The sequence below is a fragment of the Carassius carassius genome, chromosome 33 (genome assembly GCF_963082965.1).
Source record: "Carassius carassius chromosome 33, fCarCar2.1, whole genome shotgun sequence".
NCBI lineage: Eukaryota > Metazoa > Chordata > Actinopteri > Cypriniformes > Cyprinidae > Carassius > Carassius carassius.
The window spans coordinates 16,866,407-17,010,585 of NC_081787.1; the positions used below are offsets into that span (position 1 = coordinate 16,866,407).

General features: G+C 37.4%; 10 protein-coding genes, 1 long non-coding RNA gene and 2 pseudogenes across 15 annotated transcripts in view; 7 read left to right on the forward strand and 6 right to left on the reverse strand.

Moving 5' to 3' along the window:
• Positions 1-8,049: 8,049 nt before the first annotated feature.
• Positions 8,050-30,355, forward strand: LOC132113858 (transcription elongation regulator 1-like). 2 transcript variants are annotated; one of them, XM_059521886.1, is made up of 21 exons: positions 8,050-8,162; positions 8,599-8,800; positions 8,903-9,046; positions 9,579-9,852; positions 10,484-10,720; positions 11,221-11,283; positions 11,848-12,045; positions 12,156-12,265; positions 12,341-12,429; positions 12,617-12,777; positions 13,123-13,201; positions 13,631-13,766; positions 23,421-23,510; positions 23,639-23,757; positions 26,275-26,425; positions 27,810-27,974; positions 28,172-28,354; positions 28,477-28,656; positions 28,737-28,820; positions 28,945-29,045; positions 29,634-30,355. In XM_059521886.1, the coding sequence occupies exons 1-21, from the start codon at positions 8,083-8,085 to the stop codon at positions 29,833-29,835; spliced, it is 3,048 nt and encodes a 1,015-aa protein (XP_059377869.1). In that variant the 5' UTR covers positions 8,050-8,082; the 3' UTR covers positions 29,836-30,355. The 2 variants fall into 2 exon arrangements, with proteins under 2 accessions (XP_059377869.1, XP_059377870.1); XM_059521887.1 differs by lacking the exon at positions 11,221-11,283.
• A 472-nt stretch (positions 30,356-30,827) lies between these two features.
• LOC132113860 (G-protein coupled receptor 151-like) lies at positions 30,828-32,788 on the reverse strand. The gene has a single exon (XM_059521891.1). The coding sequence runs from the start codon at positions 32,455-32,457 to the stop codon at positions 31,174-31,176; it is 1,284 nt and encodes a 427-aa protein (XP_059377874.1). The 5' UTR covers positions 32,458-32,788; the 3' UTR covers positions 30,828-31,173.
• An 877-nt stretch (positions 32,789-33,665) lies between these two features.
• LOC132113861 (uncharacterized) lies at positions 33,666-34,809 on the forward strand. Its single transcript, XR_009425221.1, has 2 exons — positions 33,666-33,795; positions 34,711-34,809. It is a non-coding gene; the product is annotated as an uncharacterized LOC132113861 (long non-coding RNA).
• On the reverse strand, positions 34,204-89,231 carry LOC132113859 (serine/threonine-protein phosphatase 2A 55 kDa regulatory subunit B beta isoform-like). Of its 3 annotated transcripts, none has more exons than XM_059521888.1 (9): positions 89,072-89,231; positions 43,507-43,604; positions 41,532-41,697; positions 40,901-41,013; positions 37,928-38,105; positions 37,585-37,749; positions 35,590-35,759; positions 35,165-35,256; positions 34,204-35,016 (listed from the first exon to the last, which is right to left on the reverse strand). In XM_059521888.1, exons 1-9 carry the CDS (start codon positions 89,148-89,150, stop codon positions 34,737-34,739), a joined length of 1,341 nt encoding a protein of 446 aa, XP_059377871.1. In that variant the 5' UTR covers positions 89,151-89,231; the 3' UTR covers positions 34,204-34,736. The 3 variants fall into 3 exon arrangements, with proteins under 3 accessions (XP_059377871.1, XP_059377872.1, XP_059377873.1); XM_059521889.1 differs by lacking the exon at positions 89,072-89,231 and adding an exon at positions 57,325-57,810; XM_059521890.1 differs by lacking the exon at positions 89,072-89,231 and adding an exon at positions 45,074-45,212.
• LOC132114091 (uncharacterized) lies at positions 79,088-80,070 on the forward strand. The gene is made up of 4 exons (XM_059522234.1): positions 79,088-79,134; positions 79,240-79,420; positions 79,556-79,804; positions 79,895-80,070. The coding sequence occupies exons 1-4, from the start codon at positions 79,090-79,092 to the stop codon at positions 80,068-80,070; spliced, it is 651 nt and encodes a 216-aa protein (XP_059378217.1). The 5' UTR covers positions 79,088-79,089.
• LOC132114263 (P2X purinoceptor 7-like) lies at positions 80,804-81,749 on the reverse strand. The gene is made up of 3 exons (XM_059522372.1): positions 81,637-81,749; positions 81,351-81,505; positions 80,804-81,119 (listed from the first exon to the last, which is right to left on the reverse strand). Exons 1-3 carry the CDS (start codon positions 81,679-81,681, stop codon positions 80,957-80,959), a joined length of 363 nt encoding a protein of 120 aa, XP_059378355.1. The 5' UTR covers positions 81,682-81,749; the 3' UTR covers positions 80,804-80,956.
• Positions 89,232-92,517: 3,286 nt separating the features above from the next.
• On the reverse strand, positions 92,518-93,862 carry LOC132114264 (interleukin-17B-like). The gene is made up of 2 exons (XM_059522373.1): positions 93,503-93,862; positions 92,518-93,041 (listed from the first exon to the last, which is right to left on the reverse strand). Exons 1-2 carry the CDS (start codon positions 93,814-93,816, stop codon positions 92,789-92,791), a joined length of 567 nt encoding a protein of 188 aa, XP_059378356.1. The 5' UTR covers positions 93,817-93,862; the 3' UTR covers positions 92,518-92,788.
• Positions 93,863-96,591: 2,729 nt separating this feature from the next.
• LOC132113863 (large ribosomal subunit protein uL24) lies at positions 96,592-101,562 on the forward strand. Of its 2 annotated transcripts, none has more exons than XM_059521892.1 (4): positions 96,592-96,723; positions 97,439-97,614; positions 97,735-97,875; positions 101,390-101,562. In XM_059521892.1, the coding sequence occupies exons 2-4, from the start codon at positions 97,447-97,449 to the stop codon at positions 101,516-101,518; spliced, it is 438 nt and encodes a 145-aa protein (XP_059377875.1). In that variant the 5' UTR covers positions 96,592-96,723; positions 97,439-97,446; the 3' UTR covers positions 101,519-101,562. The 2 variants fall into 2 exon arrangements, with proteins under 2 accessions (XP_059377875.1, XP_059377876.1); XM_059521893.1 differs by having other exon boundaries at positions 97,442-97,614.
• Positions 101,563-102,857: 1,295 nt separating this feature from the next.
• LOC132114265 (V-type proton ATPase subunit e 1-like) lies at positions 102,858-104,594 on the forward strand. The gene is made up of 4 exons (XM_059522376.1): positions 102,858-103,080; positions 103,598-103,645; positions 104,084-104,203; positions 104,299-104,594. The coding sequence occupies exons 1-3, from the start codon at positions 102,977-102,979 to the stop codon at positions 104,175-104,177; spliced, it is 246 nt and encodes an 81-aa protein (XP_059378359.1). The 5' UTR covers positions 102,858-102,976; the 3' UTR covers positions 104,178-104,203; positions 104,299-104,594.
• Positions 104,595-104,743: 149 nt separating this feature from the next.
• Positions 104,744-107,405, reverse strand: LOC132114137 (thiosulfate sulfurtransferase/rhodanese-like domain-containing protein 2; annotated as a pseudogene).
• A 108-nt stretch (positions 107,406-107,513) lies between these two features.
• On the forward strand, positions 107,514-118,122 carry LOC132113864 (nuclear cap-binding protein subunit 1). Its single transcript, XM_059521894.1, has 23 exons — positions 107,514-107,746; positions 108,449-108,540; positions 108,622-108,722; positions 108,798-108,954; positions 109,092-109,199; positions 109,268-109,389; positions 109,685-109,754; positions 111,775-111,990; positions 112,370-112,467; positions 112,991-113,054; positions 113,176-113,286; positions 113,425-113,489; positions 113,750-113,812; positions 113,920-113,994; positions 114,104-114,207; positions 114,452-114,573; positions 115,210-115,313; positions 115,503-115,596; positions 115,695-115,798; positions 115,885-116,002; positions 116,899-117,042; positions 117,336-117,449; positions 117,545-118,122. The coding sequence occupies exons 1-23, from the start codon at positions 107,713-107,715 to the stop codon at positions 117,656-117,658; spliced, it is 2,394 nt and encodes a 797-aa protein (XP_059377877.1). The 5' UTR covers positions 107,514-107,712; the 3' UTR covers positions 117,659-118,122.
• A 124-nt stretch (positions 118,123-118,246) lies between these two features.
• Positions 118,247-124,296, reverse strand: LOC132114138 (solute carrier family 49 member A3-like; annotated as a pseudogene).
• Positions 124,297-125,160: 864 nt separating this feature from the next.
• Positions 125,161-144,179, forward strand: part of LOC132113871 (polycomb group RING finger protein 3-like) — a 33,903-nt gene continuing 14,884 nt past the window's right edge. Inside the window, exons 1-2 of the mRNA XM_059521907.1 lie at positions 125,161-125,297; positions 141,228-141,331. Of these exons, the coding sequence (XP_059377890.1) occupies positions 141,317-141,331 (15 nt within the window). The 5' untranslated portion in view covers positions 125,161-125,297; positions 141,228-141,316. The remainder of the gene's footprint in view (positions 125,298-141,227; positions 141,332-144,179) is intronic.

The following is a 144,179-nucleotide window of genomic DNA, read 5'->3' on the forward strand; positions in this document are numbered from 1 at the left end:
ATTAGTTTTGAGATCATTATCCTGTTAAGGTTTAACAGTTTACTTAGGATTCATCTTTACACACATTCTGACAAACACCTCTTTCCCTCTGCACCACTCAGACTGGTCTTGTGTATTTTATGAGCAGCTGTGTTGGTGTGAAGAGAAAATATGCTTTATGGTGTTTGTTGCTTGTTACCGTAAACGCCTGATGTTATTGCTGTGAAGATTTGCCAGATAAAAATCCAATCATCTTATTTTGCATCCGTGTTTAGCTGTGATTAGATGGATACTAAATTTGATTTAGTATGTTGTTTTTGTTTTTTAGTTGTTGTTTTTTTTTCAGAATAATCCCTGGGAAATTCAGCTTCAATATCAAATAGATGTCACACTCAGATTGCTGCAATTCTTTATTTTCTTTAAAAAAAAATTTTTGTTATACACAGACACCTCCATACAGTATACACTGAAATATATCAGCTCTCATGTTATCTCCCAATAAATAAGGAAAGACGTCGGTACAACAGCTCATCAACTACGTCTTTTTTTATTTATTGTTATTTAAATGCCCGTCTTATTACAGCCAATGAACATGACAGTAGTCATTTCCAACATACAGTATAGAAATATACTGAAAATAGATTAAGTAGATGGACAAAACTTTCATTTTTAGGTGCACTATCGCTTTAAAAATGATACTTGGATCATTGAATATCACAGATCATTCCAGGGAAGGAGTTAGATGTACAGGACACGTTAGTCTAGGTGAGAGGCTGTAAACGTTTCTCTCTTTCTCCGTCTGCCACTGTCTTTTGCGTCAGCATATTCCATGAATGTGCATTTAATGCTCCTCCTGGGGGCCTGAGCCCATGAGCAGCACTGAATCATGGGCCGTGCATTCAGTTCCAACAAAAATAATCCCTGCCGAGGAAGGAGCATTAGCCAAATGCTCTCTCGCAAGAAGAAAAAACTCTACTTAATCTTACAAAGCAAACACAAGCTTGACACAGATGACTCTGTTGTCTGCATGGACACGATGACTTCCATGGCTCTCTGTGCAGAGTCAAATTCTGAATACTGACCTACAGTACATCACAGTTCATCATCATTAGCTTGATATCATGATTTCATTTAGTGGATGGTGCTAAAATGGTCAATATATGCAATTATATAGTGTAAGAGCCAGAGGACATCCTCCATCTGCTCTGAAAAGCTGCCATCATGCTTTAGCTGGACATTGGCCTGCACATGCTGCAGCTGCCCAACCTCAAGCTTTCCAAAATCCTTTTCCTCATCTTTCTCAAAAGCATTTTTTTGTTCGTCGTTGTCTTCTTCACCGTCCTCCTCCTCCTCACCTCCCTGCTAGCCAGAGTCTTCTATATTCATCTGTAAAGTTACCAGAAAGTACAAACAGATGTCCCTCAACAAATTGGATACCTCTCTGCTTCTCATTAGCTCGCCTCTTACAAGGTTGGCTGGATCAAAGTCGGTTTGGCCTCTGCATTTACTCCTCTTCTGCCAAACAGAGGAGGAGTAAATCTGAACATGAAGAACTGATGCGACTGTGTGGTTGATACCAGCGATCACAAACCCTAGAATTTTCATCATTATCTTTACATACTGCAACCTGTGGTTGTTATGCTGTGAGAGTATGATTTAGCTGTCTCTACAAATACTACCTGGTCTCTAAAGACGTTTGAAAGATTTTAAATATTTAAAGGAATAATATTTAATAGAGATCATTAACAGGTTTGTTAAAAATATAATACACTATAATATTATATGATATATAATATATAAGATTTTGGAGATTCTATAAACTTAGAAACCTTGAAGTTAAGCAAGCCTGAATAACGTTACGGAAGTAAACGTAGTGTCAGGTGACGTTGTTGACTATTGTTAATTTTTGTTTGATTATTGGGAAATACCATATATATAAACAGAAATGGGCTGAAGGAAAACCCAACTTTTTGCTATTTCAGAGATATGATTTATATATATATATATATATATATATGCTTGCATTCTGCAAGTGAACGTCGCTTGATTGTGCCATCCCAAAGAAGCACAAAGTCACTTTTATGGACTTTTAATGTTCCCTCCTGGTGGAATGACCTCCCCAACTCAATCTAAACAGCCCTAGCCATCTTCAAGAATCGGCTTAAAACACACCTTTCTAATCTTTTTGTATTCTATTTTCTTTTCATTTACTATGCAATTATGTGTGTGTGTATATATATGTATATAGACCTCTAACACTAGCTTGCGCTATTCTTTTTCTATTCTATCTGTTTTCTTTTTATTTATTATATTATTTAAAATCCCAGGCCAGAATCAAACTCCATCTGACTGAGGCACTTCATGTTCTCCCCAACTAATCAAGCTATAAATGCTTAGTCTAAATAAATAATATGATTAGATGTCTTTTGGCATACTTCATTCTGATTGGTCAATGGCTTTCAGTAGTACAATATTTTTTTTTTGTATAATGGGCATTAAACTAGACAACTGATGAATAATTTCAACTGATATCAATATTTCATGGGAAATGAGAAAAGAGGAAATGCAAGCACCAAATCAGCATATGAGAATGATTTCTAAGGAATTATGTGACACTGAAGATGAGTAATGGCTGCTGAAAATTCAGCCGTCATCAAAGAAACAAATTACATTTTATTAAAATAAAGTTGTTTTTTTAACTAATCATATTTCAGCCTTTGTGACCACAAGAGATTTATTTCAAAACAAAAATATATGTTGCTGCCAACTAAGTGTAAAATATAATAGTTTTATTAAATGTCATTTAATGGCTTAATTTATACAAAAATTTCAGTGAATAGGTGGGGTACAAGGCTTTGTGGACTGGTCTCTTTTACATATTTGTGTTGTTAATCTTGACACAAACAACTTATCTAAACTATCTGAATTATTATTGACACAGTGGGCTTGAGCAATGATTAATGTTCAGCATGCCTGTAAATACAAGAGATAAAGTATTTCTCAATAACTGGATACAGAATGACGCTGATTACAGTCATTTGATTTCTCTTATCCAAAACATTTTAGGGAATTGCCAGCAACTACCGGCATAACAGGAACTCTTGAAACAACAAGCTGCCTAAAGAAACTGGAGAAAAAGTGCCCCCTTCTGGACAAAAACACCACAGCAAACAGGAAGTAGTTATTAAGAAAATCACAGTGTGCATATATATATATATATATATATATATATATATATATATATATATATATATATATATATTTATTTATTAGAAATAAAGCCAAAGGTATTGATTTCTTTAAAGAGAAATGGTGACTTTTCTTTTTTTCCTTATTCAGTCTCCAAACCAGGGAATACAGAGGAAGTGATGTCCAAGCTCTGTTATTTTTTTTAAGCATATTAAAATTGATGATGCGCACTTTTGGCATGTCCATCACCAGTTGAATTGTGGGAAAAGTGTTTTTTTCAGATGTCCTCTAGAGAGCCTTCTGCCAATCTCTTAAACAGTGTCTGTCTCTGTTTTGAGGTCATGTTCTCACATGACTCCAGAAGATTGGTCACGATCAGCGTCTGCTGAACAGTCTTTGCTTTCAACCACACTCTGCCATTCATCCCAGCAACCAGCTCAAAGAGAAATATCTTCTCCAGGTCCTTCACTATTTCACTCTGAGGAGCCAGAAGTCTGATGGAAAGAACATCAGTACATTCTTTACTTTAACTTTTAAGTTCTACAGTCAAAAATACAATTGTTGGGCTGTTTAGCTTTTCATAAAGTGCTGGGGGAAGAACATGCAAAATTGTTGCATTTTATCCATTTACATCTGTAGATTTAAATAATATATATATATTTAAACGCTGTTTTTTTTATCACAAATCTAAGCCAAGCTGTATAACAAATCACAAACACGCGCACAAGTCCCAGTGATAGTTTAAAGAGCAGCCCGTCTGCTCCAAACGCCCCTATCCCGTTGGCCCTAACACAGCTGTCACACCAGGGGGGTATTCCAGAAAGCAGGTTATGTGACATACCCGGGTAAGTTTAAGGGTAAGTTAGTGGATAACCTCAACTTTCGGTTCCAAAAATGGAGGTAACTTTCTGGGTATGTATGTAACCATAGGGACTTACTCTCTGAAGATAACCTGCTCGGTAGCAGGTTATGTTCCAGGGTTAGTTTGTTTCAGAAGGTTACTGAGTATGGCGTGCCCTTTTGATGACGATCCTGTGGACGTGGAGGCACAAATTATACGAGGTTTTTTTCGCCGGGAGAGAGTTATAAGACCGCGAATTGATGTATTTTCATTTCCTAATGATTATTTGAAAGAGCGTTATCGATTTTCAAAAGATTCGTTAATTTATTTAACACATCTCTTGAGACCACATATTGCAAATGTCACAAACCGCGGGTCTGCGCTTAGAACAGAGAACATTCTGTGCATATCACTTCGGTTTTTCGCGTCAGGGCATTTTTTGTACAATGTGGGCGATGCAGAGCATGTGGGAAAGGCAACTGTGTGTAGAGCCATTCGCACAGTATGTCAGGCACTTAAACGATTCTTACACACATTTGTACAGTTCCCTGGCCATAAACCTCTGCGTGTTATTAAAGAGGAATTCCACAGAGTGGCAGGTTTGTCCTTTGTAGTAAAATCTATGACGCATATTAAATATGTAGTCATACTATTTATATCTATACATGTATTCATCCTGCACACACACACACACACACTTTAAACTTCCATATATGACTTTCTATTTCAGGATTTCCAAATGTAATTGGGTGCATTGATGGCACACACATTCCTATTAAAGCTCCTTCAGTAAATGAGGGAGACTATGTTAATAGGAAATCCATTCATAGTATCAATGTGCAGGTAACAATTTCATTTTGTGTTCCTAATTTTTTGTCTTGTTAAAATCATTAAACTCATTACTTTTTCCCACTAACTATAGGTAATATGTGAGGCAACCCACATCATTACTAATGTGGAGGCAAAATGGCCAGGATCTGTGCATGATGCCAGAATTTTACGCGAGTCATCATTATGTCAGGCATTTCAGGAGGGTATGTTTTGCTGTATAATTTTTTTTTTTTTACTATATTTGTATTGTACACTTGAATCATTACAGGACAGTACAATGGTTACTTGCTGGGGGACAGAGGATACCCTTGTCTGCCCTATTTAATGACACCCTACCCTGAACCTGATCCCGGACCACAGACCCGCTTTAACCTGGCTCACAGCCGAACACGGGCCAAGGTGGAGATGACCATAGGGATCCTGAAGTCTAGGTTTCAGTGTCTGCGTGGGCTCCGGGTCAGTCCAGAGAGGGCATGCGACATCATAGTGGCTTGTGTTGTGCTTCACAACATTGCCACTATAAGAGGAGAGAGCCACCCTCCTTGGATTGAGGAAGATGGCCCAGAGGAACCCCAACAGGGTTTTGCACACAACAGAGATGGAAGACTATTGAGAGACAGGATTTGTCAAAATTACTTTTATTAAAATGTTTGCACTGGTCTGCTCTGCAGTTCATTTCTTGATTTCCTGCAAAACAATGAAAGTAAAAATGAAATAAAATGAAGCAAAACAAGCTTGAAATAAAATTTGTTGTTTTTTTATTACAATGCTTTATATACACAACACTTTTAACATGCAACAGATTAATCAGAAGTTCTCACCTTAAGGCGATGCTCCAGTAATTCAATTTCAAGTTTTGCTTTTTTAATTTGAAGCTGTATAAGGTCCATCTCCATGTCACTTTTTCTTATTTGTTTTTGAAGATGGACCTTATACAGCTCCTTTGCTGGCAACTAGGAAGGCAAAAAAAGTTTAATGAATGAGATTCTGTCAGACAATAAAAGTAAAATATGGACAACTGCACTCAAATTCTTACTCTGGTTAGATTGTGCATTGAGGTTGAAGGACCTTCATCTGTGGGCAAATCCCCAGGTATGTACTGTGAAAGGACAATGACAGTTTGTTACTCTAATGTAAAAAGGGGGCATACATTATAATGGTGTGCATCATACCTCAGTGGATCTACCAGCATTGTCCACTTCTGTCACAGCAGATGTGGTCTCTTCATCGTCATCTTCATCCTTAAGTGGAAATATGCAAGTATACATTATCTGGCAAAAATAAACATAAAAAATATCTAAAAGCAACTAAAGGTACCTGACAACAAAACACTTACAGCTGTGACAGACTGTGTTCTTTCTGTAGGGTCCAATAATACAATCCCTCTGTCAGTATCTATAAGAAAATACAACCCATACAATTCTCAATATTATCAAAGAGAAACCAATAATGCAGGAAAAAATATCAAAGCAATATAACTAAGACCACAGTAGCCTATACATCATATGTAGTTAAATAATGTAAGCCTGCATAAAAACGTTAAGCATGTTCAAAAAGCCTTTATAAGTGACAGAGAGTAATTTATTAAGTCATAATGAGAACAAATCACAGTGGCAAACTTACATGTCACCATGTTACTTGTGGTGCATGGTGTGTGTGATGAAGTGCCCCCTGGAATGCCAGCAACCACTGGTCGCCCTTTATTAAGGGACAGAGCCAGCTCCTCAGATGGGGTTAGGGGAGGTGGTGGTGGGCCCCCGCCAGTTAGACGGGCTTCAGCCTTCTTTCTATTAGCTACATGACAGAAAGAATATACTAAATCGTGTTTAATAAATAGTTCAGTAATTGTGTAATCAAATATTACCTTTTTGCAGAATGTTTTTGTGTTTCATTTTGACTTGGCTCAAAGTTCTTCTGGCTCCAGAAGGATTACACCTTATTAAATAAGAAACCATATATTCCTAGTCAATATACACTATTTTAATCTGAAGAAATGAATGGCAGGAAAAGCAAATGCTTTCGTAGTGATTTAACAGTCAAAAGGATGCGGAAGGGGTGTTTAATTATTGTGCACTATAATAAAAGGGGAGGCAATATAAAATTTGCAATTTAATACACTCACGCATTTACTCTGTCCGTTATTTTTTGCCAAGCCAACTCTCTTTCTTTAGCCCATGCAGCCGTATTGCTTTTTTTCATTATTATTGGCTTGAATTCTTCGTATGCGTGCATTAAAACCTCCAACTCCGCCTCAGTAAAGTATGCCGCTCTTTTTTTTCGTTGTCATTTTCCATTTTGACTCGTGAAATCGGCGATCCATTGAAAATGCCTTTATGCACGCGCATTAACTCTGGGTAACCAGTAGGAGGTTGATTAAACTAACTCTTCTCAGGTGTTTTGGAACCGACATACTCATGGTATGCGGGTTTGGGGTAAATCAACCCAGAGGTTATGATTTACCAAATGGTAAGTTAACCTTGCTTTCTGGAATACCCCCCAGCTCAGGCTCCATGTCTTTGTTTGCAACTGTGAACTGGCCGTACACCAGATCTCCAACCTGCAGAACAAAACCACACAATAACACTGTGTACATTCATAATACAACATAAACCGTGCTCTTAAAGAAGAGTGTTGATATGAGCAAAGTACCTGCACATTAGGTCTGTTCCTCTTGGTTCCTCCCTCAAATGCCAGGTATGAAAGTGATTCCTGTTCACTTCCTCCCACGTTATTTAAAATAAAATATTTACTTAAACTACAAAATGTCCCAATTTCCAACAGAACAAGTTAAAATAATAAGTGCACATAAATTTTGGGTTTCCTGGGGTGAGTCTAGTTCCTCACCCGTCTCTGTTGGGAGTCTGTCCAGTACATATTTGGCTGATTATGGCGCAAAATCCCACTTTTACACACTTGAACTTTCTCTCCGTTTCTTCGGAGCCCTGGACCGCATATCTCCGGGTAAAAGCACTTTACCGATTTTCTCTTTAAAACAAGCATGTATTCTGTCCATTGCAAAAACGCAACGTGAGAGTCCTCCAGTGTTTGTGTGCCTCCGGAACCGAGAAGGGACTCTTATTATTTTTAAAATAAAAGTTTAGAAATAAAATTTAAAAGAATGTTATTTTTAAATCACTTACTGATTAGTTAATCCACCCATCCATTGAAAAAACAAAACTATCAAAAACAACAGAAACTAATCGCATAGGATACGTTAGCCGTGATTGAGACTCTAAACGGAAATGCGTCAATGGGACTTTTATTGTTTTCCCGTTATGGCGGAGCACACAGAAGCAGAAGGAATTGGCCTGGCTGCTAACAGGTGCGGATTCTGCATTATATTTCATACACCGGCTAAAACGAACGACCAGTTATAGTTAGCTTCAGTTTTTTCCTTAAAAATACACTGTGTAGTATTTCGCAGTTGGCTAACGCGAATCTCTTTTAAGCCTCCTTTGGCCTGTTGGTCCGGGGACAATGAAATCTGCATAACAGCAGGCGACTGAGTCTTTTTTTTTTTTTTTTTACATCGTTATGTCTTGACTTTTTAATTTATCGCACTTCAAATTATAGATCGTGCATTTAGACCTAATTGCGTCATATAAAGTCTATTATGGCATATCAGGGATATTTAATGTGCGTTATGGTTCGTAAGAATGAGTTGTACTGTGTTGTTTTGCAGTTTAGTGTCAGTCTGCAGCAGTCGTTGTGTACTGCACAGATACTGTTTGTTAATAAGTTTGTTTTCGCTCCATCAGCATGGCCCAGCAGCCAGCAATCCGTTTCCCTGCCACTGCCCCTCCTTCTGCAAACCCCTCCACCCGTAGGCAGCCTTTACTGAGCACCCCCGTGCCTCCCTTTCCTATGATGAGGGGTCCTCCACCTCCTGCCCGGCCGCCCTTCGGACGGATTCCCTTTGACCCCAGTGTGCCCCCTCCCATGGGTGCCCCTCCTTTACAGGTATGAATATAATATCAGATGCCATTTATTATGTAATTCCCCAACTTTGTTTGGGAATTGGGAAGGTTTCATTTACCCCAATGACTTATTTTTCCATTTAAGAGACCCCCGTTTATGCCTCCACCTGGAGGATCCATGCCGCCTCCACCTGGCATGATTTTCCCTCCAGGAATATCACCTACAGCCACTCCTGCTCCTCCTTCTACAGAAGAAATCTGGGTGGAGAATAAGAGTCCCGAGGGAAAGGTATGATTCTCATACTTCATGGAGTGAAAGACATCATTGCTTCCCTATGGCAAGTTGTTATGGCTTGTATTCCAGTCACTTCTCATGGGGAGTTCTGGTTTTGCAGAATTCTTTGATGAATAGAAAGTTAAAAGGAACTGGTTTTCTTTGAAATGGAAAACTTTTGTAACAATATAAATGTTTTCACTGTCCTTTACTATCAATTTAATGAGTCCCTGCTGAATAAAAGTACTGTTCTTTAGAAAAACTAACTTTTGAACTGTAGTACATATTCAGTATTAACATTTAGCTTAAGTTAAATTAACATTCAGTTAAAAACATAAAAAATTCCATTTTAAGAAATAAATGCATAACTCGTTGGATCTTGCTTAATATATTTTATAAAGTTCACTATGCATTGTACTTTCATATCCAAATCAGTCAGTGCAGCTGACAATTAGACAATACCATAGATAAATACTTTGTTGATTTCTTTACAGTGCAAACAGTTTGATCTGAAATCCTCATCTTTTTGCGTTTCCTTTCTATTTAGGTGTATTATTACAATGCACGTACAAGGGAGTCATCCTGGACGAAGCCTGAAGGAGTGAAGGTGATCCATCAGGCTGAGCTGGGTCCAATGATGCTGAGCCAGGTGGCTGTAGCCAGCGCAGGCTCCACTGGGCCTGGTCCGTCTGTCAGCATCTCAGCTGCAGCCAACAGCACTACAACCACACACACCTCCCAGAGCCCCTCTACTGTCATGAGCTCCACTTCCTCTCCCAGCATCACTACAGCCTCACCTCTCCTCCCAACACCTGTGTCAGGTAAATGTCATTCCACTGAAGCATCTAAATAACAGCTTTTATGAGATTTCATTTGTTGACCAACAATATATAAGCTTTTGGGTCAGAAACAGCATCCTGGAGAAGTTTGTTTCATTCCCTGTATGTTTGTTTATTTTGTTTGTTTATAGGTGTCAGATGTTGTTTTGGGTCAGAAACTCATTTGGAAAAATTTGTTTTGTTCTCCATTTGATTTGTTAATTATTTTGTCTGGATCTCAAAAGTTGTATATATATATATATATATATATATATATATATATATATATATACTAAAAAATGCATTCTGGAGAAGTTTTTGTTGTTTCAGATTTATTTGCTTGTTTCTTTCATTTTTCTGAGTTTTAGAAATTGTTTTGGATCAGGATTTGGGAAACAATTTTTGTTTATTTTGTCTGGGGGTCAGATGTTTTTTTTTTTTTTTTGTCAGAAACCCATTCTGGGAAAAATTTTGTACCCCATTTGTTTGTTTATTTTGTCTGGATATCAGAAGTTGTTTTGAGTCAGAAATGCCTTCTGGAGAAAGTTGTTTTGTTCCCCATGTGTTTGTTTATTTTATGTGGATGTCAGAAGTTAATCTGTGATCATTCTGTACCCAACTGTTTACTCTATAGTCCATGATGTCGTGGAGATGCCTTCAGTTGTAACCACAACCCCCAGTGCCATGTCAACCACAATAGCAGCTGTCAATCCTCCAATGGTTACGGTCGCCATGTCTACAGGACCGCCACCTCTGCCAGTGGCATTGTCCCATGCTGTGCCACAGCCTGCTGGTCCAATGCCAGGATTCCCTCCGGTCATGGTGCCACCCTTCAGAGTGCCCCTTCCTGGCATGCCCATTCCACTGCCCGGTGGGTTTTACTTTTGAACTTGTTGAATTATTTATTCCCTGTTCAGAATTCTTCTGCTCTAGTATGTGACGGCTGTCTCTTTCACACTATCCAGTGCATGTCTGTAATTTGACTGGAACCTGTAGCGTCTAAAAGATGCCCACTATTAATTGGATGACAGTTAACAAACATCTCTAATGAAATTGTACAATAGAAGATGATTCTAGAAAGCAAAGCAAGCTTTATTGTACTATATTAAGCGATGAATGCAGTTTTAAATACTGCATTAAGGTTGTGGCATTGCAGAAGTGACATTCAGTGTTCTATAGATGCCAAGCAACATAGGCTGACCTTAATGCCTAATTTCAGTAGAATATAGATCAGCTAGCACTGTAGGAGAATACTGTGGTATTTTCATCATAAAAGATCCAGTATTTACTCTCATGACACCTGGAAGCAGTAGTTGACGTATGTTTGTGTTTTTTTTCCAACACTATGTGCTTGCTTATACACTCTTTCAGGTGTAGCAATGATGCAGATAGTAAGCTGTCCCTATGTAAAGACTATCTCTCCTACCAAAAACGGTAATTCCCTTCCCCGTTATGGCATGTTAGTTATTGTTGTGCAACTTTATGCTTTTTTAAAAATGTAATTATTTCCAGTTAGAGGCCCCTCTGTTTCTTACAAACGAGAACTTTTGAAGACTCACTTTTCACTTTTTCAATTGTTTTTACCTAACATTTTGCATAGTTGGAGTAGGTCTGTTTTTTTTTTCCCACTTCTGAAAACTTGTAATAGTTACAGCTGTTATAGGCAGCAACATATATAATAAACTGCTTTAGAAATGTTGATAAGTGGTGTGATTTGTTGTAACTGTGTTCCTATCTTGTCTGTTTTTTATTTAATGTTTTTAATGTGATACACTGGTGGAATTGTCTTTGCATGCATAAGTCCCATATTTCATAGAATGTTTAGATATTTAGTGGAGTAGATAAATCATCCAACAAAGATTGTATAACGGCAAAAATCTTTTTTCTGTTTTTTTTTTTTTTTTTACTATACAGAATCGTTATGATTGTCATTCTGAGTTTGGAGGAGAAGAGCTACATGTTTTGAACTTATTCTGATTTTGTGTATGTTATAACAAGGTATGCTCCCTGGCATGGCACCACCGTTGGTACCCATGATGCCCCATCAAATGGCGATGGCTGGGCCCTCAGGACTGCACGGAGCTCTGAGTACATCTGACTGGACCGAGTTTAAAACCCCAGAGGGAAAATCCTACTACTACAATAAACACACACAGGAAACCACCTGGGTCAAACCAGAAGAACTCAAAGAGACAGGTAAGAGACTGGGACCCTTGGTGTGACTTAAAAATAGAAATAATCAAAATGTGAATTACCAATGACATTATCTATTTCAAAACTTGTTCATCTCCATGTTTCCATTATAGAAAAAGAGAGTGAGAAAATCAAAGATGCAGTTCTTGAAATGATTGAGGCTGAAATGATGGACATGCAAGATGGAAGCCCAAGAATTGACCCACCTAAAGAGAAGAAAGAGGTTAGTAGCTTATCTGGTTTTCTAAATTGTTGTGTGTAAACAAGCATTTCTGACAGCTCTGTGTGTTACTCTTAGGAGCTAAAAGAGGAAGATATGACAGAGGAACAGAAGGCAGCGAAAAAGGCAAAGCCTGTTGCAACCACACCTATTCCCGGCACGCCATGGTAGGCGCCTGCCATTTACACAGATTTATTTGATCCAATTTACACAGATTTAATAGACCAATGTTTTATTTTATAAATCACCATCAACATGAGTTCATAAAGTGAAAAGGTTATTTAGTTTGAGCTCTTGGATGTTGGCATTTTGTATTGGATTTACCGGTGCCTAATGCTTATGCATATGTGTCAGGTGTGTGGTGTGGACGGGCGATGAGCGGGTGTTCTTTTATAACCCAACCACACGTCTGTCCATGTGGGAGAGGCCGGAGGAGCTGGTGGGACGGGTTGATGTAGATAAAGCGATTCAGGAACCTCCCCACAAAAGAGGCCTGGACAACAGCCACAAACTAGGTAAAGGCCATCTCCATAGAATTGCATTTGCATATTTAGAAAGAATCCTGATAATACTTTATCTAAACCATGTGCAATGTACTAATTTTAGCAAAAATATCACCAGCAAGTAATATTTTTGGTCACAAATGCAACCATTTTAGGAGCGTTCTGGAACCCTGCAATAAGAGCAAATTTGACATGGTATATTTTTTTTTATTTTTTCTAAATTTGTCTCTACACCACTGAAGTCAAAAGTGGGGAAAACTCATGTATGTCAGCTGTAAGCATGAAGAGTTGTCTATCCTTGTCAGACTTCAACAGCTTGTTAATAACTGTTTAAACCTTCTGTTTTGTGGGACACAGTGCTGGCTAAAGAGGAGCAGGAGTTTGCTGTAGCAGAAGACATACCTGATGATGAACCCAGCAAGGCCAAGAAACGAAAGTGAGAATTTTTCTGGGAACTTGTATCAAGAAAGTAAACGGTCAGTTTTGACTTTGTATTGACTTTAAGGTTCCATGTCAGAGGAAGTTGCATAAAAATATATCTCTCAGCACTTCAAATGAAATCAGCAAATCAAATGAAACTAAAGTATAAAATATTCACAACCTTTTTATCAAAACTGTTAAGTTAGAAGATTTCTTCATTCTCTAAAATATTTTGGATACCGGAATAAATTGTTCAACATCTGAGCAATTAAAAATGAATGTGGTCCCTAAATAAGATGGAAAATTATTATGATATTATGGACTGTGAAGAAAGTCATGAAAGATATTTTGTTTTGACATCTTGTGCATTTTCATGCCAAAAATTCTGACTTAATGTGAATAGGCTGGTTTAGTCTTCTGGCTGAATAGTTGTTTTGTGCATTAGGATAGAGGAGAAGAAGGAGGCCGACTCGGAGAAGGAGGCAGCTATGGAGGCAGAGCTTAAGGCAGCTCGTGAGAGAGCCGTGGTACCTCAGGAAGCTCGGATGAATCAGTTTAAAGACATGCTGCTTGAGCGAGGGGTAAAACATACGCATTTTGTTAATTTTATTATATACAGTCATGGTCAGAATGGTTGGTACTCTTGAAAAATATGAACAAAGATGAACAAATCCGCAACGTTTATCTTTTTGATATTTTATTTAAAAAATGCACAAAAATCCAACCTTTCATTGAAGTATAAGAAATTTGGGGAAATCGTATTATGAAATAAATGTTTTTCTCTAATACACATTGGACACAATTAATAGTACCTTTTAATTCAATACTTTTTGCATTTTTACATTTTATTGTACACGGGTACTTTTTTACTCCTGTGTGCATCAAACCTACATTGAGTGTTTGCTGCTAAAAAATTGGTTTCACTCATTGTGATGGATTATTAAAGGAGTTTGGCCTTACATCATATTTATATTTTTGTGAAACAGGAAGCCATGGCTTGATAATTTCATGTGCTAAAAAATGCCAATATGAATGGGAATAATCTTCAGCGGTATCTTGTTTCAGAGATATCAGGTTTTCTTAATTTCTAGGCATACCAATATAATACATGCACATTTTGTAATAATAATAATAATAATTAAAGCTGCAAGCAGCGATGAAAGGGCCCTCGCACCCGGTCTCACCACCACCCAGTGCCCATAGGAGGAACAGTGAACGTTGGGCCATATGCTTATAAAATAGTAAATATTTGTGCCACATTTCCTGCTGCCAACAGGTGGCGCTATGATTATAACTGAATATCGACATGTAAATGTTTAGACATCTCATGTTTAAGTTAGTATAAAATAAGTAATTTCCTGTTGCCAGCAGGCGGCGCTATACTTATAATTGAATACTGGCCTTTAGTTGTGTTCAGGCTAGTACTCTTATCTCAGATTGGGAATTGTATGCATGAGTTACAACTTCCTGTTTCATGGTATTAATAGCATTATTTAGCACATAGTAAGTGTTGCTAGAATGTTTGAAAATATTTCTAGCATAATTAGCTCACAATGGCATATTTTATGGTGTTGTAAATAGTGCATAAAAGTATTAAACATGACACTTCCTGTTGCCAGCAGGTGGCGCTATGACTATAACCGAATATGGGCCTATTAATTTATTTAGGACAGGACCCTTGTCAAACGTGTGAAGTTTGGGGCAGATCGGACATTGCTTGCCTGAGTTACAGCAACTTCCCTTTTCACTGCATTAGTAGCATGCTTTAGCACTTAGCTAAGTGTTGCTAGCATGTTTTAGTAGGCTTCTAGAATGTTGCCAGCCTATTTAAAACTTTGTTGATGATTTTTATTATTTTGCAAGGAGTCCATAACAGTTTTAAAAATGCCACTTCCTGTTGCCAGCAGGTGGCACTATCATCGAATACGGGTATGTTGATGTGTTCAGGACAGGACTCTTATCAAACTTGTTCAATTTGGGCCAGATTGGACACTGTAGGAATATGATTCTTTAGCATTTAGCTAAGTGTTGCTAACATGTTTTAGTATGTTTCTAGCATTATGCCAGTGTATTTATCACTTGCTGGCACTTTTGAATATGTTGCTAGGAGTCCATAACAGTGTTACACATGACACTTCCTGTAACCAACAGGTGGCGCTATGACTATAACTGAATATGGGCATGTTGATGTGTTCAGAACAGAACTTTTGTCAAACGTGTGAAGTTTGGGGCAGATTAGATGTTGCTAGCCGGAGTTTGAGCAACTTCCTTATTCAATGCAATAGTTGCATGCTTTAGCACTTAGCTAAGAGTTGCTAGCATGTTTTATTATGTTTCTAGCATGTTGCCAGCTTATTTAACACTTTTTGACACTTTTTAATTTGTTCCTAGGAGTCCATAACAGTGTTAACATTGTCACTTCCTGTTACCAGCAGGTGGCGCTATGACTATAACTGAATTTGGTCATGGCTGTCTGTTCAGGACAGAATACCTATCACACGTGTGAAGTTTGGGGAAGATGGGACATTGCTTGCCTTAGTTACAGCAACTTCCTTTTTCACTACATTGGTAGCATGCTTTAGCACTTAGCTAAGTGTTGCTAGCATGTTTTATTATGTTTCTAGCATGTTGCCAGCCTATTTAACACTTTTTGACACTTTTTAATTTGTTCCTAGGAGTCCATAACAGTGTTAACCTTGTCACTTCCTGTTACCAACAGGTGGCTGTTAGATTTTGCTGTATTTGACTGAGCAGTAGTTTGGAGCAGTAACATATCTTGCCATGGCTCTTAGATTTGAGCAATTACTTTCATTTTAGCAGCTACTTTCTACAGCTAAAACTGTCCCTATTTAATCTGGCAGAACGCAACAGTGTTTATCAGTGATAGTGTGATCTTCATCCTCAGGTAACAAGCTAAAGCCTAAAAACTTTAGTCCTGCCATGTTTGGACACTGATAAACACCACTGCCACCTATCCCTCTCCTCTAGGTGGATTAGCTAATTTGCAATGGTTTACATGAATCCACTTATTCTTTCCAGATAATTGAACTGCTGCATTAGTTACTAAAATAACCTGAAATGGACCTTCCCACCTTGTTTCCAATGGTAATCTCTGAGGTTTGTGAATCATTACCCATTGACCGGGAATTAGACTATGCCCCCCTTCTGGAGGAGGCTCCCATGCTTCCCAAACTTGCTTCTCGGCACCCTGTACTGCCAGGCTGAGTCTTTCACAGTATTGTACCAGGCTGTCAGATGTCAAGTGTACATCGGCCTTTTGTAAATCTATTGTTCCAGGTAAAGACATGGGACGGCCTGTGATAATTTCAAAGGGGCTTAATCCAGTTTCCTTGTTGTGTGTTGCCCGAATGCTGCAGGGCACAGTGGGTAGGGCATCCGGCCAGGCAATTCCTTCCTGATGAAATTTTGATAATCGTTCCTTTATGATTCTATTCATCCTCTCTGTTTGTCCTGAGGCTTGTGGTCTGTAAGGGCAATGTAATGACCATTGAATGTTCAACATTCTACACACTTCCCAACACACTGCAGCTGTAAAGTGTGTTCCTTGGTCAGAATCTATACATTCTGGTAGACCCCGCCATGGAATAATGTCCTTGACTAGTATTTTGGCTGTGTGTGTTGATGTGCCATGTTTTGTTGGGAACGCTTCAACCCATCTTGTAAATTTATCTATTATGACCAGCACATCCTGAAATCTAGGAAGTGTTATGTAGTCCATCTGGAGGTGTCTGAATGGACCAGGTGGAGCTGGTGTTGCCACAGCTGGATTCTGGCTCCTGGATTGTTTTTTTCACATGGGATGCAGTTTCTGGTGACATGTCGTGCTTGTATGCGGAACTTGGGATTCCACCACACTTGATTGAATCTGTGGATCATTTTATCATCACCTACATGGCCCAATGAATGAATTTGTGTGGCTAAATAGGGCAAAAGACATTCAGGAGCAACAGTTCTTTTATCATATCGCCAAATATTATCATCATTTAGTTTTGCTCCATTTTCCATCCATGACCATATTTCTTCTCTTGGGGATTTACTCTGCATTTCTTTGATGTCTGATACGGTTTATTTATCTTTTCCAATTTGTCTTAATAATACTGTCTCCACACTCCTCTCCTTTGAAGCATGCTTAGCAACACAGTCTTGATAGGGCATTGCCTTTGGCTTCAATTGTTGTCTTTTGTGTGTGCTTTTACCTTTTAGAATAGTGATTTCATTTGGTAACTGAAGAGCTCCTAGAAGCTCCTTAACAAGTTGTCCATGTTTTACAGGTGTCCCAGCTGCAGTCATGAATCCTCTTTGTCTCCACAGCTGTCCAAAATCATGAACAACGCCGAATCCATATCTAGAATCTGTGTATATATTTGCTGTTTTATCTTGGGCTAGTTTGCATGCTTCAATCAGGGCCTTAAGTTCTGCTTGTTGAGCTGATGTGTACAGCCCATCCAGCTTTTCTCACCCCTATCTCACAAGTTGATGATCCATCAGTGAAGAGAACCAAGTCAGGGTTTTGCAGTGGAGTTTCTTTGATATGTTGATCAGTTTCCAAAGTGGTGACAATCTCTTTACACTTGTGGTGATCTTCATTAGTCTCTGCTGCAATCATCATGGTGGAGGGATTAGACACACTGGCTTTCTCAATTACAATGTTACTTGCTTCAAGTACTGCCAGCCAGTTTCCCCATCTGCTTGCTGTTACTTGTGAAGCTCTGTGCATTGTTAGTAGAGCATGTACTGTATGTGGACACTTGACAATCAATTTCTGATCAAGTGTCAGACTGGAAACCAGTCCAACCGCCAGGTAAACTGCTTGAACTGTTCTCAGACAGGGTCCAAAGCCTAAAGCTACATTATCCAATTTTGCTGAGTAGTAGTAACCCACTGGTCTCTGCTCACCCCCATGTTCTTGTGTTAGCATGGCTGTCATATATTCATCTTTCTCATTCACAAACATGGTGAAAGGTCTACCTGTGCCAGGTATTCCGATGGCAGGTGCTTCACTTAAAGCATTTTTTAGCTTCTGAAAGGCTGTACATGCTTCTTCAGGGTGATGTTTTCTTTGGAATGTGGATTTCCCTTTAGCAAGTCATAAAGGGGCTGGGCAATTTCTGTATATGAGTCTACCCAAGATCTGTTGTAGTTACAGAGTCCTAAAAGCTTTCTTAGTTCTTGAATTGTTGTAGGTTCAGGAGTTTCTTTAATTGCCTTAGTTCTATTTTGGGTTATTGTTCTTTCACCCTTTGATATCTTCTGTCCTAAATAAATCACTTGTTTCTGCATAATCTGAGCCTTTTCTAAACTTGCTTTAGACCTTTAGAGCTTAGATGATCCAAAAGCGCTCGGACATCCTTCTCATGTTCTTGTGCAGTCTCTGAGGCAATGAATACATCATCCATATACTGTATGTCCTCTGATGTCACATTTGGCATTTCTGGAGATGTTAAATGTGTTCTGAGAGCTTGATGGTAGACAGTAGGGCTGTTGTGGAACCCTTGTGGAAGACGTGTCCATTGATATTGTTTCCATCAACAGTAAAAGCAAGCCAGGGCTGACACTCTGCTGCCAAGGGCACTGACCAAAAGCCATTAGCCATGTCAATGACAGTGAACCATTCATGTTCTGGTTTCAAGGTGTTAAAAATGGTAGCCGGGTTAGCTACTAGAGGTGTCAGTTTATCTACACATTTGTTAGCTTCTATGTAGTCCACTGTCAGTCTCCATGTGCCATTAGCTTTTCTTACAGGCCAAGTTGGGCTGTTGGATGCACTTTGAGTTTTCTTCAAAATGCCACGTTTCTCTAGTTGTTGAACAATTGGAAGAATTCCCTGGATAGATTCTTTGCTGACAGGGTATTGTTTTGTGCTTGGTGGTGTCCTCCCGGTGAATGATACTGGTGTCATTTGTAGCAATCCACAGTCATCTTTATCTTCTGACCAGATACTATGCCATTGCAAATCAGTCTTTTCAAGCCTCCTCAAGTTCCATCTTGCTTTGCCATCTTCAAAAGTTAGAGATGAGTTGAATTTCAACAATACATCAAGCCCTAATAAAGGCTGTGTAGTTTGTCCTACCCAAATTTTGGTTTCCACTTCATGAGGCCCAATGCATAGAGTTGTGGGTTCCGTTTTTCTTAAAGTGAACCCCCACCCCCCCCCCCTGCTCCATTTGCGATAATGTGCTCCTGACTCATTGAAAGTTCAATCTTGTTGGCCAAAGATGTAGGTATGACCGTTAACTCTGCTCCAGTATCCAGTAAAAAAAAAATAGATATCAGAATCATTTATTTTTGCACACACATAAAGTCCATCAGATTTTTGATGAACTGCCGCTAGGAGGTATTGCAGAGAGGGGTATTTTAGTTTCCCTGTGGTTCAACCGCATTTAGGAGGGATTGTTTTTGTTCTTGAGTAAGCTGCTGAATCTCTTGTCCAAGTCATTCACATCTTTATTTTCATCTCTGTCTTATTTTGCATTCAAGAAACCAGTGTCCTTCTTTGTTGCAATAATTACATATTCCTTGTCGTTGTGTTTTTTTCTGTGTGTATCTTTGTCCTCCTTTTTCTTGAAGATCCATCTCTGTGCTCTTGTAACTGTATATTGAGGGTCTAGATTGCAGAGCTCTGAGTTTAACCTCATATGTCCTTTCAATTTTTACTGACCACTCAACAATCTGATTGAAAGCTGTTCCAATGCCGTCCCAGTCATCATATCGGATTTTTAAGGCTTTTGAAATTTCAGGTTTCAGACCATTTACAAAAGCAGTTTTTAGGGGTATGTTAGTATCCTTGTCCAGATCCTCACTGGCATTTAAACCAGCATGTTCCAACCAAATCTGTCTGAATCGTTCTTCATATTCTACAACACTCTCTCCTGTTCTCTGCACACAGGAAGTAATTTTAGCCCAATTAACTTCTGCAGGTTTCAGTTCAAACAAAAAGGTTTTTACAGCTTCCCATCCAGCCTCAGTGTTTTCCTGAGACTCGCCTACCTTGGTTTCAACACCTTTTGTCAACCTATTTTGATCATTGTCCCTTAGATTGATTTTAATTATCATTGCCCTGTCTAATGGATGCAAGGTGTAGATTTTCTGCAGGCGTTGTATAACTTGCCAGACTCTTCATGGTTGTTTGTAGACATCTGGCAATTCCCTTGACCACTTGTCAACTTTCTCTTGTGTAGCTGGCTGGTATGTCTTGCATGGAACATATTTCTTAACTGTTTTTTTTTACAATTCGGGTTCGTCTCTCACCATTCTCCTCATACTCCTCTTCATTTTCAACATCAACTTCAGTCCTTTTGTTCTTGACAATTACAGGAACAAGTCTTACTTTTACCTTATCTTTAGTGACATGAGCGTGTGTGTCAAGTTCAATATCACTGTCATCTGGACTCCCAGTTGAACTGCTGTCACTTTCTCCTACCAGATTATAATGATATTGATGTTCCTCAATCTCTTTGAGCTCTTTAAATGGGTAAAGAGACTGTTTATGTGCCTCTTTGACAGATTTTATTTGTTGAGTCTTTAGCCCAGAACAGTCATTTGATTCCACTCTTTTGGAAAGCAAATTCAGCAACTTGTCATTATCATTTAGCAGTTTTCTTTGTCCTTTTTTCATCCTGTAATTGTTCAGCTAGTGCTCGATCTTTTGCCTTTTCTGCATTGATCTCTCGTTGTAATTTGTCAGTTTCACACTTCTGCAAGTGTTGCCAGATTTGTTTGCCTAAAATCACAGATAATCCATCTCTCTTAGTATTTACTCGTAGACTATTTGTCTTTCCATAAGCCTTTTTGATGTCCTGCAAGTCCCATAATCCACTACTTGATTGTTTTATTCCATATTTCTGGCACATATCATCATGGCACTTTCTCAGTCCCAGACTTTTGTCCAAATATTCAGACAGGTTATCCATCATCTCATCAATGGTTACATTTGGAGGTTCTGTTCCATGTTTTTCTGCAGTTGGCCTCTTTGCAGGGTCCTTATTTTTGACTTGTGTAGACTCAGCCATGGCAGTACAGCAGATGTGCTCTCAAATGTAGAGAAGCAGAACAAAAAGGTGTTACAGTCATTAAAGGTGCTTATTCAGATTTAAATTAAAAGCAGTCTTTGAGACTGACAATTTCAGTTAAACAGACAAAACATTAATTTGATAACTCAGCTTGGTTATAAAAACTATATTTAAAATAGGACATTAACATTCAGGTTTGTTTTCCTTGTTTAATATCTGAAAATTTCTGAGTAATAAAACTTGTTCAAATAAATTTGAGTCTTTATTCAATAGGATGAATTAGTTTTTCAAATTTGTCCCTCAGACAATTTACTTTAGAGCTTTCTGTGTCACTTAACGGAAGGCAAATAACTTTGTTCATCACTATATGCCATATTCTTCTAACCTAGTTAGAACACATATTTCAAATCTAAAATAGTGGCTACTGAATTAGCACCCTGTCACGAATTCACAATTCTTGCAGCAACATCAGTCCCAATTCTTTCTAAGGCTTCTACAATCTCTTGATTACTGGACTAAATGTTTCTTAAACAATTCCTACAGACAAAAAGAGAAAGGACCAAGCCTTTGCCTCTACAATCTCTTTATTACTGGACTAAATCGTTTCATAAACAATTCCTACAGACAAAAAGAGAAAGGACTAAGCCTCTGCTTCTACAATCTCTTGATGAACGGACTAAATTGTTTCTTAAACAATTCCTACAGACTCCAGAGAACAGGACTAAGCCTATAATTACACATCTATGTTCTCATACAGTCTCATGAAAACGGACTAAACCTCTTTTTAAATTATTCTTACAGACTCAAGAGGCCTGGACCAAGCTATAAACACTTTTTCTATAGCTCCTACAGTTTCAGGAGAATTAACTAAATCATTTAAAAGGTTCCTACAGAGTTGATGCTTATTAATATGTTCCTAGGAGTCCATAACAGTGTTAACCTTGTCACTTCCTGTTACCAGCAGGTGGCGCTATGACTATAACTGAATTTGGTCATGGGTGTTTGTTCAGGACAGAACACCTATCACACGTGTGAACTTTGGGGGAGATCGGACATTGCTTGCCTGAGTTACAGCAACTTCCTGTTTCATGGAGAAACATCAAACTTTGTCAGGCTGAAAAATCTGACTAGGTTTTTTTTTTTTTCTTTTCTTTTTTTTTAATAATATTTCACATAATTTTCTCCATATTATTGATCAAATAAATACTGCCCTGCTGAGCCTAAGAGACTTTGTTCAAAGACATTAACAAAAAAAAACTTTTAAGAGTGAGTGTGTCTTTTTTATATATATATATATATATATATTTTTCCCCCAATTAATCTATGAACCATGTGACTGATCGAGTATCCTAGTTAGGCCCAGTTTTAAATCCAGTACTATTATTATACTAATATACTTGCACTTACTCATACTATTTAAGTCAACACAAATCAAACAGTTTAGGGTCCAAAGTATTTCACAACAAAATGGCGGAGAGATTTGGCAGGGCACAATTCACGCAGTGCGGTTTATATATTTATTTTCTGGCCTGAAAGGTTAAACCCATCATTTGTTTTAAGCTTTGGTGCTCATTAAAATAATCACCTGACATTTTCAGGTCATCAGAGAAGCACTGATCAGTGTAGTCTCACATCCCTCCACTCCCTCTCTTGGCATCAGATTTGATGTTTCTACCATAAAATATGGATAAACACATATGTCGCTTATGTGATGGAGATCCCTTCAAGTCTGTAGTGGAGAGCTATCTGACCTTTGCCACGCCATCCTTGGTAAAAGATGAAAGGCACATTTGCAGTCAAAGGGTCTCATCACCAAGGCAAGACCCCTTCCACCCGCTGTGTCTGAGAGGAGCTGTACAGCAGCATATACACTCATCACTTGAGTAGACGTGCTGCCCGTTCACTCCCGTCTAATTACACCTCTCTCACTGTGCCAATTAGTATGGTGGGAAAAGAAAGGGTTGGAGGCTGAGAGATGGAAGCTGAGGACCACCTATCGGTGTGTCATTTATTAGGGATGTTGGAATGGAGGATGAAAAGCAATGGGCTCACACACCCTGACTCCAGCGCCACAGGAGGGGGACCCCTACTGAATGCTCTCTACTCGTTATAATGGCCCTAATTAAGAGGAAGGGGGGTTGAAATGGCTCGATGGCTCTTTTTCCCCATCTCTCAATGTCTTTTCTCCATCTCATCTTTTATCAGGTCTCTGCCTTCTCTACCTGGGAGAAGGAGCTTCATAAGATTGTATTTGATCCACGTTATCTGCTGCTCAATCCCAAAGAGAGAAAACAGGTACACAGAAACTTAATTGAACTGCTACCATGTCCACAATATAAACACAGATTGATCTGTGTTTATTCTTGGCCTCCAAGTATAGTGTACATTTGCCCACTCATCTCACACCACTGTCCACTCTACAGGTATTTGATCAGTATGTGAAGACGCGTGCTGAGGAGGAGAGGAAAGAGAAAAAGAATAAAATCCTGCAGGTCAAAGACGACTTCAGGAAAATGATGGAGGAAGCTAAACTGGGTGTCAGGTAATCGCTTAAACCTCAGTAAAAGTCAGTAAGGACCATCTGGATGAACCTAATTCATCAGTGCTGTTTGTGTTAATGTTGGTGTTCCCTGGTTTCATTTTAAAGGTGTTTATCAGAAATAAGCCAATTAGGTTATGAAACAATAATTTTTTCACTTGTGTGAACAATCTCTAAGTTTCTTTTTCTTTATTTAAAGTTTTGAATTAACTTCATTTGGGGTCTGTTCACAACAGATATTGACATGTCTGATTAATTAATCAAATTAATCACATGTCATGTACAGTACAGTTTAAAAGTTTTGGGTCAGTAAGACTTTGTTGATTTAATATGTATATATATATATATATATATATATATATATATATATATATATATATATAATCTCACCAATATGTTCACTAAGGCTGTATTTATTTGATAAAAAAATACAGAGATAGAAAAAAAGAATTCATAATTCATAAAAACAATAATATTGTGAAATATTATTACAATTATTACTATTTGAATGTGTTTTAAAATGTCATTTATTCTTGTGATAAATAGAAAGTTCAAAAGAACAGATTTAGTTGATATATAAATCTTTTATAAAAATTGAAAAACCTTTAAAGTCACTATTGATCAATTTAATGCAACATTACTGAATAAAAGTATTAATTTCTTTAAAATAAATCTTGCTGACTGCACAATTTTGAACAGTAGTATGAATATTTAACTGATTGGCATCCATAATTCAATGATAACCTGATAAGGTCTCAGTTACGACCACATCAAAGTCAAGTCATTTTTATTTCTGTAGTTCATTTTACAAGCTATGAACTTTCTAAGCAACTTTTGAACTTCTGAAAAATAAAATCAGTTCTTAAAGGGTTAGTTCACCCAGATAGCAAAATTATGTAATTAATAACTTACCCTCATGTTGTTCCAAACCAGTAAGACCTCCGTTCATCTTCGGAACACAGTTTAAGATATTTTAGATTTAGTCCGAGAGCTCTCAGTCCCTCCATTGAAGCTGTGTGTACGGTCTACTGTCCATGTCCAGAAAGGTAAGAAAAACATCATCAAAGTAGTCCATGTGACATCAGATGGTCGGTTAGAATTTTTTGAAGCATCGAAAATACATTTAGGTCCAAAAATAGCAAAAACGACGACTTTATTCAGCATTGTCTTCTCTTCCGTGTCTGTTGTGTGAGAGAGTTCAAAACCAAGCAGTCTGGATATCCGGTTCGCGAACGAATCATTCAGTTCACCAAATCGAACTGAATCGTTTTAAACTGTTCGCATCTCTAATACGCATTAATCCACAAATGACTTAAGCTGTTAACTTTTTTAATGTGGCTGACACTCCCTCTGAGTTCAAACAAACCAATATCCCGGAGTAATGCATGCACTCAAACAGTACACTGACTGAACTGCTGTGAAGAGAGAACTGAAGATGAACACCGAGCCGAGCCAGATAACGAACAAAAGACTGACTCGTTCACGAGTCAAGAACCGGTTGCATCGGTTTTCGGATCACCAGTAGTTCTTTCGGACAGTTCGATTCAATAAACCGGTTGAAGAAAACGGTTCACTGGTTCTTTTGCGCTCGACGTAATGGCGTCATTTGCGATGATTGCCCTTGAATCAAGCCTTCGGTTTACCCGCGCTCCTAACACTAGCACAGAATCAGTTCAGAATCAATCACCAAAAGAATCAGTTCGGTTCATGCGCTCTGTGTGTCAGTCTGCTTCACGCTGAATCACACGCGCAGTATCATCAGCTCCTCGGTTCTTCTTATCTGGCTCGGCTCGGTGTTCATCTTCAGTTCTCTCTTCACAGCAGTTCAGTCAGTGTACTGTTTGAGTAAATGAATTACTCGGGGATATTGGTTTGTTTGAACTCCGAGGAAGTGTCAGCCACATTAAAAAAGTTAACAGCTTAAGTCATTTGTGGATTAATGCGTATTAGAGATGCGAACCGTTTAAAATGATTCAGTTCGATTTGGTGAACTGAATGATTTGTTCGCGAACCGGATATCCAGACTGCTTTGTTTTTAACTCTCTCTCACAACAGACACGGAAGAGAAGAAAATGCTGAATAAAGTCGTCGTTTTTGCCAATTTTGGACCAAAATGTATTTTCGATGCTTCAAAAAATTCTAACTGACCTTCTGATGTCACATGGACTACTTTGATAATGTTTTTCTTACCTTTCTGGACATGGACAGTATACCGTACACACAGTTTCAATGGAGGCACTCAGAGCTCTCGGACTAAATCTAAAATATCTTAAACTGTGTTTCAAAGATAAACGGAGGTCTTACGGGTTTGAAACAACATGAGGGTAAGTTATTAATTACATAATTTTGCGTTCTGGGTGAACTAACCCTTTAAATCCCTCCAAGTGAGTAAAGAAAAAACTGTTTAAAATGTTTAGGTACAGGAGAGAAAAGACTTTGAGAGGAACCCATCTTTGCATTGCAATGAATGTAATATGCTAAAGGCATAATCTAACAACAAGGACTTTCTTGTCTTCACAGAACAACATTCAGTGAGTTCGCTTCCAAGCACGCCAAGGATTCACGCTTTAAGGCCATTGAAAAGATGAAAGACAGAGAAGCCATTTTTACTGAATATATGATGGCCTTCAGAAAGAAGGAGAAAGAGAACTCAAAGAATCGCGGGGAGAAGGTGAGGAAGTGAAGTTGTGTACAGAGCTGTTGAGATGTCAGTCCTATTAAACTTTCAGAAGTGCTGCTTGTTATTTAACTGACATTAAATACAATAGAAGCAAGTGCTCAATAGGTGCACATGGAAGAACCAGAACCCCCTACCTAGACATTGTTATACACTGGAGCCACAGGAAGTGCTCCTAATGTTCCTGTGGCTCAGTGGTAGAGCATTGTGTTACCACCGCAAAAGGTCATGGGTTCAATTCGCAGGGAACACACATACTGGTAAAATGCACAACAAGTCGCTTTGAATAAAAGCGTCTGCTAAAATGCATAAATGTAAATATTATCTAGTGGTAACTTTTTTTAAATACTTCACATTGATTATGTAATACACTGCATGTTCACTGCCAAATACATGCGTGCGCAGACCGAGACCAAGAGACTGCAACTGTCTGTTAGTTGTTCATGAGCTGTAATCTGCCCTGGCGTTTGGTCCACACACTCACTGTCTCTGTGGCTAAGGTTAAGTGCAGAGCATCTCGGATGATTGCCTTTGGCAGCTAAAGGTCAGCAATCAAACATTAATGCCAGTGAAATATCACCTGTGTGGGGGGCCATAGGTTAGAAGGAAGTGTTCACCAGAGGATGCCCATTTTAATTCCATGATAATCAAACCATATTAACAATGATCAGGTGTTTTAGCCACTATTTTGATTTGCTGCAATGGCCGGTAGCAGCATTACTGGCTTTGGACATATGTTACTGTAAATGTGTAGTTAAGAATTGATTTGTTCATCTAATTACATCCTGCAAAAAAGATTCTAGGCCTTCACTTTTTCAGTCCTATTACTATCTTTTATCCCTTCCTGCCCTATCTTTTACTATTTTCATTGAAGGATGAAACCTTGTATTATGGGCACTTCTTGAGTTTATTGCGATCTTATGATAAATCGCTTGTTGTATTTCTCAACTGTAAGTCACTTTGGATAAAAGAAACTTTGTCACAGAATACAATGATATAAGTAAATAATCATTTGACTTGACTTGCCTTGCTCACAGGTGCAATAGTGTTCCATCCCATAGGTATTTGAACCTCCTTTCTTTTGCCTACGAGCCTAGATCTATACAGACTATATTCAAACCTGCTTTCCTGCACTTATATGTGCTGTGAACATGTCATGTCTCCAACCCCTGTATCACTTTACCACAATACACTTACATTTGGAGTCATTTTGAAGAAATTAGCTCTTTACTTGAGCAACTACACATTATTCGGTGACAATAGCACACTGGTGATACTTCATGGATTGTCTTGTTTGGAGGTTGAAACTGCAACCCTTCCAACTTAACCATTAAGCATCAATCCCCTAGAGATTTATGTTGCTGTTGTTTTCTTTAAGGTCAAGCAAGACTTTTTTGAGCTCCTGTCAGATTACCATGTGGATGGTCAGCAGCGCTGGAGCAAAGTGAAGGAAAAGATGGAGACTGACCCTCGCTACAAGGCTGTGGAAACCTCTGCAGCTCGAGAAGAATTCTTTAAAAACTATGTGGAGCGTCTAGCCAAGGTTAGTGAAGCTGCTTCACTTCACACCATGCTTTGATGCCAGCGTAACAAGTGAGTAATACATTGAGAAATGCATGAAAATGTTAGGATGATAAATACTTTTACAGAATGCATAAAAGACAAATGTAAACACAAACATGTATAGTTTGTATGCATGTACTCCGCTTTACCTGGTCCTTGATCTTGATACTCCTCCAGAATCCGGACTCTGAGAAAGAGAAGGAGCTAGAGAAACAGGCCCGGGTAGAGGCCAGTCTAAGGGAAAGAGAGCGCATGGTGCAGAGATTCCGCTCGGAGCAGACCAAAGAGATTGATCGTGAGCGAGAACAGCACAAGAGGGAGGAGGCCGTCCAGAATTTTAAAGCACTCTTGTCTGATATGGTAATAGACATTGTTAAAACTTGGCTTCATATCATGATGCCAGATCAAGCATCTCAGTCTTGAACCTTGATCTTAAATCTAATGTAAAATTGACATTGAAAATTGTTTTCTGCATGTGACAGGTGAAGTTGCCTGATGCCAACTGGTCCGAGACACGTCGAACCCTGAGGAAGGATCACCGCTGGGAGACATCCTCACTGCTGGAGAGGGATGAGAAAGAGAGGCTTTTTAATGAGCACATCGAGGTCCTCGCAAAGAAGAAAAAGGAGCAATTTCGCCAACTTCTGGACGAGACGATCTCGGTACATGGTGCCCTGATGCCATTAACTCTGTTGTCAGTTAACTTGTTGTTAATCTGAGTAAATTTCTTCCTCTACATCAGATCAATTTGATGACTTCTTGGAAGGAAGTGAAGAAACTCATTAAAGAAGATCCAAGGTGCATCAAGTTTTCCAGCAGTGACAGAGTAAGGCCTGTCTTTGCCTCTTGATCAATTTTTCAAAAACGTATGTGTTGTACTCCTCTAGTCAAAAAGTTATGTCTTTGTTAAAGCTAAAGAGTAAGTCTTTGTACCTGCTGTTTCACCATAGAAAAGACAGAGGGAGTTCAGTGATTACATCAAAGACAAGTACATCACGGCCAAAGCAGACTTCCGAACTCTTCTGAAAGAGACCAAGTTCATCACCTACAAGTGAGAAGCTTCAGATCTGTGATTATACAATTCCAGATTCTAATGTTACCCTATATGAATGCAATTATGTAGTAAGAGAAACGGTAAATATAAAAACTGTAACAATTGCCCTATTCAATATTGTAATTACATTATCATAGTGATTTCATGCAATAATGCTGTTTTGTGAATAAATAGAGCTGCATTTGTACATTTTCTGAAGAAAGTGTTGGTCAAAATGTAAATGAAATTGCCTGCCCAAAAGTAATTAATCTAGCTGTTAAGGTGTTGTGGAAGTGTTTTTGCAGGAAGCTATGCAGTTGCTATGGTTTACTGGGTGGCTGCTGGGCCAAAACAGCATGTCTTTGATATTCTGTTTGTGGCTCAGGTTTATCCTTTATTTTTAGACTATGGGATGTTTTTACCACCCATCAGCTAAAACTGTATAAAGTCAACAAGATAATTGATTATTTATGTCTTAATTTAACTGAGGGTAAGAGATTTATTCAAAGCAATATAAATCATGACTAGAAATAACTCACATAAAAAGTTAGTAAAAAGTGTTATAGTTCTTCTAACTCAATTGCATGTCCTTTTTTGTGTCTCAAGATCACGGAAGTTGATGCAGGAGTCAGAGCAGCACTTGTCAGACATAGAGAAGATCTTGCAAAAGGATAAAAGGTACCTGGTTCTGGACTGTATGTCAGAAGAGAGGCACAAACTCCTCATGGCGTATGTGGAAGAGCTGGACCGCAGGGGACCACCTCCTCCTCCCACTGCCTTTGAACCTGCTCGACGCTCCACTAAATGATAGCACACACCTCCCAGATATTTTTTCCCACTCCTTGGGCCCACCATTGACATTATAGACTCGGTAGAAACGGTAAATCACTCCAGTTCAAAGGTTCTGCTTTGTCAAACCTTTTAAAGTGAATGGTACATACCCTCTTGCCCCTAGCTCATGCCACAGAGAACATCATGAGATAATGACCAATCAATTCAGCTAAGCATAAGACAGAGGCTAAGTATTTGGACCAACTGGAAGGGTTTTTATATGATGCATTTCTCGGTCATCTCCACAAGGAGCCACAATGTTTTAATGTACTTATACACTCTCTTTATCCGTCCATTCGAGGGTTAAAGCCACATTAAATGCTCAATGGTAATTGGAGAGAGTCTGTCTTGTGTTCGGGTAACCTTCCTGAACGTCATCTGGTGCATATCACCACTTTTTTTCCCTCCAGCCCCCTGCTACAGTCTCAAATTGCGAACATCAGTTCAGTTTCACACGTCCAGTCTTTTGCTCCAAACTGTTAAGAAACTGTGATTTGTTGAACATTTTTTGGTGACTTTAGTCACCCACAGGGATATTCAAGAATTATGACAGCCTCTCTGTGTATATTTTATCTGACTGTTGGGTTAACATGTAAGATGTTTCTAGATGATGAATATATATGGATAATATGTATTCATTAGTTTGTTTACAGTGTGTAACAACTGACCGTGGCAGTTGGCCATGTCAGCTGGTCTTACAGTTTAATTTAATTGTTCAGATGTTTCTTAAAAAAAGATATTGTTTTTTGGACTTGCTGTACAGCTGATGTTGAATAAAAGCAACCATTTTTTTTTTTACTTCTGTGACTGGATTTTACATTTAGCAGGTGTGTGAATTAAGTGTAGAACAGCTCAAAGCAGACCACAGAAAACACAACTTCTCCGTAGGTTATATATATATATATATATATATATATATATATATATATATATATATATATATATATATATATATATATATATATATTGATAGATAGATTGCAGATATCAGCAAAAGTAAGATTTACGCAGGAGAGATCTATCCACAGCTTTTCAGCATTTTTATTGTCTTGGTGGACCTGTGCGCACAAGACATCACCACACTAGTGATATTGCTACCCATAATATATGATACATTACAAATAATACAGTCATCTCCATATACTCATAAATTATATCAAGCCAGTTTTATCACTTTTTATCTTAAACACAAACAAACATAAAATCTATGATTAGTCACAATAAGGGGGGGCGAGTTCAGATGAGGTCTGATCTGTTGTTTTTTTTTTGTTCTTTCGTGGTGAAAAAATGTAAAAGAAGAGAGATTCTCACTTTCTTACAATTTTCCTTCTTTGGGATCCTGATTTTCCCAGGGCACAGGATCATTTTCGTGTGTCTTGGAGCCAGTCTCCCTCTCCTGCCAGAACTGCTCTACGTCTAGCAGTACTATTCCATCTTTGTTAATCGGGCTCTCCTGCTGTCCTTCACTCTGGCCCGGTTGCTTCTCAGGCTTTTGCTCCTCTGTTCGCCCAGGCTGGTGTGGAGGGAGGTGGGCTGATGTTTCAGGTCTCGGAGTGGGTGACTTTGGGGCAGTCGGGGTGTGTGGTCCTTGCTTGTGTTGTTTTGGCAGTTGTTTGCGGAGGGTGAGTCTTCGCCACAAGCCAATGTAGCCCTCCCTGAACTCCTCGGAGAGGGCGAGAATGATGAGAGGGTTGATTAGAGAGATGGAGAACATAAGGAGCTGGGCGGAGAGAGTGAAGAGGACCGGAGGGAAGGCACCATCGGTCTCTAGCGCGTGCCGCATCCAAACCCAGGACACCCATTGTGGGAGCCACATGGTGGCCATGGCCACCGTCAGGCTGAACAGCATCAGGGTAAGTTTGCGGGATCGGATCTGCGTTCGCAGGTTCTTGGTCTTGCTGAACCTGCGCTGGCATCGCCCATACGTCTTCCAGAAATAAAGTAGGGTGAAACTCAAAGGTGTGCAGTAGGCCAGAAGAGGGTACGCCTTGACATACATGGACATTAAATCGTCGGCATCGACTGGCACTGTCTGAACACAAATCATTCCATTTGCTTCTTTTTGGAGGGTGGAGAAAATCCACTGGGGAATGGGGACCACACACGCCAAGAGCCAAGTAAAGAGCAGGACCAATAGGATAGTCTTCAAACGGATGCTCACTTGCTTGGTGGGGTAACTGACGTACCTGTAGCAAGCTTTGGCCATTATGGCCACAGTAAAGCTCTTTGCAGCCATACAAGAGTGCAAGAACCAGTCACAGGTCTTACAGACAAACAATCCCAGGGTCCAGCTGGCACGGGAATAAGCAGTGGCTTTGAAGGGAACAGCGAATGCCAGGACCAGACCATCAGCTAGCAAGAGGTTGAGGATGAGCGCATTGATCAACGACAGCTTACTTTTACGCGCGTTGGTGATCAGGACTCCCATAGCCGTTACATTCCCGGTGAAACCCAGGACGCAGATGACTCCCAGCACCACTGGAATCAAAACCCTCAGATCTCCGTGCTCCAGGTGCTGATATCCACTTCTCTCTAGGAATGAGCCTCTAGCCACTGAACTGTTCCCGGCGCTGATGTTCATAGCAGGCAATTTATCCATTTCCACTGTAATAGATTGGTAAATGGAGATAAATTTGCCAGTGTGTGCAGTTAGAAAGAAATTCTCTCCCTCAAAACTGAATCTAATTCCGCGCGTTTGTGAACTGATAATTCCGCGTGCTCTCTTCCCGCCTTTGACTAGACTGCGCGAAAGCGGAGTGACTTTATAACGGACGTTTTGATTGACAGGTGCCTGACAGCGTTTAATTTTGCCCGTCGCGATCCTCCCGAGGCCACTTAAAATGATTACGGGTAAAGGGCACCGACTGCTGCAAACGGAAATAAACTTATTTCTTCTGTTGTCACTGGAAATTATGGATTCATAACACTTCATAAGGTATTATTAACACCTTTTATAATGTTTGCCATGTAAGTATTTATCCTATTCAAATCCAAAGAACGGGATAGTTTTACTTGAGTCATTCTCATAGTAGATTTGTTTTAAATTTAAAGTGAGGTATAAAAGGTATAAAAGAACAAGGCACAAAAATTACTGAACATTGCCAACCAGGAAAAGCATGGTTTGTTATTCTTGTCCCATTAATGGGGCATATTGTCACACTGTGAGCGTATGCGAATGAATATATTCATTTTACTTAAGTTTATTTTATTAGCCTATTTGTTGAGTTATTTTACTTACATTTTAAATTGAATTTACTCTTGTGTTAATTCATACTAGCGTGGTCTTATTTTTTCTGCTTTTTATCCAAAAGAAACGTGATACTGGAATTTTAATTAGGAAGAATTATTATAATTTAAAACAAGAATTTGTGTCATTGACTCAAAATCTTAAAATCATATTGAGACTGGTATGACTAACCGCATAGAAGTGTATTACAGCATTTTAATAATTCTTTGAATTTGTATGAAAAGGTAATATAGACAGCATGTCTGTCCCTTGAATTATCACTCGAGGGCGACATTGTATAATTTACGTGTAAGCCTAATGAAAAGGAGAGCGAGAGATAAATTTTGTCAACTTTTTCCTTTCCCTTTTTTTAATTTTTATTTTAAACTAATTCAATTAAGCATAAAGACTGCATGGCACATAATTGCATGTGATACATTCTGAGCTTATAAAACTTTGTTTCATTAAGAAGTTTACAACTGAAGTTTTTTCTTCTTCAGAAGAGAACATTACTGATTCATATATACATAATAAAATTCCCTGATATCATTTAACCTTCACATCATGTATAGGCTACATCATGATACCGGTGTTCGTGTCATCCTCAGGCCAAAGTGACATAACTGAACGATGACATTTTGATCAGTCTCAGACAAATGCAGAGGAAACAATGGAAACGATGACATCTGATTGTTACAGGTTCATTTGATGGTACGGAATAGATATTTTCTTCATTGGCTCATTATAGATGACATGTTGCATGCAATAATACTTTTCACCCAGCCTCAGCACTGACGAATAGAATAAAAGACAAACGGGTTTACTGTAAAATTATATGAGCATACTGAGATAAAGTGGAGACTATAATGAGAAATTCAAGTACTTCAATTCTGCGAACTGAAAAACCATGTTGCGACAATTCTTTTCCCTTCTTATACAAAGCTATTTTTCACATTTCTTGTAAAAACATTCACACTTCACAACCAAAATACCACCCTTCCGAAATCCCCACCACCTTCCAACCCTGCCTGCCACTCGAGTACCCACATTCAAAAAGAAGGCACCACAGCTTATTAATGGTTACATCAAAATAAGAGGACAAAATGAAATGGTAAAACATGACCGATGGGATTGACTTTTACTTCAGAGCACCTTTCAAGAGAAATAATCAGGTTGCAAGGGACTCCACAGACGGCCTAATATTTTTTTTTTTTTTTTTTGTAAAGGCACCCCTTTGTTTCTGATGCCGAGATGTGAGCAAAAAGCCTGTTTTTTTCACTGTTCGTTACGCCCTTATTAAAGATTCTTCATATCTTTGTAATGAAAATGCACATTTGTCCAGATTTAAAGAGTCAGGCATTTCCTTCTAGCCGAGAAAGGAATAAATATGATAAATATACAAGTTTACGGAAGAGGAAATGCAGGTACTTAATATAGGAAGTATGATTGTGCAAGGCAGGATGCTTCTTGTTTTCAAAAGTCTGGGAGCATCCTTGCACATGGCCAGCAATATCTGTCCATACTTCTCCTTACATCAAGGGTAACTTTCAGTTTCTCATCACAAAATACACTTTGCAATATTCTGCTAAGCTGCAGCATTTTGTTCTTCTTTCTCTCTCTCTTCAGGTACGTGGGGAGGTGGTAGAGTTGTGCTAGTTGACCTTATCCTGGAATATGTAAAGGTTATTGGTGGCTGCCACAGCGATGATGTTCTCATAAGGATGCCAGGCAGTGTGGAGAATTTTCTTGCTAAAGTCCAGACTGTCCACACTGATTTCATCTTTGCGACGCTTTCCGCCCACACACACCTTGCGTGGTTTCAGGATCGCCCGAGGCTTGCTGTTCTCCCGGGATGCCTCCAGAGTCACGTCACGCTTTGTATTACGGTCGAACATTCGGAAGAAGTTGTTGTAAGAACCAGTCATAATCACACTGGAAATAGAACAAAGTGAAACATCAGCAATATTTATTATTAGATCATTATTTTGCTTTTGAATTTGTGCATTGATTTATCATTCACAATTTGAACAGTATGTTTATTAAAAAAGAAATATTTAATGCAGATATGTAAAACGCTGACCTGTCTGATCCATTCCAAACACATTCAAATTTGTCGAAGATGCAATCATTCTCATACAGCGAGCATAGTTTACTTCTTAGGTAATCGTGGACCTGGTGGATAAAACAGTGACAAAAGTGTTAATTTGGTAAACACTGGTTTTGATGTCTCTAAGGAATCTAAGGAGAGTCTCTAAGGAGAGCATTTTATTGGGCAACATTTGTGTAGTGCAATATTTTTGGTCTGATTTCTGAAAGACAAAGATTATAAATGTATAAATGTGTATGTGTTTTTCTTTGTCTAGGAGTACGCCAGCATATAGATGAAGCTAAAAAACATGGATTAAAAGCCAAATATAATTTAATGGAGCCCTTAAAAATCAGGCATCAACCTTCAATACATTGCTAAATTCAGATCGTTTGCAATTCAATTTCCCAATGTCATACCTGATAGGTTTCCAGTGGTTTGCTCTCCATGTTGAGATCCCAGACCTTCACTGTCAGGTAGTCCCGTGTCATCAGGTACCGCCCACTGTGGCTGAACTTTGCATCAGAGATGGAGGAGATGATTTCGGAGAAAAAGGAACGATTGCTTGGGTCTTCCGGCTCCTCGAAAACTAGAAAATAAGTAATGAGAAATCAAATATGGAAGCTTTAAAATGAGGATAAAACATGTCCCGTCCTCTTTGATATCCCATCTCACTCAGAAGTACAACACATTACAGAAGTAAAATGGATCATGAGTTCCATTTCATGTTGGCTTTATAAACAAGCAACTTTCTAAAGACATTTTTCTGAATCACTTTCACTGTTTGCTTCCCAATATGTCATAATCTGCTTGGCTCATCAGAGAAATAATACACCTGTCAGAGCAGAGAAACATATCTTTATGATCTACTATCGATTATCCCCTCGCTGTTTTGTTGACTCAGTTTTGTTGACTATACTGTGATGTGTCTGAGCAGGCATCTACACAGCAGATGAAAAAACACAGGCAGAGGGGAAGGAAACAGATCAATGCTTGCAGGGATATTTGGGCACTGGTGGACTGCAGGTGTTTGCCATGGAGCGTGCCATGTCACATTATGAGCCTGTCCACCTGCAGTCTTGCTGGGTGTCATTCAAAGGGGGTTAATGAGTCCTCTGGGGAATGATGTGAGGGGCTACGGCCCTCCGCCCAGCCTCTACTGCTGCTTGGAGCCCTGCGGGGCTTGGTTAGCCTCCCCCGTCTGACTCCGCAGATTGATTTTCAAGAATATTCTCTGGGATGCCTGGAAGATTTATTAGTTTGGATAGAAGAAGCAACACACATGCACACACTATGCTATAGAGAAGACATTGAGGAAGTCTTTCCCGAGGCAGACTGGTACATCCGCCTGCTGTGAGATCATGTACCAAGGAAAAAATTGACAGATGTGTGTATAATTTAGCTCAGACTGGTGCAGGAGATACAAACCAAGGCGGCTAAAACCGAAGCCCTTACTGTTGTCACCCCCTCCAGCAAATCTGGCCCTTTAAAATTCAGCAGCACTATGTCTATTCAAAAGGATGTGAACACATGGACCATTGAGCACTTTGATAAAACTAAGGAATATGACCAAATTCTTTCAGCGGTGTGAAAACCAGAGGCACAGCTATCTGCCCTTGAGCACTTAATCCAATCATCAGATGCACATGGAAGCTTCCCACCTTAAACTGGAGACCCGAGCGCCTGTGAAATGGAAATGTGTCAATTTGTGGTTATCAATTCAGCCATGTGCAGCCAAAAGGGATGCTACTGTATACCACCAGTACAGGTTCATCAGTCTGCATTGTGTCCAATCTCCAAATGAAATTAGCCAGTTCCAATCATATTAAAAATTAGCATAATCCTCACCACCAACGCCCTCGCCCTAGGTGGAAGAGAGGCTAATCCCTGACATGGCGTATGTAGTGGCTGTGCTCTCTTGAGACAACAGTGCTTCTAGAGCTGTACCGGCCCTTGCATTAGTAATGTTACAATACAGGAAGATATAATGCAGTAAAACTAGACTAAAAAGGTCTACAATATGTTAATGACTTGCTTTATTAGTAGTGTTTGCTAAAGCGAGCATCACAGTTACGTATTGGAAATTTGTTAAAAACCCTTAATCCTAAGTATTGAATGTCGATGGATAATAACTCATCCCACACTATTTGTGCTAGAGACATGAAAAATGCCTAAAATCCTACAGTTTGGTGAGGAATGCGGTGCTATTACTTTTCTAAGCAATCAGTCTTTGCTTCGCTTTTCTTTCTAATATGCTGATCTGGTGTTCAAGAAAACACATTGCTGTTCAATATTTTGGAGGAGATACTGTTTTATGATTCTTTTATAAATATGACCCCTAACTTTTGAACGATAGTGTATGACATAGAGACAAGAATGGATTTTTTTTTTGTTCTAGGGTTGCACTGACTTACATTTTGAGTGGTTGTCACAAAGCGCTGATGCCCTCATGTCACACAGCCGTATGGAGCCCTTACTGCTACTGTAGACGAAGGTGTTGCACTGGTGAGGGTGAAACTCTGCTGCCGTTATCACCTCCGTCAGCTCCTCCATGTTCACTGGCTTAATGTCTACAATGTCTGAAAAAGAAGCTAAGGAAAACTCATCAACTTGTAGGTTTAGTAGTAGCACAAATAATGGGCAAAACCCATTTAGATTTACAACTAAGTAATTTACAATTGTGCTGGGCTCAGTACTGAGGGTAACCTTTCTTTAACAAAAACAGGATTTGTCAAATTTAATGACATGAAAGGATACTGAAACTTCTGTTTGTGATCTCCAGGTTCCAGAGGTTGATCCTCAAGTCATCGGTGGACATAAAGGTTTCATAGTCGCTGTTGACAGAGATGGAGTTGATGTGGTATGTGTGCGCATTGGAAAACACTCTCCGAGGAGTGGCCTCAACCATGAGGTCCATGGGCCGGAGTACTGGCACCTGAGTGAAGCAGGACAGATAAAAAGGTCAGAATCTGCTGTAACAATTACAACAGCCACAACACAGTCATCCTTTATCCAAAGATTGTTGGTCATATCACCACTAGGGACCCTCTTTGTAATTCATCAGCAAGAACTGGGACATGCATAATAAACCAAAACTCTATTTATAGAACGCAGAATTAAGCAGCAGGTCAGAACAGTGAGAGTTTTGCTTAAATTAGCTAAAATCAACCTTTAGGCTTTTAAACCACTACTGTAATTTTTCAGCTGCATTAAGATGTAGACCTAAAATGAATCCAGGATGAATGCAGTGAGCTTTTAGACAGGAATATGTATATCAGGTTGTTTTGGTTTAGGTGTGCATGCTCAAATGCACACATTAGCATTTCATGTGCTGTTTGTTGATCATGCTGACAGGTTTATATGCCATCCTTTTATTAGTCTCAGCATAAGATGGCACACCCATGGACCACCCACAGTTTATTGACTGACCATCTGATGCTTTCATAAGCATCTGATATTTTCATAACGGTACAATATATGTATTTAAGGAAGAACTAATCAATGGATTTGGCAAGTTTTTATCAACGCTTTGAAAGATGAGGGACATAGCAAGTAAAGCTATGAGCAGAACACTATTCATTTGTGAATCCAAAAATTTCAAGAACTGCATGTATTTCAAAAGTTATTTAGTGTAAAAATAAATATTAATCAATTCTTGTCTTGGTTATTTGTTTATTTATTTAATTATATTTTCAGCAATTTAATTGCATAAGATTGTTCTAATATCATAATATTAATTATCTTAATCATAAAAATTTTAATAATTTTATGCCATACTGTGTCACCCCTTGAAGTTTGCTGAGGGCCCATAGTGGGCCCTAGCCCCCTAGTTGAAAGCCATTGCTTTAAAACAGCATTAACTGTCAGTTATTTTAAATTAATAAGTTGGAAACTTTTTTCTGATTCACTCTTAAAAATAAAGGTTCCAAAAGGGAGTTTTCACTGTGATTCCATAGAAGAACAATTTTGGGGTTCCATAAGGACCTTCCAGGGAATAATTCTCAAAAAAATTTGTGAAGAACATTTTAATAATATAAATAACCTTTTTCCACTATAAAGAATCTATTATGCATTGGAAAGTCAAAAGGTTCTTTGTGGAACCATCAATGCCAATAAAATAACCTTTTTTAAAGAGTTTATTCAGTTTATTTATTAAGTCTTTTTTTAATTTGCATTTAAAATAACTGTGGAGTCTAGGGAAGTCCCTCTGTTTCTAATTTCTCTTGAGGGAAAATAACCTCCTGTGCCAAGCTCAGCAGTCCCACATTAGTTCAAAGAGCAAACAGATCACACAGGAGCAAAGGAGAGAGCAAAAGACCATGAAATAGATAAGAAAACACATTTATTGTCTTCCACTGAGACAGGCAGGGGGATGGGGGATTGGCCAACACCTTGCTTTCAGTTTTTATGGCACAGACAGCATTAGCAGGTCAAATATCACATGAATCCATTCTGATGTTCTGTATTGTTATAAAAGGTCAGGTATCAACTGGCTTTAAATGGCATGGCAGTCACATATTGTAACATGTCAGCTCATGCACTGCAGAAACTAGACCAATGCAAACCTTAGAGGTAAAATCGCATACTGAGAAAGATCACAGCGCAGGCACTAGAGGCTGCCAGAATACATGACATGTGTCTCATTCCCTCCCCTCCTCCCTCACTACCGGAGCTCAATGATAAACCCGTCTCCACATCTCCACCGCACATACATTTCACGGTCCAAATGGGATTGCCGCCCGCTCCGTGCCATCAGTGCGGTGTCAGGCTAATCTTCTGCCCGGACAGACAATGGTAGATGAGTGGAGTGCTTTAATCCATTAGGCCGTGGAGCAGAAAACAGACACCACACCAAACATTAATGGGTACTAGGAGTCGCGCCCTCTTTGTATCTCTATTCAATTTGGAGGGATGAGTGGAGAACGAGTGAGCCCCTTCACTGCACATTATCGTCTGTCTTTGTCCTTGCTGTTTGATTATGAATGAATGCCTTTTGGTCGCTGACAGCTCATCATTTGTCAGCATTGATGCTGAACACAGAGAATGAGATTTTCTTGTGAGAATGTGAGCAAACAGCAGCAAGCCATTTACGAGATTGAAATAAATGTACTTCAGTGTAGGATGAAGTGTAACTGTACAACTTTCACTGTCAGCTTAACAACTAGAAACTTAGACATGGGTAGCAGGAGTGAATCTCACAAAACCTTGGAAGATGTCTGTCATGTTAAATTCTAAAATCAAAGAAATCAATAAGAAATTAGATTATGCTTAAAGAAAATGAAGGGTGTTTTAAAGACTACTCATATTTCTTGTATTATGACAATTAAGGACATTCACATTTTTCATTTCTTTTTCTCATTACTGAAATCATTATTATTGTAGTGCAAAATAAATTAAATGGTAACATATTTATAAATCATTGTAGTATTTATTGTACATAGTTTCATTTATGCTGATTTAAATAAAAAAAAATTATACTACCCAAATGAGAATTTAATGATAATGAGAATTTATTGTCATGAAAATAATGTCACAAAGCAAATGTTATTAATGCCCTTAGATTAATGCTCTTTATGCAAAATATAATTTCTTTATTTTCTTTGTTCATTGTCAGAATCATTCGTAGATATTCTGACATATCTAGTGAACAGGTATACTAAATACTGAGTATGCATATTTTGCTTGTCTTTATTGTGTGTTTGTAGGTGGTGATAAGACAAGCATGCTTACCCGTAACGCGGTGATGGTGGTCGGGTCTCTGATTCTTCCATCTTCATCCTTCAGGTTATATCCCTCTGGTCTCTTATCCCTCTCACTGATCTTCCACAGTTTCACAGTTTTATCTGGAAATAAACCATTACACACAGTGCAGCTTTAATATAGCATTTGGAAGGAAGCAAAGGATGATAAAAAGAGAAATTGAGAGAAAGAAGAAAATAAGAAGGTGGGCAGTGGGAAATTTTGCAGTCTGTGGGACACAATCTGGCACACGGCTGGAAAAGATCCAGCACCAACAGAGAATGTAAACCGTAGCCATACCATCTGAAGGTGGGGAGATGTATGATGTCATTGGAAGACTTGACTGTTCCAACAATCTTTTGTTAAAATGACAGCAGCTATCACAAATAAATAATAGCTCACATTAAGACTGAGATCTTAGTTTGTGGTCTAATGCATTTGTTAGTAAAATCAGATTTTGCTTGGATCTCACTGACTTTCCAAATATCTTCTTTTGTGTTCCACAGAAGAAAGTCAATCGTACACATTTGAAGTAATGTGAAGATGAGTAAATGATGACCGAATGTTCATTTTTGGGTGAACTTTCCCTGCAACTGCATTGAGATCTCAATCGTGGACTCACCATTGGTGGAGAGTAGGAAGTAGGCAGCATTCTGCTGAGGCAGCCAGCGTATCTTATTGATCTTCTCCTCAATCTCTAAACTCTTCAGGTAGTCAAACTCCGGCTCGTGACTCTGAAACGTGCTGTAAACATTATACTCCCCACGTCTGTGAGGCTGGTTTTTGCTCTGTGGGAGAAAGGAGAGAAATGTCACCATCTAAGCTATGTTGAAAAGACCTGTGTAGCTCATTACTAGCATATGTTGTGTTATGCTTGAATATAGCTACTAAATGTGGGGGGAAATCTGTGGCAAAATAGCTACATTCTTATTGGCAATGGAATGCATAATCAAATTAGTCAAAAATATATAATAAATGAACACGCAAGGGATAGAGAATGTGTAGACCTTGTAAATAATGAGCACTGAGATCAGTGCAAATCGGCAGAGTTTTCTGCCTGTGAATATCCCATAATGTGCTGCTGATTCTGTTAACAGCTAATTGCAGGTTTCCTGGTCACAGTTGGACTATTACATTAATGCATTCACAATCAATGGAAGCCAGGAAATAAAGACGTTTTCACGTTGGGAACCATAAAAATCAATAATTGTGTAAACCACTCATGCAAGGTAAATTAAAGTAAACAGAGGAGTTCCTCTCTAGAGGGGGCTGTAAGAATCTACCCGTGTGAATAAAGTAGTTGTGTAAAGGATATTGTGCAGAAGCTATTGAGGACAGCATAGCATCTATTTTAGAGGAAGAATAAACTGAACTGAACAGAAAAATCATGCATTAGTGATGTAACTACCTCAAATGTGTAATGTTACAGTAGTTCAGTAGTGACAGTTACAATTCCAATTACGAGTAGCAGTGTAGCGTGACCAACACCAATGCATTGTATTGCTCACAAAGCTTTACTAAATGGCTCTCTCTCTCATATATAGTATGCTGGAAAGTCCAGTTTATTTAAGTAAATCTGGTTCCTTTTGCACTGTTTATGCAAATAAACAGATTTAAAAAAACTATTCACTGATTTGAAACCCTAAGTACCATCTTTGAAACGCCTCTCAGGGATTCAAGTTCAGCTCCTATCTCTTTAAATGGGGAAACACCCAATTCTCCAAAACTATTCACTGAGTTTAGGATTAAATTTCATATTTGAAATCACCAAAGAAATCTGACAACAACTGTGTCATAAATGTTGTTTCTTTTGCTCAAACAGCATTATAAAAATGTTATTTCTCAGACTAGATCAATCAGTGCACGTGTGCAGTCGTAAGAGCATGTCTCAGAGCGCTGACTGTTTCTATAGCAACCGGGACTTCTAACGGCAGCTGCAGTGACAGACTGACTTTACCGATTAGCTGATTGGCTCTTTCATTCAGAAGGTGGGGATTCCTGCAATTGAGCGGCCTATATTGAGCATTGTGTTTTTCCCATTCAAACCTATATGAGTGACATGTCTTGGGTATTCTACAGTCTTTGGTACAGGACACTTTCTGATCATCTGTCACTGGCATTACGCTCTAAATTTGATACAAATGGCTACATCATTAACCATACTAATTTCAAAATCTACTTTTTTATGTTCCACAGAAGAAAGAGAGTCATACCGGTTTGGAGTGACATGAGGGTTAGTAAATGATGACATAATTGTTTATTTTAGTTGAACTATGCCTTTAAGTTGCTTCAGTGTAGTTCAGTATTGTTACTAGCTTGTAGTGTAGCTAGCTTCTCTTCTGTGCTCGCTGTTCACAGTTTAACGAACAAACACATGAAAAAAAAAAAGCTTCATGTCTGAGAATATGCACCTGAGGATTATAGAGACCCCACCTGTGTTACCATTGTGTGTCTATTGAGGCCACAGGAAGTTGTGTTACAGGGTGTGGCTCTGTGGTTTCTGCTCACACAGTAAAAAGCCTGCAATCGTGCTGTATGGCGCTCTTGTTTACAGGAATGAAGTCATATGACAGATTAATTTTTTTTTCATATATTACCTCTTGCTCCCTTTGGAAAACCACAACTCTTCCACCCTTGTCTCCCGTGGCCAAGAGCTCTCCAGTAGAGTTGAACTCCACAGTAGAGATGATGTCAGCTGCAACAGAACACAAGAAAGCCTTTATGTATATAAGACTTAACACTCTTTTTAAGTGTAGAAGATAATGTACGGCCAGCTGGTCATTATCGATCTTGTATCTCTCTGAAGAGGTTTATTTGGAGGTTAATGACCGGCTTACTTTACATTATGCCACTTATTACACAGCTACTTACTAAACAAAAAATGGACATGAAATATTGATTTGACATATTGTAAATAATTTTATTACATAATAAAAAACAGACTGTTGAGTAATAGGAAAGATGAAGGCAGGAATTCGGTCAATTATACAATTTTAACATCATAAAAAATATTTAACCACAGAATGCTTGCTCAATTAGAATTAAGAAAGACAGCTGTGAAATATGTTTATGTATACAACTAAACCCACACTCCAGTGGCTGGAAATAATAAGGGAGGATATTACATGCTGTGTGCCTACATTCAGAGAACAACACACATAATATGCACGTGTTCACGTTTGGTCTGTTGCAATTGGTTACAAGACATTAAAAATGAAGGACAATGTTTGGCACTATTGACATCAGACCTTACAAATAAAAATGCCTTAACTGCCTTTTCAGTGAACTATTTCAATTTATAACATCTCATAAGACAGTTATTCTCATGTCTGCACCACAGTATTCTTATAACAAGATATGTAATATTCAAACAGGGCCATTGTGTTCTGCAGTACCAGAACGTAATAAATAATAAGCTTTGTCTAATCTATTAATCACAGCAGAATTAAAAGCTTCCAGAAATGCATTTGTTTGTCAAACAACATGCCATTTGCAGGAAAACAGCAATTAGTCCTCCATCTGCATATGTTAAATGCATGCGCATGCTTTTCTGCTCTCATAGCTGTCAATACCGATCGGAAGAAAGGTGTTCTAGTGCCCCACATTTGTTAGAAAATAGGTTAAAAGAGACTTAGGGAAAGTATTAACGTTTTTGTGCATACAAATACATAAGATAATCCCTCAAAATCATTTTATGGGATCCCTGGATGAAACCAGAAGGCTGAAAAAACATTCAGTGCACTTAAACAGATAAAGAAAGCAAGAGCTGCCATTCCCGTAGCATGGACAGCTCAGAATTCTCCGCCCCTCCTCCGACTATGATTTTCCTTCCATTCATTATCATCTGACACAGAAATACACAACATCCTTCACGTTCAACACTAAATCCACGGGATTTGCCGCCAAGGACAGAAACTGCCACACAATTTACATACGACAGGATTAGCTCGAGACATCTAATAAATCAGTCCAGAAAGATTGATTATAATGCTGCTACGCACAGAAAGAGAAGCAAATTCTTCTATCAAAAACAGTCTTTCATCCTTTCCAGGCATACAATAGAAAAATGAGCAATAGTGATCAAAAAGCCACAAATGCTTCAACCAAATGTTTCTGAAACTCTATAGATTCTAGGCTATTTACATCTGTAGGAGGGATTCCTACCTTTAAGAAATCTTCTTTTATCTTCTTCAAAAAGATGCATTTGTTTAAAGGTTGATGATCTCAAAACAGCAGATCACATTGCTTGATTATTCTGAATTGTTCTGCCTACAGTAGAAATCTACAGACTTGCTTTCATAGATGTTGTGTCTATTGGAATCCGCTTATGAAAGACGAAGGGAATGAGATGTAACAAGTAGGAAAGCGTGCTTCAATTTTTTTTAAGAAACCACACACCCTCAATGGATTTATTGCTTGCTGAATTGAAAACGGGAGGAAGTGGTTGCCATGGAGATCCCTTCCATTACTCTAGTGCTGCGTTTGACTGAAAGACTTTGCTGCGTATGTTAAACAGCCTGAATGCGTGGTTTACAGCGTAAGATGCCGGTCAATAGCACAGTGGGGGAGAAACAGAAAATGTAGTCTATTTTTGAACATGGCTGCTGAATGCTGAAATACACAGTTCTGAAATGTGGTCACAAATAGCTGAGGAACAGTATGATTTGTTCACAACGGCACACTCTTTCCTGCTGTGCATTCGAGTGCCTGTTGTTTTCCCATACTATGAGAGTCAATGTAATTTTAGTGTAATTTTTAGACATTAATGTAATATCTATAATGCTCAATTTTGTGTATTTTTTTAATTAAATAAAATTTTTTGAAATATATGTATTATAGGGTTATTTTACAGGCATGTTACTAAATGATTACTGCATTGTCCAGCAATCGGCATAAAGATCTGTCACTTCCTTGCCAAAATAAAGCAGATATTCACTCATTGATCTGGATGCTGTATTTCTTATCTTTGTGTGCACAGAACAAGACTATTAAACCCCTGCTTCTTGAGGGAGGGTGAGTTAGAGAATAAAGACATGACAGTTATGACCACACAGCTCATTTTATTCATTTTCTAATCATCTTCTGTTCTTTGTTTTTCTACAGTGAGCGGCTTTTAAAAATTGTCAGCAAAGCTTCCTGGAAAGAGTTGGATGTCACATAATGAGTTGATACAGAAGCAGCAACCTTTTCATCAATCTTTAAGGTGCTCCTGACTGTACAACCTCTGTTTGACAATAACGCAGGCCTTTCTCTCATTATAAACACATTAGCACACTGCAGTCTGAGACAGAGAAAACCGATGACAATGTTTTAATGAGTTTGTTCAATTACAGACATGTTATTCCTCAGCTTACACTTTAAGGATAAATGGGACAGCAGAGAAGAAAATGGAAATAGAGGAAGAAAACATAGAGCGAGAGTAGAGAGTGTTCTATAAGGGTCTGTTGACTCAGAAAGAGAGAGTGATTTCATAAAAGCTATTTCAAGGCCCTGTAGTCCAGCATTTCCTTGTGTGGTACTGCTTGACAAGGACAAATCCAGGAAAAGGGTATTTCACAATTTGATGTCCCTATTTAACTTACTTTAGCGACTCAGAAGAACAGTAGAGGTGTGGGTGAACCTCACAAAAATATGTTCACATCACATTTAACTCAGTAAAAAGAAGATGCTTATTTTAAGTATGTACAGTAGATTTTTTTTGCACTGCAACATTATTTTCATGACAAATTCTCAATACCATAAGAATGCTGTAAATAACTATTCTCATGCCTGTGAAGCCAATAATAGTTTTATAGCCTTTATTTTATGCTTATTCATATTAAAATTGTTAATTTAATTTAAATCAAATTCATTCATGTTAATAACATTTATTAATTTAAATATTTTTTCCCACCTTAAAATCTAATAGGAATCAACTCCAAAAAAGTCTGGATGTATTCATAAGGAAAATAATTTTAAAAAGTAAAAGAAAAAAAGCAGCCTTAATTTTTTTAAACAAAATTTAATTTCTTATTTCTTTCTTTTGGATTGAAGCATGGAAAATTGTTTGTTTTGTGAGATTTAGAGGAAATCTGAATTCAGGTCTAGTGTCCTACAGGTTCTAGTCATCTATTTTGAATGTCTTTATGCTTAGCCGCCTATGAAAAATAAAGTGGGCAATACATTACAGAGTGCAGTCAATAAATCCTGCGGTTGCCCATGTCTGCAACAGCAGGTTCAAAGGTCAGGGTCTCATATACCCAGAGTGCTTCTGGGAAAGAACCGATCTCTCTCATGCTGTAATTTGCAGCCGCTCTCATTACTCACACAACATAAAGTGGGTTACCGTGCCAACCTGTCTAATCCCAGCAGTCCCGGCAGCTCTTGAGCATGTATGACCATGGCTTCCCCATGACAAAGGCATCATGGGAAATAGCACAAATATAATGTTCAAAATGTTATATTAGCATACTACCCATACCATTTCAGCATAATGTATAATGTGCACAGTATGGATATTTTCTCTTTTTTTATTTCACTTATTTCATTAAATTAATATCAAAAATTGCTAAATTTCACAAACGTAACAAAAAAGAATGTAATTAAATGTGAAATATTGTAAACATCCAAAGAAATCTTTTTTTTTTTTTACAATGTAGGATGTTTAGTATTATATAATACATTCTGTTTCACATGCTATTTTCAACAGAAGGTAAGCTGTATGCAGTATACTCTCCACAGTATGGAGGGAGCAGTGTGCTAGTATTCCATTCTGAACACAGTCGGTGTGTAATATCCTACTGTTCAGAGCATACTAACAACATCGCTAGAACAAAGTCTAATAGTCACACTTAGCTTATATTGATTTACACATTGATTTCCTTTGCCTTCACAAAGATTAAATGAGAATGAGATAAAGATGATGCACCATATCAAGATGATAAATGCCACTATGCAGTAAAAGGGGACAGCAGGTCAACAAAGATTGGGAGGAAAAACAAGTGGAATCTGTCTTGAAGTCTAGCTTTATCCCTCAGCCCTCACAAACAGTCAAGAGCACAGCTGTCTGAAACATAAGAGAGAGACTGGGTCGTGGAAAAGTAGGTCAGTCAAAATCTGCTGAGCCAGTCCCGGGCTAAAGAACATCCAATCATTTCCAAAACACAAAATCAGTGCTTGGTTTAAAGCCAAAATGAAACGATTGTGTGTAAATCCTGTATGGAAGCATGTCTGTATGGTATATGCAGTCATCACAGGACCAGATAGAGCACTGTGTTGTAATGTAGTTACATGTCTGTGAGATTAGAGCCCTTTTGCTGAGTGCAGCACCTCAAAGGATCAACCAGTAAAAGAGGATTTCCTTAATGTATCTGTTCTCAGATATGTTTAATATCTATTCAGAATGCTAGATTGGTTTGGTAAGCAAACAGTGTGCAACAACGTTGTTTGGGACAGATTAAAGGGTTAGTTTACTAAAGAATGAAAATTGTCTTCATTTAATCACCCACATGACTTTCTTTGTATAAGATGATCATGTTGCTCTTTTCTATAAAATGAAAGCGAACGGGGACGTGTGACATAAGACTCCAAAACCACCATAAAAGTATTACACACATGCATACAATAGACTTTAGTGAGAAACAGACCCAAATTTATGTTAATATTTACTGAAAAACATCCACCACATCTCTTAATTCTCCACATTTATGCCAAAAAACAGGTTACACCAGGTCTCCTGTAGTGACTTGTAAGAAAAAGATCCATATTTCAAACGTGATAAACACTTTTTTTCTCACTTCTGTTATCTGTCAAGTCTTTATTCATCGCCACCGCGCTTTTAATATAACACTGACTGGATTCATCTGAAAGTCATATACACCGGATGCTTCGAGGATGAGTAAAACACAATCTAATTTTCATTTTTGGGTGAACTAATCCTTTAATACTTTTATTCAGCAAGGTTTCATTAAATTGATAAAAACTTAAATTCAGGTTTTTAAACATTCTAAAAAAATTGTGTTACATTTTTTAGAATGTTTAAAAACCTGAATTTAACTTTTTAGTATTAAGTATTAAGAAGAACAAATAATAATATATTGACAATAATAAAGGAATTATATATATATATATAATTCCTTTAAATTGTTATTATATTTCACAATATTATTATTATTTTGACTGTATTTTTGATCAAATAAATCAACTTTGGTGAGCATAAAAGACTCTCTATGTATTGCTGCCTTGTTTGGCTGTAGATTTAACTGCTATTCAAAAGCTGCGTATAATGATTGCAATAAGGTCCTGTTGTGAAAACTAACTATATACTGTACAGTCATAATAGCTTATATTTACTGTTAAATTAATATCACAGAGCAAACACAGGCAGTTTTTCTAGTTCCGTCTTTTTCTTTTGATTGTTCAGCATGAGCATCAAATCATATTGATCGATGAATCTATACTTTACAGCCAGAACAGCAAACAAAACAACATGAGGCAGACAGTGCCTGCTGTTTTGTTAACTTGTCTGGATTGTATCGATGGTTGACTCTATCGACTTGCTTTAAGTCAATGTCTGGTGGTTTTAAAGGCAGTAGAATAAAGACTTGCCTTTGGCCCACTGCTGAATGAGGCAGGTCTGGACCAATTTCACCAGACATGGGTGTGATTTGAGCTGGCTATAATAAGCTTGACCACCTGCTGATCGACAACAATGTCACTGACTCCCCGAGTCATACAGTCATAGCTCTGCTAGCATCCAACCACAGCACACAGACAGAGAGACTGAGGCCAAAAAAAAACTAATTAACCTTATTTCTTGGGAAAATGCCCTGTGGAAATGGTAGAGAGAGGTGGTGCAGGCCTCCAGGGAATGGGAGGGGAGGGTGATTATGTGTTGTGCATGTGTCTGGTAGAAAGAGCAGAAAGGCCGCATGTAGGGGGCTGAACTTCGAGCGGGGGAAACTGGTTTGAATTTCACACATCATTAACAGATACATAATTTAACTACAGATGTGGAGAACTGAAGCTGTAGGACACCACAGAGAACATAAGAAAAGAGACAGACTGTGTGTGTGTTTACAGTACCTCCATTTTCCATTTAGTTAATCTCATTGCAATGAATACTAAAAAGGATTACATTGGGATTGTAAAATATAAAATCTCTTATGCTCATCAAGGCTGCATTTATTTGATCAAAAATACAATAAAAAACGTAATATTGTGAAATATTTTTTCCAATTTAAAATAACAATGTTATTAATGGATTTAAAAATGTAATTTATTCCTGTGATGCAAAGCTGAATTTTCAGCATCATTAGTGTCACATGATCCTTCAGAAATCATTCTACTATACTGATTTGCTGCTCAAGAAACATTTATCTTAACAAACCGTTTTATTTAGATTTTACAGCTTATTACTTTTGTGGAAACTGTGATTTTTCAAGATTTTTGTTGAATAGGAAGTTCAAACTAACAGTATTTATTTGAAATAGAAAACTTTTTCTAACATTAAATATTATTTTTGATCAATATAATGTGCCCTTGCTTAATAAAAGTATAATTTTTTTTTCAAAAAATGGTAAATGGTAGTGTACCTAGATGCAAGCCTATTCTAAAAGTTTGGAAGCAGTCATATTTTGCTTTTTAGAATCCCTCAGTTTGGCTATAAGCTTCATTTTTTGGGGCAAGCTATAAATTGCATTGCATCACTTGCAAAGAATTGCAATGAACTTTGCACAGTCATTCAAGATTGTGGAGAAAGCAGGAGAAATGTTGACTATATTTTTGTGTATATGCTTTATGCTTATACAGTACATTCTTTACTGAAAAGTATTGATAGAAAAGTTACATGTAAATACATTCTAGGAAAAGATGATTATTTTACCCTATATTTGTGTGTACTGTATTGGCACATTCAAATAGTGTGCTGTTAACTTTAGCAGCATGCTAATGTAATACAACATGAGTCTTCCTTTTATATGTGTTATAATTGTTGCGTAGGGTGTATTATATATGAAGTCTAGGCTAAGGGGCCGTTCACATATCTCGCATAAAAACGCGTGGAAAACGCTAGGCGCGCCGCTTTCTCCTTCTTTCCAAAGCGCTCGGGCAGAAGCGCTCCTGAGGCATCTGCCGTTGCTAAGCAACAATGACGCGCTCTCTCCATGACGACGCGGAAATTTCAGCAAAGGATAAATGGATTTGCAGCACAAAAAATCGCTTTCAGTAGCTCTGCTACTAAATTTATTTCAAAATGGCAATCCTTATACAGCTATGATCAGCTGTTCCTTCATCTTGGCTGAGCTTTCAACGTTGTTAAGGGAAAGGATGAAGCTGAATGTTTAGTTCTTGTCACATGACCTGCGGTGTGCTTGCGGCATTCTGAAAAGTTGAGATGTTTTTAACTCGATGCGGTGCGGACACGCCTGGAAAAAACAGGCGAGTCGCACCGCGTGCGCATCGCGACCGCATTGCTTCCCTTATGAGCACACATACCGCACAGCTACATTGGAAATAACGAACTTGAGCGCGCAAAAGACGCGATATGTGAACGGCCCCTAATGGTACACAGGGCAACTTTTTGAGCAATTTTGTAAGGCAACTTTTTTTGAGCAATATTGTACTTTTCCATTGAGGATGGGTAACACATTTCTATCTGGATACTTTAGATCGGTCAGGTGGCCTGTGTCTCACCTGGTTGCCCGTTGACGGCAACATTGCCCAAGGTTGCCCGATGACATTGCTCAAAAAGTTCCCCTCTGTATAATCAGCCCAAGTCATTCTTTAGTTGACGAGTTTAAATTTCTCCTCATGTTTCATTAACTACATCCCTCAATAAAAACCTCAATCTGAGTTTGACAGCAGCTGAATGTTTAATGCGACTGGCCCCTCGCTGTTTGTCCTCCTCTTGCACTCAGCAAGCAACATTAGTGCCTCACTGTTTCCCTCTGAATTATAAATGGAGCCCTTTGGGTTGGAGAAATATTTCTCTTTATGATTAAAGTCTTAAAGTGTAGCCTTGGGCCGTTTGTGTTGGCAACCACTACTGATGCTGTCTGTCTGTCTGTCACTCTCTCTGTCTCTTGAATAATAGCAGCAGGCCCGTGTGGGGTGGTGCATGTCATTATTCCCTGATGTGAGAGCATGGGGGTGTAAATTGTATTGTAGGGGTTAGAGTGGCAGGGTCACCCCCGCTGGGCTACTGATGAACTGCACAGCTATTTTAAACAAGGACATTACAAGGCAGCAGCAGAAAAATATAACACTTGGTACAATGTAGAAACAAAGATTACACATAGAAAAGGAAATGGGATTAGATGCCCACAAGGCATGGCAAATTTATACTATGCACACCACCAATTTCAACACACAACGATTCCATTAACTATATGGTAGTGTGGTGACACTACATTGAGGTTTTAGTGGATTACTTGGGCTGACTAGTGAGGTTAACTGTTAAACTGTCAGCATAGTAACACTCAATGCATAAATAGTGTCTCAAAATGTTCCCCAACGTTTTTTTGTCTTTCCTGCCCTATAATGTTCAAATACCTCTTCAACAGCCAATGTGTTCCTTTATACATTTATGCATTTGGTGGACACTTTCATTGAAAGTGATTTTATCAGTTTGTCCATTCCCTGGGAATCGAACCTATGACATTGATGTCGCTGAATGCCATGGTCAAATGTGTACACTGGACTTAATTTGCTAATATTATTAAATGCCAAAATGATAATGATTCACTTTCTATCTGTTTGTGAAGTTTTGACTGTTCTGAAGGCTGTTGTTTCCGATGTTGTTTGTTGTGAAGAACATAGAAGCCTGATAAATTGTTAGAGATTACTTTAATTTATTGAGAGCCCTGAATTTTTTTTAAGCCATAATTTTTGTTTTATACACCCTTAAAAATAAATATTCCAAATGGGTTTTCATAGTGATGTTTCCACAAAGAACATTTCAATTATAAATTCTTAAAAGAATTTTTTTTTGTGAGTGTGTAACATTTTGATAATCTAAAGAACCTATAAAAAGCCTTTTGTACAAAAGGTTCCATGGATGTTAAAAGTTCTTCGTGGATCCATTAAAAACCTTTATTAGGTTTATCCAGGTACCCCTTGAACCATCTGGAGTACATGCACCCCACTAGGTCTGTCAAAGCAGTGCTTTTGTAACAAATCCAACTCCTTAATATTTTTCGAGACAGTGTTCAACTTCAAAGTGTCTGCTGTGAACAATGCATCTGCTATTTTCTGAACCCTCAACATCCCTACTTGAGGTAATCCTGAATTAAAATGCGGTGATGTCTTCTGGCAGTGAGGTAAGAATGAGGTAAGACTGTGGTGAGGTTAGACTATATTAGACTAAGATAAGACTGGCCTAGAGTGAGGTAACCTTAAACCTTGATGCTGCAATCTCCTCCTTTTAGTGCACTAGTGCCTACATAAGCAGTAATGTAACTGAGCCTGGGCCAGCTGCCTGCGCAATACCGTGAGGCCATTACTGTCTATCCAGGCTACGTTCTGCTGGCTTCAGGCCCTGCAATGCAGATTGGAGTACTGCAAAGCTTTTTCTCTGCCAAGCAATATTTTATCTTTCTCTCCCTATGAGTTTTAGAGCTCAGCTACTTTACTAGCTTGCAGCAATTGATGATCTTGTCAGTGTTTCAGGGCGTTTTCTCATTCATTAGTGTGTTGTGTAGCGTGGGTGGTGGAATGGACCAATGTGTAAGTATGTAGGGGGGAGCGTTTTGGTCAATTACACCCATGCAACACAAATGAAGGCAAAAACTGAATCCCTTTCTCTGTCTCAGCATGGTCTTATCCATCCTCCAGCTATTAGTGCTGTCAACCCGAAAGCATCTGTGTTATGCTAATGGAACTAAATTCCATTTATTTCACTGGGTTTTATTCCAGAAGAGAAGACGTCTGTCACTGCATAACTTGTGTTTCAGTGCAGGAAAGGTGTTAAATGCGGGGATTCCCAGTGCAAATTAAATAAAGGATAATGTTCCCCAAGTGTGAGCGAAAACGAGTCTCATGGATATAATTTGAAAAGACGCAATGTACAAGAAGCTATTAAAAAACAAATATCCAGTTAAGCAATGCATATGAATCAACAGCGTTTTTATTGCATTCCTGAAATATTAATTCCATACCTAAAAGGAACCCTCATGGCGTAATTTGATATTTCTCTTTACTTTATCGAAGGAGATGCCAATATGGGTGTTTCTGAAACACCCCTCTATCACCTATCTGTCAGGGCTTTATTAGGTTTGGGACCCAGCAAACCATTACTGGGACTACAATGTTACCCCTGCGAAATCCAATTACTATGGCCGTGGCACTTTAGTAAATTAGACAAATTGGAGAAAAGAAAAGGTTCTTTGGTAGGTCACGTTCCCGGGTCAGAGGGCAGATAGCATTGGTTGTTTCAGAAAAAAAAGCACTCGATAATCAAAATCAAACCATGCTTGGAATGTGAATCATCACACATCAGTCTCTGGTGTAAGTGATCCCAATGGAGAATTTCAACCACTTTAGACTCAGATGCCTGTTTTCAATGTGGGTCTATAGACAGAAGCACACAAGGGTTATAGTGCTGTGTTATTAAACTCTGTCTATCAGCCTCTGCAGCCTGCGGGAGAGAAACACAGAGCGAGAGTAACCCCCGGACCTCAATTACGCTACTGAGGATGTCAGCAGTGGGAAAATACCACCATCATCTGCTGCATCACATGAGCAAGGCAGTATGGGTATGTGGTGAGGGGGCGGGGTGAACGACATGCATTAATTCAGTCAAGACTAGAGCACCATAGACTGTAACACTTAAATGCAAACAGATTTGTGGATCATTTTGGCATATTAAAACCATAGTCCATCTGAGTGGCAAATATAATGTGAAAGAACGCTGTCTGTTTTAAAGAAAGATAGCAAGGGCTGTGCGGTGTTAAAAGGAGGAATACGAACCCAGAAGTGTAAAAATCATTACGGCCATGTTTACATGCACTTATTTTATAGTTAAGATTTAAAGTGTAGTAATTCCTTTTCTCTGCAAAAGACTTTGACATGCTCTTCAAGTGCTGGAATATATATATATGTAATCAGAACATACACATTCTTTTCTGAAAATACTGGAGATGTTTTCTCGTGCATTCTTGCAATTTTGGCCAGTATCTTGGCTAACTTCACATTTGTGTTCTAAATAGTAAAGCACAAGAACAGTTTGCAGAATGCACAATTATAGTAAGAAAAGAGTCATCATCTTGCTCCAGAATTATGCTCGACTATGCTTTGAATCTAAAATTACCCAGAATCACATATAAATAAATAGGTAATGCGTTTAAAATGACACTCACAAAATTGGAATATGTCCAAATTCGAATTAATATTCATGTGCATGTGAACACAGTCATTATGTGGGATGCATCCTTTAATTTACTCAGAATGCAGTATGACTTTTTCAATTGCAAGAAGAACCTCCCAGTCTTGAATATTTGGTTATATCCTGGCTTGTACCCATAATCATGCAGCTCTTAAGCGACAACTGTGAATTTGTGTAATTAGAACAAATATCGAATGTATTAAATAGCTCTTTCCTCAAATAGCAGCAACAGATATGAGAACAGCACTGAAAACAGCTGTAAATGTTGAGTGAAGCCACAAGTCACTACACTGCAAAGAGAACAGATCTTCATTTCCTGATAGTGTCTGTAATGCATGCTTTGAGAAAGCATTTTAAAGCCTAATTTATACACTGTGTGAGACAAATGCCAAGTTGCTTATGATTAACCTAAACTGCTTATTATTGTGGGTTCTATTCGGTATGCAAGCAGAATGTGGTCAGCCACATTCTTTTGAGACTACATGTGCATTTTAAGTATGCTTAGTAGAGAGGCATCGAGGGACAAAATCACCAGCACTTAATGCTCTGCAGGTTATGGCGTGTATGTGAGTGTGTTTGTGAGCAAATGCTTCACTGCTGCTGTGTGATTTACTGAGATGCTGGGTGGTCATAAGACCAGGGGCATTTGAGTCCAATGGCTACAGATTTATTCTGCTCTTTACTATTGGATCTGTTTTGCAAAACCTTCCACAGCCATTAATCACCACCCAGAAAGATGCCCACTGCTGCCACACCCAAAGCTTGCTTTTCTACTCTTTCTATTCTCCAAAAATTACAGGAAATTGTTCACCGGAAACCTGTGCTGGAGTGTGTTTGCTTAAAATGTGCCATGCTTTATCATAGGTATCTGCACCTGCATGTTAAACATGTGGTAGCAAAATCGAATCATTGCATTTACGAACACTTTTATGGAAACTTCTATTTATGGGTAACTTCCAGTGCGCTGTCAAAGCCTGTTAGCTGAACTTCCTCTATTGCTGCTTTCATTGGTTTTACAGTGTTACTCTATTATATATTATAAAGCTGTTCTCAGACACACCCTCACTTTCCAAACCATAACGTCCCTGTATCACTGCATTGCTAATATCGAACATGTTAGCATTATTAGTTGGGAACCTAACAATAATTGATGATTGCCTTATTCAAAAATGTTTTTACTGAGAGTTGATTGAATCTAAACAGCAGCGAGATTAAAATCATGGATATTATATTTATAAAATTAACATCAAATATAAAAGTGGATATATTTTTTTAAATCAAGTAATTCAAAACTTGTGTATAGTAATGATATTAAATTTAAAGTACTGAAAGTATTACAATTAAACTATAATCAAATTGTCTGTACAAGTAATTAAAAAAATTATTATATTAAACTGATTTAAAAAAATTGGGTTGAATCTTAAAAAAATTAAAAATGAAGTTGAAATTGGTTATTTTGTTATATATGTTTGTTATTAATTATTTTGAGGAGTTAAAATAATGGACAAATATGTTAACATTTCTTATTGATCATATTGTATGGTACTTTTTAGGTATTTATGATTATTTATCTTATATGAAATGCTTTTTCTTTTTTTATATTGATATTGTTGAACAATAGTGTTTTGAATTGTCTTTTAATAACCACTCAAAAAAGAAAAGTGTCTGTGGTGTTCTGTTATGCCAGTCATATCTGACTCATTGTACACGTCACCTCTCAATGGCCACTGCCCTATAGTAACACCTAAAACCAGAGCTCAGACTAATGCAAGATCTATATATAGTCCTAAGCCTATAAAAACAGGACAGTCAAATTTTATCAATGTGTCTTTCAAAATCATGTGATCTAAAGAACAATGCACCTCACATAATACCAATGATCCAATGCACACTGCATTAATGTGAGACTTCAGATCACCAAGTCTGAAAATCATCAATGCATCAACAAGCACTAACGCCCTATGCATTCACATTCATGGGTCCTGATAAGAGACCCCTCAACCCCCACCGTCATTATTATAAGTGAGAATCGAATTCAATTCGATTGCCCAAATACCTTCGGTTGCATAGTTATGGTCCGGAAGGAAGCTGTTGTTAATTTTTCGGTTTTCACTCTCCTCCTCCATTTATGATTCCGTTATATGGGAATGTTGAAGTAGACACGCAGGAATCCATCGTGGACGCTGAACATCAGCAGGCGGTTTGCGGATCCATCGCGGTGTCTGTGGCCCCTCTCGTGAACGTGACGGATGATCTGATGCCCGCGGTGATACAGCTGGAGCTCGACTGGCAAGAAAATCCCTCAGCAATTCATACTTAGCGCATGAGAAGCACTTCTTAAACAGGTGTACTGGCGAATCCGTTAAGATGATCTCATATCTTGAAGAGCTGAATGGAGAACGAATGCATAAAGGTGTAAGGAACCCTAGTACCCTGGTAAACTGGCGCAGGATTTCCACCTTCTGAGCCGAGGAGGAGGCGGGGTTATGCGTCAAGCGCTCGATCCGTCCACGTCTCTGTCTCTCCCTCCCTCTCTCGAGATGAGCACATACAGTCTGTTTCGTAGTTTCATTGGGTTCTGTCTGTTCTAGAAGTTCTGCCTGAGCGCGAGCTCCTCCCAGTCACACAGGCGCTGTCCAGTGCTGAAATCACAGCGTGTGCCATGACGAACGACAGCGAACAAATTACCTACAAACGATCACTGCTAATGATTTAACTCAATTTTTCTTAAAAGTCATTGGATGCAGTTTGTATAGCCACTGAATCCAAAATGTACCATGAATGAAGTTTCCCTTAAGTCACCAGCTCGGACCTAGCTACGTTAGTTGACTGCAGAGAGCGAAGTTTGGGGGCGAGTGAGGAAAAATCTGAACAAGCTTGGAAGATTTTACACAAACATGCACGTTTTAACAGTTAAAAAAAGAAGAAGAAAAACACCCATTTCATTAACAACTGAAAGATGTCCTGATTAACGATTAACAAACGGCGCATGCGCATAGCAACAGTTGCGGGATCATCCAGCATTTCCCGCTGGAACCCTATCGGGCAGTACACTGCAAGGACAATTACTATATAGATATAACTATATTATTATATTAGAACAATATCTCCACACCAGCTGACAGTGATATGTCTGTTTTTCTAAGCCTCTGCAGCTTTAAATGTCCCAGCTCATTATAGCAGGATTGATTCTGATTGGGTGTCGATTTTTATCGTTCATCAGTTTAAAAAAAATCGTTCTGAAAGTGATTCCAACGATATCGTTTATCTGTGCCTTTACTGTCATAGGTGTGGTGTCGACGATTTTTAGAACTATCATTATCGTCCTTGGTGTGAACAGGCCTATAGGTCCTGTAAGACTATTTATAATTTGATTGTAGATGTAACGTTACATGTAAAAATATTTCATAAAAAAAGCATTAACAACATGATGTTTTGTTTACAACGATTTATATAAATTACACAGCATTTAAATGTCTTAAATGACTGTCTGTTTGGCTAATGCTATCTGTAAAAACGACTATTTACGTTGTGCAACATGAACTGGAACCAACGAACCATTTCTGTTTCTCTCTAAAATTACTAAATAATAATAATAATTCTTAAACAACAGACACTCCTCAAACATCAACCCCCCTGAGAATATTCTGGAATATTCCTGTTTGACATATTCTGTGGTGTGACAAGCTATATCTAAAACTGTTTTACAGATATTATGCCTCATTTAATCGAGGATCTACATGGAATATTTGTAGTTTAATAAATTATTTGTCACACAACAGGAAAATTTAAAATGTAAAAAAATATGTTAAAAGCAGAACAGAAAGTTGCATAAAAGTAAAGGCAACCAGTTAAAGACTCTAAAATAGGCCCTGCACTTTGCATTTAAAGTTACAATTTTGATGTTAAAGATATTAGAAAACCATATATGGACAGCCTATTCAGCATTTTACTATTATTCTCTCTCACCTTTGCTTTCTTCCTTCAACACTATTCTTAAATCACTGATATCTTCTTGAGGAAATGCAAATCTAGTTCGTTTTGAAATGTGAAAACAAGCCTCTTGATTTGAAGAAGTGATACGTGCACAGAGGATTCACAAATCTGTCACACTGGATTCTAGTCAGATCCCTTTAGGGTCCCATACTCCTTAAGTGTGCAGACCAGACGATGATTAATTCGATTAGAGTCTAGCCACCGGCACGTTCAATTTGGATAGATTTGATTTACATGCTGATTTTAATATGAAACTCTGCAGGGACTTTCCCCTGCTACTCTCACCCTGTCTTTAAGCATATTTACACTGTAATCTACCTGATGCCAGTCTGAAACAAATCTGCTTTGAAGTTCAAAACCAAAACACAGGCATAATAAATGTGCCGAGGATCCTAAATGTACCAGGCATTAAATTCCAAATAGCCAATTTGCAGGTAAAATCGGTTTATCTACCCTTTCAGACAATTTCATAAATATATTCCATCATCACATGCCATTTTCCACTTAATCACCCATTAGTTTCCATTAGAATGCATGTGTGCAGCATGTCTGGGTGAGCTGTAATCAGGCATATTGCATTGCACCTGTTTTCATGTCATTTTCAAACCTTTCCACCCCACTGAACATATCTGAAGCATCTAAGCCCAAAACCTGCATGCCGTTCCTCTCCCCTGACAACAATCCTTATCATTATTCCAAGAGGAGGACAAAAATCAATGATTTTCTGTCAGGGGAGAGGGAGGACTAGGACGATGACAAATTTCAGTTGGCATCTTTTAAAGATCAACAGGGAGAGCATCTATCTGTCAGTCAGAGGGAGCGAGGGGGTGAAAGATATAGAGGGAAAGACAGAGATGCGGAGATGCATTAATAAAAAAAGAGAGGGAGACAGTCGAGTAGGACAGGCTGTTTTACAGTATAATTAGAGTGAGAGCTGCACATTGCCAACAGCATTAGCAGTCTGCTTTAAGATCAGTGGTGGTGCTTTAATTAAAGTCTTGCCGTTCTGACTTAAAGACATAGTGGCACCAAAAAAGAAATTGTGTTATGTTATTACTTACTGTAATAACCTGTATTAAAACCTGTATGTGGTTTTTTATGTGGAACACAAAATGAGAATCTTTAAACTTTATCAATGTTGTTTTATTCAAATAATGACATTTTTAATGACATTTTAACTATAATAACCTATAGATAGATAGATAGATAGATAGATAGATAGATAGATAGATAGATAGATAGATAGATAATTTGAAGAATTTAAGCCAATTGTAATTGTTTAATTGTAATTTTTTAGCACACAAAACTATCATGTGATTTCAAAAAACTTGCAATATGATGCAATTATTCAAAAACAATTCTACTGTATTTGTCCCATTTCAATCCTGACATATGTAGTCGCTATGAACTATTATTGTATGGAAAAGTAAAGAGTAAAAATTACTTAAAAAAACATAACAGTATATTTACTTTATTTTGCAACGTGGAGCTCTTTTCAGTTAATATGAGAGACTTCCAATTCATTAGTTGCTATGGTAGAAGTGCAGTAAAAGTTAAAATACTGCTACAAATCAGTATGTTTATAATTACGACAATACAATAATATAATAAGAAATACAATTTCGCAATATCATGTGACTTGTTTTTGTACAGGTAAAATAACTGGATGCAGATGACATCGGAAGCCTTTGCACATTCACGTTGCAAATGGCAGCGGCCACTCTTACGTCTCTTCAAGGCCACCTGGGGCTCTCTACCACCCTGCATTTATAAATGTGAATAATGACAGCTTTGGTCTTTGCTTTCTGAATTGCATGTCACAGTTAAAGCAGCAGTATCAAATATAATAAGATCAATATGTTCTCTCAGAAATGAACTTTCTGTGCCTGTGGAAAACCTTTGGTCTCAAAGAGATGTATGAGCTGCTATTTAAAGCACTCAAGGCCTGGGGCTTTCTCTTGTAGTTTAGCCCATGCAATGGTGTGCATCAAGGCTACAACACAAAACATGAAGATAAATACAATGCTGTGATTTCTTCATGGCCAATTGCTCACACTGATGTGCAGTAATTGTGTTGGCCTGAGGATGTAGGTCCTTGAATGCCTGCAGTGCTACAGACCAATCGCTGAATTCGTAACAGAGAACAGTCTTAGTAATTTCCCAGTGGTTAATCAATACATCGATACTGATCCTTAATCTTCAATCGAGCATCCTGCAGAAATTATTTAAGATTATTTGTGTGCTGTGATTAGTGTACCAAAATCAATAAGCAGCACTAAATCAAATGGCTTTTTCAGTGAAAAAAAACAAGATACAGAATTCACCTTATTTTTATAACGCTTTTTACAATACAGATTATTTTGAAGTGACTTCACCACATTAAACAGGAAAGTAACAGAAGCAATTATGCAAATTTCAAAGAGCTAAAGCAGCTTTAAAAAGACCATAGTGTCATTATTCAGCTCGAGACAGTTCAGTATTGATTCAGTTCAGTTTAGCACCTGTGTAGAGATCATTTATAATGAAACAAGTTCATTTCCACTATAATGTCCCAAATGCACTATGCACTTACACTATTTTTGATATTTTCATACTCAACACAATTCTTACACTATTAATACCAAAAATGGCAGAGAATATTGCACAAGAATGCAGAGTGCACTTGAAGTTTTAGAGGTTGAATCGATCCATCTGCTGAAGTGTCAGGACTAACCAATACTGACTGAGATCCATATAAGAGTAGCTGACTAAACAAGACCTGTGTATCTAATACAGCTACCTGTTTTTATGAACATACAGTATAATAAGTATAAACCAACTGTAAAATTTATCAACATAAATAGAGATGACAGATATTATAAACAAAGAAAATAAGATCATCATGGGAAGTGAATGAAAAGAGAGTGAAAGAGACAGAGGGAGTGAAAAAGAGGGGGGTTGGGAGAGACAACCAGATGGATGCATAGTTTGGGCTGAACGTTTTAAACCCAGCCCAGAGGCAAGCGCCTTTCTCAGGCCAGTTTACATGTGAAGTCTTTCCAATTAAAAGACTGGGCAGCTCACTCCATCACTGCATACAAAGCCCCGCACTTGACACGCAGGAAAAAATATAAGGCTAAATCATGTGCACGATTTACTAATTCGTTCCCTCAATGTAGTAAAATGGCACACGATTACTATAGCGCTCCCTCGATTTACTATTACGTTCACTCAATTTATAAATTGTGCGCACCATTTACTAGTTCGTTCCCTCGATTAGCTAAATCGTGCGCATGATTTAGTAAATCGAGGGAACGCAATAGTAATAGTGTGCACGTTTTAGTACAATGAGGGAACAAATTAGTAAATCGTGCGCACAATTTATTTATTTTTTCTTGCATGCCATGTGTGGGGCTCCATACTGCATGTAACACACTGACACAAAAACTAGCATGTAGAGCATTTAGAAGACTGGCAGGTCTGTAACTATTCAACAATATTTATGCACACATTTTTGGTCTAAACAGATAAAAAAGAAAGACATGGATTTTTTTCTTTCCATTGGTTGGTGACAAGTGAGTGAATACGTGATTCATTTAGTCATCTGATTCATCAAATATCAATAGTTTGAAAATAGTTTATATAGATGAAAATAGTTTATATTTATGTTCATGTCATATACACACACACACACACACACACACACACACACACACATTATCATTTATTGGAATATAAATGGAACAACAAGAATGAAAGTAAAAGAGAAAAAGGAAGAGAGCAAATACAAACAAGTGTGTCAGTTGATCTGAAAAGCCATGTTCAAATATTGTGTGTTTGTGCCCCAGTAACACAAGGAAGGGAATGTATTGCTGTAAATCCCAGAATATGAATTCAGAAAACACAGCATTTCACAGCCATTCCCAGTTGTTGCGATTGAAAGGAGAAAAAAAAAGCATAGCTGTTCAATCCTTTACCATCATACCGGTTGCTAGGAAACTGCTTATAGAATAAAACATTTCTATGTTGCACAACAGCTGTCTGTTTAATTGGATCATTAAAAATCCTAAGCGTCATAATTTAAACCATAGCTGTGCTAATGCAGTTCAAGCACACCTAACATGAAGGTTAATTGTCCAAACAAGAATGAGCGCTGAAAGTACCTGTTTTAGGTGAAGAACTGATTTACTACAGTATCTGTAGAGTAATGGTATTTTAATATGATTTTGCTAATCTCATTAAGAATTAGTCTACACTATTTCCATGCACAGAAAATTGAATCTTTTTTTAAGCTACAGGGAGATACAAGCATCGTTGTGGCTTTTTTGATGCAGACCTGGAAGGTCGTCGTGATTTTGCCAAGTAAGACATTTTCCAGGATCAACATCTTCTGATGATCCTGGATCAACATTGTTGTCCAAAAATATAAGGGTGTAAAAGCACCTACCTCTGCCTAAAACAGATATTTCCTGAAGCACTGTATCTCAATTCTGATTGGTTGATTGGAATGTTGTTCCAGGATCAACAAGGATGATGATCCAGGAACATGTTGTACTTGGTGAAATCACGCTCGCCAGACCAGGAAACTGCTGTATTTTATATTGTCATCTAGACTTGTAAATGGTCCACAGTGAACATTACAAATCTGTGCCGCTGAAAAAAATACAAGAAATGAAGAATAATAAGAAAGAACATTTTTGAGCTGAAATAAGAGATTAAACTAGGCTTATAGGAGAGAATTTTTTTCCATATCTGAATGATGTAGAAATTTGCAGCATTATAGTAATTATGTGTAATCATTTAATTTTGGCCTGTAGTAATTATCTACAATGGCTGCACCATCACCCAGCGTCTCTGCTCCATACCTACAAGGTCTATTTTTTGGTCAGCCAATTATGGTATAAAAAGCATAGCTCTTCAAGTTGGCAGTCAGTCTCCAGGGTTTTCTGCCTGGTATGACTGGAATAACTCTACTCCAATGATGAATATTTTAATAGAGAACAGGGGTTTAAATCTCTCGAGTCTGTCACAACAAGCGTGCTCTGCCAGAGCCCTAACAAGCCCCACTAGAGCTACCGCTGGGTTTTTGCACAACCCTGCCCGGCCCAGAGCCCCTCCCCTCCCTTCCGGGCCCCTCCCCTCTTCTTTGCCCCAACATAGACCCTTAATCTGCAGGACAATCCCATTTGGCCGAGCAGCTGCCAGGACTGATCACAGGCAGGTTGCAGCAGTCTTCCCCCCGCGGGGATGCCAAGCTGTCCACGGAGAGCCTGACGTGGGCCACCCGCTCTGTTTTCCCACTCTTTCTCTGCCTGTCTTCTTCAATCACTCTCTCTCTCTCCCTCAGTCTTCAAATCTCTCACTCTCACGTTTTCACGTCCCCTTCCCCCCTTTCACGCTTCTGTGCCCAGGGGCGCTTTAGGACTGTAGGCTTCCTTACTGTCCATGCTCTCTGGCACAAATCTAGAGTTAGCGTCTGATAGCGTGATGACAGAAGAGGAGAATTCTGACTGAAGTGAATCATAGCAGAAATAGAACTCAATGGGGTTGTGATTTGACAAAAAAATAAAAATCTAGATTAATGACAAAGATTCTATGGATTTTGAAACGAATTATAGTAAAATTCTGTGAAAAATATTGTTCAAGCAAAAATCTGCTATGTAAAGTACTGTTTGTGTTTGGCATACTAAAAAAAATTATAGTAAATTTGACAAATAATTAGAAAGTAACAGGAAGTAACATTGATTTAAATGTGAAATTCTGAAGTAGAAAAACTTAAATAGTATTTTATTAATTTTTTTGGTAAAACATACTCCAATAATATTTGTTTTATATGCAACATTCATATATTTTTTACAGTGTCGATTTTAAGCTAAATTTAGCCATATTTTAGGTTGGGGTAGGTTTTCACGTGTAATTTTTTTAATATAGAGAATTTTAACACATATTTATAGACATTTATAATGTAATTTTATATTTGTATGTGTTTATTTATTGATCGACTGATTACCAGGTGCTGATATATATATATATATATATATATATATATATATATATATATATATATATATATATATATATATATATATATATATATATATATATATAATAACAATATTGATTACTGTGAAGGTCACATCAATACAGTGACCCAGTAATCTGCTCAGTGTATGCTGCATGGATTTGATCAAACACAGACTGTGTGTAATTTATCAGTTGTGAGAGACATTGAGCTGCTTGTGTCAGTAGAGCGTGAGGAGGATACAGGTGCTCCAGGGAAAGCAGGCTCTGCACACCACAGTGAGTCTGGCTGATAGGATGGGCTGGTAACATATGGTGATGACCATGTGGCAGTCAGAAACACAATCCTGTCATTTATACTGGGACAGACCTGAGTGTGAGAGGGATCTAAGCCTATTTCAAACCATATTTTGCATTGAAATAATTCTTTTTTTTAAAAACATTATTTTCACCAGGAAGACATTTCAATAAACCTATGCTTAGTAAACTTCAGTGTGCAACTCGCCCTGTCGTGAACATTTGTGAATTAGGCTTCTATCATTTTTTTTTAAGCAATCTGACTGATTTTTGCCTAGCAGATTATACAATGGTCATGTTGTTTATTTAAAATGGTTTATGTATCAATAAATAGTGCAAGGAAAATAACAATTTAAATGGAATTACATAGGAAAATATGTAACATTCAAATATGAAAGTTTTTCCATGCATTAGCAAAATATGTAAAAATCAATATTAATGACTTGTTACATGAACCAGATGTATCCTCAGAATCCTCCTGGTTGATGATATAATGTCACAGCACCATCTGCTGGTTTGATCTCCACACAACAGTACTGTAGAGATACCATGGTACAGTGATGGCAGTGGATTGTATTACCATGGTACTGAACTTTTCTAGTATATTCATGTTGCATGGTATGAAAATTTAAATAGTACGTAAAGGCACTTCAAAGTATACTATAGTACTACAATGTGTATGTACAAAAAATGGTATTGCCATGGTACTTTTTTTAAAAACATATGGTATCACCAGGGGAAAGAAATCTGATTAGCTGGCTACTAGCTAAATCGTCTGGCTTTAATGATAATAATTTATTATTATTTTATATGATTTATATTATTATATGATTTATATTATTATTAATCCATTACACACAAGCAATTTTAGTTTAACAATTATTATGAAGCATTTATTTTAAATGAACACTAATACTCACAGGAAGTGAATCACACTTGCTCTGTGTTGCAAGACGTGATTGGCTGTCCACCATGATGTCACACATTCATGAGCATGCACTTCTCAAACTCAGGATCAAAGCCTCAGTTGACAGCAGTGTTGGGGAGTAACTAGTTACATGTAACGGCGTTACGTAATTTAATTACAAAATTATTGTAACTGTAATTAGTTACAGTTACTACGAAAAAATGAGTAATTAAATTACAGTTACTTATGAAATTTTTAACGATTACAAAGGGGATTACATTTGAATATTTACACGCATCCACATACAGATTTAACTGATTTCTTTCCCAAATTGCACTGACTATACACCCTAATAATTTCCGGGATGCGGAAATACAGTCTGGTTCGTAGAATCCAGTCATAAAAACGAAATGCCTAACGCGGACGGAATATGCCACATTTTGGATGACTAAATCAAAAGTAGGTCAGTACACTTGAATCAAAACATGACATGGACTAGTGTCTGTGAATATTAAGCCCCAAAAATGCAATATATGACTTGCACATTCTGCCTGTCTGTGGAAATCCGGCGCGGACTGGACACCGGGAGAATCGGGACAATTCCCGGTGACCTCGCAGCCGATTTTGCCCCACTATTTAATATCATTATTGTATAATTGCCTGCCGAATGTACTAAAGCGATCATTTGCGAATCCGCCATTTGATAATTAAATCTCTAATAAGTCATGAAGTGTTAGTGACTCGCGCGCTCTCCGCGCCTCCGCAAAACGGTTTGGATCAGACTCCGAGTAATCAACACGAGAGAGAGAGAGAGAGAGAGAGAGAGAGAGAGAGAGAGAGAGAGAGAGAGAGAGAGAGAGAGAGAGAGAGAGAGAGAGAGAGAGAGAGAGAGAGAGAGAGAGAGAGAGAGAGAGAGAGAGAGAGAGAGAGAGAGAGAGAGAGAGAGAGAGAGAGAGAGAGAGAGAGAGAGAGGACTGGTGGAGCAGAGAAGCAGAACTACTGTTCAGGGTTTCAGGTCAGTTTCATCTGTAAAGATGCTTTGTTATGACTCGTGTACAGTATTAGGATTTTTCTATAAAGATATTGTAGTATTGTAGAGTATTGTATTGTAGAGTTTTGTTCAATCTTGAGTATTAAAGTCATGAGAGAGATGGATAACAGGGCAAAATAAAGAGACTGAAGAGAAAAATGGAAGTGAAGGTGCAGTTCAGGAGAGAACTTTTAATTATTTTGCATGTCCCCAAATTAAAGATTTAAAATAGATAAAAAATAGTTTTGTCCATGAATTTGTTTGTATGAGTTTGAATTTTCCAGTCTGATTTTTTTTCCCACTCTGCCCCTCCTGTAAATTAATGGCAAAGACATGGTTTCATTTACCACACATAAGCCTACTGAAGCTCGCAGTGTTTTCAACCTCTGCCATCTCAATATAGGAGTACACGAGCACATAAACATAATTTCTAGAACTGCTCTGTGTCACTTCATGTGCATTTTACTTATTTTGAGAAAACTATCATCATATACAAAGAGACAGCAGTTTAAAAGAAACACCAATGTTTAGGATTTTATTACACAGAATACGTCACATGCTCATTAGATAACTGTATTTAAGTTGATGTATATGCTTTTATTTATTATTCTTTAATTTTCACAAATTTACAAAAGTAATCAAAAAGTACTCAAAAGTAATTAGTTACATTATTTTAATAAAGTAATTAAAAAGGTTACACTACTATTACATTTTAAACAGGGTAACTTGTAATCTGTAACCTATTACATTTCCAAAGTAACCTTCCCAACACTGGTTGACAGAGATAGTTGATGATCAGCATCATGGTTCCAACAAAGCTAGATTGGAGTGGTTTGGTTTTGTCAACTCGAAACTAATCCTGTAACTCTGAATTGTTCAACTACCATCATGGTACAGGCCCCATGTGCAAAACAACAACATAAACATAGCACCCTTTTCTAGTGGAACATCTCTCTTGTGCTGGAAGTAAAAAGGAAGTTATTCTCCAGAATGAGCAGCAGAGAGTGCTATAACACAAAAATTAGATTACAGTCAACTCCGTGGACACTTCGTTTTAAGAGCACACATAAATAAATAGAGTTCAAAGTGTACTGCTATATTTACTCCATCCCCATGACCTGCTGGTACTCATAAAAAGGTCAAATTACAAGCCTATATGTCGGTAGAAAACAAAACACATTTACTGTGTCATACAACACACACACACACACACACACACATAAAAAGCCAGAGGATAATTTTATTGATCCAAGCTTTCTCTTTATTAGCTCAAGTCATTTAATTGAGTTCTCAGTCATGTTTCATGTATTACCATTGTCTCAGATGTTTCTCATAAAAAAAAAAAATAATAATTAATACAAAGTAGACAGTTGCTGGTAGAGTAAGAGAACGGAGCTATTAAATGAATGTGTATATACGGTAATAGTTCAGATTTTGATGAAAAATATTTTTCACCATTTTGGCAATTCCAAGCACATTGAACACTTTTGAGATCTCTTTCAAAACTAAAACAAACACTTGTGAGAGAACTTGTTCTCACGAGAAAGCCTCTATTTGATTTTCATGCAGTCTGTGTAGAAGAAACAAATTTAAATATTAAAGGGGTCATATGATGCGATTTCAATTTCCCCTTTCTCTTACAAGCTCTTGGTGCATAAAGAACATCTATAAAGTTCCAAAGACTAAAGTCTCAAATCCAAAGAGATACTCTTTATCAAAGTTAAACTGATGTCATTCTAGTACCTCTTCAGTCAGTTAAATAAAAAACTCCTCTTGAGCCCTTTGTCACTTTAATCAGACAGAATAAGCTATTTTTGAACTAAAAATCTTTTTATCTGCACTGTTTGCCATGTGCCTTGCGCTGCTTTATTACCTAACTTTATTTTTAATTTAATTTTATTATGTCTTTTTTAGATTCCCTTATTATATAGCTGTATCTTATATTTGATCTAGATTTTTAGGCTCTACTGTTAGTGTTATCTGTATGCACCGGGGGTCTGAGAGAAACGCAATTTCGATTCTTTGTATGTATGTACTGTACATGTGGAAGAATTGACAATAAAGCAGACTTGACTTGACTTAAGACTTTGCCACATCACCCTAAAACGGCTCATTTAAACACGCCCCCACATGTCTACATCACTATGTGGAAATATATGCATAATGCCGCCCAAATGTTCACGCAGAGAAAGACGGCATGGTTTCAGTAACTGCAGTTGAAGCAGTCATGTCAGCACCGGCGGCGCCAGGGGGGGTCTCAAGACCCTGCAAAAAACGCTTTGACCCCCCATTTGACCCCCCACCCTCTTCCTGATTAAAATATATATATATCCGGGATAAAGATTAAAAAAAATTTCTCTTCAAACTAAGCAGAATAATAAATAATAATTATTTCGACATTTATTCATACACTGAACCGAGAACCGTTTCTGTCGTACGCGTCACATTCGAGAACCGAGGAGCTGATGATACTGCGCATACTTGATTCAGCGTGAAGCAGACTGACACACAGAGCGCATCTGAACCGAACGGATTCTTTTGGTGATTGATTCTAAACTGATTCTGTGCTAATGTTACAAGCGCGGGTAAACTGAAGGCTTGAATGAAGGGCAGTCATCACCAATGACATTACATCGAGCGCAAAAGTACCGGTGAACCGTTTTGGTTTACTTGAGCACCTGATCCTTTGCCCCTTAAGTGCCGTTTTGTCAAAGCAAAATTTCCTCGAATTTTTTTGTAATAACATTTAAAGCCTTGTTCCATGTGCCCCTTTTATACTTTGAGCACCTGCCCCTCGTTCAAAAAGATCCGGTTACATCGAATGATTCCTTCGTGAACCGGATATCACTACACTTCAGTGTTTTGAAATCTCACACAACAGACCCGGAAGAGAAGACAATGCTGAATAAAGTCATAGTTTTTGCTATTTTTGGACCAAAATGTATTTTCGATGCAGTAATATGCAGTTATTAGCCGTGTCCACTGTATGTTTTGTTGGTTTTCATGAGACCCCCCTTGAAATGACCAGGACCCCTCATTGCCCGCCCAATCAAAATTGTCTGGAGCCGCCACTGCATGTCAGGGAGATGCTGTGTGTTTCTAGGCGAAACCAAAAGCACTTTATTTGTCCTTCTGAAAGTAGATGCATTTAGTTATCTTTAAGATTACTTACAACAGAGTGTGTGTGAGAGAGAGAGAGACAGTCACACAGTGGAGTCAGCTGTCTTAAATGTCCGTGGCTTGTGTACTGCAAACACATACGAGCTTCATCACTTTGTCTGTCACACGACTCTGTTCCCCTTTCAGGCTTTAACTGATGGTGAAACTAAGGACATTATTAACTGTCTTTACATTTATTTTGAAAGATGAAGCTGACGAATATGGAAAGGGGCGATACATTTCCAACGAGTGCTTGCAGTGTTCGGCCAATCACAATGCACTGGGTCAGTTGGCCAATCAGAGCAGACTGCGCTTGTCAGAAGGAGGGACTTTGTAGAAAACAACGCGCTTGAGAGAGGCGGGGCATAGAGGACCTACAATAATGTACAGTATTTGAAAAATAATATATTTTTTGAACATTAAAGCATGTCAACATATTCTGTTACACCAAATACACAAAATAATGATATAAAAAAAAAAAATCATAATGACCCCTTTAAAGAGCCCATACCCCTCACATGGTCATTGATGATTTTACTCTCACTTACACTTGTGCAAATGTTGTGCTTCATTGTCCAACAAAACCCAAACAAACCAACAATCTTTCTCTCTTTGAGACACAAACTCTCACATCTACATGCACAGTAGCATGCTGAACTACAATTCATCCATTTTATATCATATTAAATAAAATGACAAGACTGTGTCCCTAGTCTACCCATATGTGCCTAGAGCGTGATCTTTTGAGAGGAAACAGAGCTGGATCAATGCTCTGCAGTCCTGAGGCTCCAAATGTTCCACACTAAACTGCATCAGAGCAACATCAAAAACTCTGTCTGTACCGGAGATACCCAGAAACATCAGAGATGACAATGAATCCCTTTTGTTTTGCTGATAAAAGCCAGTTGGCATTTGGAGGACCAGTGTGTGAGTCCAACACAGATGCTTCATTATTAGGTGCAGAACCTATTACAAATGTAGTTTTAGTATAGATGGGAGATTCCTCGATTTTTTCGCTATTATCTTTTACTGCCATTTTGTCTCTGTTCACTGTACCCCAACAGAAAATCTTTGTTTTACAAGCCTGTTTGCTGCTGTTTTTATTTACCTATTTGATGCAAAATGTTTGCTGGTTCTAGAACCTCCTTCCGATCACTGCTTCACCTAAAGCTATAAGTGTAAATCTCCAAAAAATGTGGCTTCTTCTGTTCCTCCATGTTTCAACTGTGCATTAGCAAACAGGCATTGCTGACATGTAAATTCAGGCAGTCATGTGTTAATGAATTCAACTGTGTATTGTCATTAATTTGGTGAGGTTTTTTTCAGCTTATTTTCAAAAGATGGTCTTTTTGGACTGTTACGTGACTCCTTTAAGTGGACAAATCAGGTAGTTGTGATGTTCTTTAAAGAGTTGCATGTTGATTGATTCTGGACTTCAGTTTCTTGCACCCTTCTTTAACTCCTTTTTGTGTATATACTTGAAAGTCTGTGAATGAGGGGTTTTAAGTAACTTGAACGGCAGTAAAAAGCTTGCTTTTCATTTATAACATTTGCTGTTGCTATACAAGTAAAACCAACCTCCTCTAGCCTTAAGAGTTTTGATGTTCAGCCTTTGATGGAGAGCTGAAAGAGAGAACTTTTTATCTAAAACTCAAACTGCAAAAAATTTATCAAGGCATTTTAACTTTAAACCGTTGCTTTCTGGACAAAATACGAGTCCATAACCTAAAATAATGCTGGATTATTTTGAAGTCTTTTTTACTCAGCATCTGTTTTAGTTTAGCCAAGAATAGCCAAGTATCTGACCACTGAATGCTGTGACTGACCAATTAGAATCAAACATTCAAGAGAGTCATGTAATAATATGAATTAACAGTAATGTAATGAAAATTATAGCAATAATATTGATCAATAGAAAATGAAGTGTTATCATTTGGAGATGCTCTAGTCTAGAAGGTGAACTGACTTTAAGCCTCTATGCTCTGGTCTCTGTCTCTGTTCCCAGCAGGTGGAGACCCAAATAAACATGACCTGATTCCTGGGACAACATGTTCTTTGAAGCATGTGACTTCATTTTGGTGAGAAACATCCACTTATCACGAGTCAATCAATTCTGTTCTGCATTGTGAGTCAATTATGGAAGTAAAATTGTGTTTCATGTTAACAAATGCACGTCTTTGCAATTCTTGATTACATTTTTAACTGGAGAGGCTAATAAAATTTTACTCATGCAAGTTTTCTTGTTTGAGACATTGAAAATAATCTTAAAAAGTCTTTGAGAACCCCCCCAAAAAATAAATCCTAAATGTGTAGAGATATATGAGCATAAATGTATTATTTTTTACTTTCATACCATCTTCCCTTTTTTCATTATAAAAAGTAAAGTCCCAGCTTTGTCCTCTCTACCCAGCTTCCTTTGCCTTTTACCCTTTTTCTTTTTCTGTACAACATATCTTCACCAAAATATTAACTCAACAAGCCCCCCGAAGGAGACAAAGCAATGTTTGCAGAGATATCGTATAAGCATAAGATTCAGAATGTTGCTAACATTGCCTCGATTCATCATGTCTCTGTTTATCTCTGTACATGTCTGTAAATGTTTTAGGCTCTTTGACCTGGAAGTGCATGACCCAGATGTGTATTTCTTCCTGATCCCAGGGATTCCATTCAGTCATGCGAGGACAATCCTCAAGTCCCTAATCCCAATAGCCGAAGGGAAATCACTCAAAGTGGTGAGTCAAAGGGGGGATTATCAGATGCATGTAAAACACTTCCCAAAACCAGATTTCCCTATCAAAACATAAACAATGACTTTTTATAAGCAAATGTAATCTCAGAAGGAAAGAACGGACCCCAGTTTAAATTAAATTTGTTTTCTATTTTTTCCCTCGTCTTGTTAAATTTCATGGCATGCCAAATCAAAAGTCATCACTTTTGATCACTTTTTAATTTTGGTTTGCAGGGCCCTGGTTTGGCCATCTCTTGATTAAATAAACAGCAATTATTTGTAACATTAGAAACTCTTTACTGTCCTTTAATATTCTTTCTGAATACTAATAATGAATAGATGTTGATGTGTAAATGTGGATGGCTGTACGTTAATATCCTCATTGTGACATCATCACTGATGATTACAGATGACCTGATATTGCTAAGTTATTGAAATAAATGTTCTGAATGGACTGTACAGGGAGCTTTGTGGACATTAAAGTATGTCTACAAATCTATGCTATGTCCAATTTTTTTTTTCTGTTCAACAGGAGGAAACCAAACCTCTGAGGACTGTCTGCATGATCCTGTCAATCATCTGGTCCTGCATGGTTTTGTTTGTGTCCCTTGTGTGCTGCTGTGTGTTAGCTCTGGCAGCCCAGCTATGACTCATACACCACTAACACAGAGATAGAGACAGAGGAGGACAGTCTCTCATCAAGGCCATGTTAGATCTATTCTGAGCCCTCCAATCCAAAGGTCATTAGCATAAAACATGTTAGATAAAAAGAGCCGATGGGAGGTTTTTGCGTCTCATAGTCAAATGAATTGGACATGAAAGAGCAGGTGTCTGATCAGCTCTCCCTAATGTACTATGATTCAAACCAATGTGCAACATGTGCTGATATATGTCTCCTTTCTGCATCTGGTTTAAGCAAGCTTGAGCTATAAATGTAGTCCTTAGTTCTGATTGATCAGACACTGTGGATATTTAATGGAAAGCAGGATTTTTCTTGCTTTTTTTAAATTAGCCAGTTTGCTGTACTAATATACAGTTCATCCCCAGGCAACACAGAACATTTGGAAACTAAGCTGCAAAAATGGGGTCATTCAAAAATAATCATGGTTGTGATGTCATCACGTTTACATATGACTGCCCTTTTGCGAAAGATGTTAGCTAATTATATGTACTGGATAACGTACAGTCTGTGAATAGATAAATCTCCAAAGGGGGATGAGGGGCAAATAATATGAAATATGATCGATTTGAAACTGTTTTAAATTATTTACAGTATATAATATATTATGTTCAAATGTTTGGGGTCAGTATGATTTTTTTTTATTTTTTATATTAATACTTTTATTCAGCAATGACACACTAAACTGATCAAAAGTGGCAGTAAAGACATTTTTATTTTAAATAAATGCTGCTCTTTTGAACGCTCTGTTCATCAAAGAAAAAAATGCATCATGGTTCAAAAAATATAACCCACCAAAACTGTTTTCAGCACTGATAATAATAAGAAATGTATCTTAAGCACCAAATTATCATATTAGAATGATTTCTGAAGAATCCTGTGACACTGAAGACTGGAGTAATATTGGGCTGCTAAAAAAATGGAGTCCTTTCCATCACAGAAATTCAAATTAAAACATTAAAATCAAACAGTTTTTTATTGTTTTAGTATTTCACAATATTCCAGATTTTAAATAAATACAGCCTCGGTGCGCAAAAAAGACTCCTTTAAAAAACATTAAACATCAACTTTTGGATGGTAGTGTACAGAAAAATATTAACAATTTTAATTTAATTTATTTTGGAGAGATAAACCCCTAGAGATGTGTGTGTGTGTGTGTATATATATATATAGTACAGACCAAAAGTTTGGACACACCTTCTCATTCAAAGAGTTTTCTTTATTTTCATGACTATGAAAATTGTAGATTCACACTGAAGGCATCAAAACTATGAATTAACACATGTGGAATTATATATGGAATTATATACATAACAAAAAAGTGTCAAACAACTGAAAATATGTCATATTCTAGGTTCTTCAAAGTAGCCACCTTTTGCTTTGATTACTGCTTTGCACACTCTTGGCATTCTCTTGATGAGCTTCAAGAGGTAGTCACCTGAAATGGTCTTCCAACAGTCTTGAAGGAGTTCCCCGAGAGATGCTTAGCACTTGTTGGCCCTTTTGCCTTCTGTCTGCGGTCCATCTCGATTGGGTTCAGGTCCGGTGACTGTGGAGGCCAGGTCATCTGGCGCAGCACCCCATCACTCTCCTTCTTGGTCAAATAACCCTTGATGCCTTCAGTGTGACTCTACAATTTCACACACAGCATTATGCAATAACACAACTTGCATGTACACTCACCTACAGTATGCTACATCAATAATTAAAACAAATGCTAGCTTCTGTCTTCCATTCAAAAGCATGTTTGAAGTAGCAGGACAACACAACATAGCAGAAATCAAAAACAGTTAGGAGGAAATATATAGAAACAGTACTGATTCATTTCTGTCTCTCCCTGCTTAGTCATGTCGTGCTAGAAGGAAGAAAGGTAATTGATCCAGCAGGTTTCTTATTAAAGCTGCACTTCTCTTCTGCTCAGTGTTTCCTGGATGTGCAGAATATAGCCAAGACAATAGAGCTCCTTATCTGAGAACACTGCAAATCTACAGCCACAAAAACGTCTGTGAGCGAGCATAAATATAGGTAACATGCATTGAAGAGTCTCTCTTTCTCTCTCTCCCTTCCCTCCGTCTCTTTCTTTCCTCCTGGAGTCTGTTCACTGATCTGAATCAGCTGACCTGCTCTCAGTCTGGAGAACACAAAGCAGGATTTGTGCTGCTGTGGTTTCTAGTCTCTCTCGCTGAAAGAGTGGACGGAAGACTAATGCATCCACAGCTTTAGAAAGGAAAACGATGCAGGATTTAGACAAAAGGCAAAGTGTGTGTGTGTGTGTGAGTATGTGTGTGAATGCACAAACAGCTGGCTCTGAGAATTAGAAAGCTTTGTGCTGATGAACCTCGGCCTGCTCTGAGATTTCAGAGCAAAAAAGATGCATGAAACATGACCTGAAGGTGGACAATTTTACAATTATACTAAAAGGTCTTTTATATGTTAAAGGGGTGATAAAACACGATTTCACTTTTCTAACTTTAGCTAGTGTGTAATGTTCCTGTTTGAGCATAAACAACATCTGCAAAGTTACAACGTTCAAAGTTTTAAGCAAAGGGAGATATTTGCTTTTAAAGAAATCCATTTCTAAGGACTACAGCAAACGGCCGGTAGGGACTACACGACATTCCTCCAGGGTTGCTGACGTCACTAAGCCCAAAACCCCTCCTCCGAGAATAATAAATTAGGGGGGGCGGGGCCATTTTATATTGCTGTGGAGATTGAGAAGAGTTGTTGTATGCTGGAGTGTCATTGCCGCGATGCCGACGAAACGCTGTTATTTTCATCCGGATTGCAGGTCCACTTTGTTCAGCCTTCCTAGGGACGGGGAAGTTAGGGATCAATGGTTAAAATTTATTTTTAACTCGGTCCCTCAAAATTATTACCCAAATCTCGCTCTCTGTGCTGCTCATTTTACGGAGGAAAGCTTACACAATCTTTGCGAGTTCAATGCAGGATTCGCCCAACAGCTTGTCCTGAAAGATGGAGCAGTTCCAACTTTAAAAACAGAAGCTGTTTACGGGCCACAACCTGTAAGTATGACTTATTTTTTGTCGATGTGTTTTACTGTAATAGTTTGTATTGCTTATTGTACATTGTATCAAGGAAGTGAACAAATAACAACGCTGTTTGGCTCCGCAAACCAGTTTGTTAAATGCTCATTCATGCATTCGACAAACCCCTAACGTTAACGTTACAAACGTTTTTTCTTAATCTCAACCGCGAACTTGGAATTAGTGTATATCATTATTTGATTAGAGCGTTTATGTATTGTTTATCTACATGTTTGTTTATCTGCAGGCATGCTAAACATGGTTCTGTGTTTGATTTGGCTACTATAGTAAATCCAACGTTTAGTGTTCGTTTTGGGTTAATAGTTATAGCGACAGATATTTGGCTATAAGCGTTCTAAAAATACAAAAGTAACGATTCCATTCAGTACCGATCTTCACTCTTTAATCAAAAAAAATCCCTTTGATGACTAATATAATTTGTTAGAACAATTATATGAAATTCTTGCTTATGAAGCTTATTTTTTGTGGTCCAATGATTATTATCCAGTAATTAATTTTTTCCTACTATTTTACATGACAAATGTATGTTTTAAGCTGTAATTTGATCATTGATTACATATTGTCATTATTTCTTACAGACAACATCTCAGCAGGGTTCGAGTTCCCAAGAGCTCCCCACTACATCTACACTTCATGAAGTTGGATGTCAGTCAGACCCTATAGAGACCGAAACTGTAGCCAAAGATGCGATCAGTGGGCACACAACTTTCAATGGGTACATTGAGCAGTTTCCACTTAAGGAGCAAAGGTATGAAATACAGACATTAAATGTGTTTGTGTTACTTTATCATATGCAGTTCTAGTACATATTGTCTTTTTTTATTATAATTGTTATACCGGCTACTGAAACTTATGTGTATTAGAAAGTGGCTTATGTTTCTCACTGTAAAAAAATTGTAATAGCATGACAGATGGTTATGAGTAATTGTATTTTTTACTTTTTTTTGTACTTGTAGGCATTCAGGCAACATATTATGGTCATGATGTGGGCACCCAAACAACTGACATGTTTCCTGATGTGCAGCTGTCTTCAACACCAGTAAGGGGCTCAGTCTTCAGGCCCAGTAAGAGACCTCGTCTGGTGTTAGATGAGGAAGAAGAATCAGAATTAAATGTCGAATCCACCAATTCCACATATAACCCAGATTCTGTTGTTACTGAAGAATCCGAATTGGCGTAAGATATAAATACATATTTACACACTTTTTTACCAATACATTTGTTTAAAAAAATATATAAAACATGAAAGCAACTTCCTAATATTTATTCTTTTTATATTGCCTTAGAATAGATCCACAGCCCGACCACAGCGATAACAAATACATTGTTTTTGAAAGCTGTCTTCGAGAGCTGTTTGTGTCCTGTCCAGTTTGTAAGACAAAGTGTGTTGTCCAGATCAGACGAAGGGGGACTTTTGTTGCATTCACCCAGCTTTGTGAAAAGTGTAACTACTACAGACAGTGGCAGAGCCAGCCCATTGTAGGGAGTACCCCACTTGGAAACCTGCTATTGTCTGCTGCAACGTATTTTACCGGTGGATCTTTTAAACAACTAGAGAAGGTATTACAATTACAATAAAATTCACAAAAAACTACTGTGTTGTTTCAGTATGTATGTACTGTATGATTTCTATGATTTCTATGTTAATAGATTTTCAAGGCCATGAAGCTCCAGATGATGCATTTCGTAACTTTTAGGATTCATGCCAGGAATTTCATTGAGCCTACCATAATACACAAGTGGAACCAAGATCAACTGAATCTTATAAGACAGCTGCAAGAGGGAGGAAATGTTGCTGTGGCTGGAGATATGCGTGCTGACACGCCAGGTACGTTTACAGTATATTAAAAAAAATCACGCCGTTTATTTTATAGTCTTTGAGTTTTCCTAAAATAGTATGATACTGATGTTCTCAGTAATGTTCTATATATGATTATGATGTTTACAATAGGACACCATTATGCACATGGAAACCAACAAAATTCTGGATCTTCAACTAGTTCAGGTTAGTAATTAAGCATTTAAAAAATTTATTTACATTTTCTTTTATCTGTTATTGTTTATACTCTACTCTGTTTATACATTTGAAATGTTGTGTACCCAACAACAGAGCAACGAGGTTGGTGGAAGTTATCATATGGAAAAGGAGGGATTGAAGCGTTGTCTCGATAAGCTCGAGTCTAATGGTTTAGCTGTTGACTACATCGTCACCGATCGCCATCCGCTGATTCAGAAGTACCTGAGGGACCGCAATATCACTCAGTTCTATGACGTGTGGCACTTTGAGAAAGGTAATTATTTATCTTTGTATTATTAATTGATTCTTATTCAGTTAATTGTTCAACCTAACATGTACATTTTTATTTTTGTGGTAATTTTATTATCTTGAAATATTGATTGTACAACCAAGCTTTTACTTTGTACAGGTTTATCTAAGAAACTTGACAAACTTTCAAAAATGAAGGACTGTGAGGTGCTGAAAAAATGGTTGCACAGCATCAAAAACCATGTTTACTGGAGTGCGATTTCCTCTGAGTCTGGGCCAGAAAAGGTGGCGAAGTGGAATTCACTGCAGAACCACATCCAAAATGTACATGTTCATGAGAACCACCTCTTCCCCAAGTGTGAACACCCAGACAAAGTTTCCAGGGATCCAAAAAAATGGATCCAACCAGGTATGACTGTATAGAGAGACAAATGACAATAAAATGACAGTAAACTAGTAAAATTGAGATTTTCTTCATATTTTATCTGTTTGGTTACAGGATCAATAGCGCTCCATAAAGTGGAAAAGCTATTATACAACAAGAGAGTTCTCAAGGATATAGAAAAGCTCAGCCACAACTTTCAGACGTCATCACTGGAGGCTTTCCACAGTCTGATTTTGCGTTTTGCCCCAAAGTACGTGATTTTCCCTTTCATAGAAATGTTGTGCAGGTAATAATCTTTGACATATTCAGTAATATTTATAAGCATTGTTTCTAACAATTGTTATGGAAATGTTTTTTTTATTCATTATTTTATTAATATTAATGATCTTTCCCTATAATAAATAATGTTCTTTCCTAATAAGTAAGAAAAAGGTTAAATAGGTTAGGAGCCTTGCCTGTGGCCCTACAGTATGTTATCTATGATATGAGTAGCAGAGATATAAAGAGCTATAAAGCCTCCCATCTTGGCGAGCACTCACATTCTCTTGACTGACTGTGCGACTGTGAGCCTTTCTTGCAAGAAAGAAACCATTATAATCATTGATTGAACATTTGTCTCTTATTCTGAATTGTTTGTTTATTTGTCACAACACAGTCTACTAATCTTTTCATATTTTATGGATTGTGCACTGATTACAGGCTGTATCTTGCAGCAATGCACTATAATGAAAATGCTAACCGTGAGCAGGCAACAACAACTGAAGGACAGGCTGTGTATAAGATCGTTTTTCCAAAGTCCAAAAAAGGGGAATGCACAGCAAAGCCAGTGAAAATAGAACCAACATACAGTAAGTTTGTTTTATTAACAATAATATATAAAAAAAAACTATAAAATAAATATAAGCTTACAAAAAATATTTATAAATATTACACAAATGTTAATTATAAAACAAAGGTAGATTATTTATCAGTAATTATGTAAAACCATAGAGTGACTCGGTATTCTGTTTTTTACAGACTATGTGGATGACCTTATGAGCCTTCTGTTACATAAAGTCTTTGTGGACCCCAAGCCATATGCGGAAGAGCTGCATGCAATCCCCATTCCACCTCCTCTGTCATCACAGTATGAAAAACCTTCCAAAGAAGAGGTGATTGCCCAGCGTGTGTCACGATTCAGTCGAGGGGTGGCCGGAACCCAACATACTGTCCCGCTGGATCAGGAAACTGTAGACGGATCCGGTTAACAACACATGAGGGGATGACAACCCTCACACTACGTCCTAGGTAGCCCCAGCACCAGCTGACAAAGCTGCGATAGGCCAGATAACGGAAACGCCTATGACAGGAATAGAAAACCTCAATATTGTGTATAAAACCAGTGGTATATTGGAAACATGTATATGTGATGTGAAAATATGTTTGATAAAAATGTATATTTTGATTAGTTTTTGTCTTTGAATAACTATATAGTAAATATAAATGTGTAAATATATATATTTTGTATCTATTGTCTTTTATTTATGTTCTTTTACACAACATAATTTCATAAAATTTAATAAATACTTACTCCTCTTCATTTCTGCGTCTCACTGGTCCATAGTCGGCTCTGTAAATATTATTGATATTTTGCAAAGTATACGGATTTAAGCAGTTTGGTTCAAAACCTGGATGCTCAACCATACATTTAGGAGGGTCTGGAACCTCCATCATTCGTTTTACAACCTAAACAGTAATGTAAGACAATGAGAACATACTGTACAATTAACCTATGTTCATCTTTTAAATATGAAAAAAGAATTATACAGAACTATTCACACGTTATGCATAATTTTGGTAATAGGTTATTACACTACCTTCTGTATTTCTTTGCAGCAGATGTTTTCCTCTTCAATTGGCATTTTTGCACAGTTATTACATGTACACCTAATAAAATATATATATATTTTTTTAAATAAAAAAGGTTCTTGAATACACTTTTGTTAATAGACAAACACTTATTAATGTTATAAATTAAACATCAACTATTATAATTAGTACAATTAAATTACAGCGTATCTAAAAAAGTATTAGATATCAACAACAAAAAACATACCATTCTGAAACGTCATTTAAACGCCGTTCTTGAACAGGTTCTGCTCGTTCATCTTCATTAAAATTTTCTGGGTCCGATTCGGGATCAAATTGGTATGGTTTTATTGACGCCATTGTTTCTAACACCACCAAAGCACAGACGACTGGTAAAGGTAAGGGGCGTGACGTTACCGAAAAACGTGCTCTAGGCGGTTAGCGAATCACAACACACTGGGCCAGCTAACCAATCTGAGCCCATTGCTATTTTTGTGGGACTGGCTTCATAGAACCCGGAAACCATCACACCGTTTTACAAGGAGGGACAGAGCAGTGTAGAGTAAAGGTAAAATATATGAAAAATAATGCGATTTTTTAAAAAACAAAGCACGAACACATGTTACAGTGCACCCCACAAACACAATCAAGCCTTCCAAAAACCGCGTTTTACCACCCCTTCAAAAACTATTAATCAAACGACAGAAGATAATTACGTTTTGATTATGCTGAGAATTTAGAGGCCTGTATCAAATATACAGCTGGCTTTAAATGGTTAAAACCTATTAAAAATATTTTTGGGAAATATTTTGCTTGAGATGTGTGCTTATGCTAGCTTTCTTTATTATATATGCATTGATGCGTTTAAAAAACAAAAAGTGCCAACTTTTATAGCTACAGCAAAACACTTTTTGGGAAGAACAAAAGCTAGACAGAATAAAGAAGCAGACAGGGACCCCAGCTGTTGGACAGATCAGCCTGTCCCCTCAGGGGACTCAGAGCTCAACTTTACTACATTTCCCATGAGGCCAAGGGTAAGTCAGAGTCTGTCTGGGGTGTCTGGTACATATCTTATATCTGTCAGGGACATGCACACACCCATAGAAAAGAAAAGTCACCGATGAGATTACTAAAATCCAATTTCATTAATTGAAATGAAGCTTAAATATAACAAAATATAAATATCAGATGAAAAATGTTGGAATAAAATAAGTTTAAATTGAAGTACTAACATTGCTTGACATTTTTAAAATAAATTACAGCTAAATAGAAATAGAATAGAAATGACATAAGCACATAACTGCTAATGTTAACATTTGTAATGTCCATTAAATGCTTTATGGCCTGTCTTAATGAAGTATTTATCTACATCTGTATTTAACTAACAATGAATAGATTTGAAAATATTTATTAATGTTAATTTCAACATTTACTAATACATTAGTTGTATATGTCATTTCATGGATCCAAGCTGACATGAACTAATAATGTTTTATTAACTTATGTTAACAACAACAGCAAAATACCGTATAACAAAAAAATACTGCAACAAATGAATTCCACATTAATATTTGTGCATTAGTTAACATTAACAACTGGAACCTTATTGTAAAATGTTAACAATTTTGTTTTTCCTTAAGAGTTTCACGTCTCAAATGTGCTCAGATTTGCCAAGATCCTGAAGTGTGCAAAAGTCTCAATATGCATTCATACACATTACTCATGAAATTCTTCCAAAACCAAAATATCTCATGCAATAGTCAAGCTCTAGTTTATACACTTATTATGTCTCATTTATGCTTATATTAAGGAACCTTAAGGAAAAACACCAGATATTAAATTGAAACATAACTTTAGTCTCTTCAGTGATGAAAAAGCATCCTTTGAGCAATAAGATTACACACACTCTGCCTCTCTTATAATCTTACAGTCTGTTTAGTTAAGAGGTTATGCGAGCATTTTGAGAGATCGACCAGTTCTCTCTGTGTAATGTGTCTACAGTCTGCTATTTCATTCGGGTGTCTCTCCTCCCCCACTTAACCTCTCACAACTCTTCCTCTCATATCATGATATCTACTTTATAGCTCAGCCCACACACACACTCATGCTCTAATGTTGAATAATTCCCATTAACAGTGCTTCACTGAAGTGTGTGTGTGACCAAATATGAGTACATATGCTGCCGCTTGTTTTTTCCTGACACAAGCAAAATACGTGGAATTCATCAGTTTAAAAGTTAATCTATCACAATCTTTATCGATCGTCCGGACATTACACACACACACACACACACACACACACACATGTACACATTCATGAATAACCCATCAGAAAGCATGCAGTGACTAAGCATGCTTCCTCCTCAAGTCAACGGGGTTTCGGAAAAACCAATTTATCAGTCACCACAGACTCGGGTTTTTGCCCCCGTTTGCTGGTATAGGTGCTATAACAGTGGTTCTGGTTCAATCCCCATTTGATGCTAAAACAAACTATCTAGTGCTCGGCCTCTAGGCCAACACCCTGATATTACATTAGCCATTTGTCCGACAAACACAAGCAAGCATCCTCAAAACAAGTTCATGCAGCCGCGTTCATGCTGAGAAAATTCACTTCGGGGCCTCCGGGTCATTTCACTAATGAATGACCGGATATTGAACGCTGAAAGCTCAGCCAGACCCCTGGGCTTTGACAGACTATGCCGGTCCAACCTTCCTCAGTTTGGCTCGCAACCCTCCCAATTTATCTTCTCAGTGCACAGAAAGGCCAAAGTGCACTTCATTAGCCTGAAGAAGCATTTTAAAGGACCATAACATCCCTGTTTCACGCTCATGTATTCAGAGTCATCACCGCTGACCTCTGTTACACAACCGTAAGCAGTTTTTCAGCTGAGCTCTTGATGCTGGTCAGCATACGTTTAGACCTGATAGTCTAGATAAACTGTCAGTTCTACAGGATTGTTTAGTCTCCATTAATAAATGGATGGCAAACAATTTTTTGCAACTTAATAAGGATAAAACTGAAATGATGATCTTTGCTCCTGACAATATTATTCCTAGGATTAAGCAGGTTTTGGGGGTTTCAGCCACTTCAGATTGTAGTGAAATAAGAAAACTAGGTGTCTTTCTGGATAGAGCCATATGTTTTAACAGTCATATAAAGTCTGCAGTTCGCTCATGTTTTTTCCATCTTAGGAACATTGCTCAGATTAGATCAGTGGTCTCTAGAAAAGAGATGGAGATGCTTGTTCATGCCTTCATCTCATCACGTTTGGACTATTGCAATGTTCTGTATACTTGTTTGAATAAGTCTTCTATGGAGCGACTACAAGTTGTACAAAATGCAGCTGCAAGGCTGTTGACTGGTACCAGTAAGTGGTCTCATATAAGACCAGTTCTCAAGGACCTTCATTGGCTCCCAGTTGAATTCAGAGTGCAGTTTAAAATTTTAGTTATCACTTATAGAGCCTTGCATGGTCAGGCACCTCTCAGTATTCAGGATCTTTTACATAAACATTCACCGGGTCGGCTCTTACGGTCTTCTGGTCTGGACCTTTTAATTGTCCCTAGAACACGTCTTAAGACTAAAGGTGATCGTGTTTTTTGTACTGTGGCACCGAGGCTTTGGAACTCACTTCCATTAGCACTGAGAACTATGGGTTCTGTCAATTCTTTTAAAAAACACCTGAAGACGCATCTTTTTGGACTCGCTTTTGTTTAACAGCAGTGGTTTACTTGTCATTTCATGTTTGTGAAGAGAGTTTCTGTGTGTTGTGTTATGGTAGATTTATTGTATGCATGTTTAATCCTTTTTATTTACAGATTGTAAAGCACTTTGTGACTTCTTGTCTGTGAAAGGTGCTATATAAATAAATGTAACTTACTTACATACAGTGTCTTTCGATCTGCCTGCCAGCTGTATTCTTTTGTCATCTAGGGTCGGAAAGCCAGGGTGACCCCGTTTGTTGTTATGAAATGCTTGATTATAGAGGTTACAACTGTTTCAAAATGACCAGGAGCTCAAGGCTTCTCTAAAACAGATTCACTGGCACGACTGCCAAGAAAATCTGCCAGTGATGAATAATTAATGTATTGTTGCGTCATTAAAACTTGTTCAATAAATTTGTGTCTATCATTGCTCTAAACAGAGGCATATGATAGCTAAATCTTGCATAATCACTGTAAAGACTCACTTTAATGTGAGTTGTTTATAGATATGAGTTGATCGTGTGATCATATTTAAAGCTCTACACTTAAAAAGAAATGTGGGAATAACTGGTTTTATGCAAGGATGTCTATAATTTTGTTAGCATTCGTTCATTTCAATAGCACTTTGCCACAGGACCTCTCAAATTTGAAATCTGACATCTTTGCTCACTGAGGCCTTTGAGTGAATCCCTTGAGCCGCAAATGACGTGACTAATGCCGCATTCCAGAAGTCAGAGGTGGGAAAACCCAAGTGGAATTTTCCCACATTCAACCTCAGCATGTTCCTGTCAAACAGACACAAAATGTTCATGCTCTTTATATAATACATGATATAAAATGTAAACCATGGCCAAATATAAAATTTTATTACTGGGCAGCTCAACTAGCAGCAATTGTGACTTGGATCAGTGGAGATGAGGAAGCGAAGTGGACTCAAATAGAGCAAGGGGAAGTTAAGGGTGCACAACTGTCTGCCCAACCCTTTATGGATCTAAAACATGTCAATAACATGAAAATTGAAAATGAATGGATAAAACATACAATAAAGGTATGGGAAGAAGTAAAGAAAATGCTTAAGGATGTTGGAACAATTTCTCGAGCTATGCCCATAGTGGGTAATGTAGATTTTCCACCTTCGATGTGCGACCATGGTTTTAGGAGGTGGGCAGTTAAAGGCCTCTTTATTTTTAATCAGCTCTTTGAAGAAACACACTTAAAGTCCTTCTCACAACTTCAGGAACAATTTGATCTTCCCTCAAGTGATTTTTATAGATATTTGCAAATTAGGCATTACATTACAAACCATAAGGAAAAAGAGAGAATTGGCAAAATCCCAAATGGCATAGAACAATATTTTATCACAATTTCAGAAAAACGTCTCCCTGTTGGTAAACATGTTTCTCATCTTTATAAAAGATTGCTAACAGACATGGTTGGAAACACTTATAATATTAAGGAAAAGTGGGAAATGGAAGCGAATACAGTAATAGAGGATGAGTTATGGGGTAAACTCTGTTATAGGTGCCATAAGGGAATTAATAGTCAACAGTGGAAGGAATTCGACTGGAAAATTAAAATACGTTATTTTCATACTCCTTTGGTTATTTCAAATTTTGTAAAAGACCCCGCTGCAGCTTTGTGTTGGAGACAATGCGGTAAAACAGGTGACCATACACATATATTTTGGGACTGCCCAGTAATCCTTGCGTATTGGAAAAATATTAAAAAAGAAATAGAGAAAATTGTAAAAAGAGAAGTTCCCTCAAATGTAAGTTTTTTCTTATTGGGTGTTATATCGGTTGAAGTTTTCAAAGCTGACCAAAGATATATTTTACGTGTATTGCTACTAATTGCCAAAAAAAAACATTACGGCTAATTGGAAATCTGTGAAATCACCAACTGTAACTGAATGGAAACAGCGACTAAAACAGATGTATATGATGGAAAAAATGACAGCATCATTACAATTGTAAACTGACCTTTTTAATCAGAGATGGCACATGGTTAAAGAATATTTAAATCTATAAATTAATTAATGTTTGTTTTTTTTTATTTTATTTTTTATTTTTTATGTTATTTACTTATTTATTTATCTTTATTTCATTATAGGACTGTATATTATTGTATCATGTTTGTTGAGATGTGAATATGCATATTAGGTGCAGCAATATATATATATATGTATATATACAGAATATTTGTATTTATTATTATTTTTCTCTGTATTATATCTGTTATTTTATCACTTGTCTCAGATAATGTTCCTTTTGTTTTGATCTGCGGAAAAAATATAAATAAAAAGTAAAAAAAAAAATTAAATGTAAACCATGGATGTAATAATAACATGGATTTAAAGACACTCTTTATGGCTTATGAGCACATTCGCTGACTGATGCAGGCCGGTTTTAATCTTTATATTCACATCTGGATGGAAATCATCACATAAAGATACTAGGTTTCTTTTCATATGAGGGTAATGAAGTTGATCATTTTAATAACAGCATCAGTTTTGTGTATCAGTTTTTTTGCCCTCTGTTAGACTAAATCTGACTACAGTGTCCAGAGAAATAATCTTACAATGATTTACAGCATCAGGCTGACACAGTGCAGCCTTAGGAACTGACCCTGTTTTCATTTTTACACCGTGTAGAATCAATAACATCTTGTAACTATAGAGATAATACAGAATAATTTGAATAGCCAATCATCCTTTTAGATGAGTAGAGGGTCACATTTTCCTATTTAATGGTAAAAAGCGACAGGGGGCAAAAGTAAATCAGACTTTCATGGTCGACAAGCTCTGCTATTCGACAGTGTTGTAAACATGATGTAGGGCAGCCTGACTGGCAAATAAAATTCACACATACTCACAAGTGCTTACAAGGATGTTTCTTGGACCAGATAATAAGGCTTTCTCTACACAAATGAACACAAGCTGTTTTATTTAACCACATCTGCCAGTCTGACACAGAATTACATAACCAGAAAATATAAAATCTGCTTTTATGATTGTAACAAAACTGTCACCAAAGCATAGCAGAAGGCTTAATAAAAAGAACAGCATGGATTCATAACTGAAAAGGTCATTCATTTGCTCAGGACTTACGAAATAATACAGCACTTAAGAATATTATTCATTTCAAATTGTGTTCTTCTGCTCTCTGAAAGAATAAATCTTATATCCAACCATGTGAAATCTGATATCTCATATCCAACAATGATAGATATATAGCATCATCTTTAATCTGTATCTTAACATCCAACTTTTAGGACAAAAACACACGTCACATCTATCACAGTTTGTTTGATATATCCAAATATCCAACTTTAGTCCAAGAGTCTGAGACTATATTGAAAAATGTATAAATGCATACATAATGTAAAAATGTTCAGGTTGTATGCCAGCTGTAATTATTTGTACCTAAAGTCGGAGACTTGGATTTTTTTTATTTAAACATGAAGGTTGGACCTGAAAATAAAATAAATAAAAATTAAAGTTATGGCATAAAATGAACACAATATAGCCTTCATATTAATTTATTATTATTGTTGTTGTTTTCAATGAATAAAACTAACATAAAAAAAATTCCCACTCATTCTTGAGCACATACTACCCCACGGATATGTAAAATAAGCCTTGCTAAAGGTAAACATCCCTTGCACTTCCAGACAGAAAGTTGTCATTACAGCATCGCTTCAGCACACTGTGGCCGAGTAAAATCAACGTCCAGCAACGTACCTTCCGTGTGACAGCTCGAGGAGTGCAGGATGCTCGGAGGGCGGAAGAGGTAAGGCAGGTATCGGGAGAAACATTTCATCTTTCTTTCGTCTGTGTTCCTTTGGGAGGCTCCTTTCCCACCATCCGCGCCGCGATGACAGCAGATCCGGACCGAATCCGGACTTCTCACGCGTGTGTCAAGAAGACGTGCTGTGCATCCTCGCAGTTCATCATGTTTTCCTTCAGAAGGACGGAGGGTTGAGCTGTTTTCCTGAGCTTCGGTTTGGAGGGGCGGTGATGAGGGCAGTTAAATTGTTACCTGGACATTTCCCCTCTGACCAGGAGTGTACTGCACAGCCCGACTGATCAGAGAGCTAAGTTTAGAAGCATGACATGGAATCACATGTTTATGAGAGTGACTGTAAACTTTTGCTGTTCAATTTAAAGCTGTCCAATAGCGCCATCTATTGGTTGTCATGTGTACCGCTATTAATACCATTTCTGTATTAATATTCAATTTAATATGTTGACCGTGTATATATATATTTTTTGACCGGATTGAAAGCGAGTCTGTGAAGGATAGAAGTGCAGTGTTCAATTGTACAGGTTTTTTAACAACATACCGAGTGTTTTAAAAAAAACTCCATAAAACAGTTTTTAAAGTTGTTAACTGTGAAAATGACGTGATCTACGAGCTTTATATAGTTTATACTTTATACTGTCTATCTCTCACAGTCTCGTTTTCGCATTAAATTCGGTATCCCAGGTAACAAATTATAACGTTGTGGGAACGTTGTTTTCAAACACGTCGTGATTGAACAGTTGTTTGAAGGTTACAAAAACGTTTCTTACAACGTTCTGAACATTTTCTCTCAGTATTATGATACTGTTCAACAAGTTCAAGTAACATAAGGACGTCCTTACTAAAATGAATCATGGTTTTATTACAAAAAAAGTAGCTTTTGCTACACTGTAGTTATGGTATTTGTAGTAAAACTGTGGTTATACAAATGGTAATCAATATGGCAAACAACAACAACAACAAATGGTTACTACACTTTTACTACAATAAAACCATGTTTTATTTTCATAAGATGACTAAGGTTTTATATAGGACTTAAACATAAAACACAATCAGAGTGAAACAATATAATAATATAATATATGAACAAAAACATTAACTAAACAATCAAAAAAAATAACAAAATACATATGTACATAACTAACAACAAAATTAGAATAAAAATAGGACTATAAAAAATAATCAGTTGCGACTCACATTTTGGGAACATCTGGAAATGACATTTTATGTTTTTCATCCTTAAATTAAAATGTGACATATACTTTATACACTCTCAGAAGAAAAGCGACAAAAGTTGTCACTGGGGCAGCACCTTTTCAAAATGTACGCATAAAGGTAAAGGTACCCTTTTTCTGAGGGTGTACTTACGACTTTTTCAGAATATTCCGCTGTAAAAACACATGTAGCCTATTGCCATTGTTTTTGCTTTGCATTATATGCACTGTTTATGTTTATGAATTAATTCCATCATATTTGTTTCTTTTGTTTAATATGCACAGAGGTGTCACAATTAGACGCAGAGACCATCTGCTTAATCAACCTAATCTGAAAGTATAAGTATACCTCTTGATACCACACAGCACCTTAAACAGAAACATATGTCAGAATTCTGATGCTGAACAAACACTTAGCTCATTGTTTATTTATTTATTTATACAAATGCCACCCGGACCCCCCAGTACAAATGTGAAGACTGTATGATATTTGGTGACGGAAATCACACACTGAGTAGTCAGCGAGAGTGGCCAATGCCTCTGAGAACAGGTGCCATCTGTGCTGGTCCCCCGGGTATCAGCATATCAAAATATCAAAGAGTTCACTCTCACCAACCATCCCTCTCTTTCTCTCTCTCCTCCTACTCCCTGACACACGCTGTCTGACTCACTGTTGGGAACTCACGCTGCGTCTTTTTTTAAGAAAGCACTAAAACCTCAATGAATATTTATGAGCCACAAGAGCTTCTAAATATAGAGTCACAGTCCTGGATATATTGAATCCGAAAAGCTGAAATAGTGGTCTCCTAGAGATTTGTGTTTGTATATAGTACAGAGCTATAAAAAGGTTTTGCCATGTACAACAGTCCAGCTGCAATATGCAATTCTGTGCAATGTTTCCGTGAATAGGTAAATGGATTATTCTGCTTGCAGCTCAATTAACTAACAGTCTTCACTAATTCACAGACATTCTTCAAATGATGAGCATAGCCGTTTGATTGATTAGGCCTAATTTCCTATATTGTGGCTCAAAAACGATATTTCATACTCAGAATGGCAATATCTTGGCAAGTAGACTGCTTCATTAGCAGTGTTGTCACTTCAACGCTCTTGACAAATTACAATTATAGGAGCACAACAGGTTGTTTGTCAAAAGAGAGGGGAAAATTTTTTAAGTTTACTGTTTTCTCCTATACATTTCTCTGCAAAAAGTGGAAAAATTATATTGAGTTATTATATATAAAGAGCATACTGTGTATACATACAGTAAATTGTATTGTGACAGAATTTGGGGGTGGAGGGGAGGGGTGCATAAAGTAATGTTATAAAGTTAATAACAATAAGGAATAAAAATTGTGATTATATATAGGCTGTCATTAAAATTATGTGATTTATATTTATATATATATATATATATATATATATTCTCTGTCTATTTGTATTTTAGTGGGTAAGAAAAAAAACACTTTTTATTAAAAGTAAATGTTTTAAAAATTTGCTTGAGGAATAACAATAAAAGCCATTTTAGGATTTTTTTTATATTATAATATAACTTTTGAATAGCACACCTAATACCCCCCCCCCCCCCCCCCTTTCTTTTACTTTTTTGTAATAATTGTTCTTTTTGAAAATACAGGGCTATATTGTAGAACCGCCAATGCATAGGGCCCGGAATCTTGTGCAGTGCCCCTGGTCAGTCAGTTCCTACCTTCAGCCGCCGTCATCGCACTATACTGTATAAAGTATATTTACTTTATACACAGGCCTATGACATTTTCTTAACACACCGACAATAAAAATAAATTTAAAAAATCCAGTAAATTTGTTTATTTATGTTTCGTATATTTTATTTACGGTAAAGACAAGATGTCATTTATCAATTTGCAAATATATACTGAAAATAACTATTAGAAAATTATGAGAAAAATAGTGGATAACATTTATGAACAAAATACTTTAAAGTTGTGTCCTCGGGTTCTGTTTCAACCCAGTTACCAACCTCACATTAAAATGAAAGAAAACCGTTAAAACAAAATCATTATGAAATCATAAAAGTGTCTTCTCTTTGTATCACTTTCTCTTATATTTTGGTCAGTAGAGGGCGATCTTAAACAGACAACCCTATACCATGACTTTGTACCCCAAACCACATATTGTTGAAAATGGGCTATTTGTAGACATGTCACCATTAAGTTCTCTTTCTTACATAAAAACACTTTACAGTTCCTTAACATATAGCCACTAAAAACGATCTGCCCGAAATGTCACAACAATTAATACTTAACGACATTAATTGTTCAAGATCTTAAATAAAAATCACCTTTTCAAAATAGAAAAGGTGCCTACACAGCTACGGTTGTGTTTTATTGATCTCACCCTACAGAAAATCTTAATATTCACAATTGGGATCCGGTTTATTTGCAGAAGGTTGGTCCCATTCGGCTACCCCACGATGCACGTGCACCCCACGGCGATGCTCTCCACCACCGATCTGTAACGGGGAACGCATTTCTTATTCTTCGTCGGTTTCCTGGTTGGCCGGTGGCACAGGACTCTGCGCACGGGGATCTTGGAGTAGATGAGGGCGCTGGTCATGGTGCGATCCTCCTGCATGGTGAAAGGATTGATGCAGCCCACACACGAACACACGGCCTCCGGGATGTCCACGGGCTTGCGGTCCTCATCGTGGTTGATTCTGGTCAAAGGCATTCAAAAAATTACATTAAAAAGGTAAAAATAAAATAGGCCTATGTATAAACTAAAGTTTGAGGTGGTAATATTTTTTCCTTATTTGTTTAGGCTGCATTTATTTGATCAAAGTAAAAAAATAATAATGTGAAATGTTGTAATTTAAAATATTTAGTATTTTTTTTAATACATTTTAAATTATTATTTGTTCCTGTTATAGCAAAGCTGGGGCAGCATTTGAAATAACTGAATACCTTCAAAATGCAAGGATTTAAAGCAATTTAAAGCAAAATATTTTATGCAAGGATGCATAAAATAATTTATAATGATACAAATAATTTCTGTTTTAATTTATTTTGAGGTCTCTCAATCTATAATCAGAATATAGGGGTTAATATTAATATAGTAATATTCATAATGTTTGCATTTCAAAGATGAAACTAACAATGAACTCTGTATGACACCCACCTGTAGGACCAGGGAGAAAGGCTGCGACTGTTGGACATCCAAAGTTTGCGATCCACCACACATTTGTTAATGGATAAGTTGGGATTGTTTCGGACCTGAGACACCATGTCCTCAATACTCTTGTCAAAGTCAATTTCAACAGCACCGGGCATCACACCTGATTCTGGACCTGTCATCATTGGATCCGGTGAGATTTTGACAGACGTGGCATTCCGGCGAGGATGTGACTCCAGTTTCCGTCTCCGAGACTTTCCTTCTCTATTGGTGTACTTTGTGTCAGTGGGCACAAACAGGTTCCCCACCATCAGGACCATGAACAGCTGCAATATGAAGTACAGAGGCTTTAATTTTATTCTTATAATGCTTTACCAAGTAAACAGATATTTCACTTTTCTGATACTCACCTTATTCCATATATTTTTCCACATTGTTTTCAGTCAGAGTGCAATAAGTTGTCACATTTGTCTCCTCGCTGTGTATGTATTGAATGGAAGGAGCGTGGGATTACTCATACTGAAGCGTCACGCCTCACACTGACACAGTAGCCTACAGGGACGCACCTGAACCAAACAGTTCAAGGTGGGGCCACATCAAGATATATAGCTATATACAAGAATAATCCTATTCTTCAAACCCTCTCAAACACATTAGACTTCAGACAGACAGATAGATAGACAGCTAGATAGATAGTTAGATAGATAGATAGATAGATAGATAGATAGATAGATAGATAGATAGATAGATAGATAGATAGATAGATAGATAGATAGATAGATAGATAGATAGATAGATAGATAGATAGACAGAAAGATAGACAGAAAGATAGACAGATAAAGATATAAACAGATACTCTCTTAAAAAATAAAGGTGCTTCAAAAGGTTCTTCAAACGATGCCATAGAAGAAACATTTTTGTTTACACAAAGAACAATTCAGTCAACGGTTCTTTTAAGAACCATCTCTTTCTTACCGTTTAATAATCTGAAGAACTTTCTTTCACCAAAAAGAACCTTGTGTGAAACAGAAAGATGTTAAAGGCTTTTCATGGAACCATTTAGACAAAAAGGTTCTTCTGGCATCATGATGCACCTTTCTTTTTAAGAGTGTAGATAGATAGATAGATAGATAGATAGATAGATAGATAGATAGATAGATAGATAGATAGATAGATAGACAGACAGACAGACAGACAGACAGACAGAAAGACAGACAGAAAGAAAGACAGACAGACAGACAGACAGACAGATAGACAGGTAGATAGATAAATAGAAAGATAGACAGGTAGACAGGTAAATAGATAGATAGATAGATAGATAGATAGATAGATAGATAGATAGATAGATAGATAGATAGATAGATAGATAGATAGACAGATAGACAGATAGATAGATAGATAGATAGATAGATAGATAGATAGATAGTAAGTTAATCATTAGTTAAAAGAGAGTGTATTATTGCAAATTTACAGGTGCATGAGAGGTTTTCAATAAAATCTTGTCCAATTTCACAGAGCACTAACCTTTGTACCTTTGTTGTTTTCATGTGTGTCTATTCAATCGTATGCACTCAAAAGACCCTTTTTATTCTTAAGTCCTAAAGCCCAGAGAGAACAAACATCCAGACAGAGCTTTATGCTCCTTAGACCCATTCTGTGAACCAAACTACAGGCTAAAGAACACTGTCTACAGCTACAGATTTGGTCAATCCATGTTTTCCCCTGATCTGGCTCATTCAATGCTATATTCATTTTCACAATGGACGGCATTGAGCTGTGTAAAAGAACACCTGCTCGTATGACATGTCCGGGCAGTGTAGTAGACCTGCAGAATCAAAGAGAACAGTTGTGGCAAACTGTGTTTTGCTATTTTTGAAGGCTGGTTGGATAAAAGCCAGAAAAACAGACACACATAATATTGTGTTGAATGAAAACTGTTTTCAAACTCATTGACAATTATATCATTCTAATAAAATGGCTAGTGACTCAGATTTGCCTTCTTTCTTCTTCTGTAATCTTTTGACAAAGGAAGTCCCTAGGATTTTTCTTTTAGTTGAATCACCTGTGAAACTTCACAAGACATTGTGATGTTTGGGAGTGAATGAAAGCCAGCAAGACTGTTACTTTTTTCAATGGATAGTCCAGCGAAAAATCAATTCTGTCATTATTTACTCTCTCGTGTGGTTCCAAACTTGTATAACTTTTTATATAAGTTTTCTCTAGAATTTAAAATAAGATATTTTGAATAATGTAATTAAACAGTTTCAGTTCCCACTAACTTATGGTTAAAAAAATACAATGGAAGGCAATGGGAACCGAAACTGTTTGGTAACCAGCATTCTTCAATATATCTTCTTTTGTGTTTCACAGGAGAAAGAAACGCATTTGAAATGACATGAGGGTGACTAAATTATGTCAGGAGGAAACTATTAATGTTTATTTTGCAATATAATTGCTGTGCATGGCTATTCATTACATTTTTTTATGTTTTTGCTTGCTGAATTAATAAGATTGTTAAGTGCTGGAAAGTTGAATTCAAGCTGTGTTTTGGAAAATGGTAGCTGGGTTCTAGCTGGTAGTCTGTCTGGCTGTTTTTTGCATGGTGGTCCACCAGCTATCCACCCTGGCCCACATAATATCCGGCTCTTATCAGCGATAAACCAGCTGCCACCTTCCAAAACATAGTTAACTTTACCAGCTTAAACTGGACTTCTGAGCAGGCAGGCAATCACACTATTATAAGGACATGAGCTGAGTACTGAGAATTTGTCACTTTTGCTATTGCTATATTTGCAAACAACCTGCAAAATAATTAAAGAAAGGAGCAGTAACCGACTGGTAATTCTCCCAATTTTAAATGCATCAATTTCACACGTTTTTATTTTAATATTATTTGTATATTTTGAAAATAATATTTTTTTCAGTACACTAAATAGTAAAAACCCGGAGTAAGAGATCACCAACCCCCCCCCCCCACCCCACCCCACCCCACCCCACCCCACCCCGACACACACACACACACACACACACACACACTTAATTATTTATTTATATTTTAGACCTTTATATCTGATGTTATTTCCTTCGTGACCCTTGCCCTTGCATAACTGACAGCTACTTCAAGATCACGTTCTATCCATGATCTCGCGAGATTTTAGCTTCAACTAATTCTGGCGGATGTAGTTCTAAAGTCTCTTTTCCGGCGGCCATAGAAACAAGTCGGCAGGGTAAGCTAAGATTGCTAAAGCGTTTCTTAAACATCCTTTGGCATCCGCGTGGATTTTATGTCCTCAGAGTTTAAAACACACATTATCGCTACATAATATCACTACTTTCAATTTATATGTGTTATTTTACACGTAACGGTGGGACATTTCGGGTGTTTAAGTCGCCGATGTTCAGCCAGTGCCTGCTATAGGAGCTGTTCTCTCCCCCGTGCGGAGAACTGTACATTTTTCAAAACACAAGGCTATACTTTCCGTTTGTGTGTGCTATGTGTTTTAAACGTGTTGCGTCTTAACGCCCTTGAAGCACAACACGAGTATGAAAACCTAAGATGTGTGTGCTTATATTGTCATGTCAAGTTGGAATTACAAGCAATACCACGAGATGTTGAACATGTCTTTCAAATACACTGTGTTATCAATACAAATAACGCTTTCAGCGTATTATTGTGTATATATATATATATATATGTATATGTGTATATATATATATATATATGTATAATATCACTTCTGATTTGTCCATTGAGAGATATGTTGGTGTATCAGACAAAACCAAGTGTCAGTAAAGTCTGACATGGGTTAATTTTTTTTTTTACAAGCCTAGTTTTTCTTATGTGTTGAATGTGGCTTTAATGCAACCCAGCTACATAAATTTACATTTATTCATTTAGTTTTTTTTATGTTCAAAGTTAATTTTAATTGTCCTTTTCATCAGCAGCCATCATGAAGCTCAATAAATTTGTGACTTCCTCACGGCGCAAAAACCGCAAGAGGCACTTCAATGCCCCTTCACACATCCGCAGGAAGATCATGTCCTCCCCTCTTTCCAAAGAGCTCCGCCAGAAGTACAACGTGAGATCCATGCCCATCCGTAAGGACGATGAGGTCCAGGTGAGGACATTCCCAGTTTTCCTGCCTGGTCAATATTACGAGTGATGTATTGAAATGTCATTTATTTTAATACTGGTCACTCGGCATAACATTGCTTGCTTTTCTCTCTCTCATCACCAGGTTGTCCGGGGACACTACAAAGGCCAGCAGATCGGCAAAGTTGTCCAGGTCTACAGGAAGAAGTATGTCATTTACATCGAGCGTGTTCAGCGAGAGAAGGCCAACGGCACCACAGTTCATGTTGGCATCCACCCCAGCAAGGTATATTTTATTTCCAGTAGATTTTTTGTTTTTTTTTGCATGCAAAACATGAGATGTGAATGTTACTGAAAAAATAACTAGTGGTTGTGTCATGTCTAGAAAGAATGATGGCCAGTCTATCCTAAATACATTTTAATAGGTCCTAGCTAGGGCTGGGCGATATATCTAATGATATGATCATGCGCATCTAGTCAGTAAATCTAGTTCCGTGATTACCGTTAAATCAGCATGAATTGCTTTCAAATGGAGCGGCATTTAATAGACAGAGCCGTAGATCACTGACAAGCTATGCAATATCGCGTTCATTATCGCCTTTGACAAGCATTCAATAATTTACGCGAAATTGCGTAGCTTGTCAGTGATCTACGGCTCTGTCTATTAAATGCATCAAAACACTACTACTGATTTGTCATGCCAGTTTTGGACTGGCTTCACATTTCTGTCTGAGATCAAAGGGGGTCACACACCGGACGAGAAGCGCTGCGCCACATCTTTAAAATTCGAACACATTATTCTCTGAGTATACACACACCGGCGGTGCCATTCGGCGTCTGTCCGCAGCGCCCAGCTACGACTCAAAACACTGTTCAAATTTCTGCCGTGCCACAGAGCACCATCTGCATAGTTTTATATTAAATAACATATTTGTTTCTAACCGTTGTTCATACATTATACCAAGATACCACTGCTGCAAAATACTACTTACATTAGTTGTACAGCTTGAATAAAATGTAAACCTATATAATTAAATGTATAATAAACGTAGTCCTTTTAATCATTTTTTTCTCTTGAGACATTTTTACATATGCAAAATGTTAAAGTATTTGCCTGTCGTGATTACAGCCACCTAATGGATTTACAAGGTCTCAACCGTCACAACACACTTCAGGTCATTTAAATAGCGGAGTATCGGAACAAAGATGTAGGGAAATACCCAGAATTATATGCAACCAACCATAGATTATTCAAAGACAACACGAAGTCATAAACGTGGAGGAAGATAGATTTGTCATCGTTTTTTCAGGTAGGAATGTCTAATGATATTGAGCTCCAGCGTATAGAATGTGCGTCTGGTGTGCGATACCTCGCGCTTCTTGTCCGGTGTGCGACAGCTTTGTATTGTTAGAGAGTCAATAGAATATATTAGGGCTGCATGATTAATCGGATGTGATTGTCGTGATTGTCATGTGTGTAATGTGTGTCTCGTCAGTAAAGCCGGTTCTGTGATTAGTAGTAAATGTCCATTTGAAAGCAGGTGATGGATATTTAGTACTAATCACAGAGCCAGCTTTACTGAAGAGACACGCATGACAATCGCATACGATTAATCGTGCAGCCCTAGTATATATGTACAGGTGCTTCTCAATAAATTAGAATGTCATGGAAAAGTTCATTTATTTCAGTAATTCAACTTAAATTGTGAAACTTCTGTATTAAATTCAATGCACACAGACTGAAGTAGTCTAAGCCTTAAGCCTTAATTTTGATGATTTTGGCTTACATTTAACAAAAACCCACCAACTCACCATCTCAACAAATTAGAATATGGTGACATGCCAATCAGCTAATCAACTCAAAACACCTGCAAAGGTTTCCTGAGCCTTCAAAATGATCTCTGACAATCATTGACACCCTTCACAAAAAAATCATTGCCAATAAGCTGGCTGTTCACAGAGTGCAAGCATGTTAACACAGATGAGTGGACTGAAAAAGTGTGGAAGAAAAAGATAGCACAGCCAAGAGAAATGCTGCCTTATGAGGATTGTCAAGCAAACTGGATTCAAGAATTTTAGAGATCTTCACAAGGAATGCACTGAGGCTCAGAGGCATCTTATTTGGGCTAAGGAGAAGAAATGTACTGTTGCCATTGGTCCAAGGTCTTTTTTTTTTCAGATGAGAGCAAGTTTTGTATTTCATTTGGAAACCAAGGTCCTAGAGTCTGGAGGAAGGGTGGAGAAGCTCATAAGTTGCTTGAAGTCCAGTGTTAAGTTTCCACAGTCTGTGATGATTTTGGGGTACAATGTCTTCTGCTGGTGTTGATCCACTGTTTTTTGAAAACCAATGTCACTGCACTCGTTTACCTAGAAATTTTGTAGCACTTCATGCTTCCTTCTGCTGACCAACTTTTTGAAGATGCTGGTTTCATTTTCCAGCAGGATTTTGCACCTGCCCACACTGCCAAAAACACCAAAAGTTGATTAAATGACCATGGTGTTGGTGTGCTTGACTGGCCAGCAAACTCACCAGACCTAAATCCCATAGAGATCACCTCCATGCCGCACCGAATTGAGGCAGTAATTAAAGCAAAAAGAGCCCCTGCCAAGTATTGAGTACATGTACAGTAAATGAATATACTTTCCAGAAGGCCAACAGTTCTCTAAATGTTTTTTATTTTATGGGTTTTATGAAGTATTCTAATTTGTGAATTAGTGGGTTTTTGTTAAATGTAAGCCAAAATCATCACAATTAAAAGAACCAACGACTTAAACTACTTCAGTCTGTGTGCACTGAATTTATTTAATACATGAGTTTCACAATTTTAGTTGATATACTGAAATTGAACTTTTCCTCAACATTCTAATTTATTAAGAGGCACCTGTAAAAGTGTGTGTGTTCTTTCATCATTGCACCCAGTGTATTTGTCTAAATTTATAAGGACTTTTTTTGAAACTACATATTGGACATTCACATTTATACCACTGCCAAAATCAAAAGTGCTTAATGGCAAAACGAACCCCACAGGCCTTTATCGGTTTTCTCTAGTCATGTAGCACAGAATTAAAAAATAATAAAATTGGCTTTCTACTGCAGAAAGCTGAGTTTTATTTAAAGCCCATTTGACAAGCTGTAAATCACCCTAAATTACACATCATTCTCTGCCAGCAGGAGGTGCTGTTGGAGCGGGAGATATGTTTATGCATATTGTTTTCCCGGTAACGGCTATAATCAAATAAGCGCTGGGCTCATAAAAGCGACTTTATCAGGCATTACAGGAAAGATGAAAATGAAATCAAAGCTGGTCTATATATATATTAGATAAAAATACTTATATTGGAGGTGAAATGTTGACCAATTATGTCTTAACATCATACGCTCACTGGATGTCATGAAAACAAATGCCGTGAAGGAAAAGTTTGAATATCTTGCATGAGCAAAAAATTGTAACAAATGATTTACAAATTTAACGCATGTTTATCAAAATGTAAAAAATATAAAATATAATTAGTGCTCTTGAAATACAAAATGGAGGTGGGTGTGCACTGAATTCCCTCTGGGTCCGGATCTGCACTGTCCTAATCCATATATCGCAATCTTCTCCCAGATAGCAAATTGTCAAAGTACATTATCAAAATGCAAATCCAGTGAACAATTTTTATTCTAACTTTTAGACATCTTAACTGTTTTGTTAAAGCTGAAATATATATTTTTTTGATTAATTGCATAAACTTTTGCATATTCTATGCCATTATAGGTTGATGGAAATGTTAATGAAATGAATCTTTTTGTTGTTCAGGTGGTGATCACCAGGCTAAAGCTCGACAAGGATCGCAAGAAGATCCTTGAGCGCAAGGCCAAGTCCCGAGAGCACGGAAAGGAGAAGGGCAAATACAAGGAGGAGACCATTGAGAAAATGCAGGAGTGAAATGATTCTTTTGGCAACAATAAAAAGACTGTAAAAACCTGAAATTTCTGTGCTTGTTTTGTCTTTTATATAAAAGTGATTCTTTGGTTTGAAATGGCAGTGTTGTTACCAAATTGAACTTGAAATTAAAGAATTTGGATTTAAGCTCAGTTTTAGGGCCATCTATGTTTTCATTTGTATAACATCTGAAAATCACAGCTTGAGCAATAACTGGTTTCTAAACAGAAACCTTGTTGTGTGTCAGAGTTTGACTTGAGTGTGCTCTCTTTATTCAGTGCAGTCCAGTTCCAGCAAAGCTAAACTGTCTCTTAGTCTACGATCATGTGGTGAAGGTGAAAGTTTCACTGGGCCTTCCTCAGAGTCTGTGCAGTCTTATTGAGGCTCGTTTCTCTCCTCGACACTGGCCTTCAGCAGGGGAAACATCTCAAATAAGTTAAGGCTTGCTTCATTGCCTTGCTGAAGGAAGATGCCTTTAGTATGCTAGGTTATAGTAAGAATGGGATTGTCTGTATCCAGCATTTCATCTTTACATGTAGTTAATCTTCCCCCTCGACCAATTCCTTCTTTAAAAATGTGCATGTATTCCTCACAGATGGCCTCTTTTCATGTAGTAATTAGAGTTGTCTAGAAGATGAGGTTTTTAATTCTCTTCCCATTGATCTGAATGTAGTCAGCATACAAAACATTTGTTTTTGTTTTTCTGTATACACTTTTGTGAGAAGTTCCTTTAAAAATCCTTTAGAGTTTTGGAGGGAAATTTACAGTTAATCCAGCAGTCAGATGCTAATCCACAGGTTCCAGTCGTCTTTCTTGTTATAAAAATGTTTTTCCAAGAAGAAAAATATCTTTCCATGAATCCAAGTTGTTCCTCTGTTGTTTGTACTTCTTTGTTGTCGTTATTTCACTCTTTGTCTCCTCACTTTTATGATTTTTTTATCGATCTATCTACAATTTTAAAGTTGTTGAAATTGTTTTTTTTTCTATTAATTTTTAAACCTGTCTAGATACATTTTAATACAAAGAAATATTTTAATATTTATTTCAAGCAACGTGTTTTTTATTGATTTAGTTGTACAGTTAGTAACTAATAACCCTATGACGCTCTGCTGCACTAATTGGTTTTAACATTGGAAACAGTCCGCGGATGACATTTTAAATAATTAATGAAAAGAGATTTCATATTTCTCTAGAGTAGATTAAATATATGCATGGCAAATACCAGGCAAAATGCACTGTGTACCAAACTAAACATTTTGCAGTATCAAAAGAAAGTTGTATATTTAGTGGGATGTGAGTGCAGAGAAAGAGGCGAGAGGTCAGTCGTGTGTGTTCTGTTGAGGGCTCGAGGAGTCACATGACCGTCACTGTCCACACAGTGCTGGACGCAAACGCTGTGGAGTCTACGAAGTTCATTTTAGAGAAAATAATTTAATAAACCTCGAACTTCAAAGAAATATCATGGCGGCCACAACGTTTGTGATAGCTATGTCAGTTATGACTTTGTTTTGGGGTCTTATTGGTGGAGTTATTCCCTGGTTTATTCCTAAAGGACCGAATCGAGGGTGAGCAACATTAGCATTTCCATAAACGAACGTTTACTGTAACGTTACTAAACTATCTGTATGAAGTTATAATTATCGATGCATTTTTAATTTTATTACGCCAAAGACTTTATTAACGAAAAGTGTTCTTAAACAATACACTTTATCGTTTTTTTCCGTTCAGGAAGACTTTACGAAAGCCAACAATTGAGCGTCACAATAAAATAAAGTCTTGGATTTGACTTGTGTGACATTAGTAAATAGATTCCATTCAAATATAACGTATTTAGTACAAATGAAAAGCAAATATGTTATATATGTATTATATATATGTATTATATTATATATTATATATGTATATGTAGTCACATATATATATATATGTGACTGTGCCAAGTGGACGAAGGTGATTTAAAAAAAACACGCTTTACGCATGTATGCTTATTTAAAATGTTTATTTATAATACGTGCTATTTATAGCTGTAACGTGTTATTTATTCATAAGAAGTTGTTACATATCTCTATTTTTGCCCTTCAGAGTTATTGTGACGATGCTGGTGCTAACTGCAGTCTGTTGCTACCTATTGTAAGTACATTGCCTTTAATTATCTTTATATTACACATGTCTAGAGAGACTTTATAGTAATAGCTGCTGCTTAAAGTGGTTAAATAAAAAGATTGTTCTGTACTGTTCATTATCAGCTGAAAGTCAAACACCGCCTTTGGGCAACTCGAGTATTGATTAGAAAATAAATAAAGCACGTGCAGGCCATGTGCAGTTTAATCCAGTTTCATATAATACGCAAATGTAAAATGCGTTAAATAAGAGAAAAATAGCACTCAACTGTCCCACTTTGATGCGAATTATTTGTTATTTAGAAGAAATGTGATAGTGTTTGTCCTCTAACAGCCACTAGGAGGCAGTGCATACCAAACATTTCGCTGCTACATTTGTTCCTGAATATTGGCAATATTTTCTCTTGACTGTCATGTTGTTCACTCACTACTTTTGGTTATGTTTCAGCTGGCTGATTGCTATTCTATCACAATTGAATCCGTTGTTTGGACCAGTACTGAGCAACGATACCATCTGGTACCTCTTTTATCACTGGCAGTAGGGTCCAATGGTTTCTTTATAAAGCAGGTTAGTAGATCAGACTTTTTATATAATAAGGAGAGTGCACTGACATTTTATATTTTGTGAATGAATTAAATGTTTTGCTGCTCACTTCTTTGCAGATGTAGGAAACTTGTACATTGCCAAAACCATTGGGAAACTATTTAACTGAAGCTTTACATGCTGAATGACTACCATGAGAGTTTGTGTGTGTGTGTGTTTTATTAATTTGAACCTTAAGTTCAAGGAAATATGTTATTAAATTAAGTTTTTGTCTTAATGTGTGTATATGTACAGCACCTGTGTGTACAGTGTATGTGTGTAGTTTGAGTTGAATGATCTAATTATTGTTGGGCAAATTAACCTATTTCATTCAAATAAGTATGATTTTGAATGTCAAATAAAACTAAGAATGAGACTGATTTGTAATTTACTGAAGATTTGCATTGTGTCCCATTTTTTAAATCACGACTGAACTGGTACAACAGTTTTAACAAAGAATTTTGCAGACTTAAAATCACACAAAGTTACAGGCCATCTAAGATGATTTTCAACTCATTGAGTTTGTCAGTGTATATTTGGGGATTCGCATTCCTCTCTGTGAGAAAGCCCATCGGAGGAGACGTTGTTGTGGTTTTGCTCTTTGGCTTGGCACACAGGACAGCAGGCCGTCAGGCTGCGCTCTCTGCAGGTGGTGCACGACAGAACCAGCTGGCAGCAGAAGTCTGTGGAGCACAGATGATATTGATCCCACGGATCCCACGTAGTCTGAGAAGTAGCTGAATTTCCGGATATCTGGGGCCAAACACTGATTGAACTGATCCTGAGAACAAACTAAACTATTGGCTGTAATGTACATACAGTTCTGGCATCAGTGACTTTCAAACTACTTACAGTTTTGCTCTCATAGAAGTTTCTTCAGTCTAGAAGTATTGTATCTTTGTCCGAGGACTGATTCTCCACAAAAGCCTTAATCTCTTTGTGGAATTCCTCTGGTTTAGTGTACAACCACTAAAAATGTTGGGCTCAATAAGAAAAAGTCTATTATTCTGACCAAAACTGAGCACCCTTTTTGATGAATAGAAAGTTCAAAAGAACAGCATTTGAAATCTAAAAAAGACATTATAAATGTATTTATTGTCACTTTTGATCAGTGTCATGCATCTTTACTGAATTAAAGTATTAATCAAAAAAACATAAAACGCCCAGCTTTTAAATTGTAAAAAATATATTTAAAAAGGCATACTAAATAAAATATACTAGTATGTGTCAGGCCAGCTTTAAGTGTTTCTCTTACCAGCCAATATGTAGGAAATGATATCTGGATCTACACCCATAGGGACAATTTCTTTGTAAACACCAACCTTCAGATCAGAAAAGCACTCTGCACCTCCTTTACTTTTCTGAGAAAAAGTCAGTGAAGAGCAGAGGTGATTTTAGACACTTATTTATGGGGGATTCAGACCCCATCTTTCATCTCAGCCCCCTAAACGTCTCATGTCTTTAACATCTCCCTTTACCTGAAGTGCCAACATCTTTAAAGATGGTTAAATTAAGTATTATTCTATCTCTTTCCTGACAAACATATGCCATTGTAATTGTCAGACTTCCTCATATTCAGAGCAAGACACATTCCTCTAAACCAGTTGTTCTCAATTCCAGTCCACTGCTCTAAACCACATTATCTTAATCTCTAAGCCTCATTAAGATGGGGTCTCGGGTTATTATGAGCATTGTTTGAATGCATTTTGTGCATATTATATTTGTTACTCTGGACAGTAGCACAGATATTTTACCTTGAAATCCTGTACTTGCATTATTTTGAAGGTTGGATGTGACAACATTGCCTTGATGTAAAGACTAGTGGCTGTTTTGGTTCTTCCATTGATACCTTCAGCAGCCACTCGTACCTGGGGAAAAACAGTAAAACCTTTATCCAGTAAAATTGCCATAAAATCTTGAACAAATTTTATTAATGACTTGTGGTTGCTTTATTTACTTTGCCTGTATGTTTAAGTTTTAAACAAAGATCTTTCTGCCACTAAAAAATGATCTGAGGATCTGACAGTAGCAGTAATACAGCAGAACTTCACCTGGACCCCTAAAACAGACAAATAAACTCCATGAAAACTATCATCAGTCTTGATATAGCAGAGCAGATGATATCAGAAACATGTAATGCACCTACTTGATAAGTTCATTCTCTGGGACATGGCTTGCATCAGGGATCCAGGATGATACATCTGTTGATTCTTTATTGCTGGACTCTTCCTCGCTGTGAGTCTGGTGAAGCATCACGAACAGTGTCTCAGTGGTCAGTTGGTGAATCTCACTGGCATGTTTGTGGACTGATGACGACTCTCTGAATGACTGTCCACAGCAGTGCCAAGGTTGGAGGAAATTTCTTGGATGCCACAGATTTTGCAAACGTCTAAACACAGTGGGAAAAGTACTGCTATTAAACACTACAATCATCATGATATCAATAAGTGTGACTAAAAATGATAATTGAACTCAACCTTTTCTTGACATGAGAGTAGTTTCCTTGCTGCTGAAAAGTCAGGTTTGTCTGCTTTATGGGAGCTCTGACCAAGACTCTCAAGTTTCATCCAAATCAACAAGCATATTTGCCATTATAATTATGATACTGATCTCCAGTAATTGTTTATGAGAGGGAACCAACTATCACACCAATCACATTAAAAACCAAACGCGATCCTAAAAACCATCATATAAAGAAGTTTAACCTATTTTTATATGCAATTTATGTCGTTAATTCTTAACCGGTTTATTAAACACTACTGGCAGGTTAATAAAATAAAGTTGGACACAAGAAAACTAACCGTGCATTCACGGCTTGTGGAGATAAAATGACTCGCATCTATCGGTGTCCGATTCGCGCACCAATAATTCTTTTGACTCGGATCTTTTCATTGAATCCGATTCTAAATGACTTTTTTATCAGGTAGATTATATCTGCAAAAAACTGAACTGGGACGGTTTGACTGACACAAGTATTAAAACAGCAACTTTAAAGCATGCTTTTTACTCTGCAAGAATAATAATTATGATACAGTTCCGTTCAATTGCAAACATTAAACATACAAATAAGCACATGTAGCAGCACAAATGAAAAAAAAACCTACAAAACAGAAAATAATCAAAATGTTCTTGAAGGAAACTGAGTTTTACAGCATACCATGGATCATTATCCTACATAGTGGCGTAAAAGAATCACTGAACTTTTTTTTCTCTCTGAAAACAAGAAGTTCGAAAGAAATGATTCTCGGTGATGAATCAGACTTCTTTACCCGAGTCGCAACAAACACGTGTTTCCGTTGACGCGGCTGGTGGTAGCCCGGATGTGCGGTCCTTAAATCAACCGCTTTTATTTTTCTAGTGTGGCTAACGGTTGTTACCATTCAAAGCTGCAAGCTTTACTGAACAAGATTCAGTGGCTATAAAACATTTCCAAAAAGTGTTTGCTCAGTGGTTTTTCCATACTATTTCAACGGTCTGAGTATTTAATTTGAGAAATGTCGCGGCGAAGGCACAGCGATGAGGGTGATGGTGAGTGGGTTAGCGTGTTAGCATGCACGCTGACAGAGATGTGTTCATGTCATTTTCATATTTTGTGTTTGTTTACTCTTATGATTGCAAATTAATGACGTTTTGACAATGCGGCAGTCGTAGAGTGCAGTATTTGACATGCAAATAGTCTGTTTATTTGCATTAAGTGCATTTGCATTAAAAAAGCCCTAAGTAACCTATTAAATGTTACTTTTTGAGCAGATAGAAAGCTTTCAGATAAACAAAGCACTTTGAATTTGATTACAATAATTTAGGACCGAATGCGATTCTCTTTAAGACTTGATGCTATTAGGAAGATTGGTTTAACAGTTAAATTTTATTAACGTTCCTTTAAAAAAAAAACGACAAAAGCAAGCACTTTCTAACTGCTTATACTTTGCACTATTTAATATTATTTCATTGCACTTTTAAAAAACTATTATATTTTTATTTTGCATAACACTTCAAAATACAGCAAATGGTGTTGTCAAATTTATGCTTTATTTTAGTTAATTTAGTAATTTGTCTGTTTTTGTACTGTCAGCATTGGCTGATAACACTGCCTGTCCACTTTGATTAAAATAAATGTTCTACTTTGTGTCAGTTACATACAGCCTTGTTAGAGGATAATATACATGGCCAATTTCAAAGTTAGCTAAAAGTTCACATTTAAGACTCATATTCTTGAGTTTTTCATTGCAGCTGGGTCCCAGCCTCACAAACGGAGGAGGACGTCTGAACCCATTGAGATTGAAGACCGCCTAGAGTCACTGATATGTCGAGTGGGAGAGAAGGTATAGTCTTGCACAGCTTACTGATCATGCAGAAGTTATTTTATTGTAGACATATTAACTGATCAATGTATATTCTTTCAGAGTACATCCTCCTTAGAGAGCAATTTGGAAGGTCTTGCTGGTGTCCTGGAGGCGGATCTTCCTAATTATAAAGGCAAAATCCTTCGCATCTTATGTGCTGTGTAAGCGACTTGCACTTTAAATATGCAAATGTGGAATGCTTGTTGTATATAACACATTCTGTTTGTTTTGCACAGTGCAAGGCTTTTGCCGGAGAAGTTGACGGTGTACACAACACTAGTGGGACTTCTCAACGCTCGCAACTACAACTTTGGAGGAGAGTTTGTGGAGGCCATGATCCGACAACTTAAGGAGACACTAAAATCAAACCTTTACTCTCAGGCCCTTTACTTGGTATTTGCTTTTTAACACACACATATATATATATATATATATATATATGTGTGTATGTATGTATGTATGTATGTTAGTTAAATGCATTAACCTTATTATAACTTTTGATGGTTTTTAATTCACAATGTGAACTGCAGGTGCGCTTTCTCAGTGACCTGGTGAACTGTCATGTCATCGCGGCTCCATCGATGGTTGCTATGTTTGAGAACTTTGTCAGTGTCACACAGGAAGAAGACATACCACAGGTGAACATGAACTCAGCATGCCTAGCAGATCATAGATAATCGTGAGGCTGACAGATGTGTCCGTACAGGTGCGGTCTGACTGGTATGTGTATGCTGTGCTGTCCAGTCTGCCTTGGGTTGGCAAGGAATTGTACGAGAAGAAGGATGTGGAAATGGATCGCTTGTTCAACCAAATTGAGGGATATTTAAAGTAGGTTTTTCTTTTAGCTGTGTAATAACACTCGTGTGCATGAAAGATTGCATGAAAGATAAAAGTTGCAACGCATTATCTTTTGTAGCAAATGGCAGTTAATAAAGGCCTCTTGAAGTGAATTGATGCGTTTGGAAATATCCATATTTAAAACATTATAAACCTCAATCTCTAGCTTCCGTTAGTGGATAGTGTGTGCTAACTTATTTTATCATGTGGATTCTTGGGATGCTTGGCAACTCAAATGTTATTATGCATGTAGATGTGATATGTCATGATCTGGGTTTTGTTACAGGCGGCGTCAGAAGACTCATGTTCCTATGCTGCAGGTGTGGACTGCAGAAAAGCCACACCCACAGGAAGAGGTGAGAGTCAGGCCACAGGCTTCATTCATGCCCATAACTTTACTTTTAAAGGGACACTCCACTTTTTTTTGAAGATAGGCTTATTTTACAACTCCCCTAGAGTTAAGCATTTGAGTTTTACTGTTTTTGAATCCATTCAGCCGATCTCCGGATCTGGCGGTAGCACTTTGACTTAGCTTAGCATAGATCATTGAATCTGATTAGACTGTTAGCATCTGGCTCAAAAATGACCAGAATGAATGAAGAGTTTTTATATTTTTCCTATTTAAAACTTCGTCTACTAAGACAGACGGAAAATGAAAGTTGCGATTTTCTAGGCCAACGTGTAGTTGCAACAATAGCAGAGTTGCTGGGGACTATTTTCATAAAAGCAGAAAATGATCAGTGAAAGGTGTGGAATAAAGGTAAATTATGAGAATTTTTTTTTTTTTTTTTTTTGTGAAGCGTTAGGCCTGTCGCAATAGTCGATAAATTGATTAATCGCTCGATTAAAAAAAAAAGAGCTCTAAGTTTTTCGGCCTCAATAATTTCATTTTTCAATTTTTATTTAAAAAAATGTAACACGTCATGGTGTGGGGTTAGTCTGGAGCGCATCCTGTGGACAGCCCGCGGTAGAAAACACCGTCTCCGATGGCACAGATGTCCCGTGAATAAAGAGATAACGTCTCGCTAGAGTGACCAGCTTTGGGTAGCGCCTTTCATTTGCTTGTGGATGTTTACGTCTCAAGTGATATTTCACTGTATTTGCACTACTGCTTTATTTTAATACCGCGTAGCATATTTTGCAAGTAACTTCGTTGCCCTTTCTGTTGAACTGGGCCTACTTTTCGCTCGCTTTATTTGGCTTGCTCAGCTAAATATGTCTGTAGGCGTGTGGTTGCGTGTGTCAATGTGCCCAGTGAGTTAATACACACACAAACCTTGCTGTAACTCTGTTACAAGATTTATTTACGAAGAAAAGTAAAAAAAATGCTGCAGTGTTTGTGGGCATCCCATTTTTCAAAAACAACGGGAAATTTCACCCCAAAGGAAGCTGATTGAGTTGGTTCTTTTCACATGGCCTGGTGCGCTTGCGTCATTCTGAAAAGCTGAGATGTTTTTAACTAGATTTGGTGCGGACGCGCCTGGAAAAAACGAGCATGTTGCGAGTGCGTCTCTTCCATTATGAGCGCACATACCGCATTTGAAATGACGAACTTGATCACAAAAAATGACGCGATATGTGAACGGCCCCTTCATCGGTCAAAATATTTACTTTCGGCTAACGGTTAAACAGTCAATATGAGCATCCCTTACTGGCATATACACATAACATACAAACATACAAAATTAACAAATTTTAAGCCACACAAAGTCAACATGTTGGTATTTCTTGCTCGGAATTTGCCATTAATTAAAATAAAATAAGTTTATTGATCTTTGAAAAGGTGTACCTGCGTTATTATGCCATTATCATATGTTGAAAAATTATATTGTTGAAAATGGTCTTAGAACGACAATATTATCGTTTATAGCGATAATTTCTTGGACAATTTATCGTCAAGCAAATTTTTTTTAGTGTGACAGGCCTAGCGTTAACACATTTTAGACTGCACCCCATAAACACAATCAAGCCTAGTAAAAAAAGTGAACCACCCCTTTAAGACTTGGATTAAACTGCTTGATTCCCATGGATTAATTTTACAGTGTCTTTATTTATGAAGGAACAGAAACTCTCAGGTTTTATTAAATGTTTTTTTGTGTAAATTTGTGTTTTGAAGATAAAACTTGTGAGTTTGTAAAGACATGACTGGATATAAATGACAGAATTTTCATTTTTGGGTGAACTCTTTAATACGTATAATTATTTTGCTCTCCTAACTATAATGTATATTACATGGTACATTTTTCAGTTTAGCATCATTTTTTTTTTCTTCACTTCTTGTCAGTGACCCTGTCAGAACAGTCCTACCACCCACCAGTTGAGAGCTGCTCAGTTTTTTCACTGTAATTAACTTCCTCTGTGTGTGTCTCTCTGTAGTATCTGGACTGTCTCTGGGCTCAGATGCAGAAGCTGAAGAAGGACCGCTGGCAGGAGCGTCACATCCTGCGGCCTTATATTGCGTTTGATAGTGTGCTGTGTGAAGCCCTGCAACACAACCTACCCCCTTTCACACCTCCAGCCCACTCTGATGACGCTGTCTACCCTATGCCCCATGTCGTCTTCAGAATGTTTGACTACACTGATGCCCCTGAGGTGCAGTAATGTTTCTTATCTAGTCATTTTTAAAAAAAAATCTGGATCTGTAATGGGACTTCAGAAGAAAAATGCATCATTCTTTAAAAACATGCATTCTTTTTATTGCCTTTATATAGTGTGTTTACTATTGGAGAAAGAAGAAAGTAATAGGAAGGGAAGGGATTGTTGTTTATCACAGTTTAAATATATATATATATATATATATATATATATATATATATATATATATATATATATATATATATATATATATATATTATTATTATTTTTTTATCAGTTTTTAAATCAGTTTTATTCATTTTATTTTAAATTGGTTTAGTTTCATGTTCTTGTGGATGCTGTTTGTATATGTGTGTTTCTGTTTGTCTGTTGTCAGGGGCCAGTGATGCCAGGAAGTCATTCAGTCGAGCGCTTTGTGATTGAGGAGAACCTTCACTGCATCATTAAGTCTCACTGGAGGGAGAGGAAGACCTGGTCAGTCCTTTTCGTATGCCAATATCATTACTGTATTTTTCATTGCACTTAAGTATAAGTCGCATCAGTCCAAAAATATGTCATGACGAGGGGAAAAAACATATACAAGTCGCACTGGACTGTAAGTCGCATTTATTTAGAACCAAGGACCAATAGAAAACATTACCGTCTACAGCCGCGAGGGGCGCTCTATGCTGCTCAGTGCTCCTGTAGCTTACACTGAAAACATTAAATGAAAACAACTGAAAACTGTTAACTGAAATATTAACTTAATTTATTTAACAAAATCCAAAACCAAGAACAGATTTTGGTAATCTGGAAAGACAAGTTATTCAGCTAACGGTACACAATAGAACACAGAACAACAGGCTGAATAGGTGCCTGGTATGTTAACCTAACACATTAACAGTTACAGGAACACTGAGCAGCATAGAGCGCCCTCTCGCGGTACTTTTTTGCCTTTTTTTTATTTTTTTACTTATCCTACGTACTTTATTTTTTCCTCTTTCTTTTGTTCTTTCAGTGCTGCCCAATTGCTCAGCTACCCTGGAAAAAACAAGATTCCCCTTAACTACCATATTGTGGAGGTAAAAAAGAACGTGATGCTGGCAATTTTATTTGATAATTTGGCAAAATATTTTCGCTACTGTTAGTGCAGTAAATGGGCACTTAGATGTTATTTCAGTGTAATGCTCTGTCTCTCTGTAGGTGATATTTGGCGAGTTATTCCAGCTGCCCAATCCTCCTCATATTGATGTCATGTACACTGCGTTACTCATTGAGCTCTGCAAACTGCAACCTGGCTCATTACCACAAGTTGTATCCTTCATACTGACTGAAAGCCATGTGAATGTGTGTTTTTAATTGATTCCTCCTACACATTGTGCTACAGCGGTCTCAAATTCAAACGTAACTGTTCCCTACTCTTGTAGTTTTCTTTAACCTGCCGATATTCAGCTCGCTCAAGCCACAGAAATGATGTATATGAGGCTGGACACAATGAACACAACCTGTATAGACCGGTGAGCTTGTCAACTTGAAGTAGAATAGCTGGTAAACAACTCACTTTTGTTGACAACATTGGTTTAAATAATATATATATATATCATCCAGTTACCCAGCTGAATTTTCCAAGGCTAAAATTATGATGACAGAGTTTGAATGTAATCCTCATTAAAACTTTTCTTATTACAGTAATGAGAAATGTTAGCAGGCTTGAGAATCTTCTAAGCTTTTGTCCGTTTAATGTTTCTTTAATGTGGTGGATTATTCTGTGTTTCAGACTCCTCAACTGGTTCTCACATCATTTGAGTAACTTCCAGTTCAGATGGAGCTGGGATGACTGGTGAGGATGAACTGATTCCACTAGGAATCTTTTGTACAATGCATTGTCTATTTGTGTATAAAAAGTTGTATTTATTATATTTAAGTATCGAGTTCTGATCTCTTCAGGGCTGACTGCCTGACTCAAGACATTGAAAAGCCCAAACCCAAGTTCGTTAAAGAGGTTTTGGAAAAGTGTATGAGGTAAATTTCACACAGCTTTTTTTTCAGATGCATTGCTTTATATAATTGTTGAATGGAGCCAGTTAATGCATGATGTTCTGTTTATTTACACTGAGCCTTGAACCTGCAGGTTGTCATACCATCAGCGGATAGTGGACATTGTTCCTCCGAGTTTCTCTGCCCTGATCCCGGCTAACCCTGTGTGCAGCTATAAATATGAAGAGGAGACCGAGAGTATGTTCAGGCTCAAAAACACACCTGTGATTCATTGTGTACATATATACATGTTTGTGATGAAACTAAAACTTTTGAAGGTTTTTTTTTTTATTATTATTTTTTAAGTCTTTAATTTGACCTTCAAATAGTGACAACTGACCAGTTCCACTATGTATTATTATTTTACTGTGTTACATTGTATTTCGGTATGGTTTGGAGTGCGGTGAAATTTGGCTTATTTTTTTATTTTAATTTGTTTCAGGTCCATTGCCAGGATTAGCTATGGCAACTACAGTAAGTAACGCTATCAAAAACCGGGCATCTAATGAGGAGATTCTTATTGTTCTAAAAGATGTCCCTAATCCAAACCAGGATGATGATGATGATGGTGGGTCTGCATTTTGGTCTTGTATGATATTTTAGTCACTTGCCAATCATAGTGTAACATCTTTAGTTTAAGCATAGGGCTATCAATTGATTTTAAATATATAATTGTTAGAGATATTCAATAAATTAACAAAATATTTTATATAATTTAGGTAATTCATAATGCATGTATATACATTTACATCTGAAAAAAAATCTGAAAAAAAATCATTTAAATTTATTTATTTATTTATTTTTTTTAATAAAGTTGCTGTTTCTTTTAAATTGTTGGTATTCCTAAAAGGTTATTGGAAAGTACACTGAAAAAACAGTTTAACGTCACTGAACCAACCTATATATATATTAATTCTTACCAGCAAAACTTATTTATATGGGTTAGATCAGGTAGAAGTAACTCTTTAAGGTAACAGTTGCACATTACCAGTATTTACAGTTTACTTTTACTAATAAAAGCAGAATTTGTCATTACTCTTTGAACTTGACACTGTGTATCATGAGTATATTTGTCTCTAACTCCATATTGCTTGATGATCCTCATTTGTATGACTGGATAAAAGCATCTCCTACATGAGTGATTGTAAATGTGAATGTGCGTGGTTTTCTGTATGTAACCGCACTTCTCTTTTCTTTCCAGATGAGGGCGATGGCTTTAACCCTCTGAAGATTGAAGTGTTCCTGCAAACATTGCTCCATTTGGCTGCAAAGTCTTTCAGTCATTCCTTCAGTGCCCTGGCCAAGTGAGTATCTCCTGCCAAACCCCACACAGGCCTGCCAGCGGCTGGCTCCATGCTCCCTCTCCTGGTCACAAATGCTGCCTGTAATTGCTAAAAGCACAGATCATTGAGAATATATCAATGCTTGCAAAATGCTCAGGTGCCGTCCTTCTGGTAAATGGCAGTGGATGGATTTTTCCGTTTATCTTTCAGGTTCCATGAGGTTCTGAAAAACCTTACAGAAAGTGATGAGGGGAAACTGCACATCCTCAGGGTGCTGTATGAGTTCTGGAGGAACCATCCTCAGGTGGGATGATTCAGATGTCTTATTTTATATGTTGTGCTGTCTTATTGAATGCCAGCCGTGGCATTTATGAGCACTCATGTTGTCAATGTACTCTTTAGATGATCTCCGTGTTGGTGGACAAGTTGATACGGACCCAGATCGTGGACTGTGCAGCTGTGGCCAACTGGATATTTTCTCCTGAAATGGCTCATGATTTCACCAGGTAAACCTGCAGAACATGCTTACCTGTGCAGGTTTATTGGGGTTTTATATTAAGGTTTATGATTTATGTTCATTGGGTCTATGCAGGTTTTATGTGTGGGAGATTCTCCATTCGACCATCCGGAAGATGAACAAACACGTGCAGAAGATCCAGAAAGAGTTGGATGAGGCAAAAGAAAAGTTGGAGAAGCAACAGAACAAAAAGGTAGAGAAACATATCTTTGACTGCCAAGGCACTTTTGTTCAAACCAAACAGCATTCTGAATTGTTTTTTGCCATCCTGATCTTTGGAATTGGCTGTGCTCACTCTTACTTTTGTAAGGGTTTACATTGCATCATTTGTTTGTGCAGTGCAGACAGTTAATATCTAGAATGTCACCAGTGTTTGCTGTAGTAATAATGTAGGTGTCTGCCTCAAGCCAACAGACTTTCTCATTCAGAAACTAGTGAGGATAGATTAAACGGACAATTGGGAATTTGGCTTTGGTTGTGTCCGTCACAATGTGCAGCCAAAGAGTTGAATTCATGAGGTGCCTGAGACAACATATGCTGTTCAGGACGGATTGCTGTATGTTTTTTAATTAATTTTTTATATCCTACCCAGACACTACTTTCCAAAAACTGCAGTCCTTTTAGACAAAAACATATACATATGTATTTCAGACCACAGTTACGATGCTTGGAATTTTTATTTATTGCTTTTCAGATTCAGAATTTATTTATTTTTGTCACATTGTCAGTGTGAGCAAAGCTTTTTTTCCTCCCATTATTTTAGATTCTTTATCACTTTTATTAAAATGATTCAAAATAAAACAACAAATGTTTACTTTCACAAGCCGTCAAGTATTTCGAGCTTGCAGCAGGAAGCTTCAGGTTTAAAGCTTAAGAGACTTCCATTCGGGATCAAGCCACAGAGTCTTCTGGGATTTCTCATTGGTCGATTCTCTCAAGTGTGCATTCGATGCATCCTCAGTATCAATAACAAATCTGGGTACTTTCATTCATCCTCTGTACTTGCGTTCTTGATTATTGGAATTAAACTTTGATGGTTGATGATGGAGTATGAGAACACAAGGACGCACGGTTTCTCTTTTCCTGTAGCAGCGGGACAGTGGCGATGAAGAGGACATGGAGAAGAACAGTGAGGATGAGGAGGGTCAGTTGGAGGAACAGATCGAGAGATTGCAGGAGAAAGTTGAGTCGGCCCAGAGTGAACAGAAAAACCTTTTCCTTGTTATATTCCAGGTGAGTCCATGACAATGCAAATCCATTTTATCCTGATGTAAAAAGCTATTTTTTGTTAATACATTTTTTACAGAGGCTTCATGACTACATTAAAAAAAAGCTGCAAAAGATGTGTCCCTGTTTATGTCATAACTCCTTTTACACCTTGTTCCTATTCGTCAGGAGAGAATAAACATTACATTCTTTTCATGTCTTTCTCTGTGTGTGTCTTTTGTGTTTCATTATGATATTTGAAGACAGTGCCTGGAGCTAAAAGATGACAAGAACTGTTGTTATCTCTGTTTCTCTTTCAGCGCTTCATTATGTTACTGACAGAGCACCTGGTTCGCTGTGAAACGAGTGGCATAGACATCAATACCTCCTGGTACAAGAACTGCATTGAGAGGCTTCAGCAGATCTTCCTCATGGTAGTCCTGATCCACTTGTTTGCCAGTCTATACTGTGTTCTGTTGATCACTAAACATCACTTATTAATTACCTTCAATCTTCATTGTCATCACAGCATCATGTGATCATCCAGCAGTATATGGGCACCCTGGAGAACCTGTTGTTCACCGCTGAGCTCGACCATCATATCCTGGCTGTTTACCAGCAGTTCTGTGCTCTTCAGCTTTAAATTCCCACAATGCATCACTTCAGACTGTCACACTTGCCTGTTTAGTGACATTGATCAGGATCATTGGAGACAATTATTTTGTAAGTAGTGATGTTGGGAAATCTCAGACCCTTTTTGGGGCTCTTGATATGTTTGTGTAGAGTTTCTATTTTTCTTTAATTTTATCTTCATTTTTCATTGTCATCGGCTCTGTGGTAAGTGTAGATCTTTTAAAATGCCTGGTGTTTAGTAAACTGATGAAGAGCTTAGTTTTACTCAAGCAACGTTGGTATGAAACTACTCATTTTTATTCATTTTATGTCATTTCGATTTGAAAAATGTTTGTCGAGTTGGGTTTGAAGTAATTCTGCATTATCAGTGGTGTGCCTCTTAAAAGCAGATTGAGTTCTTTTGCCACTGTAATGCAGTGTTTTGAAGGATAAAATGTCTTCCTCTTTTTTTACAAAAATACAAAATCAAAGAAATCACCCTGCTCATGTCTTTTGTTCTTGCAAGCATATACGAGAAAACAGGATGTGGACTGACATGATCATTTCTGGGTATAGCTGACAATTTTTCAAAGACTTTGAACTATATTTTGATAAAATATCTCTTAATTTCATAAAATAACTACTAGCCTTAGTTTCCAAACTGAAACATTCAAAAACATATGTACCTCAAAATAACTACATTATAAAAATTCTTAATGCATTAAGTATAACAGTTAGAAAATTCCGGTACCCTGTATTGCAATAAAAAACATTTGTGATTTGAGACTAATATTTGCATAAAGCTTTTGGTCTTGGTTACCTTTAACAGAGGCATAAGGAGTTTGGCTTTATGTAACATTAATTGTATTGAGGTGGCACCACTTCTGAACAAAGTAGTATTAAAGACACATTTTCAGTGTTAATGAGGTAAAAGACTTTAAAAGTGTGTGTAAACCCTGTCATTAGTGGTTTCTCTTGCCGTTAGATCAGTCCGTCCCTTTATGCAACAGTGCTGTTTGCCCAGGTGTCTCCTCCTGTTGACTGGTCTGTCACCCTGTTTGGTGAGGCTGTGGCTTCCGCTCGGAGTCTCCGGTAATCCGTGTGGAAAAAGCCAACAAAGCAGCAGGTGCCCAGAGTACACAGGCCTGCCATCACCAGCACTGGCACTGTGTGTGTGTACATTTAGGAGAAAGAAAGACAAATGAATGCCTGGAGCTCAGCCCAACTCACTCATTAACTCAAGGCATCAAGCGACCAGGAAAAGCCAGAAGGCTAGATTAATTTGGACATTTTAAACATTTTCCCTGCCCAGGAAGAGGAATTGAAAACTGCACTAACCAGCCCCAGTAGACTTGCAAAGCATGGTGGGAGTTGTGACATGGAGAAGGGGAATAAGGCCATGCTTTGTATTGCATAACTGCACAGCAAACTATCTTTCAGTAAATCGTATTTTAACATTTCATAGAATGCAACACTTACCTGTCCAGCTCAAAGATAATGGAGATTCTGCCATTGGTTTGGCCAGAGCTTGTAGCAGGAGTAGATAAAAGGCAGCCTGAATTTGTCTGATTAAACATCACATTAAACACATCAGTTAAGTCTATAAAAAGTTAGTAAGCTTAAAGCACTACTAACCAAAAATAAAAAATGACTAAATTTACACACCCTCAGACCATACAAGATGTAGATGAGTTTATTACTTCATCAGACCAGATCTGGAGAAATTTAGAATCACCGATTGTTTTTATCAGCTGTTTGGACTCTCATTGTGACGGCACCCATTCACTGCAGAGGATCCATTGGGGAACAAGTGATGTAATGCTACATTTTTCCAAATCTGTTCTAATGAAGAAATAACCTGATCTTGGATGGCCTGAGAGCAAGTACATTTTAATCATTTTTTTTCTTTTTTGGGTGAACTATTCCTTTAAGAAAAATTCTGAAACAGAATAAAAAAAAAAACTTTTTACCCAGACACAAAGATCAATCCAGAGGATGTTGCTTCACCTACAGGGTATGAGCATTCAACTCCGAGCTCCATTGCGATAGGATATACAGAGTATCCGAACAATCCAAACCAATGATGAACTTCTGCACACTTAACTGGGAAACCTGATGGACAGCAGGATGGCAGCATTTCAGGTCAAGCACATATTAACAACAGTGAAATCATTTACTCTACTCACCACTGCAAAAACCGAGCAGCCCAGGGATGTCAGACACATGTTTATTTTAGTGACTTCTGTAAACCTCTTGGTCTTGTCCACATACAGGCCGAGGAGAAGAGCACCCAGAACACCAAATACAATAGCAACTGCACCGCACAGTCCTGCAAAGTCCTGCCACATTAAGCATGTAGAGACACCGTTATCTTGACTTGACAAAACTAAAACTACTACTACTACTGTACAGATTTAGCAGGTGATTGAAAGTGTTGATATAAACCATCCACCCTTACAGTTAGTGCCGTATTAATGCTGTGTTTAATACAAGGCTTTCTAAATCCAGCATTTGAAGTTAGCTAGTTAGTTGAGGTTCAACTTTATTTCTAGTTATTTAACAGATGGCACAGGTTGGTTTTATGGATTGAGGTAAATGTGTGTGTAATTCTTTTGGGGTTCTTACATTTGAGTAGCCCTTAACACAAAGTATCTGCTCCTGCAAGGTGGAAAAGCAAGTGTATAGCCCTATTCCTGAACCAAAACACACCAGCAGGAACACGTATGCTTTGTTTGTCAGTAGCTGCAAATAAAAGAGTGAGAGAACAAAGGGAATCTCAGACAGCCTTACAAAATGACATAAAAGCCAGCTTTAATCAGAGACTATATTTCATTAATTCTCAAAAAAAAAAAAATGCTATAAAGAAAATGAGTTGTCATGTCAGTTTGTTTGATACTGTGTGTAGTACCAGTTTCACCCCCTGTAGAAAAGGTTCAGAGCTGGAGGTCACCATGCTGGCAGAGGGGGGTGTGGGGGGAACACGTTTACGGATCCCCACTGTTGCTAGGAAACAGGCCACGGTGGCAGGTATAGCATATATCAAGAGCTACAAGTCAGACAGAGAGACGCATCATATAAGAAATAAAATCCTTTTTTTGCCCAAGTTCTGTCTTAAGCAGTCTTACCAGCATGAAAAGAGTATTGGTGTAACTAAGTATCATTGGAGAGAAGATATTCGCTAAGAGCAGCCCAACAGTATTAGCTGGAAAACAAAGGAGAAGACTATCACCATTCTAAAGTAGGCTACAGGCATTAAAGTACCATATACAATATGAACAGTAAAAAGGTTACCCATGGAAGCCATCATGTTAGCTGTGGCCCTCTGGTGATCAGGGAACCAGAGAGCTGCCAGCTAGGTGGGGGCAAAGATGACCAAAGGCTGGGTGAAGGCACACAGCGTCTGCCCCCCCATGACCATAGGAAAAATGGCCCAATTGGGGATGCAGCTCAACATGCCGATGACACGCAGGATAGCGCCCAACATGTTGAGCCATGAGCCCATGATTAGCTGTGTTCCAGAAAACAGGAAGAAAGTATATTTTGCAAATGTGATGAACATTTTCATCACAGCGGCTTTGTCAGTAGGCTCCATCCCAAATTATGTATTGTGTTTGATAACTTTCTGTGGTGGGAATGGCATTTTAAATAATTAAAAATGATATATGTGTTAAGTAAATAAACGAATTTACTAAAAACTAAAATAATTTGATAACTCTTATTTTATGCTTCCTAAATAACACAATTAAAAAATGATTTAACTTTGTTTTATATAAATAATGTTTTGCATTATTTTACAAAATAGCTTGACTGCAAAAGACAAGTACGTCAACTTGTGATTAAACTTTAATTAGTTGCAAAATTAATGGTCATGACAAAAAGCGTTTTGCACATCGGAAATGAACATTCAATATACATTTATATTATGTAATATAGCCTGATGCTATATACTGTAGAATTTTATTTCCTATTATTTTCCCACTTGGTTTATGTGTGTTTTGTTGGTTAATCTATTTTTTTTTTTTTTTTTTTTTACGTTTCTGAAGAATCTACTGAAGTGAAGTGAGGTAACCAGGTGGCAGTCTAAAACAAGTGAATCTAATTAACAATAACTGAATCAATAATGTTAAAAAAGGTATTTGGCAAAAACTATAGTTATTATTCCTTTTTTGTTGTTGTTGTTGTTGTTGGTAACAGCTGGTAAACAATATTTAACAATATAGATTTGACAGTAATATCTCTCTGTATACCGAGAAGCGCAGTCCCAGTGAGTCCAGCACCCATGTTGTGATCAAACTGAAGAAGATAGCAACCACTACATAGACTAGTGACAGCCAGTTGACCAGATTAAGAAAGACTTGCAGATATTGTGCTGTCTGGTCGGCCACAGGTGCAAAAGTCAGCCATGCCTGTGGAGAAGTCGACCAAAATAAAAATAAAGGTGTAGCTTAAATGTGTACATTATTCCAATTTCTAGTCCACAAAAATACAACATTAAATAAAACAATTATTATATTATGTTTCTATGACATGTATAAATATGAAGTGCATGAAACTGGACCAGCTTAGTTCAACATTTAACTGCCCGAGCAGCATAAAACAGGAACCACAGGTCAGAAGGGTTTTTGCAGTGTTTTTGATTGTTCATTTGCAGTGATGTAAACAATAGCATTTTTTTTTGTTTGCTATCGAGAATATTATATGTATGCAGCAGTGTGACAGATGGGAGTCAGCTGATTCCAAAACACAATACAGTCATTTTATGCACCACTGCACAGTTTACTGAGACCCTTTTTCGCATTCATTCAAATGCATAGATGCTGTTTTCACGGTCAGTGTGGAAGTCCTTTGTGCACTTGGTGTAACATAAGATGCTTTCCTAAAATGCACTGTCAGTTTTGATTGTCCTTACACATTATTTTTGTACTTAAAAATTCTTAACACATGCCTACAATCCAGAATCACATCTACTGGTTTAGGCTGTCATCAGATTTCCTCAAGATTGTAATCTTTAAATTAACCCAGAATTACACCATCTGCTAAGCTTTAACACAGTGTGCCAAGACACGATGTAGATTTCTCATATTTCAGATGAACAGCTTTGGACGTCTTGGCCTTGTAACACATATACAATGGTGTCCGTGCAAATGACATGTCCCATGGGAGCCACGGGTGCGTAATTAAGATTGACAAGCCCCTTTCTGGCACACGCCCTCTTCAGAGATAATAGCCTCAGGGGGACGTATCCATGTCCTACTACAGCTGGGCTATTAGGAAGACCCTGTATGACCCTGTAGACTGAAGCCCCCCTAGTGCACTGATCACTATAGAAAGTGTGAACTTTTCCTAAATGGGTTCAACAATGGATAAATTGAATGACGATGTATGTTTTAATAGAATTTAGAAAATGATATCGTAATTAACTGTTCAAATTAATTGCAATTAATCGCAGTTATCTTTTTTTTATTGTTGTTGTTGCATATATCCGCATGACTGTACATGAGCTTATCACTGGCCTGCAAAAACCTTGTTTCTTTTTTTATAAAGCCAGGGTGCTCCGGGTGTGTGTTCACGGTGTGTGTGTGCACCTTGGATGGGTTAAAAGCAGAGCACGAGTATGGGTCACCATACTTGGCTGTATGTCACTTCACTTTTTTTTTATCTTTAGTTTACATCAAGGCTTTGATCCATGATTTGTTACATGCAATTACGAGTCAGATGCATGTGGTCGGAGGGATATTTTCAGTGGAAACATTATATTGGACAAAAATGTGGATCTGCTTGAAGTGCAAGATATGTCATCAATGTTTTTAGTCGTTTTTCAGGAAATAGAGGACTGCAAATTGCTTATATTTGATTAAACATAATTAGTGGTGAAAGCTAGCAAAAAACAAAATGTAAATGTAAATTTTAATTTCATTGGATGTTTAAAAACAGCTCAGGCTGGAGGGGTTGTGATTGGGAAGAGGGATTCATGGCGTCATCATAAACAAAAGTTGTTGTAGAGGCGGAGTTATTCAGATGTACCTTCGGATATTATTTCTCTGGCATATTTGTACTTAAAAAGTTCAGAACATTTTAATGAAAAATAAGGAAGACAATCAATGTTTTTGAAATAACGTGCATCGATGAATTATTTACCAATAAGTCTATGTAAATGAATGAGTATAACATCCTACCATTGCGTTAGAACAGTTTAGCAGGCAGAGTACTAATAAGATGAACCATCTCCTTTTGTACACTTTGAACTCAGCAGTCGTGTCTCTTGCGTCCAGGTGAGAGCGCACATGTTCACTCGAGATCCCGATGAGCGCTTCAGTCTCCGCGCGTCCAGCATCATCCATGATGACAAACTCGAACCGCAACCAGATCACATTTAACGAGTTTTATAAACTCTTAAAACTCAAACCCTCGTGAGCGGTGTATCCATTTGGGTCCAAAAACACTTCTGTTTATAATACAAATTACTTAAACATTTTCCAGACTAACATTTATAGATAGTGAACAACTAAAACTCAAGTGCATGGTTAGCCTATATGCTTTGTCTAGAGAAATCCCATTTTGGTTTTAGTCTCACATAACATGCCGGTGAATGAGAGTTTGTTAGGCGCAGTCAACATTACAACACTCCTCCAATCCACAATCACTTCACCACTCCCTTCCACCCGTGACTCACTGTCATAGCGCCGGTCGGGTTACTCTGAAACTCCACACTTTATCTGCCTCAAATTTAGGAAACATCACGTAAAGTACTTTAAACTAAAGGATTTCCTAAGCAGTCTAATTAAAGAAAGAAAAAAATTAAGCATTGCGTTCAAATACATCTCATGCAAAGGTCAGACTTTTTATCCAGGACTGTAAAGACCTTAACAAAACTTATCTTCAGGGTGCATCATCATCATCATCATCATCATCATCATCATCATCATCATCATCATCATTAAAATTATCAGCTAGTTTGCAACCAAATGTTGTTATGTAGTAATTGATAAACTAAGTTCAAATTCAAGAAATGTTAGATCTTTTTAAAAAAAAAATTCTTTTGATCTTTCTTAAAACTGTTGTAAATACACAGTTAAAAAATATTGTTTTTGGTAATTAAATGAGAATAATTAAAATGGTTTTTACTACTTAAGTGAATATAAACCGGACAGATCATGTCAAAATTGACACTGCGGTATGATAACACAAGGACCTGTGAAGAGGCCAGTTTTTTTTACTTTATAAAATTTGTTTTTTTTTTTAATTAAGAAATATGGATTTGTGTCTCAAAAGCGTAAAAAAAAAAAAATAATAAAGTACCATACACTTGGGATGTGTTTTTATTGTAGCCTATATTTGTATTAATCGTATAGTTCATATTTATCAGGATACATAAAACAATCATAATGTATTTTTTATTTTAAAACTTTAAGCCTAATCATTTAAATGATATTTATCTTGTAACTTTTTTCAAATCAATGAATCACATTTAAAAAAGTATAATCCACTGGTTTTAATCTGTCATCCACCCCCTCCCTTCCAAAAAGTGTGCGCATGCGCAGCGGGCTCCTCAGTGTGCTGTTTCGGCCTGTTTCGGCACTGGCCGGACATTTTCGCCTCTTTGTTTTACTGATAGTGGATTTAACTCGGATTCAACCCAATATCCAGCGGACCGCGCTGGCCATAAACAGGTTTGTTCCTTTAAACTTCAACGGATCATTGCACGAGCTTTCTGTCGGACAGCAAACGGGGAGTTTTCATTTATTCTCGCTGTTTTTTTCCGCTTGATGGCAGCTCTGCATGGCTATAGGTACTGTTATATGTGCGGTCGTGCTGTATGTGTGTGTGTCTATACGTGTGTAAATGTGTATGTGTGTATGGCGACGCCGGGCCCTGCAGCTCTTAACCGGGTCATCTTTTGTAAGAAGGGAAAAAGTGTTATTTAGTGAAGCTGGATATTCATAGGCATGCACTCCTGTGTCTGATTACAGTTCTTGTGTTGGTCAGTTTTCCTCCTCTTCCTCCTGCCTGGAATGTTCTTGAGAGCTTCCTGTCCATTAAAATCATCATCTGCCCATCTGTTTGTTGAAACTTGGGGTTTGATGCTCTGGCAGGTTTGCATGTAAGCTAAAATGAAATCTGGGCCAGAGAAAAAGTTAAAGCCCAGAGGGTTTGTAGGGGAAGCATGTGCAAACCTGTACCCCAGACTCCTGGAGCAGGAACAACCAACAAGTCCTGCTTCATGAGTTTTGACACATTCACTTTTGTGTGTTATAGTTGGGGGGACGGCAAACAGGATATAGTTGTTATGAATGCAGTATAGACATTTTTCTCTTGTTCTAAAGTTGTGAGGTGACATGTCTCCTTCATGTTCCATGGGATCTATGCTACACCCCTACATGATGGACGTGTTGAGTTGTCATGTCTGGACATTGGTTGACGTCCACATTGATTTGGTTTCTGCCTAGAATCAGCTGTGCATGTCACGCTGTTTACAGTATTGCACTGTGAGTGAGGCCTTTTACAATTCAGCCTTTTTTTTGCTGTCGTAAATCTCACGAAGTCTTTTAACAATGAGTCCAGATTGCATTTCACTACACATGGAAAGGTAAGAAATAATAATTTTATAAAGATTTTTAAGTCTTAAATTTTTTTTTCTAAGATTTTTGATCTTGTCACATTATTTTCATGACTGTTTACATAATGCCCCCCCCCCCACACTGAATCAGTATTTAGATTCACCATTGAGAATTATAAAAAAGTATGCATTGCATTAATAAAAATAATCTCATGAAAATAATGTCACACACAATGCTAAGAAAAAATATTGCTTTAAAAAAAATAGTTTTAATATTTCTAAATATATCTTTGACATGTTCTTGACAGGTTTACACACACACACACACACACACACACACACACACACACACACACACACACACACACAGTCACTTACATAAGTGAGTCAAACATTCATATTAATACATGATTAATCACTTAGTCAGTATCATGCCTGTTGTCTGATTGTTTCTTGACAGGCTGATGGAGTTTATACAAGTCATGAGACATGTGTTGTTTATGCCTATAAGTTTAAAACACTTTTACGTCCTTTTGTAGTACTGGCTTATCTGGCCTATGGCTATTTCACAGTCCTCTCTAATGTGCCAGCAACAGTTAGCCTAAGTGGTTTTCAGTGAAAACAAAGCCTTTCAGTTTGTCCATGTTTTTAGTGCATACTTTGAAAAGCGAGTTCTAATAGTGGTCCAGGCTGCGGTCTGGCATTAAGCAGTATAGACTGATATTCACGCTGATGTTAAGCTATCTTACATTAAACAAAATGAGTTTAATATTGAGCCGGTGAAATGTGACCCTGGTTTTGCTGAGGTGTTGGCTTACATTTACTATTATGTAGATTTGATCAAGTGGATTGAAGGCATTAAATCAAAAAGCATTTTCCATTTCTAGGTAATGTGTGATTTCAAGAGATTTCTTTTTCTTTTTTTTGGTAGATTTATCTAAAATATGTCATACTTCAGTTTTGCTTTAATCATCTGTTCAGCTTCATATTTTAAGTGATTTTTAAGAGATGTGATGTATCCTAAAATATATTTTTAATTAATTTGTTTTTTGTTAAAAATATTGTTTTTAATTGGCATCAACCAATATGTTTTTCCCCCCATAGGCTCCAACATAGGCTCATTGGAAAAACGTGCACTGCCTACATTTTTGCAAAACTTTAATAACATACCTACACATATCACTTCCATCTGAAATGAACACTAGAGGCGTTGAAACACCAACAACTTTTTTATTCCTTTTCACACAAATTAAGGTTGTTGGGGCAGATTATTGATTAATGAAGATTCATTTTCACACCATTCCTTACACAATATTATGTAATGACCTTAAGACTCATGGTTTGTAAACTAATACATTTTGACATTTGTATCCAATAACCAGCTCCATATGTATAGCTTTTCTGATAAAGTAAACTTGCTCGGTGGCTCACCTGGTACAACATTACACTTGCAATGCGGAGCACTCCGGTCTAGTGAAACATGTAGGGTGGAGTATAGAGTAGGTGGTATGTTATTTTCAAACTCAATTAAAGGGACAGTCTAGAACACGCTCAGGAGTACAAGCTTAGGAGAGTTCAAGCAGTTTGCACATTGCATGATTTAGAGGTTAAAAAACAAACAAAAAAAACCCCCTTAAATACTGTTCAGTTTCTTGCACAGAGTGATCGTTTTGTATCTTTACACATCAATTTATCATCACGAGCCGCAGGGTTTAATTTGGTTTTTGTTTGTGTATGTTTTTTTGCCTCTCAAAGCCGTGATTCCCATTCACTTATATTATAAGACTGACAGACTGCAAAGGTTTGTGTTAAAAATCTTTGTATGTGTTCTACTGAAGAAAGAATGTCACCTATCTTGGATGCCCTGGGAGTAAGCAGATAAACATAACATTTTCATTTCTGAGTAAACCATCCATTAAAGCACTAACCTTTAAGCTCCACTCACTGGACATTTCAATTCTGAGCTGCGACAACCAACGTAATAAAATGTGGCCAAATTCATGTTCGTCTGTATCTGATAAAACTGAAATTGCTTTAAGTGCTGCTCATAGGACATTACACCTTTGAAAGTGTTACAAAATGTGCAAGAAGCAACATAATATTCTGCAGAAATATTGCCACTGGCACATTTTTACAATGAGCCTGGATTGTTTTTGTCCAATGCCTTATGTTATATGACAGCATATAATTTAGTAAAGGCACATGATAAATTAATATTTTTCATATTTAATATCAAAAGATTTTGGAACTGACATTTCTATCTTCCAGTTTTATCAACCAATGCTAAATTGACCAAGACTGGCTGATTAATTGGCTTGGACAGCATCACTATTTTTGGTTGTCCATTTCGGATTTTATTTATGTTTTATGCCAATTTCAGATGATAACACTCTGTTAAGGGATCCAACCCTATTAAAGTTATCAGGTTGCATTAAAGGGTTAGTTCACCCAAAAATGAAAATTTGGCCATAAATTACTCACCCTAGAGGCATCCTAGGTATATATGACTGACTTCTTTCAGACAAATCCAGTCTGAGTTATATGAAAAATTGTCTTTGATCTTTCAAGCTGTTTAATAGCACTCAGTGGGTGTTGCAGTGCTTCGGTCCAATAAAAGAGAAATTAAAAAGCGCTCATCCATTAAAAAAAGTATCTCACACAGCTCCAGGGGTTGCACAAAGGCCTCCTGTAGTGAATCAATGCATTTTTTGTAATAAAAATTTGTATATTTAAAGTGTAATTTGAGATGCACCGATCGATCGGCCATGGATTGGAATCGGACTATTTTCCTCATTATCGGCCTACAGTCGTGGCCAAAAATTTTGAGAATTACATAAATATTGTAAATTGGAAAAGTTGCTGCTTAAGTTTTTATAATAGCAATTTGCATATACTCCAGAATGTTATGAAGAGTGATCAGATGAATTGCATAGTCCTTCTTTGCCATGAAAATTAACTTAATCACAAAAAAACCTTTCCACTGCATTTCATTGCTGTCATTAAAGGACCTGCTGAGATCATTTCAGTAATCGTCTTGTTAACTCAGGTGAGAATGTTGACAAGCACAAGGCTGGCGATCATTTTTCAGGTTGATTGGGATAGAATGGCAGACTTGACATGTTAAAAGGAGGGTGATGCTTGAAATCATTGTTCTTCCATTGTTAACCATGGTGACCTGCAAAGAAACGCATGCAGCCATCATTGCGCTGCATAAAAATGGCTTCACAGGCAAGGATATTGTGCCTACTAAGATTGTACCTAAATCTACAATTTATAGGATCATCAAGAACTTCAAGGAAAGAGGTTCAATTCTTGTAATGAAGGCTTCAGGGCGTCCAAGAAAGTCCAGCAAGCGCCAGGATCGTCTCCTAAAGAGGATTCAGCTGTGGGATCAGAGTGCCACCAGTGCAGAGCTTGCTCAGGAATGGCAGCAGGCAGGTGTGAGCGCATCTGCACGCACAGTGAGGCCAAAACTTTTGGAAGATGGCCTGGCGTCAAGAAGGGCAGCAAAGAAGCCACTTCTCTCCAAAAAAAACATCAGGGACAGATTGATCTTCTGCAGAAAGTATATTGAATGGACTGCTGAGGACTGGGGCAAAGTCATATTCTCCGATGAAGCCCCTTTTCGATTGTTTGGGGCATCTGGAAAAAGGCTTGTCCAGAGAAGAAAAGGTGAGCGCTACCATCAGTCCTGTGTCATGCCAACAGTAAAGCATCCTGACACCATTCGTGTGTGGGGTTGCTTCTCATCCAAGGGAGTGGGCTCACTCACAATTCTGCCCAAAAACACAGCCATGAATAAAGAATGGTACCAAAACACCCTCCAACAGCAACTTCTTCCAACAATCCAACAACAGTTTGGTGGAGAACAATGCATTTTCCAGCACGATGGAGCACCGTGCCATAAGGCAAAAGTGATAACTAAGTGGCTCGGGGACCAGAATGTTGAAATTTTGGGTCCATGGCCTGGAAACTCCCCAGATCTTAATCCCATTTAGAACTTGTGGTCAATCCTCAAGAGGCGGGTGGACAAACAAAAACCCACTAATTCTGACAAACTCCAAGAAGTGATTATGAAAGAATGGGTTGCTATCAGTCAGGATTTGGCCCAGAAGTTGCTTGAGAGCATGCCCAGTCGAATTGCAGAGGTCCTGAAAAAGAAGGGCCAACACTGCAAATACTGACTCTTTGCATAAATGTCATGTAATTGTCGATAAAAGCCTTTGGAACGTATGAAGTGCTTGTAATTATATTTCAGCACATCACAGAAACAACTGAAACAAAGATCTAAAAGCAGTTTAACAGCAAACTTTTTGAAAACTAATATTTATGTAATTCTCAAAACTTTTGGCCACGACTGTAGATCGGTGACCGGCCAATCAGTCTCACTTCTTTCCGATTTGGAGCCAATCCATTTTGTTACCAGCGGCACAGGCAATAACGTCAGCAGCACATTCTCGCACTCCTCAGGCTGCACCTGATGTTCATAAACTTTCATAAATGGTAAGGTTTTTTTTTTTTCACCTTGTGAACTGGACAAGCCTTAATTGATCCTGTTTATTTACATGTATTTGTTTACTGATCATTGCCATGCAGTCGTGAAAAACAGCATTTTTTAAATTGGCTTTCCACTGTGAAAAAAAAAAAAAGTTTTCGGGTCAGGCTCTAAATTTAACTGTGCTGCTCGGGTCGGGTCAGACGATCTCGTGCTTCAGTTTAAAGCCCGTGCAGACCTCTATTTCTCTTTCACTCACATCTCATTCTCACCGGTTACATAGTAGTTGTACTGGGCATTATTTTAGTCATTCCCAAGTTTCGTGCTTTACACCAAAAGCACGCGCACCAGCACTGATCTATGAAGAGAACAAACTGCGCTCAGTCTCAAACAGCTTGTGAGCTACATATACCTAAATGAGTGCCTAACTACACTAAAATGTTCAAATACATACAATATTAAGTCAAAATGCCCGTCTCTGGCATTTACAACCCAGTCAGTTTCAGAACGTTAAATAGTTGAGAATGAGAACTCGTGTTGTCTAACAGTATATTGGGTCTGTGGATAAACTTTTAAAGGGACCGCTGTCCAATAATCTGTTAATCAAAGAAAGAAAATCACTTTCTGCTCTTGACAGAATACGTTTTAAAACTTTAATGGTAAGCTTTAATTTGTATTTAATTTTTACAATGAAGACTACAGAAATTAAATTTTATAAAAATGTACATTTGATTATTTCTGTAGTTTTTCTTACCTGAATAAAAACTTACTTAACCTGAAAAAACAACAACAACATAGCTCACTTTATTCTATTGCATTTATTTGTGCTGTTATTTTTATTTATTCTTATTTATAACAAAAAAATTGGGAATCGGCCAAGAAAATTGCAATTGGTGCATCTCTAAACATAATAATCAATTTAATCTAGCTTGTGCTCACTATTGTAAACGGAAGCAGTTCCAGGCGGATGACGTATGAGGTGGGCGTTCTGAATTTGTCTGAAAGAAGAAAGCTGTATACACCTTGAATGCCTTGAGGGAGGAGTAACTTAAAGCCTAATTTTCATTTTTAGGTGAACTAACCCTTTAAGATCCTTTGTTTTGACCTTTGTTCTGCAATTTCTACTACCCCTCTTTCACAAGCATCCAGGGTCATAGTGGATGAATTCTGCTGATACACTTTTAGTCTCACTTCCGTAAATGTGGGTCATGGCAGAGCTTGTGATGTTTCCTGTGTATAGATGATAAGAGAGTTGGACGTTTTAACAGATTTCATTTTTCTTTTTTTAGTTCACCCAGAAATGGAAATTGACATAATTTACTTGCTTAGATAGTTAGAGACATTGGTGCAAATGTATGTTTTTCTTTTTTCTGTATGATCATAGGCATAATGTTTATGCTGCTACAAGTGAAAGTGAACATGGATGGATGCTGTCAAGTTCCAAACATGACAAAAACACCATAAAAGTGTGCTCAAGTTTGATAGCTTTGTGTGAGAAACTGTCAAAACGTAAGCCATGTGACTACTTTTTTGTGCTTTTATATCACATTGTCCATTTGTTTTAGATATTGTGGTGAAATTTATCATTTTGTGTTTTATTAAAGAAATAAATGATTAACAGTTTTCAGTGTGAAGAAAAGTGTTTTATTTGTGCAGGCTTAATCAAGAGCTGCTAAAAAGTGGCATGTTAATGTTGTGGTATTGCCATAGCACAAGAATGAACATTAAATGACAACCCCTGGGTTTTCAAATTCTCATCTTTATAAGCAGTGTAAGGGGAAATGAATCACAGCATTGACTTAAATTTCCCCGTATGATGTCAGTCTTTCAGAATCCTTTCAACATGCTACATGGGTGCTTTCTGTGTATTTTATCTTGAGGAGACAACCTTCAAACTCCGAATTTGTCTGTGTGATTACACATTCTGGAACACAAACAAGATTCAAGTCAATGTAAAAGTTCCTACTATAGCCTGTAAAACTGGTGATGGTTTTTAGAGAGCTGAACAATGCATTCCTTGTTAAAGGATTTCATGCAATAAGCCGATGAACTCTGATTAAGTGTGATTGTGATGTTTTTTAATGAGGTTAACTACTGGAATTTAAGAGATATGGTATTTTACTGATATAATCGTGCCTTCTTGTCTGATGAACTTTTAAATTTTTGGGTGGTGATGCTTTCAGATCTGGGGCAGTATGGCAATGATCACTCTTCTTTAGTAGATGTACAGTCGGATAAGTCTGATAAGAAAGTGTCTGCTAAGAAAGAATTGACAGACTATTGAATTATTTAAAATGAATGTAACCTTTTGATGTGTGGTAATGGGGCCACATCAATTATTGCTTTTATGAAATGGTTGCAACATATACACTGGTTTATCACAAGAAATTGTTTGGCCAAACGTCTTTTGTGTTGAAATACTTTTCACACATTTGATTCTGATTAAGTATTGAAACTAGAATTTGTGGCTTGGGCTGTTTGCAGTTGGCTATTAGAGTAACAAGGTTCAGTTTGTCTGTGTGAGATATACATATTTTTACAGTATATCCTGCTGGACTTTCACCAAGTTGCATAAAAATACTTCAGGTTTCAAGAGATATTACTTAAATTGATCGTAATTTTCTGTCAGTCTTACTTCAGTGTCTCTGTTCATTTTTGTTTCTTTTGTTATAATATGAATTTTGTGAAAGTTTTGGAAAGAAGATGTTCTGAAGTGATTTATACTGTAACATGACTTGATGTGTGTTGATAAAATTGTCATTCCTGGTCACAAATAAGAACAGGAATGTGTGTGTGTTAAGACAGTAGTTGGGTCAGTTATGATTTTATATAAATGTTTTTTGCAAAACAAGATGTTCCAAGGCCTGTAAAGTAGCATTATTATGAGTTCAGTGGATTTTAGTACTAGTCAACATCAGTGACTTAAACTAGATATTTTCTATATGTGCTTTGCTTACCAAAAAAGTGCCTTGGCATTATATTTTTGGGCATTGTACCATCATATTCTTTGGACTACTTTGCAAATGTATGTATTCCATCACTCACCATATCAAAGTACCAGGTTTTTGCAATCTGATATCTAGGGATGCACAATCATGATTTTTCTTGGCCGATTCCGATACAGATTTTTTTACAAGCAGACTGGCCGATTCCGATACCGATTTCTGATTATTTTTATTTATTTTAAATTTATGCAACAAACAAATAAAGGAAAGTGTGCATAAACCAGATGTTTATTTGGTATTTAATAGGCCAAACTGGCTTTTGGCTATTGAAAACAATAACCATAACCATCTGAAATTAACTGCAGTAACTGCACAGTAAGTAGCCTACATTCAATACAAACATAGATGGTACAGACATCAGCATTTAGCTTTTGTTTTTTGACTGGGTTGAAACTACATAGAGAACTGGCCTTAAATGAAAAGATTAACTGTAACCATGTGAAATAAAAGGCAACAACTCAACACAAACAACAGAATCAGCACACATTCAATAAGATGTTTCTTAATCAGCATTCAGGATTTTAGTTTTTAATTTGGTTTTAAATTTAAAAAAAGGTCTTTATCAGTGAGACTAAATAAAACTATGCTATATAAACACATTATTCCAAAATGTAAAAATCAAATAATGTTGGTGTGAATAAAACAAAGATGCAAAGTGTTTCATTCATCCAATAATAATAAAAAAACATTAGGGTAATGATTCATTTTCAAATGATTCATCTATATTTTTTTTACTTGAGCCAATGAAAAATAAATAACTATTGTCTCAAGTTAAAAAATATAGATGCGAATCATTACCCTAACATTTTTTCATTGGATGAATGAAACCCTTTTTTCAGTGTGCTACAGCAGGTGATTTTTAAATCAAATTAAGTCGATGTAATTTTAAGGTAAAATAAAAATAATCATCCTATACAGAACTGACGTTTACTTCTGGCTTTTCAAACGTGTATGCAAGTTCTACTTTACAAAAAAAATAAAAATTATAATCAGTTTTGTCACAGTTTAGTCCGTTTCGTTTCTTATCCTAAACGTAAAAAGTTGAGCTGAACATCCCTTCACAGGGCGCGGACGGGTACAGTACACTCGAGCAGCTTCAGTGAGCAGGAAAGGGGCTCTTATTTTGTGCGCCAGTACAACAACGGCTGATCGCTTCCTGCTATCTGTGCCTCAGACATGTAGCTCTGCATTTCCAGTGCTGAACGGCTGCCCGTGTCCTGCGCACAGATTTCGAAATACTTCCACACAAATGACATAACGAATGACTACAATGTAGTCTCTGTGTACGCGGGCGCACTTCCGGAAAAATCAGCCGAGAAAGGACCAAAAACGGGCCGATTGCCAATCTTAAGCAAAATCCGTCCGGTTCCGATTTATGGCCGGTCAACTGGTGTATCCCTACTGATATCATTACTGTTCCATGGTACCTCCACTATACCTTTTTTTTTTTTTATGTAAAGGTTTATTGAATCTGTCATTCAATAATTCATTAGGCCAGGTGCTCTAGCACTCTGAAAAGCGGTATTATCAGGTTGCTGAATGACATCAGTAAATCTCAATTGTCCAGCAATCTTATAGTCTGGCTCTGTAGCAATAGAGTCGCTCCCTGCTCCCTACAGACCCGACACTCCTCAATTGATGCTTCTTTTTTTAGCATGAGGCCATAAAAGACTGTTTGTAACAAGTGTGAACCACTATTTTTGTCTGATTGTCGGGCTGTGTTCATTTAAGCGTTGGGGTCGCACACAAACCCATTTCTCCAGAGACAAAACTGCTCCGCTTAGTAAGTCTGTCATACTGTGGTGCCTCATTAGCTCCTCACAGAGCGCTTCATACAGCTGGCAGCGTCTGTGTGCCTGGCCGTCTCAGAGCACTTCAATAGCCACTGACGAATAACAGCGGATCCTTTGTGGCAGCAAATGTGTGAGAAACTGAGCGAAAGGTGTTACTGCTGGACACTTTGTATGAAAATGTTTGACACACCCCGTTATGAAAACCCTATTCACCTGTGGCATATGAGATGGCCTTTCTTTAGGGTCAGGTAAGGACATTTCCTATGACGAGTGCTGCCCACTCGTCAAGGCAGTTTCTGCTCGTAAACCTCACTGTGTGTCCTGGCCGAACATGGATTTTGGTTTCTCTTGTAGAAAGCTCAAGCTGAGACTGAATTTGTCATAATCTTTGACTGCATGTGTAATGGAGAGCTGTGTCTGGAGTAAGAGATGTTTAAACTGCCCTCAGGTTTATTCTGCTGCACTATTTAGTGTTTCAAATGTCTTTTGTCAAATAGTTTAGCTTCAAAGATTTTGACTCTACTAAAGCATAAAAATACCATAATATGTTTGCAGATTTATGCGTTTGCCTGATGAAGGTCTTTGAATGAAACGTTGCTATTTTTAACTCTTTGAATAAAGGTAGCATAACATTGTGCAGATCTTTTTTTTCTGCTATTTGATTTACCCTTTGATCTTGCACCTGGTCAAGCCTTTTTTTGGAGGGGCGTATTTTGACTTTTTCTATATCCAGATATTTAAGAAACATGCTAAGAAACAGAAACAAGTTAACATAGCCTACTTGTTTATCTGAAAAACAATGCTTCAGTCAGTTATTCTCTTTTGAAAATGTGCATTCCGGGTCGGAATGTCGATCTTTGTTTTGGTTTTTAAAACCCGCCCAGTGCCAGTTTACCCAAATGTATTGCCAGTTGACGGAAAACACAGAATAATTCATCATCAAGTGCGCTCGTTTCTGTCGTAAATCTGGCAACCTGCATTTAACCCATCCAAAGTGCACACACAGCAGTGAACACACGCTTGGAGCAGTGGGCCGCCATTTATGCTGTGGCGCCCAGGGAGCAGTTGGGGGTTCAGTGCCTTACTCAAGGGCACCTAAGTCATGGTATTGCCGGCCCAAGATTTGTATCTTATCGGCCCTTAAAAAGTACTTGTATGGTACTAATATCCCCTTTCATGGGTAGAGAAGCTAGCTGCCCCAGTAAATAGCTAAATGACAATTTTAGTACATTTTAATTCTGACAGTGTAAACAAATAAGGAGTATGAAAATGTTTTAAATAAACATGGCTTTCAGTATAATGTTAAGTTAGTATAATTACTGATTTTATTATTTTAATAATTTAAAGGATCAGTTAGAGGTATCTGTATAAATATCGATGACACTGATGGAAAATAAAATAAGAGGTATCGCCCATCACTACCTGTAAGTTGTCCTAGTCATGACACTCCGTTTCACTTTTGTGTGTGACTAACATATTTTGTTATTTCGATTAGATAATTAAGTGTTCTAAAATAGAAGAAAATAAAGTGTGAGAGTATACACACAATATCCATCTATAAGTTATTTCAGTGCTATGGCCTCTGTGTAGATATTTAAAGATGGCCATTTTTAAACATGACTTGAAATGAAATGGTTACACTCCATTTGTAACTAAGGTTTATAAAAGCTGTAGAAGTTTTGTTCCTTGTTATAGTGTGTTAATTTCAACTTTTACATTTACTAATACATTTTTACATTTGAAAGTTGCTTCTGTTAACATTAGTTAACTTTAATGATCAATATGTAATTAATATTAATATTTTTATTTATTTACAAATAATGGTTCAGTTTAATAGTAAAGCACTATTTTAGTTTTCGTTCATTAAACTATTGGTTGATATACACTCACCTAAAGGATTATTAGGAACACCATACTAATACTGTGTTTGACCCCTTTCGCCTTCAGAACTGCCTTAATTCTACGTGCCATTGATTCAACAAGGTGCTGAAAGCATTAGAAATGTTGGCCCATATTGATAGGATAGCATCTTGCAGTTGATGGAGATTTGTGGGATGCACATCCAGGGCACGAAGCTCCCGTTCCACCACATCCCAAAGATGCTCTATTGGGTTGAGATCTGGTGACAGTGGGGGCCATTTTAGTACAGTGAACTCATTGTCATGTTCAAGAAACCAATTTGGAAATGATTCGAGCTTTGTGTCATGGTGCATTGTCCTGCTGGAAGTCGCCATCAGAGGATGGGTACATGGTGGTCATAAAGGGATGAACATGGTCAGAAACAATGCTCAGGTAGGCCGTGGCATTTAAATGATGCCCAATTGGCACTAAGGGGCCTAAAGTGTGCCAAGAAAACATCCCCCACACCATTACACCACCACCACCAGCCTGCACAGTGGTAACTAGGCATGATGGATCCATGTTCTCATTCGGTTTACGCCAAATTCTGACTCTACCATCTGAATGTCTTAACAGAAATCGAGACTCATCAGACCAGGCAACATTTTTCCAGTCTTCTGCTGTTGTAGCCCATCCGCCTCAAGGTTGTGCGTGTTGTGGCTTCACAAATGCTTTGCTGCATACCTCGGTTTTATTTCAGTCAAAGTTGCTCTTCTATCAGCTTGAATCAGTCGGCCCATTCTCCTCTGGCCTCTAGCATTAACAAGGCATTTTCGCCCACAGGACTGCCGCAACTGGATGTTTTTCCCTTATCACACCATTCTTTGTAAACCCTAGAAATGGTTGTGCATGAAAATCCCAGTAACTGAGCAGATTGTGAAATACTCAGACCGACCCGTCTGGCACCAACAACCATGCCACACTCAAAACTGCTTAAATCACCTTTCTTTCCCATTCTGACATTCAGTTTGGAGTTCAGGAGATTGTCTTGATCAAGACCACACCTAAATGCTTCCTAAATGCATTGAAGCAACTGCCATGTGAAATTGAACAGGTGTTCCTAATAATCCTTTAAGTGAGTGTGTGTGTATATATATATATATATATATATATATATATATATATATATATATATATATATATATACAGTACAGACCAAAAGTTTGGACACACCTTCTCATTCAAAGAGTTTTCTTTATTTTCATGACTATGAAAATTGTAGATTCACACTGAAGGCATCAAAACTATGAATTAACACATGTGGAATTATATATGGAATTATATACATAACAAAAAAGTGTGAAACAACTGAAAATATGTCATATTCTGGATTCTTCAAAGTAGCCACCTTTTGCTTTGATTACTGCTTTGCACACTCTTGGCATTCTCTTGATGAGCTTCAAGAGGTAGTCACCTGAAATGGTCTTCCAACAGTCTTGAAGGAGTTCCCCGAGAGATGCTTAGCACTTGTTGGCCCTTTTGCCTTCTGTCTGCATCCAGCTCACCCCTAAACCATCTCGATTGGGTTCAGGTCCGGTGACTGTGGAGGCCAGGTCATCTGGCGCAGCACCCCATCACTCTCCTTCTTGGTCAAATAGCCCTTGATGCCTTCAGTGTGACTCTACAATTTTCATAGTCATGAAAATAAAGAAAACTCTTTGAATGAGAAGGTGTGTCCAAACTTTTGGTCTGTACTGTATATATTAGTAATTTAGTTTCTTTACTTACATTTTAGTGTAAATTCATATCGATGGTGTGTTTGGCTAAAAGTGTTTGAAGTCCTGAATGTGAACTATTTGCATCTTCACTGCAAATTCTCAAAAATCTCTTATCTGGAATTCTTGTTTGTCATGATAACATGTTTGGTTTTGTTCTTTTGTTGTCTGCGTATGGTGATGATGATAAAGAGTGTTTACTTCAGTAGGTTTAATGATAAGAACATGACAAATCATCATCAAAGTCTCTGGTCAATGGGTTTTCACAATGTACAGTTGTGTGTAGGTTCTGTTTGATTTTGCTTTAAGCAGTACAGCTGTGATACGATGGTTCCCAGTCACAGCTCATTTCCTGTACAGCCCCTAGCATGAAGGTTTTGCTTCAAACCCAAACTAACAACTGATTCAATTTGCACCAATGTCAATTTGGTCCTTCAAATGTTGGATACTCTGTGTGGCAATGATCTATCTATATTGGTCATGTTATTTTAAAACCCACTGAGATTCACGTGGCTCCAGTCTGCAGTTTGTGTTAGGCACAGTTTCATGTATTGTAATGAGATCTGTTTTCTTTTGTTATTTTATTACCACAACAAAGTAGTGGTGCCCTCAGCAATGGTAGATTAAATTGCTGTTGATTTGTTTAGGAAATTTTGTTCTTAAACTGGAATTTGGGAAGTCTAGAGTCTCCGTTTACAAAGAGAATTACTGAAGTCAACCATTTTTACTTCCATAATGTGATGCATTTCTGATTGAAACAGGATATTCATAAAAAAAATGTGGACCAAGCCCGTGATTTGATCCATTGGGAATGGCATGAATATTGAAAAATGCTAGTTGTCACCTATTAGTTCTAAACTATTAGTTACCTATTAGTTCTAAACTTGTATAGTCTAACATGTTCAACTGTTGGTTCTGCTGTGATTCTGATGATACACCCTTGCTCATATATCCTTAGATGACCTACATTCATGTGTTTGGTTTAAGTGCACTAATTTCACAGGCTAGCGAACAGACAGGAACTCTCAGACTGGGAGTCTCTGTGTCTGGAGTGTGGACTCAAGCAGGCCAGCAACAAACATGTGTGGGCATCTCAGAAAGTCTCAGCAAATTGTAATCTGTATCTGTGATATTTTATTTATATCATAAATTATAATATGATTTAATATATTAAATTATATAATTATAATATAATGAAAGGTTCATTTTCTGGTTTTGGGAGTGCCCAACAACAGGTTGACAAGCAAGCAAGGTCCAAAAAAAAAATTTCATTGTTTTATAATATGCATTTATTTTTACCTTATTTTTACCTTACTTGCTCAACGACTCCCAAACGACTAGCTCAATGATTCATTTTTCCAATCCCCTCATTTGCGTGACGCTAATCTGCGGTGATTGGTCGATTGGTCTCATTTTCATTTCATCATGCCTGACTGATAAAGCAGCGTTTGTGAGCGCAGTGCTGCTTTGTGTACTGCGTTACCGGGGAAACCGCTATTTGTACCGCTCAAAAAGACGCACCTATTGGCAAAGAATGAATTAAAATTTTCATTCAGAACAACGCGAAAAGATCAACGAAGTGGGCGGGTAATATGCTTATTTCATGTTGACGTCACAATGAAACGGCTTGGGATTCATTTTAAAAACGACTCGTTTCAATGATTCAGGGTCGACTCTTTCTTTTGAGAGACAATAACTTCATAAACGGTGCAGTTTCAGATTTAAAACTTTGCAGGATGTTTTCATTCACTTAGAGCTGTGGTACACACTGCATGAAAGGTAATTTAAAAAAAATCCTTAATAGTGGCACTTTAATAATTTAATTTTTCCAGTTGTAACTGAAAAATGTATTGGTCATGACATAATTATGCATATCTTGTTTGTAATCAACAAACAGTTTTATCTTAAAGATGTTGCATACCTTTATTGTACATTTTTTGTAACCCCATAGTACAGTTTTAGGAAAGACATGGGAAAAAAGCTTCACACTCTTTGTAGTTTGGCTTAATCATGAAAACTGAAAATATTATTTACTAAAAACATTCTGGAAAGGCAAAGGGGGAAAATAGTCTATTTCCTTGCAGTTATTTGTGTATAAATGTGTGTAAATAAATGAATGCCTGTGTGTTTTTGCAGCTGTGTGAAGTGAAGCACAGGATGCATAGTTAACACCACCCTGTGTCTCGCAGAAGAAGCCCGGCTGCCAGACCCTCAGTAGTAGACACATGGCGGCATTGGGGGTAAGTGAATCACTTCCTTTGGTGCTGCACAATGTTTAATCCGACTTAAATGAATAGTTAAAAAAAAAAAAAAACATTTTTGAAAATATACTCACCCTCAGGTCATCCAAAATGTAGATGAGTTGAACAGATTGAACAGAATTGGAGAAATGTAGAATTGGAGAAATCACATGCTCCCCAATGGATTCTCTGCAGTGAATGGGTGCCGTCAGAATGAGAGTCCAACAATTAATAATTAATCCACACAATTCCAGTCCATCGATTAACATCTTGTCAAATGAAAAGCTGCGTTTTTGTAATAAGGATCCATTATTATCCATTAAGATGTTTTAACTTAAAACGGCCACTTTTGGCAAAAAATACAATAAAATGTGTTATATCTGTCCATAATCCATAATAATGCTTCCTCCAGTGAAAAAGTCCATCTCCTGCTGTTCCTCTCACATCAAAATCCACCCTTTTTTTAGAACTGTTTTTATTTGTAAACTGTGCTTGATCTGTTTCATTCTTGATTTCACTTCTGATTCGTGCGATATGACTTTTTCAATGGAAAAAGAAGTAAATAGATTTAATGTTATTGATAGACTTGTACAGGTGCATCTCAAAAAATTTGTATATCATGGAAAAGTTTTTTTTTTTCTAATTTAATTTAAAAAAAGATGATCAATAAAAAAAAGATTTACAAAACAGAAATGTTCAAGATCTCCAAAGCAGGTTTAATAATACACTCAATACTTGGTTGGGGCTCCTTTTGTATGAATTACTGCTTCAATGCGGCGATGCATGGAGGCAATCAGTCTGTGGTACTGCTGAGGTGTTATTGAAGCCCAGGTTTCTTTGATAGCAACCTTTAGTTCCTCTGTATTGTTTGTCAGATGTTACTTATCTTCCTCTTCACAATACCCCATAGATTCTCTGTGAGGTTCAGGTCAGGCATGTTGGCTGGCCAGTCAAGCACCGTAATATCATGGTCAGCAAACCACTTGGAAGTGTTTTTTGCACTGTGGGCAGGTGAAATGCTGCAAAATGAAATCAGCATCTCCATAAAGCATGTCAGAAGGAAGCATAAAGTGCTCCAAAATATCCTGGTAGATGGCTGCATTGACTTTGGACTTAATAAAACACAATGGACCAACATCAGCAGATGTCACAGCACCCAAGTCATCGCTGACTTCAGAAACTTCACTCTGGACTTTAGATTCTGTGCTTCTCCAGTCTTCCTCCAGACTCCAGACCTTAATTTACAAATGAAATGCTAAGTTTACTTTCATCTGAAAAGAGGACTGTGGACCACTGAGCAACAGTCCAGTTATTTTTCTCCTTACCCAGGTGAAATGCTTCTGATGCTTTTTTCTGGTTCAGGAGTGTCTTGGCTCTAGGAATATGACAGCTGTAGCCCTTTTCCTGAAGACGTCTGAGTGAGGTGACTCTTGATGCGCTGACTCCAGCTTCAGTCCACTCCTTGTGAAACTCTCCCAAGTTCATTAATTGGCTTTTCCTGACAATCTTCCCAAGGCTGTGTTCACCCTGTTGCTTGTGCATCTTTTCCTACCACACTTTTTCTTTCCAGTCATCTTTCTATAAATATATTTTGAAATGGCACTGAACAGCCAGCCCTTTCAGCAATGACCTTCTGTGGCTTACCATCCTTGTGGAGGGTGATGATGATTGTTTTCTGAACAACTGTCAAGTCAGTAGTCTTTCCCATAATTGTGGTTGCATGTTCCAAACTAGCCCAAGAGCATAACTATCAGAATAATAAAACAAAGAACTCTTGAAATATTTCAGTTTTTGTTCAATGAATCTAGAATATATGAAGTTTTCTATATTTGATTAAAGAAAAAAAAGACCTTTTCCATGATATTCATTTTTTTTGAGATGCACCTGTATTTCAGCCAGAAGCATGATTTGAAGTAAAAAAAAAATCTTGATTGATTTGTTTATTATAAAGATGCAGGTTTTTGCTTCACTGAAGTTATGTGGATTATTGTTATTTTTTCTTTTTTCCATTTATTTGAACTCCTGCAGAGGATCATAGATGGCCCGAAGGGGAGTCGTTTTCAGCTGATTTTCATTTTTGAGTGAATATTCCTTTAACAGTTTTAAAATTTTCACCCCAAAATTTCCATTATGTTGTTCTGTTACCTATGTTTTATCTCTTCATCAATCGAGACGTTCAGAATGTCCAAGTTTCAAGTAAATGGTGATTTATTCAGCTTTAAAAGGTCCAGTAAAAGTAATCCAAATAACTAAATTCAAAGAATAGAAGTCTTAGAAGTCTTTAATTCCTTTATAATCATTTCCTCTGCCACAGAGCTCACAAACTTCCTTTGTGCCAAATTGAATTGTCATACTTTTTAACAGTTTGTCTATGCTAAGACTAAAAACTGTATTGTGACATCTGTTATGTGACATTCATGACCCTTGTGTAATGTGTTGTTAATACTTGGATTTGACTTTTTTTTTTTCTCAGAATACGGCATTTAGACTCGTGGGTAAATTAATGGCTTTGAAACCCCAACTTTTATTGAAGCCCACTAATGTAGGAGTGTAATATTCACTGCAGCCCGTGGCAGTTCTCTGTCCTCATTTGACATTGCACTACACTGATTATGTTATTGCATCATGGCTGGTGGCTGAATTCATGAGGTTCGAAAAAATCTTTTATGAGGAAGTGCCATAACATAAAACATCTGTGGTCATGCCTAACTGAACACATTTAGCCTTATTGCGGTACTAGCAGTGCTTCCCTTTCATCTTCTACTTTTCTGCACTTGTTTCTGCTCCAACCATCTCTAACATCTCTAAAGACACCGTTCAGAGTTTTTGTATTTTCAGTCGATCAGTG

Coding starts and splice junctions, on each gene's coding strand:
- LOC132114265 (XM_059522376.1), top strand. CDS start 102,977: ATGGCGGCCACAACGTTTGTGATAGCTATGTCAGTTATGACTTTGTTT. Junction 103,081..103,597: donor CCTAAAGGACCGAATCGAGG/GTGAGCAACATT, acceptor TTTGCCCTTCAG/AGTTATTGTGACGATGCTGG. Junction 103,646..104,083: donor GCAGTCTGTTGCTACCTATT/GTAAGTACATTG, acceptor GTTATGTTTCAG/CTGGCTGATTGCTATTCTAT.
- LOC132113864 (XM_059521894.1), top strand. CDS start 107,713: ATGTCGCGGCGAAGGCACAGCGATGAGGGTGATG. Junction 108,723..108,797: donor CTTCGCATCTTATGTGCTGT/GTAAGCGACTTG, acceptor TGTTTTGCACAG/TGCAAGGCTTTTGCCGGAGA. Junction 109,390..109,684: donor CAAATTGAGGGATATTTAAA/GTAGGTTTTTCT, acceptor GTTTTGTTACAG/GCGGCGTCAGAAGACTCATG.
- LOC132114091 (XM_059522234.1), top strand. CDS start 79,090: ATGCACATGGAAACCAACAAAATTCTGGATCTTCAACTAGTTCAG. Junction 79,421..79,555: donor CGTGTGGCACTTTGAGAAAG/GTAATTATTTAT, acceptor TACTTTGTACAG/GTTTATCTAAGAAACTTGAC. Junction 79,805..79,894: donor AAAAAAATGGATCCAACCAG/GTATGACTGTAT, acceptor GTTTGGTTACAG/GATCAATAGCGCTCCATAAA.
- LOC132113859 (XM_059521888.1), bottom strand. CDS start 89,150: ATGAAATGTTTCTCCCGATACCTGCCTTACCTCTTCCGCCCTCCGAGC. Junction 43,605..89,071: donor CTCGAGCTGTCACACGGAAG/GTACGTTGCTGG, acceptor GTTCTGTTGCAG/CTGACATCATCTCTACTGTG. Junction 37,750..37,927: donor GATCACAAACAGAAGTTTCA/GTATCCTTTCAT, acceptor CTTCTTTTTCAG/ACATTGTAGACATTAAGCCA.
- LOC132114263 (XM_059522372.1), bottom strand. CDS start 81,681: ATGCCAATTGAAGAGGAAAACATCTGCTGCAAAGAAATACAGAAG. Junction 81,506..81,636: donor GCTGCAAAGAAATACAGAAG/GTAGTGTAATAA, acceptor ATTACTGTTTAG/GTTGTAAAACGAATGATGGA. Junction 81,120..81,350: donor AGACGCAGAAATGAAGAGGA/GTAAGTATTTAT, acceptor TTCCTGTCATAG/GCGTTTCCGTTATCTGGCCT.
- LOC132113858 (XM_059521886.1), top strand. CDS start 8,083: ATGCGTCAATGGGACTTTTATTGTTTTCCCGTTATGGCGGAGCACACA. Junction 13,767..23,420: donor ACATGCTGCTTGAGCGAGGG/GTAAAACATACG, acceptor ATCTTTTATCAG/GTCTCTGCCTTCTCTACCTG. Junction 28,657..28,736: donor TTCTGGACGAGACGATCTCG/GTACATGGTGCC, acceptor CCTCTACATCAG/ATCAATTTGATGACTTCTTG.
- LOC132113863 (XM_059521892.1), top strand. CDS start 97,447: ATGAAGCTCAATAAATTTGTGACTTCCTCACGGCGCAAAAACCGCAAG. Junction 97,615..97,734: donor GTAAGGACGATGAGGTCCAG/GTGAGGACATTC, acceptor TCTCATCACCAG/GTTGTCCGGGGACACTACAA. Junction 97,876..101,389: donor TTGGCATCCACCCCAGCAAG/GTATATTTTATT, acceptor TTTGTTGTTCAG/GTGGTGATCACCAGGCTAAA.
- LOC132114264 (XM_059522373.1), bottom strand. CDS start 93,816: ATGGTCCTGATGGTGGGGAACCTGTTTGTGCCCACTGACACAAAGTAC. Junction 93,042..93,502: donor CTTTCTCCCTGGTCCTACAG/GTGGGTGTCATA, acceptor GCCTTTGACCAG/AATCAACCACGATGAGGACC.
- LOC132113860 (XM_059521891.1), bottom strand. CDS start 32,457: ATGGATAAATTGCCTGCTATGAACATCAGCGCCGGGAACAGTTCAGTG.